Source organism: Anguilla anguilla, chromosome 17, assembly GCF_013347855.1.
Source record: "Anguilla anguilla isolate fAngAng1 chromosome 17, fAngAng1.pri, whole genome shotgun sequence".
Taxonomy (NCBI): domain Eukaryota; kingdom Metazoa; phylum Chordata; class Actinopteri; order Anguilliformes; family Anguillidae; genus Anguilla; species Anguilla anguilla.
In genome coordinates, this window is record NC_049217.1 from 697,229 (window position 1) to 822,770 (window position 125,542).

At 42.6% G+C, this 125,542-nt stretch overlaps 3 protein-coding genes and 1 long non-coding RNA gene across 9 annotated transcripts; 3 read left to right on the forward strand and 1 right to left on the reverse strand.

The window, feature by feature from the left end:
• The first annotated feature begins 10,379 nt into the window (after positions 1-10,379).
• On the forward strand, positions 10,380-24,687 carry LOC118215987 (max-like protein X). 2 transcript variants are annotated; one of them, XM_035396977.1, is made up of 8 exons: positions 10,380-10,465; positions 15,205-15,244; positions 15,570-15,659; positions 16,270-16,379; positions 21,668-21,770; positions 23,308-23,407; positions 23,612-23,813; positions 24,138-24,687. In XM_035396977.1, the coding sequence occupies exons 1-8, from the start codon at positions 10,424-10,426 to the stop codon at positions 24,192-24,194; spliced, it is 744 nt and encodes a 247-aa protein (XP_035252868.1). In that variant the 5' UTR covers positions 10,380-10,423; the 3' UTR covers positions 24,195-24,687. The 2 variants fall into 2 exon arrangements, with proteins under 2 accessions (XP_035252868.1, XP_035252869.1); XM_035396978.1 differs by having other exon boundaries at positions 10,398-10,465; positions 15,208-15,244.
• Positions 24,688-29,744: 5,057 nt separating this feature from the next.
• On the reverse strand, positions 29,745-45,320 carry LOC118216891 (reticulophagy regulator 3-like). 3 transcript variants are annotated; one of them, XM_035398498.1, is made up of 11 exons: positions 44,569-45,320; positions 43,336-43,442; positions 42,950-42,980; positions 42,091-42,217; positions 41,529-41,613; positions 38,886-39,023; positions 37,384-37,463; positions 36,506-36,638; positions 32,913-33,504; positions 30,804-30,814; positions 29,745-30,728 (listed from the first exon to the last, which is right to left on the reverse strand). In XM_035398498.1, the coding sequence occupies exons 1-9, from the start codon at positions 44,793-44,795 to the stop codon at positions 32,930-32,932; spliced, it is 1,503 nt and encodes a 500-aa protein (XP_035254389.1). In that variant the 5' UTR covers positions 44,796-45,320; the 3' UTR covers positions 29,745-30,728; positions 30,804-30,814; positions 32,913-32,929. The 3 variants fall into 3 exon arrangements, with proteins under 3 accessions (XP_035254389.1, XP_035254388.1, XP_035254386.1); XM_035398497.1 differs by having other exon boundaries at positions 29,745-30,814; XM_035398495.1 differs by having other exon boundaries at positions 29,745-33,504; positions 44,569-45,319.
• A 120-nt stretch (positions 45,321-45,440) lies between these two features.
• Positions 45,441-49,046, forward strand: LOC118216893. Its single transcript, XR_004763085.1, has 2 exons — positions 45,441-45,968; positions 47,376-49,046. It is a non-coding gene; the product is annotated as an uncharacterized LOC118216893 (long non-coding RNA).
• Positions 49,047-51,483: 2,437 nt separating this feature from the next.
• Positions 51,484-67,143, forward strand: moto (minamoto). Of its 3 annotated transcripts, none has more exons than XM_035399025.1 (8): positions 51,484-51,532; positions 52,926-53,044; positions 57,330-57,484; positions 57,634-57,738; positions 60,104-61,817; positions 62,108-62,242; positions 65,354-65,534; positions 65,948-67,143. In XM_035399025.1, exons 2-8 carry the CDS (start codon positions 52,976-52,978, stop codon positions 66,091-66,093), a joined length of 2,505 nt encoding a protein of 834 aa, XP_035254916.1. In that variant the 5' UTR covers positions 51,484-51,532; positions 52,926-52,975; the 3' UTR covers positions 66,094-67,143. The 3 variants fall into 3 exon arrangements, with proteins under 3 accessions (XP_035254916.1, XP_035254915.1, XP_035254917.1); XM_035399024.1 differs by lacking the exon at positions 51,484-51,532 and adding an exon at positions 51,537-51,657; XM_035399026.1 differs by lacking the exon at positions 51,484-51,532 and adding an exon at positions 51,537-51,657 and having other exon boundaries at positions 57,408-57,484.
• Positions 67,144-125,542: the final 58,399 nt, after the last annotated feature.

Genomic DNA, 125,542 nt, shown 5'->3' on the forward strand with positions numbered 1-125,542 from the left:
ACACAACACTAACCAGCACATGCAACACTATGACCAGCACACACAACACTATAACCAGCACATACACAACACTGTAACCAGCACACATAACAGCAACACTACAACCAGCACACACAACACTGTAACCAGCACACACACATCACTGTAACCAGCACACACACCACTATAACCAGCACACACACATCACTGTAACCAGCACACACACCACTATAACCAGTACACACAACACTGCAACCAGCACACATAACACTGTAACCGGCACACACAACACTGTAAGTGAAACATTAATCCACCTTGCATATGCTCATTAATATTTTGCAAATGAACAAGACAGGAGCCTTCAGTTTTGTAAAAAAGTGATTTACTAATGAAGTGTTAAAAAAACATGGTGCAATATTACAAATGCCTTGTGCTGATTTCTTCCATAGTGCCTTTATCATATCATGTAAACCTGGCTTTGTTAGGGGTTGGGTATCACTCACTGACAGCTACATTATTAATAAATTAAAATTCAAAAAATAAACATCTTATTGTCTAATTTTTGTGCAAATTGAAGGCAGTCCTATACACACCACAAAATATGGCATTCCAATAATACCACACCACACTGGCCCACTCAAGCAGAGCCTTTATGTAGCTGCACTAATGGCCTGCTTACAGGTTTTCACAATTGTTTACACACTAAAATTGGAACTTGAAACGCAATCACTGAAACCTGAAAGTCATGTACCAAATCCCTAAACCAAGGCTGCATCCCACATCACTCCCTATTCCCTATATAGTGCACTACATTTGGCATCAACCATTTTGTAGTGTGTCCCATCTGAGAAACAAAATTGTAGCACACTATATAGTGAACTGCTTCCGCCCCACAATGCACTGCAAAATGTAGGGTACAAGCTATGTACACTATCCGGAACATCCCACAATACACTACGGTACGGCTTTACGGTTTATTTCAACAAAGATGGCGGTTGGAACAAGCGAGCGGTAGCTGCGTGTGTAAATGCAAATTGTCCATAGTTATGTCAAATCATGAATTATATTTGCATATTCGATACAAAAAAGTCACCAGTTTTCGTTAGAGTGCCAAGTGTAATGTTAACGGTTTTTCTCCGGAGAGCTGCTTGCTAGCTAAGAAGCTAGCTAATCTCGGTAGCAGTGCAACTCAAGCAAAATGTCATTTTCGGTCCCTGATAATAGATTTTTGAACAGTATATTGGTATACATTTGGTCAATGCCAATATTAATGAATATTTAACCGAGAGTTTCATATATATGTACAGATTACGTTAAAAAAATATTTTATCAGGGACCAAAAACAACATCACTTTCTCGCCACATCAATAACGAACGCAATTTCCGTTATTGTGTGACAGATATTCAAAAGCTAGTAGCGGCGTAGGGTGATTACAACACTGTACCAAAGCAAACGTTCGTTCTGCCGCTAACTCCCTATGTAGTGTGCTACCTATTTCCACTATATAGGGAATAGTGAATGAGTGAACAAGTGAGTCATTTGGGACGCAGCCCAAGTCTGCAAAATTGCAAGCACATTTTCTGCTTCACACTCAGTTTTAAATTCTAAATCACACTTTTTGCAAAACACTACACACAGTTCTTTACATTAGGTACAACATTCAAAATTAAAATCTCTTGTGTTCCTTTGGAAAACAACGTCAATCAAAATGCCAAGCTTTATTTACCAATTGGCAACACCCACTCCTCACAGGTGTAAACACTAGTTGCTTAATTGTTCACTTAGAAATCAGAACTTTAGCACTATAAAAAAAGGCCACAGGTGAGCTCTCCTGTTTTGAAGGAAAATGGAGGTCAACGGTGAAGCAAGAGCTAGAGGTCAAGGAGTGAGAGTAAGAGGAGGACGAGGAAGGACAGTTGTCTCAGATGAGATCAGGGCCACATTGGTTGACCATGTGCTCAACCATGGATTGAATATGAGGGAGGCTGGGCAGAGAGTTCAGCCCAACCTGAGTAGTGCTCTGTGCTGAGCACATCAGTGTGTTGTTGGTTGGTAGAAATATCTATTCATAAGATGGCGTGTGTGTGTCATTTTGATGCAAAAAAAACATTTTGGAAAGAGATAAAACAGTTTTGAATGCAGTGTTTGCTTTTGCTAGAGATTTGTAGAGTTTTGCATTTTGTGTTTAAAGTTTTGAGAAAATGTGCCAAAAATTCAGAAAACGTGTGTAAACAATTGTGAAAAACTGTAATCTCAGGTGTCCTCAGTTACAAGGCATGCTATTAAATTATTAGCCCCAATGAAACTGGGCCTACCAGGGCTTAACTGAGCTCACCAGCACTCTCTTCTTAAGGTTTGGCTTATGTCTTTGACTGTTTTATATCTCCGCGACGGCACAGCCGTGGCCCGAGGCATTATGTTTTCGGGTTGTCCGTCCGTCCGTCCGTCTGTCCCGATTCTCCTGAACGCGATATCTCAGGAACGCCCTGAGGGAATTTCTTCAAATTTGGCACAAACGTCCAGTTGGACTTAAGGATGAACTGATTAGATTTTGGTGGTCAAAGGTCAAGGTCACTGTGACCTCACAAAACATGTTTTTGCCTTGAGTGAATACAAAACACATTTTTGCCTTGAGGGAATTTCTTCACATTTGGCACACATGTCCACTTGGACTCAAGGATGAACTGATTAAATTTTGGTGGTCAAAGGTCAAGGTCACTGTGACCTCACGTCCGTCCCATTCTCTTGTGAATGCGATATCTCAGGAAAGCCTTGAGGGAATTTCTTAAAATTTGGCACAAACGTCCACTTGGACTCAAGGATGAACTGATTAAATTTTGGTGGTCAAAGGTCAAGGTCACTGTGACCTCACAAAACACGTTTTTGCCCATAATTCAAGAATTCATACGCTAATTACGACAAAGTTTCACACAAATGTCTAATAGGATAAAATAATGAAGTGATGACATTTAATATCCAAATGGTCAAACAGAACACTGGCTGTTGGTTGGTGGAGGCATACAACCGCAAGGCGGTATTTCTAATTTTTTCATATTTCTCAGCCTCATAATGGCTTCCTTGACTTTCATTGGCATAAATCAGGTCCTTTCACAGACAAATGGCAATAGCAGACTCCATAGGCAAGGCTAGATCCTGAAAGCTCTCTTATACTAGCAACAGACCTAGGTCAAATACGTATTTGTTTTGGATTTAAATACTTTTCTGTGCTCTATTGATCTTGCCTGGTGTAATTGAGCCTGCCAATATGACCAGAAGGCGGGGTTTGCGCTTTTTTAGAATATTCTATTGGTTCCAATGCACCAGACAAGATCAGTAAAGTGTAGAAAAGTATTTGAATCCAAAACAAATACGTATTTGACCAAGGTCTGACCAACAGTAAAGAAGCAATTGAATACACCTGACTAATCAGAAACACCAGTGAAGTAATTTGTCCCAAACATTATGACACCCTGAAATGGGCTCTATATAAAGTGCTGTTATTTCTATATGATAAAAACAAAATGTCTAAACCCTTTAAAAAAGCTGAGAATCTGCACTTAGTATTCACATATCCACATATGAATTGTGAATACAAATCTAAAATTATGTACAGCCCAAAAATATGGCTTTGTCCCAAACATTATGCAGCTCACTGTATTTCTAAAGTAATTTAAGTAATTATAGTGAACAAACTGATATGTTAATTTGTGTTAATTTCTTGAATCTTTCATTTGGATTATTTCAGTTATTTCAAATGAGAGTTTTATTTACAAAAACCTCAGGAATTGGTCTTCCATGGTTGATTAGCACATAACTGCAATACACAAAACAAATGTTTTAAATGAAAATTATTTGATTAGTATCTGTATCTGTGACCCAGGTCTAGCTCCTGCTCAAATGCATAGTGCCTACTGTAACGTTTGGTAGAGGAGGAATAATGGTCAGGGGTTGTTGATTTTTTTTCATGATTTAGGCTAGGCCCCTTTGTGTGATGTTTGGGTATCCACATAGTATTGGCATAATTCTTTAGAATGTTCTTGTATGCTGTAGCATTAAGATTTCACTTCACTGTAACTAAGGATGAAACTGAGCAGGCGCAGATTTTCAGGATGGAAACTGAGCAGGCCCAGAGTTTCAGGATGGAAACTGAGCATGCCCAGAGTTTCAGGATGGAAACTGAGCGGGCCCAGAGTTTCAGGGTGGAATCTGAGCATGCCCAGAGTTTCAGGATGGAAACTGAGCAGGTCCAGAGTTTCAGGATGGAAACTGAGCATGCCCAGAATTTCAGGATGGAAACTGAGCACGCCCAGAGTTTCAGGATGGAAACTGAGCGGGCCCAGAGTTTCAGGATGGAAACTGAGCATGCCCAGAGTTTCAGGATGGAAACTGAGCGGGACCAGAGTTTAAGGACTTTTTTACCCGACTACAGCACTGAGGATAACAGTACCAATAAATAAACAATAGAGACACAAAAATCGGTGCCATTTTTGCAGTTATCCATAAATAAAGCGACAGAGACCAGGCAAAGAGCTAATGAAAGCATTTAACAATTTTTTTTAGATAGTGGCACAATAGTTATATCATCTGTCATTCCTGGGTGTACTAATGAATTTAGTTGACCTGTCAGATCAGTCATATGATTGGACAAATTATTTGCTGATAGATCCCTCCCCACAAACCATCGTGTGGCATTCAGTCCGCCGGAGAGGCGGACTGGTCTCGGCTGCGCCGGCTGGTGGAGTGCACACGCAGGCCAGGTATATTCACTGAGCCCAAGGCCCACCCCATCATTTCCACCACCACCATTTTCCTATACTTCTGCCCGTCAAACTGTGAACATCGTCCAAGCTGCCTCTCATAATCCTGTACCAACCCCCACATGGGATGAACTGTAAAATTTAAAAAATACTAATTTTTGCATTATTTTACATTATATTTCATGAATTTAGCACACACTCTTATCCTTCTTTTCCCACATAGCAGGAAACTACTTGTCATTGTGTTTCATTTGAATTCTGGTGATGGTGTTTCATTTTAATTATTGTCATTGGATTTGGTAAATGGTAAATGGACTGCATTTATATAGCGCTTTACAATTGATGCCTCTCATTCGCCAGAGCAGTTAGGGGTTAGGGGTTAGGTGTCTTGCTCAAGGACACTTCGACATGCCCAGGGCGGGGTTTGAACCGGCAACCCTCCGACTGCCAGACAATCGGTCTTACCTCCTGAGCTATGTCGCCCCCATTTAAATTCTTGGGAAGTGAACCTAAGACAACAGTATATCTTGTTTAAAAATCATGCCGTAAAGTGTATACTTACACATCTTGCTTATACTTATACACAGCAGTGGCTAATTCAATTTATTGAAGGCCAGAGGATATGCCTATTGATATATCCACCTATTATCTTCAAATACCCAGCTCGATGCTCCAACACCAATTTCAGTCATAAATTAGTCCATGGGAAAGCATTACTGAGAAAGAAACAAAAATACTTATAATTTCCCCATAATAAATGTAGTAATAACATCAGAGCATGTAGCCTATGACTGAGCTAATTTAACTAAGGTTTAGACAGTGACACAACAACAGTTCCTGGGTGTCTTACGTAAAAGGGTAATTACACCCCAGATCACTTTTTTTTAAAGCTGTAAACATGTTTGTATGCCTTTTTAATTCAGGTCGTTATTTCAACATTTCTGAACCTTTTATCTGAAAAAATTGGTGAAACGTCATGGTGGTGTCCTGTTTGAAAAATGTTTTCTGTATTCCACTCTGGCCCCACCCAAATTGTGATATCTGAGTTCCACATACACAATTATCATTATATTATTAGTTACCATATTAAATTATATCATACCTACACCTTCCTATTTTAAAGACCCGCCACCACCCCCTCTTCCAGGGGACCACATTACACAATGAACCATGGTATATTACAGTGCTGTAAAAGAGATGATTCTAACTTCTTCAATCATGAAGACACCCAAAAGTGACCTACCTAACCTACCTTACCTCTATAAATCTGTTCTCTCAAAAATTCCCTGAGACTTAAGGCTCACCCCATCCTTTCCCCCATCGCCCTCATCCCATTTGCTCCGTCCGTCCCACTGTGAACATCGTCCCAGCTTGGTTTCATAGTCCTGTACCAACCCCCACATGGGATGATATTTGTTTAGCCGTAATAGCTGAGCTGATAAAAACGTGAATTTCAGCTTGTTAAGTAACTATGCTATCTTGTGGAAGAATCAGGGACAGTTTGCTTCACTACTGAGTCACTGTATCTCACGCATGTAGTGGACGACTGGACTTTCAAGACCCTACAGCGCAATCTCTGGCTGAAATTGGTACAACATGGCGCCACCCACAAACTACACTTCCCAGGCTTCAAAACCCTTTTCACCGAGCCCATGGAGAGTCAATGGGTGACTTCACTGTTACTTTGTCCATATTTTTCTACAGTCTGTGGTTAAAATACAAAATTTATTGTGACTTGCTGCAAGAGTTTTGGGGCTACCATCTTGTCCATTAGGTATGGTGGCCCAAAAATGAAAGCACAAAACAAAGGAAACATGCGGCAAATCAATTGTACAGATACAAGAGATACAAATGGGCAACCACGCTTCAAGAAGAAAAGCACAAACATAAAGGGAAATGCGCTTGAAATCAAGAAACAAAGTGAAAAGCAGAATGTCTGCAAAACCAGTCAATATAGCAGATGTGTTTAACGCCGCATAGGGGGAGTTGCACAATGGAATTTGCCCTTGAACAGGGAGGAACACGTCATGACTGCTTTAGACCTACCAAAGATAAACAGATCAGGTCTGCTTTAGACTTGTCAGAAGAACACATAAAGACAGCACTAGACTTGGAAGAGAGGAACAGAGCAGGGCTGCATTACCAACAAAAATGGTCATCAGTGTAATTTCAGCACTTAAGCGACAGACCAGACATAATCACTAAGGTTGACCTAAAGCCATGTACTTCCCCCAAACAATTTTTTTGCGACATGACAATAGTCATCCTCTATCATTCCAGAGCACATTAATGAATTTACGACCAGTCATATGATTGGAAAATTTCAAGATTTTTAAATCCAACCATGGACGGCACGGTGGTGCAGTGGGTAGCACTGTTGCCTCACAGCAAAAACGTCATGTATTCAAATCTCAGCTTGGGGCCTTTCTGTGGAGTCTGCATGTTCTCTCTGTGTCCGCGTGGGTTTCCTCCAGGTACTCCGGTTTCCTCCCACAGTCCAAAGACAATAGGCTAATTGGAGACTCTAAATTGCCCATAGGTATGAGTGTGGGAGTGAATGGTGTGTGTGCCCTCTGATAGACAGGGTGTGTTCCTGCCTCCCCCACGGCTGAGGCCCCCGGAGACCAGCCCTCCTGGACGCTCGAGATGGAGGTGGCGGTTGCCACAGCGCCTGTTGGACTGTAGGGCATCAGGGATGACAGGCCCTGGGTGGGGGCAATGTAGCGTCTGGAGGCTGTTCCGGCAGGCACGGCCGGCAGCTCCCAGCATGCTTTGCACACGGACGTTTGTGAATAGTTGTGGGACTGCTAACTTGTAAATACGTGTAAATAGCAATTTATTGTGTTATAGATATGTGTTCTTGTGTTGTCTGTTTTGTGTTTATTGATTTTGGTTCTGTTAACGTGTACCTCCCTGTGTGAACCAACAGTGTTGTTTGGGGTAGTTTGCCGCTGTTCGCCAAAGAGCGAGTCTGATGAATGCCTGACTTTCTGGTTTCCGCAATAAAGTTTTGTTGAGTTTTGAACTGTCTGTGTCGCAGCTTTGATCATGGAGCCTTGTTTTGCTACATTAAATTAAAATTTAACTTCTGATATCAAAAATTTATATTATAACTTGCTAAAACTGAATGCTTGATATCAAAAGCAAGTTGAATAAAAGCTTAAATGGCTTGCCATAAAATATCTTGAATTATCATTCTGATTGGTTGCATTGTAATTATGACTAGTCAAAATGCATTTGCAGATATCAAAAATGTAATTATGGATAGTCAAGCAAAGCTATTAAATGTGAAAAGGTCTTGCCATTAAATTACAGGGTAATTAAGCTAAATTCTTGGGTTTTTCTGCATCCCAAAGCTTACTCGTAGAGTCCACATTGCTTTTCAGGTTAGGCAACTGATTGCGCTAAAGTTATGTAATTTATAGGCTACATGTTTATTACGTACAGGTACAATATCAAGACATTTATTTATTTTCTGAAGAAAAACACATTGTCAATGTACATAAATGCCAAGTTACTCACACATACAAAGCACATGTCATTAATTCAAAGTTGCTAAATCTAGGCCTGCTATTAAATGTACTGATATCAAAATTAGGCCAAGGTATAAGAAACAATATTGCCTCACCCAAGATCATAAAAATATCTTTCAATATCTTTGCTCAAACAAATTAAACAAACTGTATTTCAAAGCAATGCTACCCAATGTTTCCTAAATTATTTGAGAGTCTGTGTTCATTGTGGTTATTTCTGTAGGAAACCATGAAAAGTGCCAAACTCTCGATGCTGTATAGGTATGGGGCATGCTGCCCCGCCAAAGGCCTAACTCGACGGAATGGCATACCTGCCACCCCAGTGTATGCATGTGTATATATATGTAGTAGCTAGCTAGTACAGTAGCTATTTTACATTTTACATTCGGTATTTATTTGAAGTTGCAAATATACATGAACTTTACAAGAACATTTTGTAAAATTAACTTGACAACCAAGTATAAACATATCCTTTCTGGAGTGAAGTTTTCATCAACTGTTTAACACATTCATTTAAATGATGTGTTCTTCAATGAGGCAATTGCTTTGGAATACAGCTTGTTTAATTTGCGTGAGCTAAGATAGCCAATATTGTTTCTTGGTCCAATTCTGATATCAGTACTTTTAATGGCAGGCCTAGATTTTGCAAGTGTGACTTAATGACTTTTAGACAGTGCTTTGTATGTGTGAGTAACTTGGCATTTTTGTAAACATGTTGAAAACATATTACTTATTGTATGTTGATTTGGAGAAATGCATCTTCCAAATAAATGTAATATAATGCAATGTAATGTTTTTCTTCAGATAGCTATATAAATGACAAAACTCTGTCTGGGAAAAATGGGAAAGATTAGGTTGGGGCACACTGGATTGAATTCTGGTTTTGCAACTGGTGGGGAGAGAAGTAGATGGGTTGTGATGTGTATGGTACCAGAATCTGTTACTTTGCTTTACAGGCAGACACTCTTATCCAGAGTGACTTACATTGCATTCATTTATATATATACTGAAGCAACGCAGGTTAATTACCTTGTGCAAGCAGTATCCGGGGAATCAAACCTGTGACCTTTAGGTTACCAGACCAGCCCCTTACCCATTATACTACACCGCCACTGAGTATGTAATATTTTTTAGGATTGTGGAGGGCAGTGGAAGGGTCGGTGATATTAGAAACATTTTGGGTGTGGGCGAACGGCAAAGGTTCAAGTAGATCTTATAGGGCTGTTGTGCAATTTCTATTAGAAATAGGATCTGACCACTAACTCTCTTCCGGCTGGACTACCGGCATCTGCCATCAGACCCCTGCAACTCATTCAGAATGCTACGGCTCGTCTGGTCTTCAACCTCCCCAGACACTCCCACGTCACTCCCCTGCTCACTACCCTCCACTGGCTGCCTGTTATAGCTCGCATCAAATTTAAAACATTGGTCCGAGCATACCAGGCAGTCAAGGGATCAGCCCCAGCATACCTCCACAAGATATTCAAACCCTACATGCCAGCCAGATCCCTCCGTTCTGCTACCTCAGGACACCTGGCACCTCCCCCTCTTCGCACCTGCGCTTCCAGAACACGTCTCCTGTCTGTTCTGGCCCCACGATGGTGGAATGACCTCCCCGTGGCGGTCAGAACAGCTGAGACACTGACCCATTTCAAGCGACGACTGAAGACTCACCTCTTCAGGCTGTACCTCTCCCCATCCCTCCCTACCTCCCTGTAATCTCTTAAATGACCGTAAGCTTAGGGTTCTAACTAGGTAGTTGTTTCGTAGGTGACTTAGTTAATGCACCTGTCTTAACTACTGCTTGTATTTTTCCATAGACTGCGTTGTTGCTGTTATCGTTTGCGTTAGTGTTAATCAGTTTAACCTTCAGGGTCCAAGTTGAACTATGCGGTTGTTCCCTGCACTTGGACCGGTACTTCTCTCTAGGGTTTTCGTCATACTTGTTCCTGGTTATGGTTATACACTTTGTTGTACGTCGCTCTGGATAAGAGCGTCTGCCAAATGCCTGTAATGTAATGTAATGTTATGTAACCTGATCTGCACTACTCCAGTACAGTAGGTGGCGGTAATGCACGTTCCATGCAAATTAACAGCCTCCAGTACACCATCGATGAAGAAGAAGAAGAAGAAGAAGAAGTTTGTTTTCCAAGATGACGGAAACCAACGCATCGCCAGAAGATCTTTGGATCAAAGTAAGGCCAAGCAACTGTTGGAATTGCCAAGTATAAAACGATTGTATTGACTGTACTTTATATTCACTATATTGTTGTCCTAACAACGTAGTTATACTACACTGATATCGGCAAATCGTTGACTTTAACCAAATGGTGTAACGTGAACATAGAGGCCGTTTTCCTGTTCGCTTCCACTGGCGAGAACAACACCTATTGTGTTGACAGTTCTAACTTAGCTGCGTTAGTAAACTAGATTGTCTAACGTTGTCATAAAATAGCTTCTTTTTTTATCGACAGATATACCGGTATACAGTAGTTTGCTACCATACAAATATGAACAACCCAAGCAAGAAAAAAAGGAAAAAGTAATAATAAAGAACTCAAGACAGATCACGTTACATGAAATATCTCTTAAATATCTCACGAGTCATGTGTCGAGTCATTTTTACTACAGTGTAATTTTAAAGACTTTTGGAAGGAGGTAAATTTAAGGTAAAAAAAGAAACATACTTAAAAATTGATTTGACTTATGATACTTATTTTATTTATATTCATGAATTTAGCTAAAATAATATTAACTGGATAAATACTAAATACTAATTTTGTTGGCCATGCAAGCCATGCTTTCTCCCAGTTTATATCTGTAAATAGTGTTCCAAAAGACTTGCCTCTGGGTGTAACTTTGTTTTTATTATAGATCACCTCTCTCAAATATGTATTATCACATTTGCGGTCACCTAGAACTAGATTACCAATTTTAATCTGATGAACTAACTATTGAATCACATTATGACTCAGATTTTTCTTTAACTGCAGAATAGCCTACCTGAAGGGATGCCATTTATCCCGTCTCTAAATTGCTTTACCTTTCTTTACATTCTGGACAGATGTTAGCAAAACTAAATCCGTGTTACCCGTTCAGTACTTCCAACATGAGCAATGTTGGTGTTTTGCCGTTTTTCAACTCAACTTCACGTGAATGTGCACATCAAGATGCACCCTATGCTATGAGCCAGGCCCCCTTTTCCTTTGGCTTAATTTCTCCAATTAAACTTTAAACAGTAATACTGTGGCTTGTGGTAGGAGCATCTAGACCATGAGTTGTACATTGATTGTGGTGGGCCATAATATTTGCAAAAAATTACAATGCAATAGCTCATTCATCTTTAGTGTAGTAGTTAGCATAGTCACCTCTCCCCCTGGAGACTGAAGTTCAAGCCTCACCAGATTCCTGCCGTGCCAAAATGCTGTCAGTATTTGTAGTCTTTCATTACTAATATTGACACCTAGGAGGAGGGTATGAGGGGAGAGCTAAATTTTGGTAGGTGCAATTTTGAAGCTGCAAAATATGACTCTCCTCTTATATTAAAATCACTAAATTATCTGTGCCTAATCAAAATCAGAAATCAAAATTGGACCTACCGAACAAACACATTCTCTTCAGGTGGTAAGATGAAAAAACACAGGACAAAGTTGCATTAAATAATTTAGGAAAAATTGGGTTTAGAAAAAGCATTGCTTTGGAGTAGAGCTTGTTTAATTTCTGTGAACTGAGATAGCCAATATTGTTGTGACTGGCTTCATTTTGATATCAATAGGCTACTTTTAACGGCAGGCCTAGATTTAGCAGGTTTTAATTAATGACTTAGGATTTTGCATGAATAAATTGCCATTTTTGTACATTTGAAAATGTTTTTTGTTGCGGACTCTGTTGTGGTTAGTATCCACTGGAGCGCTCTCATAGGTAACTAAGCTAGCCAATCAAGAGGCCAAAAAAGGGTCAATAGAGTGTTACAGTTTGTAGTCTTAAAACACAGAAGTGAGTTTGCATTTTTGAGCCATGGGTTCCCAGGGTTTCCCCCAGAAAAGTTGTTAGGCCCGGGGGCAAGTATCTTTTGACGGGGGCCGGCGCACAGAGACACAGGGAGATGATGTTCAAATAGTCCACATTTATTTGCAAGGGTTTGGCAAGATGTTACTGCCAAGGAGCAGATGTTAAAACACTGTCATGACAGAGGCTCCCCGTGTGAGTGGGGATGGCAGATTTAACCTGTGCGCCCTGATTACCTCACTACGCACAGGTGCAGCCACCCCTGTTCCTGGGCCCAATTAGCCTGGCCAATTATCCAATTCATAACCAATTCATTATCTAACTAGCCAGGTCTAATTAGCTTGACCCAGGGCAGGTGTGGCTGCTTAAACCAGCCATCCCCACACCACAGACACCTTCTTTCATTTCGAATGCAAATTCATACATTTCAGGGTTTCCCCCAGAAAAGTTGTTAGGCCCGGGGGCAAGTATCTTTTGACGGGGGCCGCCGGCCCGGCGCAGGCCAGTGGCCAAGTGTCTTTTTTGATGGGGGCCTGGCGCGGGCCAGCGACAGACTGATAGCAGCATTAAGGTAGGGCCCTATAGTTTCTGTGATAACAGAATCACGGACGGAATCGCGGAATTGAGAATTTAAAAAAGCCATAACACAGATTCCATAGGGCCCTATATTAAGTCAGTGCTAAAAGCTGACTGGAGATTTGAAAATATAACTACGTAATGTGAATGTTGTTATAAATAAATCATTTATTCAACGCACATTTTAAAAAATCAACAACTAGGCCTATTTACAGCATAGCATAGTCTTACAAAGAATCTGACAACAATGTACAGACTTGGAATGCTGTGTTTTCAACAACAAAAGAAATTAAATTAGCCTACATTAAAATAAATAATATAAACGTTTTTGCACACTACAAAAAACTTGAAAAAAGTCCTGATTGGCTACAGATTCTTACAGCCTTGGAATGCTGGGCACATTTCAACAACAACAAAAGAAATTAAAATAAATAATATCAAAGTTTTTGCACTCTACAAAAAACTTGTATTCAGGTCCTGATTGGCTACTGAGTCTTACAACAAGCCTTGGAATGCGGGCACATTTAAATAGGGATGGGGGGCACATTTAAATAGGGATGGGAATCGCAAACCGGTTCCAAGTTGTCCTGTTCATTGGAATCGTATGGCTCCAAGCTTATCGATTCCGCTTATCGAAGCCAGCATGTTTTTACGACAGCTGAGCATTGCAAAACAATGACGTAACGCCTTGGGGGAGGCACCCACGCAGGCAGCCTCTCTCAGGTGTTTGTTTTGGACGGCAGCTGTCACAACAAATTTGATCCGGGCTACCAGCCTCAATACATTCTGTTGCGATAAAGATTCTAAGACAGCTCAGCAATTTCTCTGGATTAACGGGTTATTTTCTAGCCTGAAATGCGATCGTATTACTAAATGGCTACACATGTCATGTAACGTGCAAGTAGTTGGCTATCTCCCTGGATATTGATTAAATGTTTTACCAATAAATAATAATAATAATAAATGCGATTTTATCCATGGAAATAGCTATACAAAAAGCAAAATAAATGTCGTGTTTACGATTGCCGTCGTAGATGTCAGAAGGAAATGTCACTGACAAAAAAAAGTTTGCTCTCTTTGCAGTGGTTTGGGCTGGAAACAAGCTGTAAGAGCGGGATATGCACCGCCTACTGATTAGCTACTGAATCTTACAACAATGTACAGTCTTGGAATGCTAGACACATTTCAACAACAACAAAATACCTATGTATCTGTGTTACTGACTCTTTGGCTAGCTAGCTAAGTTAGCTAAATGACCACGTTGTCGTGCACATCAATGTCATCAAGCTAACGTTATTAATAAACAAGTGAAGTCGTTATTTGGATGGTGATTAATAAATCATGTAATGTTACAATGTATCGAACATTACATTCATGCTACTAGTTTAACGTTACCTACACACTGCTTAAGTTAATATAAAAAGAATGTTCTTACCGACGAGATGAAGTGATAACACAGTTTGTAACGAGGTTAGTTAGCCTACTAAAGAAATGGCGCCTTGCTAGATAACGTTAGGTTCTGATAGTTGGGAAAAAAAAACATAAAAATTAAAAAGATTTTAAAAATCTCCGATGCTTAGGCCCGGCGGGGGGTCAATTTAGGCCCGGCGGGCCGTCGGGCTTGCAATACACTGGCGGAAACCTTGGGTTCCCTCAGAAGATTGCCAATGCTTCTTTCCGATAGGGATTTTGCTTTCTGCAGAAAATAAAGTCTGTGGTCAAGCCTAAGGGAGTTGCACGTTTGTTCTATGAGATAAATAGCACCCATTAATGTCTCAACCGAATTTCAAAGCCATTATGTACTTTAAAAAAGAAAGTTGCTAACAAGTTGCTATATTACAACAATGGTCGCATTCTGGCAACCGCCTCTCAAGTTTCCATACTAGACCATCTGCACACAATTTTTATGATCTAATTTTTACCTGATTTTTTTCAAAAATAAAAATGGAAAACAATGAGCCTTGTGCATTTGTGATGATGAAATTGGCAGGAGAAAAAGAAGGAACAATGCTAAATAACCCAAGTTTGGGGCTTTATTATGTGGAGGTCTGAAGATGTTTGTGAATTCTGTCTGTTGAAATAGGGTCAGAAGGCACAGAAATTAATGTTTTTAAGGGCTGAGAGTCTGTGGTCAGTGTGGTTATTTCTGTGGGGAACCGTGAAAAGTGCCAAACTTTTGGTGCTGTATGGGTACGGGGCATGCCCCGTCAAGGCGTTACTTGGCGGATGATATACCTTTCATTGCATCTGAATGCAGCAGCCTCTGCGTGTGTTGACGGATTAAATGCCCTGCTCTGAATTCATGATGACCGTTCTCCTCTCTCCTTCACCCGTTCTCACAATGATCCAGCAGGCAGACAGCGCTTTCAGCGACAACGGATTTGAGCACAGTAAGTAGCGACCAACTGGGTCTTCCTTTAATAGGGATAAAAGTCATCCCCAGTATTTTGTTCCAATCACCTGGATTTGCTAATTAGCACAATTCCTCAGCCAGGAGGTAGAACCAATTTGTGAAGTCAGCTGGCTGAGTTCATAGGTGGAAGAAACACACGGCAGGACTTTTACTTTCTGACCCCTGGACTTTCCAGCTCTGTCTACTTTTAACTGAGATAAAATGGCACATGAATGTGGAATCCGTCTGAAGTAAACTGTGTTGTGTACATATTGTGACATGTTGTCTCTGAGGATGTGAATGGCACTTTTCTGCTCCTGCAGGCTTCTTTGCAGAGGACACGAGGAAAGGAAGTGTGGTCTCCAGAGCCAACAGCATCGGTTCCACCAGTGCCTCATCGGTGCCGAACACAGGTACATTACCTGCACAGTCTCTCTCTCTCTCTCTCGCGCCGAACACAGGTACATTACCTGCACAGTCTCTCTCTCTCTCTCTCTCGCGCCAAACACAGGTACATTACCTGCACAGTCTCTCTCTCTGTCTCGCCAAACACAGGTACATTACCTGCACAGTCTCTCTCTCGCCAAACACAGGTACATTACCTGCACAGTCTCTCACACGCCAAACACAGGTAGATTACCTGCACAGTCTCTCTCTCGCCAAACACAGGTACATTACCTGCACAGTCTCTCTCTCTCTCACCAAACACAGGTTCATTACCTGCACAGCCTCTCTCTCTCTGCCTCCGAACACAGGTACATTAGCTGCACAGTCTCTCTCTCGCCGAACACGGGTACATTACATGCACAGTCTTTCTTTCTCACCAAACACAGGTACATTACCTGCACAGTCTCTCTCGCCAAACACAGGTACATTTTAGATAGCTACAATCATGTTTTTGTGTTGTGTGTAAGTCAGTTGTGCAATGTGCTGTAGCCTTATACTAATTGCCAAATGAGAGAGGTTAGTGGCGACCTGTCTGCATTCAGTGTATGTGAAACTCTCTGTGTTTCCCTCCTGCAGACGATGAAGACAGTGACTACAGACACGAGGGGTCCTACAAGGGGACGTACAAGGACCGCCGCAGGCAGGCGCACACACAGGCTGAGCAGAAACGCCGGGACGCCATCAAGGTGCGTCAGGGTGCGTTGGGGTGTGTCAGGGTGCATCAGGGCTGCGTCAGGGCTGCATCAAGGTGCATCAAGGGTGTGTCGGGTGCGTCAAGGCTGCGTCAGGGTCCATCAAGGGTGTGTCAGGGGTGCATCAAGGGTGTGTCGGGTGCGTCAGGGTGCGTCAGGGTGCTTCAGGGGTGCGTCGGGTGTGTCAGGGGTGCATCGGGTGTGTCAGCGGTGCATCAGGGGTGCGTCAGGGTGCATCCAGGGTGTGTCAGTGTGCGTTAGGGTGCGTCAGGGTGCATCAAGGTTGTGTCAGGGGTGCATCGGGTGTGTCAGTGCATCGGGTGCATTGGGTGTGTCAGTGTGCGTTAGGGTGCGTCAGGGTGCGTCCAGGGTGTGTCAGTGTGCGTTAGGGTGCGTCAGGGTGCATCAAGGGTGTGTCAGGGTGCGTTAGGGTGCGTCAGGGCGCCAGGGCGCATCAAGAGTGTGTCGGGTGCGTCAGGGCTGCGTCAAGGTGCATCAAGGGTGTGTCAGAGGTGCATCATGGTGCGTCAGGGGTGCATCAGGGGTGTGTCAGGGTGTGTTAGGGTGCGTCAGGGTGCATCAAGAGTGTGTCGGGTGAGTTGGGTGCGTCAGGGGTGTGTCAGGGTGTGTTAGGGTGCATCAAGGGTGTGTCGGGTGCGTCAGGGCTGCGTCAGGGTGCGTCAAAGGTGTGTTGGGTGCATCAAGGGTGTGTCGGGTGCGTCAGGGGTGCATCAGGGCTGCGTCAAGGGTGTGTCAAGGGTGCGTCAGGGCTGCGTTAGGGTGTGTCAGAGTGCGTCAGGGGTGCGTCAGGGGTTCGTTAGGTTGCGCCAGGGGTGAATCAGGGGTGCTGGGGGTCCTGTGGTCCCTCAAATTTCAAAACCCTCCCACATTTTTTTTACGTCAGCTAGTCCTGTCTAATGCTGAGAGAAATTGTTGAATCAACAGGATTGCTGACCGTTGGTTAAAGAATCCCATGAATGTACACAGTTTCCAATGGGAAAGTAAACCTGGTATTCTTTGAAACCACCACCACCACCATCTATACCAGGCCTCAAATGTAGTTATTTTTAGGGCAAGGCCAAAGTTTCATAGAGCACCCAGGCTAATCAGAAGGCAGTGCAGCCAAAATCAGTCCCCACCAGGGCATAACGGCCAAAAGCAGATGGTCAGAAATTTGCTTTTGTCTTTAATGTAATCAGGTCAGAACAACAGTAACATTAATGGGTGCTGTAATGATGTTGCACATACTTTATTCCCATTTTTCAGGTACTGGTCAATGCTCAGATTTTAATGTTTCATATAATATGTTAAGGGGTTATGGTTAAATAAATCAGTAAAGTCAACTAAGAAACCGCAATGCTTGTTATAGCAATTTACAAAGCTAAAAGCAATTGTGATCACTCGACTTGCCAGTTATGTGGGGGTATAATGTTTTTTGCTTCCTTTACTTACCCCACCACCACCCCATCCTCTTCAGAGGACACTGTGACAAACACACCTGCCACAGGCCACCGAAGTGGCTTTCCTAGGGGCCCTCCAGCACAGAGACACAGGGAGATGATGTTCAAATAGTCCACATTTATTTGCAAGGGTTTGGCAAGATGTTACTGCCAAGGAGCAGATGTTAAAACACTGTCATGACAGAGGCTCCCCGTGTGAGTGGGGATGGCAGATTTAACCTGTGCGCCCTGATTACCTCACTACGCACAGGTGCAGCCACCCCTGTTCCTGGGCCCAATTAGCCTGGCCAATTATCCAATTCATAACCAATTATCTAACTAGCCAGGTCTAATTAGCTTGACCCAGGGCAGGTGTGGCTGCTTAAACCAGCCATCCCCACACCACAGACACCTTCTTTCATTTCGAATGCAAATTCATACATTTCAGGGTTTCCCCCAGAAAAGTTGTTAGGCCCGGGGGCAAGTATCTTTTGACGGGGGCCGGTGGCCCGGCGCAGGCCGGCGGCCAAGTGTCTTTTTTGACAGGGGCCCGGTGTGGGCCAGCGACAGACTGATGGCAGCATTAAGGTAGGGCCCTATAGTTTCTGTGATAACAAAATCACGGACAGAATCGCGGAATTGAGAATTTAAAAAAGCTATAACACAGATTCAATAGGGCCCTACATTAAGTCAGTGCTAAAAGCTGACTGGAGATTTGAAAATATGACTACGTAATGTGAATGTTGTTATAAACAAGTCATTTATTTAACACACATTTTTTAAAAATCAACAACTATTTACAACATAGCAGAGTCTTACAAAGAATCTGACAACAACGTGCAGTGTGCTGTGTTTTCAACAACAACAAAAGAAATTAAATTAAAATAAATAATATCAAAGTTTTTGCACTCTACAAAAAACGTGTATTCGAGTCCTGATTGGCTACTGAATCTTACAACAAGCCATGGAATGCTGGGCACATTTAAACCTTTAAAAAACTGTCTAAGGTTTTCTGGCTTTTACAGTAGGTTACCTTTCCTCCTTGACATTATCCCTAAATGGCACCAAGGAAGTATCTGTGCTACTGACTGTTTGGCTAGCTAGCTAAGTTAGCTACATGACCATGTTGTCATAAAATTTTTCCTGACTGTGAAAACTGCCTGACTTGTTTACATTTTGGACAGATGTGGCTCCTGAGTAAATCTATCGTTGTTTCCGTTGCAGCACTTTAGACACAAGCGATATCGAAAAAATCCTGAAATTTCTTCTTACTGTGAAGAGTGCCTGACCCTTAGCCGTAGTGTTTTTTCCCCAAAGACGGTATTTCTAGATATAGCCTAATTTTGCCGCTGTGTTAACACATTTCTACGGTTGCCAGTCAGGCAATCGTCACCATAAGAAAAAATTTCAGAATTTTTCCGATATTACTTGTGTCGAAAGTACTGCGACGGAAACAATGATGGATTTACTCTGTAGCCACATCTGTCAAAAATGTAAACAATCAGGCAGTTTTCATGGTTGGGAAAAATTTTATGACGTTGTCGTGCACATCAATGTCATCAACCTAACGTTATTAATAAACAAGTGAAGTCATTATTTTGATGGCGATTAATCAGTCGTAATGTTACAATATATCAAACGTTACATTCATGCTACTAGTTTAACGTTACCTACATACTGCTTAATTTAATATAAAAAGAATGTACTTACCGACGAGATGAAGTGATAACGCAGTTTGTAACAAGGTTAGTTAGCCTACTAAATAAGAAATGGTGGCTTGCTAGATAACGTTAGCTTCTGATAGTTGGAAGCGTCAAGTGTTGAACGTCACTCTACGCACAATGAGGGTAGCCTAAAGAACACTGATCACAGTCTCAGACCTGCTGTTTTCCTATAGTCCGTTCATGTTTTAACCAACAGATGTCGCTGGTGAGCTTTTCAACCGAGCCGCCCCACTGTAACTGTAGTTAAAAACCATCTTAAAAATACATTTAAAAAAAATACAAAATTCCTGATGCTTAGGCCCGGTGGGGGGTTAACTTAGGCCCGGCGGGCCGCCGGGCTTGCAATACACTGGCAGAAACCCTGCATTTATCAGGTGAAGCAGCTCCGCACCCATCCACTACCCCCTTCACATCCTTTTGGTACAACGTGGCTGGTGCCCATATTGCTTGCTTGTAGTTGGAAACTACTTGCAAAAAATGGCCATTAAAACCCATTAAGAAGCTAGGAAGAATTCTAGTGTTGTCATGAAGGACATGGCATCCGTAAAGGACCATTACATGGGATGAAGCAGTCTGGATGTGCAGGAAGCTTTTGATCGCTCAGCTCAACTTACACTGCTTCTAGCACCATTAATCAATAATTTCACTTGTCACTGTGAGGAGAAGTACATGAAAATGCCAATTTTACTGTAAGTAGGGTACCGAGAAGAGAGGTTACCATTGTTTTTGTTTCATTAGATTGTGCAAAACGGTGACAAATCTGGGGATGAACATGAGATCAAACCTTATTTCTATCATTACAAATGCAAGAAAACAATTTCTGTTTTATTAGTGTCCTTAATGGAACATGCTTAGGTTAGATAATCTGGTGGTCCTGGGCTGAACGGCACCCTGATGGGATAGTTGGTAAACTGGTTTGTGCTGGTGTTAAACTGGTTTGTGCTGGTGGTAAACTGGTTTGTGCTGATGTTAAACTGGTTTGTGCTGGTGGTAAACTGGTTTGAGCTGGTGTCAAACTGGCTTGTGCTGGTGTTCCGCTGGTTTGTGCTGGTGTTAAACTGGTTTGTGCTGGTGGTAAACTGGTTTGTGCTGGCGGTAAACTGGTTTGTGCTGATGTTAAACTGGTTTGTGCTGGTGGTACACTTGTTTGTGCTGGTGGTAAACTGGTTTGTGCTGGTGGTAAGCTGGTTTGTGCTAGTGTTAAACTGGTTTGTGCTAGTGTTAAACTGGCTTGTGCTGGTGTTAAACTGGCTTGTGCTGGTAGTAGCCTGGTTTGTGCTGGTGTTAAACTAGTTTGTGCTGGCGGTAAACTGGTGTTAGCTGTGTTAAACTGGTTTGTGCTGGTGTTAAACTGGTATGTGCTGGTGTTAAACTGGTTTGTGCTAGTGTTAAACTGGCTTGTGCTGGTGTTAAACTGGCTTGTGCTGGTAGTAGCCTGGTTTGTGCTGGTGTTAAACTAGTTTGTGCTGGCGGTAAACTGGTGTGTGCTGGTGTTAAACTGGTATGTGCTGGTGGTACACTTGTTTGTGCTGGTGTTAAACTGGTTTGTGCTGGTGTTGAACTGGTTTGTGCTGGTGGTAAACTGGTTCATGCTGGTGGTACACTTGTTTGTGCTGGTGTTAAACTGGTTTGTCCTGGTGGTAAGCTGGTTTGTGCTGGTGTTAAACTGGCTTGTGCTGGTAGTAAACTGGTTTGTGCTGGTGTTAAACTAGTTTGTGCTCGTGTTAAACTGGTTTGTGCTGGTGGCAAACTTGTTTGTGCTGCTTTTAAACTGGTTTGTGCTGGTGTTTAACTGGTTTGTGCTGGTGTTAAACTGGTTTGTGCTGGGGTAAACTGGTTTGTGCTGGTGGTAAACTGGGTCGTGCTGGTGGTACACTTTTTTGTTCTGGTGTTAAACTGGTTTGTGCTGGGGGTAAACTGGTTCGTGCTGGTGGCACACTTGTTTGTGCTGGTGTTTAACTGGTTTGTGCTGGTGTTAAATTGGTTTGTGCTGGTGATAAACTGGTTTGTGCTGTGGTAAACTGGCTTGTTCTGGTGTTAAACTGATTTGTGCTGGTGTTAAACTGTTTTGTGCTGGTAGTAAACTGGTTTGTGCTGCTGTTAAACTCTTTACCTACAGAAAGGCTATGACGATCTCCAGTCAATAGTGCCCACTTGCCAGCAGCCATCAGAGTTTGCCATGGGGACACAGAAGATCAGTAAGGCGACCGTCCTACAGAAAAGTAAGTGCTTTTTGCTCATTTTTTTCTAACAGTGGTTTCACACAGCGAGCAACTCATCAACCGAGTTGCCAGAAGTCCGTTCCGTCTCTATGTAGCTGAGTGACACCGAGCGGCACAAGCAACTGGGCAACCGAGCGACCAAAGTTGCCGGGAAATTGTTGCCCACAGTTTAACTTTTCGCAGGCATCGCCCGTCAACAGCCAATCAGAGTTTCGGGCTTCCTATTTCTCCAACCGATTTGAATTATTGTTCTACTCAGTGAGGACGAATAACTTATCATTATGTTACAATTGTACCCGGTGTTATACAATGTTTTTATAAAAGAGTGCAAGGATAAGAGTCTGAAAATGACACTTAGACGGCAGTTTCACCTTGCTTACTAGCTAGCTAGTGAGAGAGATAGAGAGAGATATATGGCTAATGAGATAGCAAGAACAAATATTTATCAGTGTCTGACATAACTATATCCACCAGGTGAAACTACTCGAAATTATCAAAACAATACATGGCAATTTAACAGTAACACGTGACTGCATACCCCGTTTAACTAACGGACAGTTATGTTCTCTAACAACAGAAAGTAAACTAGAGAGATTATCTGAACGAACGCACAACTATGTTCTCTAACTAGCAACAGCTGAGACAAATTAAAGAGAGATTATCTAAACTAACACACAACTATGTTCTCTAACTAGCAACAGCAGAAACAAATTAAGTGAAGATATGCTTATCTGAAACGTGGAGTAGAAGCGACGACAATCAGATGCACACTTTTGATGAATAGGTTTCTTCTGGCTGGAAATGACATAAGAAGGTGACACAAGATGGTAAGACATTGTGTTAGAGATATTAATGAAAAATGTTACCTATTTCTATGTTTTTTTACATTTTTACAAAAAATGCCACGTCCAAAATTATTCATACCCCTTGAAATTGTCGCAAATTTTGGAGGAAATGCAAGCTTCTATACCATTCCAAATGGTCCTGGTAATTTCTACCATGTTCTAGAGCATTCTAATCAACTAGGCTATAAATTGAGAACAGCTGATGCAGTTGTTCTCTAGTCAGTCTGTAGTCAGTTTCTAGTCAATTGCAAGTCATGGCTAAAACCAAAGAGCTTAGTGAGGACCTCCGGTCACGCATTGTGGCTGCTCACAAGAAGGGGAAAGGCTACAATCCATATCCAAGTGTTTTCAAGTGCCAGTGGCCACAGTGCAAAGCATCATCAAAAAGTACAAGAAGTTCCACACTGAAAAATCTCAAAGGGCGTAGTAGGAAGCCAAAAGTGACCCCTGTGCTGGCAAGAATGGTAGTGCGAGAGGCCAAGAAGAATCCAAGGATCACCACCAAGGCCATCCTGAAGAACCTGAGTTGTTACTTACTATTTTTAACATTAAAGATAAATTAAAAATTGGTGACTTGACTTGTATCACCTCAGGTGATAGAATTAGGCTCTGCCAGAGTGATCTAGCAGGATGTTTTTGGGTGTTTCGATCTGTGGGCATCTGTGTAAATATTAAATATGTGTGTTTTTCAGCAATTGACTACATCCAGTTTCTGCATAAAGAGAAGAAGAAGCAGGAAGAGGAAGTGTCCACACTACGAAAGGAAGTGATGGCACTGAAGATCATGAAAATGTAAGACGGCATTGGAGAAATGTTCTATTTGTTGCACAAGTTAATGATACAGTGGCTTAACGTGGCTAAATTTTTGCTGGAACAGAAGCGTTGATTTTATATCTTGCTGGCTACAAATGAGATTTGGGATAAGTGCCTGTGTGTGATTTGTACCTGGACTGTGCATGTGTTTTGTTTGTGCTCATTGTCTGTTTGTGTGCACAGGAATTATGAGCAAATTGTGAAAGCGCACCAGGACAATCCACAAGAGGGTGACAGCCAGGTGTCAGACCAGGTGAAATTTGGAATATTCCAGAACATCATGGACTGCCTCTTCCAGTCCTTCAGCGCCTCTGTCTCGGTAACCAGCTTCCAGGAGCTGTCAGCCTGCGTCTTCAGCTGGATTGAAGAGCACTGCAAGCCCCAGGTAACACCGTGGAGACGGCATCACAGACTCTCTGCTGTGAAAGCGCACTGTGAAAGCGCACTTCCTGTTTCCTCTAACAGTCCTGCTGTCAGGTGTACACATGGAGAACTGTGAAAGCGTACTTCCTGTTTCCTCTAACAGTCCTGCTGTCAGGTGTACACACTCAGCACTGCGAAAGAGTACTTCCTGTTTCCTCTAACAGTCCTGCTGTCAGGTGTACACACGGAGAACTGTGAAAGCGTACTTCCTGTTTCCTCTAACAGTCCTGCTGTCAGGTGTACACACTCAGCACTGTGAAAGCGTACTTCCTGTTTCCCCTGACAGACGCTGCGGGAGTTTGTGGTGGGTGTACTTCAGCAGATGAACGGCCAGCTTTACTGACACATGCAGCAGGATCTGTGGGGCCTTCAGGGAGAACAGCCTGGCCCCGCCTCGGTGTTTCTGCTCCAGCCCACAGCCCACAGCCGGTCCCCTGGGACCCACTGGCTCGCCATGTGCCCACAGCTCTTACCCGCTTAAAGTCATTGATGTTCCAGGTGCAAAAGACCGCTGGTGACATTCGGGCACCTCTGAAACCTCCAGGACTGCAGTTGCCCAGGCCTGGCCTCTTGAGAAGAGTTCTGCAGCATGTCCAGCCACTCTGTGGTACTCCATGTGTTCAGCAGTCAGTGTTCCTGTTTTACCTCTCATGCTGTTTCCTCAGGCTCAGCTTCCTCATCTGATAGACTGCGGGGGAGTCTGGCGGCGTGATTCTCTGTTCTCCCTTTTCTTTGTTGCTCAAGGGTTTCTATTGATCTGCATACTTTAGAGGGTTAATTAAGTTTCCCCATCATCACTCCCGGTATTCAGATAACTATAAACACACATATCTACACATCTGTGTCAATATGCCTGCATTTGTGAAATAGGGCCCTGGTCACGAACTACTTGTTTGTAAGATCATACAGCACAATGTACAAAAATCGTTGGCATCTGCCACACGCCAACGTGACACCCCTGGGAGGGAGATGCGGCAGTGCCGGGGAACGCCGTTGGTTGCCGCATGGAGAGAGAGAGAGAGCGAGAGAGAGAGAGCCCACCTTCCCGGCCAGGTCCAGCTCCTCCAACATCCCAGTTGAGGATTCCTTTCTTTTTCCTCGAATACAATTCCACAAATAAAACAAAACTAAAATCATAAATGAAACTCAAATAAAGAAACACGCTCTCGGTGTGAGCTCCTGGTCTCGGCCCGGAACTGTGGAGAGCAGCACACCTTTAAGCACCTGGGCTGATTAGCTAACTCAACCCAGGTGTGTGTGCTCTCTCCACCAGCTGGTGCAGCCAAGAGCAATCCGCCTCTCCAGCGGACTGAATACTACACACCTCCACCTCGAGAATTCAGCCGAAGGCTAATTCGATCTACGCCGAGACCACTCCCTTTCGGGTTTCAGCACCAAAACATCACGCACCACAACACACCCCTTTTGTTGACAGAAGCGTTGCACACAGGGAGATACGGGAATTCTGGAATTTTATTTAAATGCTTTGTCGAGAGAGAGCGATTTAAAACGGAAACAAAACATCTTCACCCTTCACCCTCACGGGATCCAGGTTAAAACAACGAAACATTACAAACTAAAATAACAAAGACAAAACAAAACAACCAGACTACAGCAGCTTTCCAGCTCCTTGGTGCCGCTATCTCATGCAGTTTCCTCTCTCGGACTATGGATTCCCCGGTCACAGCCACCTACTGGGAAAAGAGTACATTTTAAATATCCAGACTAATTGCTAATACACTCCAGGTGCGTGTAGCCACTGAACCAGTGGGCGTGGTCCTTCGTTTGCCCTGAACCTGTCCCAGAAGCATCATACTTTGAACATCAATTTACAGGTTCATGGCATGTTTTTGGAATGCTCCCAGCTTTGGCCACAATTCCTTATACAGTATGAACTGCTGTTCGGAAAAAACTGGCAGATTACCGGCTCTGTTGCTCATGTAGCTTGGTTGTAAATTGGTTCCAATGTTTGTCAGTGGGATTTAAGTCTGGCCACAAGAAGTGAATACAGTCTTAAATACACACTGTTTGTTGGTAGGAATGAAGCAGGTCATGATTTTCAAAGCATTTTACTGATGTGAACAAGAGAATTTAATATTTTTATGGCTGTTATTTGTAACTACAATTAAAGAAAGTTTAAGGTTTACATATGGATTTATATTATTTATAAAACTTCACAAAGTTGCATACTACAAAGAAAGTATGGGAAATATTTGCTGTTTGAAGGGAATGTATTGGCATAATAATATGGCACTGGCATTCCATCCACTGAAACATGTGATTGTCACTTTGTAGTTTTCAGACAATTTCTCCTGGTTCATTTCTTCCTATGCTTGATTTCTTGTGCAACAGAAGCTTCCATTCCAGTTCTGTTCATTTTGGTTACATCAAATATCGGTAGTTTTTTAAAATGTTTTCTTTGTGACATCAAAAACAAGTTCCCTCTGTCCAAATTATGGCCGCTTTTAATTTTTATTTGTGCTACAAAATTTACCCCGTGCAGATGGCAAATCGCAATTCTCATCCATTTTGGGGGGTGTTCTATTTAAGTCTTTATAACTCCAAATGTGAGCATCACAGAGACTTGGAAATGGCTTAAATGAAGCGAGACACTTGTAATATTTACAATACTAAGGTTAGATTGTATTATATTCACAATTTAGGTAGAAATAAATTTCCAAAATGCAAGTTTTTCACCTTCAGTTTGATATGAAATACTGAGAGATCATGTACTGATCTTACTGTATTACTGTAGGTAAAACAATACATGTCCTGGATCATAAATAAAGTTAGGGTGATAAATCTGAGGGTGGTATGTGGAACTACTAGAGATCTGTGAAGCAAAAAGTAAGCAGTGTACCCTGTAATCATAACATAATCATATACTTCACTACAAATCAACAGTTTTGACTCATCAAACTTACTTTTGCATTATTTTCAAGTGGGAATTATCTTTTCATCAGTATATGGGTCTAAGATGTCTAAGGGTCCAAAAACCTATACAAATCCTCTGCAAAAATGAACAGAATGCTTTAAAATGATAAAGTATATACATTGTTATACATTGTGTTATGATGGTTTAAGATCCATCCATCATCTATATGCGCTTATCCTGGGCAGGGTCACGGGGGGTGCTGGAGCCTATCCCAGGATGAGAGGCAGGAACACACCCTGGACAGACCACCAGTCTATCGCAGGGCACACACACTCACACCATTCACACTGGCGGGTGACCTTTTGGTAGCATTTTTTATGAAAAAAAAACTCATTGTAGTTTAAAAAAGACACAGGAAATAAGTAAATTCAAGGTGATACTACATGATACTACAACTCCATGACCACTGGGTGCACTGTGTGCTCATCCCTTTGGCCCATCCAGTTTGCTCTCGCGACTTGCCTCCTCAGTCGAGATGGGAGTATAACTCCCGGTCCCAATTCACCTCCTATTCGCTCCTCCTCTATTTCGAGTTACCCTTAATTATAATGCTACATTCCAGACAAAGTCCAATGTCAAGTTCCGTCCTGATTTTTCTGACTCTCAGCCACAAAGTGTTCCAGTGACTGGAGCTCGGAAAGATGACATTTAAACAAAAAATGGCTGAACCAGAGAAGCTGATGCTTGTTAGTGATTAACCATGTGGGTACACACCTGTCTCTGCAAACAACATTTCATTATCATGCCATTACACACCTGTTTCTGCAAACAACATGTTTCATTATCATGCCATGTTGGAAATCTTACTGAAGAGTGCATTTTAATAGCTTAAGATTGTCTTGAGATGATTGAGTGCCGTTCACAGTGTAATTTGCCATGCCTGCCGCCATGTTTGTGTGACATCATCTGACACCTCACGCTGAAGTCAGGGCTGTAAACACACATGCACAAACACACACCTAGCTTGCTTCATCATAGTCAGACACACACACACACACACGCCTAACTAGCTTCATCAGTCACACATGCACACACACACCTAGCTTGCTTCATCATAGTCAGACACACACACACGCCTAGCTAGCTTCATCAGACACACACACCTAGCTTGCTTCATCATAGTCAGACACACACACACACACACCCCTAGCTAGCTTCATCAGTCACACACATGCACACACACACCTAGCTAGCTTCATCATAGTCACACACGCACACAGGCAGCAAACGAGTTAACTTAGCTAAGTTAGGTACTTGCTAACTAATGTTAGATAGCTAGCTTGCTACTAGCTATCATCGATTTTTTTTAGGTAAATACTTTGCTTATTCAGTGTGCTAACTATGAATATTGGGTCATATTAATTACCCAGGTTCTGTTACTTTGACAGATTTCCATCAAATAATTAATTTAATCCAAATTATGCATACATTTATGACTGACGGAGCCCATGGTAACCATGAAAACGTACAAAAACTTTAGTAGTGACTTAAGCTAATAAATAAAGATAGCTGAGAATACAGTTGATGACAGTTGTTGAAAAACAATTAACAATACATGTATATTCATAATATATGAGAACTACATGTTTCAATGATTCAATTTACCTGAGAAGAATGAAATCAGTTGCCTCTCCATTTCTTCGCCCCAGGCAAGATTGGCCGCCATCTTGGTCGATTTTCTTTAGCCAAGAGAAGTAGTCACATGCCAAAATCTGTATTCTGATTGGAGGATCCCAAAAAGTTGCCTACTGTGTTGCCCAATCGATCTAAGTTCCCAGATAATGAAAAGTTTCCGCTTTTCAATAGAAAATATTTCCGGCAGTCGTTGTCAGCAATATTGCTGCCCAAAAAAGTTGCCCGTGTATCATGGCCTTAAGTGTGCAGGCGGAGTGATTAGAAAGTGAATTGGGACCAGGCCAAATTGATAAGAAGGAGAACTCGGCTGAAATCAAACCACTGCCAAACATGGCACCGCTTACAAACTGCATACTCATAGTGGTTCTAAACTTTTTGTTTAGTGACACACCACACTAGTGGAGAGCGCAGATTCAGATTCTGCAGTTGTGATCGGAAAACATAGAATAGATTGCCGCACCAAACTTTGACAAATGGACATCCGATTTGATTTCAGAGTCACTTGAGTTAATTTAGTGTTGCAAAAAAAGAAGAAAGTAAGCTCGGGACGAAGGCAGCTTGCTGCCAAAACGTTGGAGATAAAAATCTGCATTGGAGTAAACAGAGTGTGCGACCCTTCTTTCTTTTTAAGTTTTTCTGAAGTATGTTGCCATCAAATTGCTATATTGAAACTACGACAAATCGTTGCATTGTGCAACACCATGTCACCACCACTCAAGTTTTATCCGCCTGCACAAAACCTAGCTCGGATGTACACAGCGTACTTCATATGGATATGTTAGTACTCTGGGTACGTGGAAACGTGGAAACTCATTTTTGGGTGAACCGCCCCTGAAAGGTTATCTACCCTGTTTCCATAAGTTCTGGCTAAATTGGCAGGTCTTTTCAAAGACATGGCACATAAATAGGGAGTTGCAAAAAATGACCAATGGCATGATGCACCCCCCCATCAGCACCTGGTAATGGCACAATAGGCTGCCACCACCAGAACACCATGATGCTCCAAAGGGTTGGTGCTCCAAAGGGCTGGAGCCCCAAAAGGCTTGTGTTCCAAAGGGTTGGGTGCACAGTACCCTCATGCTCTGTGCATCTGGTATAGATTAATGAGCTGACTGGGCCATGGGTGTATGGAAGTCTGCTTTAGAGACAAATATCTAAACACAGACTAAAGGTGTGCCTTATATTCATCCAAGACGAATCGTATTTGCATCCACAGAGTTACACAGACTTTTCTGCAGCCGCCAAGGTGAACTGACCCATAAAGGTAAACACACCTGTTTTTATAATGCAGAAGATACTGAATTTCAAGTAAAAGCCACAGTGTTAGTATCACACACTATATTTAATGTTTTTACATCAAAGCATCAAAACCAGTTATAGAGAAAAAAACATTTTTAATTAGACATACTAAAGACACCCTCTGTACCCTCTGAAGAGAGGGAAGCTTATCATATGACCTGTTCAGCCCCAACAACCCCGTAAACAACAATAATCCTTGCTAAAGTTGCTCAGGTCAAAACAAAAAAAAAATTACATGTTAAATATACTTCAAATATAATCACACATTTTACTATATTTGTCCATACAGCACAAAACAAATTAAATTACTGGGCATTTAGCTTTATGTATACAAAAGCTGACGAGTGGGAATCCCCCCCACCCCCCCACCCCCCACCCCACACACACACAAATGAAACCTGACCAAACAACACAAATTAAGCTAGACTGAGTTTTTAAGAGCCAGAAAATGCTTACATTCCCAGGACAGAAGTCACATAACACACTGCACTTATACTCATGCATCTGTTCTTATTTACTGTCAGGTTTGTCTGGACTTGACACACAGATAACTTAAACATGAAAAGGTGGTGTAAAGCCCAGGGCCAGAAAGTAAAAGTCATGCCATGTGTTTCTTCCACCCATGAACTCAGCCAGCAGATTTCACTAATTAGTTCTACTGGCTGGCTGAACTATTGTGCTAATCAGCAAATTCAGGTGTTCAGAACAGAATTGCTGGAAGGACTTTTACTTTCTGACCTGGATTTTCTGCCTTTGCAGGAAGGATGAGTGCAGGTTTACCTGGCCCTACCTACCGCTGGGGCACCAGATCGACTGCCCTGGCCCTCCTACCACTGGGGTCGCCAGATCGGCTGCCCTGGCCCTCCCACCGCTGGGGTCGCCAGATCGGCTGCCCTGGCCCTCCCACCGCTGGGCCCGCCAGATCGGCTGCCCTGGCCCTCCCACCGCTGGGGCCGCCAGATCGGCTGCCCTGGCCCTCCCACCGCTGGGGCCGCCAGATCGGCTGCCCTGGCCCTCCCACCGCTGGGGCCGCCAGATCGGCTGCCCTATCCCTCCCACCACTGGGTCGCCAGATCGGCTGCCCTGACAACATACTAGAAATACACAAAATACCTTTCAAAAAATGTATAAAACATTTCATTTTAAATGGTGAAGGAGTAGATGGCTTTGCAGATGATACAGTGCCATCTGAAGTTCTCACCCCCTATAGATAATTTCTCATTCTGCTCTTCTGCAAATTCAAATTAAATTGGACATTTTCATACGGCGACACAAGTCACCCTCTAGTGAAAATGAAATAAAAAGTAATTTGGGGGGAAAGGAGGATACTTCTATAAATGTGAAATGAATGTTAAATCTTTAAGTTGAACAAAAAATATTTTTGTATCATAAATAGTTATAATATATATATAATATATATAATTTATATACTGGCGGAAAATTTTAAAATGCATTTCATTTAGAGGTGTCACAGGGCAAAACGAGTCGGGGGGTGGGGGGGGGGGGGGGCTGCTCTCTGAAGACACTGTTTACAGGTATAAACCACACCAAAAGAGGCAAGCAACCCTTTACACAGAAAAATGCAAACATGCAGAAACATACTTCATATACCCATCATTGCTTCTATTATGACAGTCCCTGACAGATGATGTTGGAAGCTTACGATGATATTAAGCATGCCAAGCCTAAAACTAAAGAAAAGTTGGAATTGGGAATACAAAACTTACATGGCAAGTAGCTGTGATAAATAAACATTCAACCTGTGATTCACTATATGGTTATCACTATCTGAAATAGAGGAGCAGCATTAAAAAAACATATCTGGTGTCTCAGGGGTATCTCCATAATGACCAGGTGCAGTACAGTATATTCTGTATTTTTGCACCATTTCACATAAACACTGCAATAAAAGTTTTTCAGGTGATTTATTTACATGTGTAATAAAACAATCTGAAATACCGTGTAGCTGCCATTGCATTTGTTAACTATGATGTCTTCAGGTGTTTTCATCTTGAGGATTTTGTTCCTTTTCGTAGTTGCTATAAAAAGTAAAAAAGCCCTTTGAAAATTCAAACTTTGTTACTGGTAAATCGTATCCATTTATTAACTGGCGAATACTACTGAATAAAATTTTATAAATGTGCTCTAACTGCCACATACTTCTCTGTGAACTCGATGTAAAATTGCATGTAATTAGCGACCGTTAAATGACATGATAGATCGTGGGGGGGGCACTTCTGATCCTGGGGGGCCGGTGTATGCAGGCTTTTGTTTCCACCAGTTACTCTGGGTGAATGAGCTAACTGGCTGTACACACCACCACTGGCTCACACGTAGATTAGATCACAGTAAAACTTCACATAGGGACAAAAGAACTGTCTTCGGCCTTTAAAGCTGAATGCTGAGGTGAATTTTTTACACATTTTTTAAAACTCACTCTGGATTGGAGTGTCCATTAAATGTAAAAAATATGTGCTGAGTCACAGTGTACAATGCAACAGATTATATGAAGGCAAAAACCTTGGGAAATCTGATATTGCTCACATATAATCTTATTTTCTTCTTTTTTAGTGGTGAACAAACTTTTTTGACAGTGACTTCAGAAATAATGACTGGTCCCATGTTTTCTGGGTGACTACATTAGGATTATACACTCAGATAAACACAGGGACATCTTCATTCCGCTGCTGCTTCTGTAGTTTTGACTCACGTGAGAAAATTCTGTCACCCATTTTAAAATGTACCACATGTAGCGTAGTTTTCTATTTCTATGGATAAGATGTGTCCTATTGCTCTGCCACAAAAAAAGTAAAAAAATCTGTCTTGCCTGGATAGAATCAAATACAGTTTTCACATCAGTAAGAAAATGTAAATGACAAAAAAAACTTCACAGTGATTCTGAAGGCCTGGCTGCTGGGATCAAAGAACAAGTCTGGACAAGTCTCCTGCACACTGTTTCACCGTTATAAACCACCAAATACAACCACTATCCCCTCCTGCACACTGTTTCACCTTTATAAACTGCCAAATACAACCACTATCCCCTCCTGCACACTGTTTCACCTTTATAAACTGCCAAATACAACCACTATCCCCTCCTGCACACTGTTTCACCTTTATGAACTGCCAAATACAACCACTATCCCCTCCTGCACACTGTTTCACCTTTACAAACCGCCAAACACAACTCACTCCACACTGGCAGGTCTTCACTGGGGCTTTCCCAGTAGGCTGGACAGGAAGCTGGGCCCCTGGGTCCTGGACCGCAGGCCCCCCTGGCTGGGGGCCCCGCAGGGGTCCATCTGGCTGAGCTCAGACTGGTCCAGCAGCTCAAACTCCTCCCCGTCCAGGTCGGTGTCCAGCTCAGAGCTGGACTGGTGGCGGAAGCCACGGGAGCGGGCAGCGTGGGGCTGGGCGTGCCCTTCGCCGCGGGCCCCAGTCGGCGGGCGTGGCTGTAGCGCCCCCTCCAGGGCGGCCTGGAACACGCTGCTGGCGATGGCCCCCGCCATCTCGCTGGTGAGGTCGCGGCCGGAGGTCAGGGCCGAGGTCAGGCCGCTGAAGGACAGCTCTGAGTCCAGCTCGTCCTCCGGGTCCGAGTCCAGCTCGTCCTCCAGGTCCAGCAGGGCGGCGCTGCGGGACCCGGACAGGCCCGAGGGCCCCAGGCTGGGGAGCCCAATGCTCGTGTCATCGTCGTCCTCCAAGGCTGCCGCATCGGGGTTGATGGACGGGAAGTCAGAGAGGTCGCGGGCGAAGGACTCCTCCGGGTCGCTGTGCCTGTCCAGGTCTGAGGGGAAAGGGAGAGAACTCTGTGGCTGCTGTACACCACTAATAATGGCCTTGAGGATAATAATGGCCAGGATCTTACTGCACAGCTGCTTGTTCTGATGATGGATGTGATCTTGAATAGACTGAATCAACTGCACAAGTGTTATATGTTGTGTTCTCATCTGCCGATTGTATGATGCAGAATCAGAATGTCCTTATGGATAAATAAATGAATCAATAAATCGGTGTGCAGATTTTCATCCTGAGAGATTGGTGGCATGCTGAACAAGAAAAGATTTTGAACTGAAATGCAACAATCCTTATTTGATAGCCTATTTCCCAATATTTTTGGTCCAGTATTTATAATGCTTGGTCCACTGGAGTCTTTTCTTGTCAACAGCTCATAGCAAGGGCTTTTTCACAGATACACCTCATTTTAGACCAGCAGACACTAGTCGCCATTTGACTGTAGTCAGGGAAACTGGTTTCCCTCTAATTGCATTCCGTTCTTCCTTTAATTGTGGTGCAGTTTTATGGTGAGTTCTCTTGCTAGAAAACACAAGATATTTGTCTCCTGCCTCTTATCTTTCTGGTCTTCGTCTGTTAATATTACTGCCCATCAGCAGTTCTCGTCAGAAAATTTTAAGTAAAAGCAATCCTTTCGTGTTATTGTAGGTAATATAGAAGAAAAAACTTTGGTTGTTATTCAATAATGTTCATGTACTAACTGAATTCTTCTCTACCTGAAGTTTTTTTATAAACTACAGGTAGCCTAATACTTTTGGTCTGTGCTCTATGTCCTGATTAAAAACGCAGTTATAGTCCACATACTAAACAGGAAAATCTAGATTCTAAGGCCATTTCCCAAACTGGTAAAGAAAACATAATATAAATCTGAGCACAAGCAGTAGGGTAACTCCAGCAATACTTCTTGTCCCTTATTAACTTTACTGTTCAAGAAATAGTTCAAGATTTTCCAAGAATGACTCTTCCTACAGGAGAAATTGTTTTAAAGGCATACAATACAGGGTTTCTTTCTGTGCTTCACTCCTGTTTTCACACTCAAAAAACATCTCCTCCTCTATTCTGAACACCACCTAGACCCCCAAGATGATAGAACTAATGCATCAAAAAAACAACTACATATTTTGCTCTGGCTAGCTATGTCAGTAGCTTTATAATATTGCATTGCAGACAATTGGAATCACGTCTCTTTCAAAAAAACAGCAATAGTTGCATTCATACCAGTCAAGCAGTCACTAATATGCCAAACTGCTTCACTGACATATCTGATAGCAAAAACTCCCACTTTGCCATCATGCAGCAAACACTGCATGAACAGGTGTATTTATGGGTGGAAACAAACACATTTCCTGCCATGTGTGGCGTGTGCCAATGTTGGAAAGCAAAGTTCTGTGTCAGAAACTGACATCATGCATGGAGGTGTTCTTGTCCAGACACTTGGCATAGATTACCAGACATGGCCGTCCACGTCTCAGGACATGCCATGAAATTTCAGTAAAGGCAGAGTCTGTGAACTAATCGGGAATATTCGAGTCCAGAAATCCCAGATCACAGTCATGGCCTGGGAGTATGCAGACGTTTTTGGACATACACACATTGACACAGGGAAAATACCGCTCAAGACTGGCACACCCCAGATTTCACAAAAATTTAACAGGTTGGATATCTTCCAGGAACTCATGCAGTCTTGCAGTCAAGTTATGGGGTAGCTAGCTTTAGCTTAGGGGTGATGGAACGGACCCACGCTAGCCACTGCTAGCACACCAGTGCTAGCTTTAGCTTAGTAGTGATGGAACGGACCTACGCTAGCAACTGCTAGCACACCAGTGCTAGCTTTAGCTTAGGGGTGATGGAACGGACCTACGCTAGCCACTGCTAGCACACCAGCGCTAGCTTTAGCTTAGGGGTGACGGAACGGACCTACGCTAGCCACTGCTAGCACGCCAGCGCTAGTTTTAGCTTAGTGGTAATAGAATGGACCTACGCTAGCCACTTCTAGCACACCAGCGCTAGCTTTAGCTTAGGGGTGATGGAACGGACCTACGCTAGCAACTGCTAGCACACCAGCGCTAGCTTTAGCTTAGGGGTGATGGAACGGACCCACGCTAGCCACTGCTGGCACACCAGCGCTAGCTTTAGCTTACGAGTGATGGAACGGACCTACACTAGCCAGTGCTAGCACACCAGCGGGTTTCAGTCTGCTCTAGCCTGCCTGGAAGCACCCCAAAATTCTGTAACATAAGCACACATATTCACAAACACATCAATCAATTTTCGCTTGAATTTCTGTTTATTTTATTTTGTTTTGCATTTTTAGTCGAGAATCATGTATTCACTGCAGCAAAGCCGTATGCCCCTCCCACCGCATAGCGCAATGGGAGACCACCTTCCCCCATCAGCAGATCGGGGAGGTAGCCTAGAGGACTCCAGGCTATGGTCTACCAGCCATCCCCCACGGCAACAAAGGCACACGATTCACAAGATACAAATTTAGTGAAAAATGCAACATGTCTCAAATATTGGTTTGTAGTAGTCAAACTATGTAAAATCGTGGTAAAGACTGAGTTCTGTTGTTTTATAATATTTTAAAGGCGAAAATCCTGCATGGCATGCCTTTAAATAAACTTGAAAGGTTTACGCAAAATAAATGCTTGGCCCAGTTATAGCTCATGATACATTCATTTCAGGTACATATATTCTAAGAGTTTAGTTTTTGGATGCAATACTGTGAAATTATGTTCATTGTTAAAATCATGAATGATTGTTAACCACATATCAGATGTAAGATAAACTACCAAATTCAGTGAGTCTGTCAGTCACTGACGATTTCATAACCAATTGTCCAACATCTTGCTTTTTACCGTTTTTTTGATTGTTTTTTCTTCTTTTGACAGTTTTGTATAAAAATGGCTATAACATTAACAGGGACTAACAAAGTCTCCTCACGCTTGGTCCAGTGAGACGTGAGGTTTTTGAAGGGGAAACGCTGGTCTGACCTTCCAAGCTCTCAGTGAGAGGAGTCGGGCCTCTGGACAGGTTGAAGGTGCCGTTGTCTGTGTAGGAGGCCTCAGCGTCAGAGTGCTCAGAGTCTGTGATTGCCAGCTCCCGGGCCACCACTGTGTCATCCAGCTGTTTGAGAGAAACAGACATGTCAGCGTATCGCACCAACAACAACATGCAGCGCTGAAAGACACTGCAGTCCCAGCTGTCCAATGGGAGCCTCCTGACCTAGCAGGCTGCTAGTGTTAATTGGCCCAAATCTAGTCATAGAGTGGCCTTACTATGCAGTTGCAAATTTAGGGGGAATTCAGGCTTGGCCTTGCCTAATCTTTCCTACTTGCTCTTATTTTGTAAGCTGTCTTTGTTAAAAAAAAAAATCACTAAAAAAAATAAATCTGAACTGATTGCACCTGCACAGCCATTTATCTCTCTGGGAAAAGGCAGGAACCTTCCCTTTATGCCCCTTTCACTGAGAATAACAGCCAGAGCAAGGGATGGGACTTTCCCTGAATAATCACAGAACTTTGATTTTCACACACTAAAGGTTTCTGTGGCTGAGACAGTGAGGAGGTCTTTTATTGAAGATCTAGAGCATGGTGGGGCATACACTTTCAACAGATGCAGTGTATTTGAGGTAATAAATTATTTAATGTAATGATCATTAAATGCAATGAAATTAAGCCCTATCCACGTAGGACTAGTGGCTTATTCATACTTTTAATATATTCAATAATTATTTAATTCAATACACAAATAAAATATTTAATCCAATATTAGACCAATCAATGGTATTGAACAGAATTGTGAATTGGAATGTGGATAAAATGACACCCCTTTTTGCAGGAAGGAATATTTCCCTTTGACTGTGAATTACCGTGGGACAGAATGCAGCCAGCTCCTCCTCACTGTCACTGGCATCAGCTGGGGTCATGTGACCAACGGGCCTGCAGAGGACTGGGGCACAGGGATTCAGAGGTCAGAGGTCAGGAGGTGCACAGCTGGAGAGAAGAGGTCGCTCCTGGCTATCAAACCCCACGGCTCAGCTGGCCTTCTCCTGGCTATCAAACCTCACAGCTCAACTAGCCACCTCCTGGCTATCAAACCCAACGGCCCAGCTAGCCGCCTCCTGGCTATCAAACCCAACGGCCCAGCTAGCCGTCTCCTGGCTATCAAACCCAACGGCTCAGCTAGCCGTCTCCTGGCTATCAAACCCTACAGCTCAGCTAGCCGTCTCTTGGCTGTCAAACCCAACGGCCCAGCTAGCCGACTCCTGGCTATCAAACCCAACGGCCCAGCTAGCCGTCTCCTGGCTATCAAACCCCACGGCTCAGCTAGCCGTCTCCTGGCTATCAAACCCAACAGCTCAGCTAGCCGTCTCCTGGCTATCAAACCCTACAGCTCAGCTAGCCGTCTCCTGGCTGTCAAACCCAACGGCCCAGCTAGCCAACTCCTGGCTATCAAACCCAACGGCCCAGCTAGCCGTCTCCTGGCTATCAAACCCCATGGCTCTGCTAGCCGTCTCTTGGCTATCAAACCCAACGGCTCAGCTAGCCGCCTCCTGGCTATCAAACCCTACAGCTCAGCTAGCCATCTCCTGGCCATCAAACCCCACAGCTCAGCTAGCCGTCTCCTGGATATCAAACCCAACGGCTCAGCGAGCCATCTCCTGGCTATCAAACCCTACAGCTCAGCTAGCCGTCTCCTGGATATCAAACCCAACGGCCCAGCTAGCCGTCTCCTGGCTATCAAACCCTACAGCTCAGCTAGCCATCTCCTGGATATCAAACCCAACGGCCCAGCTAGCCGTCTCCTGGCTATCAAACCCTACAGCTCAGCTAGCCATCTCCTGGATATCAAACCCAACGGCTCAGTAGTCTTCTCCCTCTCCCACCCCCTCCAGTGTACAAAATGGGAATGAAGTGAAGAAGAATTATAAAAGAGATTCTGAAAAAAAAGAACAGTTGAACAAACCGGAAAAAACTTTGTATGTTTTAAGGGAGACAAATTGGTGCAGTCTGAATGGCGCCCAATTCAACACTCACACAAACCTGCCCAATTTACAAAATTTGGATTTATTTTTAAAAAATAAGAAAAAGAAGAAATGACCGCGTCTCGCAGATAAAGGACATCACATCACCTGCGCGCCTCACCACTGGTCAGTGAGCAATTATGTTGTTTTCCATTGGTGAACTCTAAGCCTATCAATACCAAGCACCATTCCTGTGACAGCTGGCTGGCTGTCTAAATGTGTACAGTAATTATGGGTTAGACATGGCGTTGTCAACGTGACTGATCAGCCAAGCTAAACTAGCCGAGCGCATGTGGCGACCTGAGGCAGCCCATGGAGGGGCAGGCGGTTCACGGGCCAGCACTCACACTGGTTCTGCTTGGGCTGGGACATCATGTAGCCACGCGCGCTGAAGTCCAGCCGCCGCAAGGCCGGCTCCAGCAGAACACACAGCCTGACCCACGTCCGGTGGTACACTGCCAACGGGAACAGCAGCACTGCCAGCACTGAGGCAGGAGGAAAAAACACAGGAAGGGCGGGGGGAAAGAGAGGGATGGAACACAGGGAGGGCAGGGGGAAAGAGAGGGATAGAACACCGGGAGGGCAGGGGGAAAGAGAGGGATGGAACACAGGGAGGGCAAGGGGAAAGAGAGGGATAGAACACAGGGAGGGCAGGGGGAAAGAGAGGGATGGAGAGAAGGAGAGCAGGGAGAAATCAATGAATGGAACAGGGAGCATCAGAAAGGTACTAGTTTCACCAGTCACTAAAACAGGAAGTGAAGTTTTTACCCAATAAAATGCAGCGTAAGTTGTATGCTTGCTGCGACTGGTTTGAATGAACTGCTCCAGAGTTCACTTGGAAGTGGCCTGAGACAACCTCTCTGAGGCAGACAAGAGAGCGGTTGTTTGGTCTGCACCAGACCAGGGTTTGATTGCGGTGTTCACACCACCCAAAACGAACTGCACCACGGGGGTAAACGCTCTAGCTTCAATTAAAATGGACTAAACAAGACTGGTCTGAACGTGCCCTAAAGCCTATCATTAATCATGTAGAGTACTTTTTAGTCTGGCCAGAGCAGAAAAGGCACCAGCACGGGCTTTCGTTGTTTTGCTGAGAGTGGATGGCGGTTTGAGCCTCCGTTCAGAGTTTGTTCAGATGTGCTGACATCTAACATCACTGCCTGACATCTGAGTACTGCAGAGAGAGGACACAGTATGGGTTTTATCTGCCTTTACTCAAAAACTGTCTTGGTTCTCTATCTGTATGTCTTCATGTCAAATTCACTGTAAAATATAGTTTTAAACGTAAGATGACAAGCTAGCACCAGAGTTTTGTTAGACTACTGAGACCATGGCTACTGTCGTTTGTCACCAGTCACATGCAGTGACTATTTTATGTCTAGACGTTCATGATCTGTATGTCTCAATGTCAAATTCAGTGTAAAATATAGTTTTGAAGGTTTTAAATGTAAGATGACAAGGTAGCACTAGTTTGTGTAATTTTGAGGCTAACCAACTTGTCACCAGTCACATCACATCAGCTGCTTTCACAGACACAAAATGACCTACACTCAATTGCATGGTTTGATTATGTTTTCTATGAGTTGAGTGTAAATACCACAAAGAAAATTTTATTTCCTTTATTGCCTGAAATACACTCACATTAAGGGTTTACCCCCAGCCCCCTTATCTTTCAGCATAATCAGACCCCTCAATCGACTATGCAGATTACCATGACCAAGTTCAGCTTTATTCATTTTAATGGAAAAGGAATTTTGCGAATAAAGTATGAGGATCTTCCGAGACCGAAGCATGCAAAACTGAATTTTTTCAATTTTATTTGGCATGATTTGACTCGTATACCATTTTGCCATTTTGTGATATTCTATGTAGTAGATGTGAGTAGATGTGAGGGATTTATGCTGTATGAAAGTAATCATCTGATGTGAAGTTTATAATGAAATCAAATATGGTTCTTAAAATGCCTATTTAATTTGATATTTGTAATATTGTTTATAGCTGTTGCATTTCCTACATATATAAAGTGGAAACAAGAAACTATTGTCATTGGTTTAAGACTAATCACGGGACTAATTATGGGTGAGTCTATATACGAAGGCAGCTAGCTGTTCATTTAAAGACTCTGACAAAAGACAGACACAATGAAAACATAAGTGTCATGGTTCTGTGTTACTGTCTCCGTTTTTCCCTGTTGGGCCGCCAGAAAAAACTTCTGTTTTGTGACCTGCTCGTTCCCCTGTTGGTTAATTGTATTATTGCTTTCAATTATTTTATTATTGTTTCTGCTTGTGTCTCGTTGTTCCCACCCTGTTCTAGTTTGATTGTTACTTGTGCCCTCCTGTGTCTTGTTGGTTTTGAGTCTATTTAAGTCTTTTGTCTCCCTGACTCGGGTGCTGATTCCTTGTGTTTGTGTTTCTGTGTGTGTTTCTGACTACGTATCATGTGTGTTTCTGCCTGCCTGAGTTTTGGACCTGCTTGTGTTTTTGCCTGCTTGTTTTCTGCCCTGCCTGTATTCTGCTTGCCTGTTTCTGTTCGCTGTTTCTGTCCTTGTCATTTGTTTTCTTGTGTCAAGTTTCTTCTAGTGTTTGAGTTTTTGGTTTTGCCAGTCGTGGCCTCTTTCTGGTTCCCTGTTTTGTTTATTGTTAATAGTAAAATCTTTGTTTAAACTTTCCTTTTGAGTTCCTGTGTTTTTTTCCACTCCGCGTCTGGATCCTACCCTCCCGTACATGACAATAAGTCCACCACAATTATTAAAGTTGGCAACATTAAGATATGCAGCACTACAGAGTTTCATTTTATTATTAGTGTTAGTGTGTCTCTGGCACTAACGGTCTATGCTACCAGGTGTGGAAACAGTTTTCTCCCATATTACTCTTACAGTAAAGGAGGGAGCCAGCATGGGTAATCGATTCAAACAAGCCCCAACTTACCTGCTCTCCAGGAATGGAGTGCATGTTCTGGATTGCAAGTTTCCCTCTGGATGCACTCACCTGCAGAGTAGCAGAGGGCCAGTCCGGGAATATAGTGCCCCACCACTGCCAGCAAGGTAAAGCAGCCGCACGCCAGGACACAGAACTGAGCAACAGAGCCATCGGTGTGGCAGTTAGCCTAAAAGTCAACTGCAGTAGAACCTCACAGAAAACCTCACAGTCAGCCAAATGCGTGTGAACTCACAATGTGCATATGCAATTACATTTTATCTCCCTGCTTAGCACTAACGCAAAAATATGAACAACAAACAACAGCACTTTCTATTAATTGAAAAACAAAGTAATTACACAAAGGGACATTACACAGTAACTGCTGCAAAAGAATACTATGTAGGATAGTCAATAGTGTTTCAAATACAAACATTTTATCAAAAGGATATTGTACATTTAGACTCTTACAGAATAAAGACCAAGATAATCTTTCCAAGTTTCTTTTCTCCAAGTTTCTCCACACTTCAATAGTGTGCCCCCTGCTTTTCTGCAACTCTGGATTCACAGACATAACTGAATAAACTGTGACACAGTTTTTGTTTTGATCAGACTAGCACAGAACAGCACTCACCTTGCCAGAATGTTCCTGTTTGAATTTGACACAGCTTCCTGCGAAAGACGACCCACTGACCCATGCCTCAGCCATGTGATGACAGAGCTCCGGAACGCTGAGGGTCCCAGGATGCACCAGCCCCCAGCTGGGGAACAAGAAGAGCGGGCGCTCCAATTAGTCATGTCATCCCACTATAGGTAACATCATACTGTCATATGTGATTACTAACAGAGATTCCCTCTTTCCACTGTGATCCAGGTAACTATCAATTGGTCAAGCCTACTGTATGTGAAACGCTTCAAGAAAAGTTATCTTTCTGCACTATGCACTGCTATGGCTTTTTATGAAATGGTACTGGAAACCACAATTAAAAAATAACAGCACAACTTTAACTTGCTTCCAGAGCCATAATCCAAAATATTTCAGCATCATTGTGTTTTTACTTCTTATACTATCTTTCCATTTTCTGTATCTTTATTCTTTATCAAGTATTTAGCTTAATTATTACTATTCTCAACTATTTTTAACTAATTTTATCTGTTCACCTATTAAGAGTTTTTACCTCCTCTCTTAGTGAAATCCTTTATGGAATTTTGCAAGTTGCATCCAGTCTCTTTGCGATTCATTGATCTGAACTGGCCTTAAGAGAACAACAACTATGGCTGTGTTTTATATGCTCTTTCTGTGTTTTTTGTTTGTTGTTTGTTTTGTTTTGTTTTTTGACTCACTGGACTTTTTTTCTGTGAACCTCACATTCCACATGTGTTTTTAATGTTTTACAATTTACAATAATTTTTAACTTGGCTGCACAATATTGGGGACAATGAAGGTTTATTGACTGATTGAACCTGCACCATGCCTGATTTCAGTAACGTACCTCTCATTTTCAGTATCACTTGCCCGTTTTACTGTAAAGAGAAAGAATGGTCAGTGTCTCACTCTCCAATATTGTGCTCTTAAAACACTTGCTGAAAAACAGGCACATTATATTAGGCATTATATTTGCTGTATATATGTCTTCATGAAATAGACTTTGTTTAAACTGTGACCTGATTTACCTTTGTGACCTTTTTTTTTAAAGAGCTTGAATAAATAATTCAAATAACAACTCCAAAACACTTTGTCTTATTTCTTGAATTTGAGAAGGAAAGCTTACAACTCATTGAAAATGAAATGTACAGCTTTGTAGCCAAGAACCATCCCAGGAGTTTCTCTACTTCATTATCTGGTTTCCAAGTTGGAGAGTTGAGCAAGAGAGTTCACCTCTGATCTTTGGCCAGATGCAGTTCCTCCAGGTGTCCACACACACAGCGGCAGCCAGGCCAGTGGACAGCAGAAACAACAGGCGCAGAGAGCTCATCACAAAGAACCTGCGACACAAGACCACACCTGCCACACAGGTAGAGCCAGCAAACACTCCCACCCAGCAGAGCTGCACTCAGACCCACTGACCGGACCAACAGTGCTGGGCTGATCCGACTGGCAGAGCAGTACAGCAAGATTCATCAGGACTGTGCAAATAGACTCACCCATCAGCTCGGCTCAGCCAGGCCCACCCATGGCTACAAGCACAGTAAACTCATAGGCACAAGCGTCTTTGAGACCATGAAAAGCTCTATATAAAATACATTTATTATTATTATTATTATTATTATTATTATTACATGACTTATGAGTTCTTAGATCCCAAGGTACATGACTTATGAGTTCTTAGATCCCCAAAAATATTCTTAAAAATATTAAGATATGTAGTTTCAGAAGTGCTGAAATCTGGAAGAGAATCATCTGAATCTCCCCAAATGGGTCCAACACCCTAAGCATCTGACCTGCATTTTGCCTAGTTTTGTATTTTTATGAGGTTCTGGGAACAAAATCCTCCAAAATCAAGTGTATTGAAACGTGTGCCAGAATATCTGTGATAATCTACCTGAACGGCACCATCATGCTCTAGTTATCAGTATGTAATCACAGAAATAACTTAAATAGGCTAAGGAGAAGTAGCCCAGTCTATAGAAGTAGCCTTCTATAGATGGGACAGATGTACTAGTCGTACACGGATTTACAGATACTATTCTATTTTACGCATATTTAAAGCTGACATTCAAACGAAGGAATTGTATAAGTGATATATAACATTACATATAAACTAGATTTTCTGCTCCGTTAAATTATGGGGCTGGATTTCATTATTTTTATTTTATGTCCAAACAATAAAATGCACATTGACGAGACTCGGAACTAAATTAACCGCACACGCCCACTGTGATATTTGAAAAGTTCTTGTTTGAGTCATTCGTTTATTATATTATCTTCAACTGTACTGGGGGTACAGAAACGCCTGTGTGTCAGTGAAAAGCTAGCAAGCTAAATGGGGGTGGGCTACGCAACGTCAAGCAAGCAAGTTCAATGTAACGTTAACGTTAGCTATAAGGAATATGACAAATTAATCATATAAAACGTTAGTGATTTTCACTTATTCAATTACTCGACACTTACCAGAATATAGCATTAATCACGGTGTACAGCAACACACTGTGAAGCGGTTTTTCCCACACCAGTACTGACTGCAGGTAGGTCAGGACAGGTTCGTATGGTCCTAATCTCTCCAGAAGGGAGGCTTTGACAGCTCGTACTTGTCCGTCTCTCTCGCTGGAAAACGGTCGGCTGCGTAGGCCGACTCCCGAACCAGGCTTCGCTGCGCCTTCCTGTGTCTTAAGTGCCATTATAACATTTGGAATTCAGCCAATAATACCACTGACTCTTAAAAACCAAGCTAGCATATGCGTCTGTCCTGACCGTTACAGCCCATTCACAGCACGATACACCTAGGTAGTTCCAGTGCGCTAGTCGGTCCACTAGCTAGCTAGCCGTTAAGGAAGTTGTTTGCACAGTAGGCAGCGAGTTAGCAGCACTCGCTGACATGAAATGTAACATACTCCATGGCAACCGACGTTGGTTACTAGACTGCATAGCTGAATCTAACTAGATAAATCACCAAACTAAACACAATGCCATATTTTTGTCTCTAAGCTGTAAAGCCACGGTTGTTAATGAAACGCTACAAAAGCAAATTCATGTGATGATAACACTAGGTTACTGATTGTAAATATTTCGTCCATTTTATTCCCGTCGTTTAGGAGAATGTTGCATGTTACAGAATATTATTTTTAAATCCCTTAGGTAGCTTAACAGTGCCAATATGGCGTGTCCAAAGAGGATTGCTTGTTTTTCCCAATCCAAAATCCCTACGAACTCATTCGCTGTAGCACACGGAGCAGCGTTGGGCAAGCATTTGGCTCACCCAATCAGAATTAATATTTGGTTATGTTTATATTGTTGTTGTTATTATTATTATTATTATTATTATTATTATTACATGACTTATGAGTTCTTATAGATCCCAAGGTATAATTTTATTATTCGTAATTTAATCTTGCAGAATAAATGCAAGTATTAAAAGTATAAAGTATAAATAAAGGTATTGACCACATAAACAGGCAACGTTTCTGAAAAATTAAAATGTTAGTTGATCAAGTTCGTGGAAGATTAAATATAAGATTATGTTAGACATTTTACATTTCTGACCGAATGAAGGCGTTTGCTTTTTTGAGGATCTGCCATAGATCTACTAGCCTACATTTCAGCTAATCTCCGCAAAACGCTTCATGCCATTCACGAATCCTAAAATGGAAATCAAGCATCAGTGAGGATAGGTCATCATAGAAAGACTGACTTTTGGAATGCCGACAAACGAAACGAAAATAGGAAAAATCGGATCCATATTCTACGCTAAAATTATTCACAGGAAGTGTTAGTCTTTTTTATTGTTTTTATTTTTAGTCTTCTGAAACAAAATGTCGCACCACCAAGGTGAATACCCTCTCATAAACATAAAGGTACAGTGGTCATTTTTTACTCTTTAGGGAACAAATTTCCCAAATGTGCCTCGAAAATACAATAATGTTCTATTTGAGTACTAATAAGTAGGCTACTAATAAGTAAAAAGGTATAAATTAATTATGTATTACTGTCTAGAGTTACTATTTTATATCGCCTGCCAAAAGGGTACCACCCCACTGACAAGCGTTTTCATACCGTCATATGTGATTAGGCTACTTACAGACACGCACACATTTGAATTTCTTGATATTAAATTTTCTACTGAAATTAGTCATTTTATTATTGAAGAAAGACTTTGTTATTGAAACTAATGAAACTTGTTTTTTTCTCCTATATTGTGTTTCATAAATAAATCAAGTCTCATTAAACTATTTAATAGAAAATTTATCAAATATATGTTTCCATATGACACCACTGGATAATAATGAAACTGAAATACCTCGTTTTGCCATTGATTTCCATTAAAACATAACGGGGAAAAAAATGTATTCCTGTGAACAGGGGCATAGCTAGGAACTCTGGGCCACCTCAAAGGATATTTCTCTGGGCCCCCTTTTTTAATAAAAACAAATTAATTTTTTTTTTTTTTAAGCTGTATTCCCCCTCAAGCTGTGGGCCCCTAGAATTGTCACCACCTTTCACCCCACTACCTTGTGTACTTATCTCAAAACATAAAATGAGTTACACCATTACTCTGTTGTACTTACTGATACTGATCCAAATTGATGGATGGTTGGATAAAGAGGTTTTATTAGAAAGAATATATGAGAAAAAAATCATTTCTAAGAAAGATTTTTTTATTTTACATTTGCACTCTGCCCAATGCTGCTGTTCTGTGAAATATTATAACAAAAATGATCAAAAGCCACTTATTTAAGTTTTTTTTTAGTTCAAAGTTTATTATGATGTTGACTAAATCCAGTAAATTGGTCTGATGAGAAAAAAGCTGATAATTTCTAATTACAATTCTTTGGTTATTTCCATTGTCGTCTATTGTTGTTGTATGCCAGCGTACCCCACAGTAGCCATCCCCCCCCCACCCCCCACCCCCAAAAAGATCATTTTTTCAGTTGTCAATTTGACAGCATTTTCAATGATAAAAACTAATCCAACATTTTTTCCATGGTTCTCCACTACATTTCCAAAAGTATGTGGACGCCTCTTCTAATTATTGGTTTCGGGCTATTTCAGTCACACCGATTGCTAACAGGTGCATAAAATCAATGCAAGCATACAGCCATACAGTCTCCATTGGCAAACATTGGCAGTAGAATGGGTCATACTGAAGAGCTCAGTTACTTTCAACATGGCATTGTCATAGGATTCCACCTTTCCAACAAGTCAGTTTGTCCTGATTCACGTGTGCATGTGTACTCCTGTCTAACCTTCACTTCCCTGTGCAGGGAACCCATCTGGCAGAATAATGACCCGCCCCATCAACGGGGTGATTTACACAGAGAGAGCAAGAAAATAAAGGGGAGAGGAGCCTTTCTATTACCATAAACACACCCTCCCTCCCTGCTAGAGCTGCCCCAGTCAACTGTAAGTGCTGTTATTGTGAAGTGGAAACGTCCAGGAGCAACAACACCTCAGCCGTTAAGCGGCCACACAAGCTCACAGAACGGGGCTGGCAAGTGCTGAAGTGCGCAGCGTGTAAAAATAATCTGTCCTTTGTTGCAACACTCACTACAGAGTTCCAAACAACCGCTGGAAAAAACATCAGCACAAGAACTGTTCATCAAAGGCTTCATGAAATGGGTATCCATGGCCGAGCAGCTGTACACAAACCTAAGGTCACCATGCACAATACCAAGCGTGGTCTGGAGTGGTGTAAAGCACACAACCATTGGACTGTGGAGCAATGGAAATGTGTTCTCTGGAGTGATGAATCACACTTCACTGTCTGGCAGTCTGACGGATGAATCTGGGTTTGGCGGAATGCATGGTGCCAACTGTACTGGCCCAAATAGTGCCAACTTTAAAGTTTGGTAGAGGAGCAATAATGGTCTGGGGGTGTTTTCATGGCCCCTTAGTTCCAGTAAAGGGAAATTTAAATGCTACAGCATACAATGACATTCTAGGGAAATGTGCACTTCCAACTTTGTGGCATCACTTTTGCGTAGGCTCTTTCCTGTTTCAGCAAGCTCCTGTGCACAAAATCCATAAATAAATGGTTTGCTGAGTTTAGTTGGGATGAACTTGACTGGCCTGCCCAGAGCCCTGACCTCTACCCCATCAAACACCTTTGGGATAAATTGCCATGCTGACTGCAAACCAGGTCTTATCGCCCAACATCAGTGCCTAACCTCACTGATATGCTAGAGGCTGAATGGAAGTGAATCCCTGTAGCCATGTTCCAAAATCTACTGGAAAGTCTTCCAAGAAGAGTGGAGGCTGTTACAGCAGCAAAGGGGCTCCAGTTCCATATCAATGCCCATGGTTTTGGAATGAGATGCTCAACAAGTACATATGGGTGTGATGTTCAGGTGTCCATATAAGTTGAACAAAGGCATAACTTAAGTTCCAACCACCTGCTGTAGGCTTGGCTACTCCCAAAAGTAAAACCTAGCTATATCGATACGATCGTTTTCATCATTGTATCTATTGCTATAGTTTAACAATACTTAACTTGAGATATGAACCCATAATATTGTGCACAAGATAAAAGTGGAATTGCCTTTATAACCGTTAGCTAACATTATCAAGCTAGCAAGCTAGACTAGACTCTAGGTTATTTGCAAACTACTGTGTAGCTAATGTTAGGATACAGAAAGTTTGTGCTGTAGGAGACAGACAGATTTGTGTATTCCAAAACCTCACGTGCATGTGAGAGTCCGCCATTGTTTTACAAAGACAACCAATAAGACACAGTGGTAGAAATTGCAGCCTATAGGGCAACTCTGTATAACAAACAACCAATCAGAGTTCATGCTGTATTCTGCGCACAAATTTGAATATATGTAAATGTAACTGTATAAACTCCACAAACTCTAACAGTTGAATTGAACATTTTTGTGTGAATCCCTGTTGCTGGCTTTCTGTATAATAAATGCTTCCTGATTTTTAAACACTAACTTCGGATCTGCTTCTACCTGGAACGACGGTCACTATTGTTCTTGGCAACATTTCTGGTTACCAACACTAACAAGCTAGAGGCTGCTCCCCCTCAGAGTGAATAGTCTGATACATTTTCTATGCTACATAGCTGACAACACGTAACTTGACATGTTCTGTCCTCGGACATATTACTTTCTTCAAAGAATTTGAAACTTTTATTATCATACACAAGGTAAATACACAAGGCAATTCCATAACCCTTAGCTAACAAGTCACTAGCAAGCTATTTAGCTGTACCCACTGTACCCACATATTTGAAGAGTAGAGGGTCCAAAGTTTTCAAAACACCACCATATCATTCAGACAATATGTCCAGAGGAGGCAACAGAGCATTATATAAGTTATGCTATCACAAAGCAATTGGGATGTAACTGAAGGAAATTTGCCTGTGTACTTTATATTCAAACCCCAGTCACATTTTCTATGACACTTATTTGATATAAGTGAGACCATTTCATAGAAGTGGAGTGTCCATGGTTTTAAAAACACCACCATATCATTGAGACAATATGTCCAGGGGAGGCAGCAGAGCATGATATACAGTATGTGATGTTTTCACCTATATAAATATTATGTGTTAATACTCTCTAATTCAACTTGCCATACTACTGTAATATCCAGCCACATTTTCATATTTATTTGTTTTATGTTGTGTAGTACAAGGTAGAACATTAAATTACTCTAATTCTTCCCTCACAATTCAGTTAAACTCATGTACTGATGTAATGTTGTATTGCTAATAATACTTAAAAGTAACGGGAGTATTTCATTTTTAATTCTCCATTTCAAATTTTGCCTTGTCATTGTAAAAAATGTGGGGAAAAAAGAAAAAAGTAAGGCATATTTGTTTGTAATTAATATTATTGTGGTTCTAACTGAAAATTAATAGTTTTGCAATGTCTATGTTTAAAATCAAAGTTGTTTTAATATTGTTAAAACAGAAAATGAATAGTTCATATTTTAGGACAACTGTAGTTTGATTTTTCCTTAATTTATTCCATTATGTTGGACGTAATAGTGGTTTTTTCGTTGGTACTTTTATTTTGAAAATGTCATACCCTCGCGAAAGTCTTTACTGCCGCTAACTTCACACTGCACCACTGTTTTGTACAGGTTCTGTATCTGTGATTCCGGAGAAGAAAATGTGCCTGTCACGTGATGAAGCTGTGAAGCTCTCATGATCCTGTTACAAATTTCATCAGTTTTGTTTTTAACCAATCAGACATCCTTGCGCCAAGTCAGCACAATCAGAATTGTGATATTTCGCCATTTTTCTCTTCTGTCCAGCCCAGAAAATGTTTTGCTCCAGGAAAAATGTAAAATGTTATTGCTCTCTTTTATTGATTACCACAATGTGACATACATGGCAGACTCATCAATAATTCTATTTCAAGAGAAAGTAGGCTAATCAAACATTTTAAGGTCCTCTTTAAGGTCCGTTTTATTTATCATATAAACTTGGTATGAAACTCCATCCAACATGTGCGATCAAAAGTTCTGGGGAACCACTGTGTATACCATAACACCACCCTCTGAATTGTAAAGAACTGTTAATTTTTCTTAGCTCAAAACTTTGTCTATTTAAAAACTGACCCACATTGATGCCACATTATGTCAGAAACATTTATGCATGCCATTGAGAATACATGGCCCAAATGCACATCTCTGGGCTTTTTAACCAGTCAGATCAACTGAAGATGTGCAATATAACAAAAAAATAAAAATGAATAAAAATAAAATGTGAGTGTGAGTGTGAGTGTGTGTGGATGTGTGAGTGTGAGTGTATGTCTCAGTAATGAACAAACTGGGGGCTGAGAGTGGAAGGCTAGTTCTGGGAAGCTTTGCAAGGTGTATTCAGGCTCTGGTACTATTTGAAAATGTCCACATGTTCTATTATGGAAGCATGAGTACAGTAACCACACATACAGTCAAACATTTCAGTTTCACATGTTAATTATCTATTTCAGTGAAAATAGCCAAAAAAATATTGTATATGAGTGAGAACCCATGCAGTGAAAAGGAACAGCTCTAAAATACCTATTGGTTTTGCAAATACAAATAAAATATGTTTAAAATGTATTTTACTGACTGTTTACCCCATGAGGACTTTAAAATCATTAAAAATCATCTACTTGAACTATTTGTTTTATTAAAAGTATACATTTTTGAAGTCGTCCCCTTCAGATCTGAACGAACCTGCATCGTATGATGTCGCAGCGTGTATGCCATAACTAAATGTGTTCACTTCAGAGCTCGCATTCTTGGCAAGATATTTCTTAGAACTCCTGCCACACATTCCCCTGTCGACGGCCCTTCCCCCAGTCTACAATCATTGGGTACCTGGTACAACTTTGCGACCAATCAGCTTCAGGAGCAGGTGGTTTAGAGTGAATGAATACCAAGCGCTTCGCGGGGAATGACGATCTCGAGCAAGTTTTAACGGGTGAGCTCGAGGAATATTGATCATTAAATTTAAGATCTTCACATTTCCCATTGTTTGGTTAAACGTGTTGCTATTGTTCATCCTGTTCAAGGAAGAGAGAACGAATCGACCGCGTATCGAAAAAGGTGAAAAATTATACTCATAAGTACATAGGTAATAACTCAGTTATTAAACTAAACCAAGATGATAAGAAAGATAATTTATACAACGTAGAGTACAAGCTGAAAAAATGTCAGCTTGATAGTAAGCTAACTAGCAGTAGACGAAGTTACTCACAGTGGACTACTTAACGATGTCTATCCTAACTAAAGTCACATTACTTATTCACATTGCTAGCTATCAAGTTATCATTTTATATCGCTTTGAAATAATACATGAGTTATACGTACATGGCTGATTATTCAATGTTCCTAACACTGTTCGTTTGTTGAAATGATTAGCTGTCGATAACGCCAGAAATAGTTAATGTTTTCAGGCTCATTTTGAAGTGAAAACGTTACATTCGCCCTGTCAGAATCATGTCAAGTGTATGCTAGTGTAGAGTGCTAGCTAACTTTAGGCAGCGAGCTAGATGTAAACCAGATTATTGGTAGACTAAACATTTCACTTTCATTTTGGGGTTTTATTAGAAGCCGAAATGAGGATTCGATTGAGTAGTTTTTCAAATGGATAACCAGTTGGTAGTTGGCTACATTACTAACTAGTGTCAACTAACAAAGGAACGATGCTAATTAGTCAGATAAGTTAGTTACAGTAGGTAGACTAGTTAATTGGTTAGCCTGTCGCCAATAATTTCAACTCAACTTATGATTGCTGGTCTATAGCTAGCTACTTACAATGCAGTAGAACATGAGTAAATATTGATAAAATAATTGTAAGATGAGATAATTGTTTTGGAAAGATGTACACATAATGCATTATGATTTCAATTAGAATGTTATTTGCTTGACAAACAACCATACTTTTAAATAAGAGGCATCGGTAAAGCTAGATACTTTTCTGTAGGGTACAACAGCCACCTGGGAATAGAACCTGTGCTTTAAACCATTTAAACAAACTACTGAAACACAAGAGAGATAGAGAAGTTATTTTTTAATGACAAAACCTTCAATTAGGCTAGCTTGTGGTACACTGAGGATTGTACACACAAAAGTCAAATTTTTTAGCTGGGACAGTAATCTGTGTTAAGAAATGATTGAAATTCGATGCATATATGCTTTTCAGTTAGCAATGAGAAAACCATTCATTTTTGTTTATTGAAATTTTACAAAGGGAAATATGCAATGTAACATGGCCATGTCCGAGTCAAGGAAACTGTCAGTAGCGGTCTATAAAGAGAAGTTGCTAAATAGCCAAAGTGTGTAAAGTCATGAATAAAATGTTTTCCTTGCAGACAAATTATGCAGTGAAAGTAAGGTCAGTGTTGGTTGAAGCAGAGGAAACATGGCCTTCAGTCGGTTCCAGAGCACAGCTTCTGGTTCAGATTCATATTTTCCATCATATAAACATCAGGTAAGCAATCGTTCATATTTTGTCAGTCATACCACATATGTGTTGTAAAACAATGTTAAAGTGAACTAACCAATAAAATTAATAAACTCTGCTGCCACAAGGCGGGTAATACACCATCTGATGTAGCTGTGGTACTCAGCTATTCTTTGTTTCAGTTTGTGGTTTGTCTTCCCAGCATATGCTTTTTGGACATTAGATGGGTCAAATAACCTCTTTTTTTGCCCAGGAAAGGACATCTTTAACGTTCACCTTTTTACTTATGTGTGGAGGGCTAAAGGAACTGCGTTTTCGTCCTGTTACATTCGGCACGGACTTCATGTTTGTAATTCCCATCTAGTAAAAGCGAGACGAGGCAAGGGAACAGCAAGTGTTTACAAGGGTTTTTACAAGTCACGTTTGTTCCACACTTAAACACAGCCTTTGGGGGGTTTGTGAATGGGTCCCTCTTTTTATCAGCCTACAGGATAAGAGAAAGAAAGAATATCTGAGCACAACAGCTCCATAAAATCAGATTAGTACCTGCCTTTTGGTACAACATTTCATTCAAGCCAAGCATCCATCTAGCATCACTCTTATGCAACACGATTGAAAAATAGAATTTAACTAGAAGGACGGTGATTTGCATTACGACTCAAAAGGGAAACCTTTGGATTCAATATTTGAATAGTCTTTGAGCCAGTGGTATGGATATTGAGTTCATGTCACATTGTGTTTCAGTGTTTGCCATAGGTTACAGTTTTCTTATATTCGACTAGTCATGCACGTCTAAATATTCAAATATCATGCCAGGGTCACATTTTATTTTAAAATTTTCTATTGTGGAACCACATATATGGTATTGTGGGCTATGGTAGCCTACTGTGTAAATTGTAATTGGTATGCAGTTCACACTGCCATCTGGTGGCAATTTAGATTCCCTGCAATACATTACGAGTGAAATACTGCTGGGCATGTGCCGTTAACAAGTAGCTAAAACATGGAAAGAATGGCACTGGCACAGCAAGGTAAAAGTTGTGTTGCAACTTCCTCAAGAATGAATGACGACGAAGTGAAATGCAAATTGTGCAATTTACCACAAGGAAACAACAACAATGCACTGGTATTTAAATGGAAGGCATCTGACTGATACCATGGCCACAGACTATATGTGTCCATCCACAGCTATCTTTGCTACGAGGCAACGTCGCTGTGATGATAAATGTGTGGGACAAACAACAGCGCTTATCACTAGGATGAAAACAGAAGACATAGGGGAGAGTTAGCATAAGTGTTACAGTTTTTGGATTTTGCCGATTTACTCAGATAATGTTTAGCATAGAGCTATGAAATTGTACTTTAAACAGCTTCGACATGTCAGTAGTCATTAGCTGTTTCAATTACATTCATAACTTATTTGAGTCAGATTCAATTAAAACCAAAATAAAGCCTTATACCCGAAAAGTTCTTCTGGAACAGATTTTTAGTTAGCTTGCTCAAAAACAATTTTTTGGAAAGGTTTCAAAAAAATATTAATGTAATCAAGGCATAGCCTATTGTTGAACCATTATAACCATTATCTATTGGTAATGTTGAGAAAGTGCTGGGATGAATTAGAAGGTGAGTTGTTGCATGAGCTGGTGTAATCAATGCCAAGCTGAGTGAAGGCAGTTAAGCCGCCTTTCCACCGCATGGTACCGGAAAAAAGTGTTTTTTGGTTTTCCATCGGGCAAAAGTTGTGAATAGTACCTGGTACCTGGTACTTTTTTTGGTATCACCTCCGTCGAAATTCAAAGCGAGCTGAGGAGATACCAAAAGGTGATGTGAAAACACTGAAGATCACTGATTGGTCAGAGAGAATCGTCACTTATCCTCTTCCGTCGCCTGAGCAACCAGAGTCGTCTCGTCGTCTGAGCTCCCAAACTCTCCTGTTTTTTTCAGCAGTCTTTTGTCTTGCTGTCTTCAGCCTCTTCTGAAACAAAGTTTGTCTCCTTGTTGTGACAAACAGCCACATACCGAGAATCAAGAACACCATCCCTTTGATATCCTCCATTGTTCCTGTGTGTGTCGCGTTGAAGATGACGTCATGGCAGTTTCATGCGGTGTCGCTATGACGACCAGCTACATTGACAGGGGTACTATCTGTAGTGGAAAACGAAGTATCTGGTACCAAAAGCGAGTAGAGTCGAGTCGAGCCGGTACCATGTGGTGGAAAAGCGGCTTTAGACAGAAGGTGAAAACACCAAGTACGAACAATTTCTGACCTTCAATAAATACCTGAACACTTTTTTACGTATTATTTAAAAAATAATGTTTTTTTGAATAAGCAGTATAAACATAGTGCCATAATTGTATTAGCCCTCGGTAAGTAACAAAAGCAATCATATAATCAAATAACAAAAGTTCTTTGTAACAGGGCTTGGAAATGTAATTTTTTTCTGTCCATTTCTGACAATGTTCTGTTAAATTAAAGGCAAAAAGCATGCTCTTTGTTTCCACGATGGACTGAAATAAAGCAAGTAAAATAAGCACCAGCCTATCTATGTATTTAAGTCTTGGGCTGTTCCTTGCAGCACCAGTGACTGCCCATCAATGTTTTTGAAACTTCAAGCACTTGTCCTGTTGCTACACTTGTGCATATTATTTCAATCATTTCCCACTGCTGAAATATAATAAACGTTTCAAAAACTGATTTCTTCCACTTTTTCCAGTTTTCTTTGCATGACTGCTTTGGGATATAAACCAATATTTTCCGAGACAAACACCCAGTTGTCTGTAGTATTTTCTTTTTAGAATTCACCAGAAATAATAATTTACAGTTGTTCTTTAAAAAGAATTTCTCCACAAGCTCGTGTCCTATTGTCCTTGAACAATAGCACCCATAAGTGTGGAAAAAACACATTTTGCATGGTCCATTTCCAAATGAGCGACCAGGTTTCTTAAAACTAAGCTGCAACCCTCGACTTCTCTTTTTTTTCAAGTGACTTTGGGGAAAGACCAAGGCTAAAGTCCCGTATTAGCTCACTCCAGCTCCGGTGGCTTATGTTGTTCAGCCCTGTAGCTATGCAGCGTTCCACACGGAGTGTTTAGTTTAGCCTATGTTCAGCCAGTTTTGCTGGACATCTTGTTATTGCTTCATACCATGTTTAGAGTTACTATTTTCATGTAATCACCCCTTGTCAATGTCACCTAGGAAATATAAGAGTGAGTTGTCATGTTGGCTTTTCTGCAACCAAAAATGAATTGCATCGTTTTGTTTTCCATCCCCATGTTTCTCGTGAAATGACGCCCCTGCAGACTTGCTTTCATCAGATAGCACGACATGTTGCATTGAGCCAGTAATGGTTGTTGTACAAGGAAGGTTGGCTGCAGTGGCCGGTGCAGCTGGAATTAAATTTCTTGACATTATTTTTGCGCCTCTCATATCTGTCGGAGTCAACTAGTGAGACGCCGCGGTGGGTGCTCAGTTGGCTCAATCTGAGTCATGTGACAAACGAGGATTTAAAAAAAAAAGAAAAAAGAAACCTTTTCCCCTGATGTCCCAAAGGCTTCCTGGGGATGGTTTCTGATCGTCCCAAACACATTTTTTTTTGTCTTAGAATGTGTATGTGTGGGAAACCCTGATGTTGTTGGTTGATAATTGCATATAGCTTCACTATTTGATTGAAAACATTGTCCCATTTTAAGAAAAAACATGCTTTAAAATGGCATAAATGCAAAATAAGAATTTGCAGGGTTCTCCCCAAAGAATGGAGCAGAGCAGCGCGCCACTCTTTCCTCATTTGTACCCCTGTGCGGCTGAAATAGCAGAAGGTTACCTGCGTGTGGCTGCTGCTCCACCTGCGCACAGTCAGGGGGCAGAGCACTTCTGCCCAACTGTGGAAGCAGCACCGCTTTGTCAGAGCTGGGAAAACAATCCTCTTTCCTTCAGCACCGGACTTTCAGCTGGGAACGCGCTGCAGACGGAGCAATAACATTCTTGCTTTAACGCACGTGTGGAACTTTTTATTTTTTATCATGTGCGGAACTTAAATTCATTCATTTTAACTTAAGCTTAAACTCTTGAATTCCCCCTGATGATTGTTGTTTAAATGGGCCTACTTTTGTTCAACAAGAATTTATGATCAGTCTTTACATTATCAAAATAAATTTTATTTAATTTAATTTTTTCCATTTTATTACCTGTATTGAGATTTATTTGATCTCTGGCATAGTCTGAAGGCTTTTTTGTGTGTGGTGTGTGGTTTTAATGTAGGAAAAGGCACTTAATGTGCAGTCTTAGCATGTGTTGTACTCTGTTGTTTTGCAGTCCAGTTTATGTGGGGACAGAGTTAGAGTCCCTCAGCACTTCACCTCTCCCCTCCCCTTTCCTGGCATTGCTCCCCAGGAAGAGTCATCACTGCCGTACACACCTTGGGCAGCCCGGGAAGATCCCTACCAGCTTGGGGAATGTGCCAAGAACAGGTGCTCAATTACTGTGTGGCCACAATTTTCACTCTTTCCTCTCAAAACATGTACAGTGTGTTATAGACGGTTTTAAATATCAGAGCGGAGAATGTGAAAAGAGGGATTACCTTGTTAACACGCTGTTCTTTTGTATTTTACTTTCTAAGGACTCTTAACGATGGAAAGGATTGTGGAAGTGAATCCGATCTCTATGGACTGGTGTCAGATATCCTGGAGGAGCCAGACCATATGGATGCGGACTTTGCAGAAGAGTTAGTAACTTTTGCTCCAGTCTTATTTTCTGTTTCTGTTTTCCTGCCATTTTCCTAACTTGTTAATACTTTTGAGACTATTCCACAACATTGGAATAAAGCATCAGCCATTAGCTTAATGAACTAATTTACCAATAGCAGAATGGTTCTCACAAATGCACAAATCTCACAAATGCAGTTTATGTTTAATGTGATGTTGTTAACTTTGGCCAAGCGTATTCAGAGTTACAGGAAAAGCACATTCTTTGTTTGCTCTCAGTTGGCCAATTATTTTTTAATAAAGTCTAACTAAGGAACTTAAATTTAAGTACTTGGAATAGATTTAATTATGCCTGCATGTGCTACAAAGGTTCTTAATGGCCATTGCTTTTCTGTTTTTACTGTAGATAACAGCACAAAATTGGCTACAGTGTCATGGTGTAATTTCTTATTGCATTTTCTTCTTTTAAATTCTTTTGTTATTTTTTAAAACCATACTTAATCTCTGCATACTATAATTTCTCTACATTAGACACAGGGAGACTCACTTTCAGAAATAAATATAAAATTACATAAAATAAGGAACAAAAATTAAAAGTAGTTTTCTACTCCACGGTTTTAATGGGAAATTATGAGTGCTGAGATGTATCTGGAAGTATGCATGGCACTTCCATTGTAGCAAGCCATCATTTTATTTCAGAAATATATCATTGTTTGAAAAACTGACCTCTGCAGCAGGCTGCCAGTGTCTGCCCCACTTCTCTGGAGCAAGCAGTGAATAATGGCTCAGTATAAATGAATGAATGAATTAATTAATTTATTTATTTATTTGACTATTTAAAAATGAGATTTCATAAAACTGCATAGCAGACAGTAATCCCTTAAAAATAGTTGAGGATAGAAACACCATAAAGCTAGAAGGCTTATTTCCATTGTGGCCCTCTAACGTTCAGACATAGACTTGACAAAACATCCATGTTGTTTATAACATAACATAACATAACATAACATAACATAACATAACATAACATAACATAACAATATAGTTAATGCAATACAAACAGATATGACAGAACAATACATTCACCACTGGACAGACAGCATACTGACAAATTGGCAGATTATATTATAAAAACAATGAGGGTTACACAGTATTTAACAGCCAAAGATTAAAGATTTAAAGATTTAAATCATTTTTAAGACTTTAAATTATTCTCTGATGCACATGATTTCAAGTCAGAGGGAAGTCTATTCCACTAGACCCCTTTAGGCTCTTGAATGTACTGGGCACAAAATCAGTGAGACTGCCTCTGGTTGCATACTTATGGATGTCTCTGATGCGAGTAAAATAATTTACCAAATAACTTGGAACAGAGTTATTTAAAATTTGGTAGTGATCTCCATGACCCCTTTGTCTACTGTAAGCCTACTGTAGCATGGACACGTGCATTTTAACAGCTGTAATGGCAAAGCCAGGAGTCCCTGGGCTACTCATTTTAGCTTAGCCCACTAAGTAGTTAAGGAAGGAAAAGTGTGCTTTGCATGCTAGGTAGTTTGTTTATAACATGGTTGTTTAGCTAGCACATGGACTGGGCAGCCAAGTAGCTACCTGTAGCTATGGAAAGATACTTTTCTGGACAGTTAGCTCATTAGCTTTTTAGCTGAGGTAGTTGATAGGTAGCTACCTTGAAGGGACAGCCAGCTAGTTAGCAAGTGACTCTTGCCCAGTGTCCATAGGTTAACTTATTGCATCTATCACTGTCAGAGGTTTTGCAGTTAGCCCTGTATATTAGCTGCTGACTACAGGAATGCCTGAGACCTACAATGCACAAGCAACCAACAGCCTCATCTAGCCTGCTGTCCCTCAGATGTCCAAGCTGTATGCTTTGGGTTGTGAATGTTCTGAGCGGGTTTATCTCTCCTTTGTGTTGTGTTGTACGGCCCATTTAATGCTATGAGGACGTGATGATGTCTGATGACGTGGCTTGTGTTAATGCTTCAGCCCTGTGTTCTTGCTTTCCAAATGTGGGCTTACTGGCTGGGGGTGGTTGTTACTTTATCTGTGCTGTGGAGATACCTTTGGTATAAACGAATTAAGCATTGGCAGTAAAAGCCGATTTGCTTCCTTAAAAAAGTAATATATTGATTACAGTGGATTGATAATTGAAGTACAATATTTTTTCCCATTTTTCTTTCCTGTAATTCCAAATGTATCTATAGTGATGGTACATTATTTCACCTGTCTATGACCAGTTTTGCAGCAGCCAGTTCAATGTAAATCACACTGGAGAACATCTTGACATTACAATATAGCATAGGCCAGTTAAGGTGTGATTTGAAATGTCTCCCCACTTGAGTGTCTTAAATTTCCCCTCCATCTTTACAGGTCATTATCAAGTTTGAAGTCTGTGTGGTCTCCCAATTCAGCGAGGGAAGACAGCCAACAGTACTTCCTGTCAGAATCAAAAATGCAATCAAATTCATCCTTTCCAAGTTACCCTGAGCCATTTAACCAATGCCACAGGCAGCTCTCAAATAAAGAGTCACAACAGAAGATTGAGCTTCACCAAAGTTTCAACGGCTTTGATGTCAAAAACCAGTGGCTGTTTCCTTCCAGCAATGGCGATACTGATGCTTACTCCTTTCAGACCCAGGACATGGAGAGGGTGTTGTGTCAGGAGGGAACACTGGTAGGAAACTCCTTTCTGCCAAAGAACAACCCGGAAGCAGATTACAGTGCAGTCGGAAAGATGGGCGGACGCTCTGATCACATTGAAGGGGTTGCTCCCTCTTTCGACTTACAAAACAGACTGAACGACTACTTCTTCGGTTGCAACGCTGGCCATTTGACTCATGGAAGGGTCAAGCCCCACAGGAGTAAGCAGTTTCCCCAGCCAGAGGGAAGCATGCTGGCCCGAAACATGCAGGGTCTATTGGTGGGCGCACCCGACTCATTCGCCATGGAGTCCCAGAACAGGCAGGGGGGGCAGAGGGACTTTGATGAACAGGTGCCCGAACAGCAGAGCTTCTCGTATCCCAAGATTCCAACTCTCGAATCACAGGTCCAGTTTAAGAAGGACCAGGCAGGGGACTTTAGAGAGCTGAAGTCCCTCAATAGCAGGACCAAGACACAGTCACCGACAAGCAACTACTACACCAAAGCCTTCCCAGGGTCTCAGCATGCTGAGCACTTCCAGCCACCCAAGGGTTTTCCGCCATCTTTCACTGTGCCAGCACCTGTCCCCAACAAACACATGGATAATTATTCCCTCCCCAACCAGCATCCCTCTCATCAAAGTCAGTTAGGCCAGTACCTCAATCAAGTCAAGCAGTCTAACGGAAACAGCGGTGCGCCTGGGCTCTCCAAAATGCTCTCGCATTCGGTTGCAGAGTTCGTGCCCCAACATCAGGCCGAGAGGGTTGTGTCGTGCCTCACGGATTATGCACAGGGAGATGGTCCCAACATCCCTAACAGGGCCGCTCAGAGTCAGGCTGGATTAAACCTGGAAGGATTCAGGAAAGGAGGAGACGGTGGTCAGTTTGAGCCAGACAAGAGCACAATGCACTCTAACCTTAGCAGCGTGGGACAGTCCCCCCAGCGCTTTGAGGGGAAAGCTAAACCGCAGGCTCCTCCTCAGAGAGAAGGGGACAGGAAGGCAGGGTTTCAGCCTGACACTTACCTTGATTTCCTGGGAAGAGTGTACAGTTCGCAAAGGCACACGGGTGGGAACTTTGGCATGAACGCCTCGGGGAAGAAACAGCCATCCGCTTTGTTCCCGTGCATGTATGCGGTGGGCGACCCCAGACAGAACCCCTACCAGCTGCAGCTCGGCATCGGAGGCTTTCCCTCCCGGTCCGTCTTCCCGTACGGCAGCCCGGTCACATTCATGGATCTGTGCAACCTGCTGCCCGACGGCGAGTTCCCGCCCTTCAACCCCTACTTCCATGACATAAGCGGCGACGGCCCATTCCTGGGCATGGCGGCCGGTCTGAGGTCCCCGCGGCTTGTGAAGAACCGCTGTGCCCCCACCAGCCAGCTCCACTACCAGCTGGAGGAGTGCTACGAGCAGTGGAGGGTCCTGGAGAAGGAGAGGAAAAAGGTAACCCTGCAGACAGCTGTGGGCACATAAATACCTAGGAGGTGATTTTGACACATGGGATCACACTTGGGATCCTGCGTTGTAATTACTCAGCATATTCATTTTAAAGGCAGTTTCCGTGCATTTTTGTATTGCTGTTTGTATCATTTGGTAGAAACACTCAATTAATTAAACAAGATTGAGGCGGCGACAAAGTGTTTATCAATTTTTCTGTCATGTATAGATTGTGGAAAGATTCAATGAGAACATGAAATATTTGAGTGAAGTTGTCTCACTGTGTTCTGTAACAGGTTGAGGCCATCCTTGCCAGGTATTATCCTGGGAAAAGAGTTTCAGCTGTGAGCAGCAGTGCCCTCCCAAAGGTCCCACCGAATCCTTCTCGAGTTGACCGCCTTATCGTGGACCAGTTGCGGGAACAAGCCAGGGTGAGGGTTTCCAACTTTTCTGCTTTTACTTAATCTTTCCTATTTACACTTGCAGCTAGGACAGATCTGTTGGTGAGTTTACAGGGCTTCAAACTCATTGCTTTTGCACTCAAACGCATGAATTATGTAGATCCAAGGATTTTTCTTTTATTTGGCAGGGGTGGGGTGGGGGTTAGCTACCTTCTGATTTGTCCTTTGAAGAAACCACTGTTAAGTCAACCAGTGAGAGCCCAGAATTCCTCTGAATTTCAAAGCATCATTGTCTCCCGCCTCCTGATGAGGCATAACGATGCTGACAGCTTCTGGACATCAAACATAAAATCTTACCATACAACGTGATTGTAATGCACACTCATTTTGAGACTTATTTTATTTGCTGTTGCTACTACTTCAAATTCAACTGTTTAGCTGACAAACTTTTCCAATAATTATACTTTTATAATTATTTTTCAGCTGACACCCATATAGCTGCAAAATGGTTGTTTCTGTCATCATCTGTATACTTAAATGACCAGGGTCTAAAATGATCACCTGCCATTGGGTTGAATGCTGGACTGTAGTGGGTAAGAATGCCTGCTCAGCTACTCTGATTACCCCAGAAATACATAAACAAAAATCATTCTTTGTTTCAACCTGAAAATGTCTGCAGTCGTGATTTAGTGTTATTGACTAGTCTCCTGAAGTGATTGACAGCCAGTTGGGAGACTTGTGTTTGGTCTGGAGCACCAAAGCTTCTTTCTATCTCTCCATAGCATTTGCTTGCTCATATATTGCGCAGAGGGATTATAAGCTTCTCGCTAACCTGAAAATAGGTAATTACAAATTGGTAGTGATTACAAGAATATGAGTACACATATGTCGAATATCAATTATCATAGCGATTTACCAATTAGGGCTTAGCAACCATAACTAGCAAGTCAACCTCTGTTAGCATCGGTAATTAAGATATTGCAGAGGGTGAGTCAAGGGCAGTCAAGGGATCAGCCCCAGCATACCTCCACAAGATATTCAAACCCTACATGCCAGCCAGATCCCTCCGTTCTGCTACCTCAGGACGCCTAGCACCTCCCCCTCTTCGCACCTGCACTTCCAGAACACGTCTCCTGTCTGTTCTGGCCCCACGATGGTGGAATGACCTCCCTGTGGAGGTCAGAACAGCTGAGACACTGACCCATTTCAAACGACGACTGAAGACTCACCTCTTCAGGCTGCACCTCTCCCCATCCCTCCCTACCCCCCTGTAAATGACTGTAAGCTTAGGGTTGTAACTAGGCAGCTGTTTCGTAGGTGACTTAGGTGTATGCACTGTCTTAACTACTCCTTGTATTTTTTCCATAGATTGCGTTGTTGCCGTTCTCGTTGTGTTAGTGTTATCAGTTTAACCTTCAGGGTCCAAGTTGAACTATGCGGTTGTTCCCTGCACTTGGACCGGTACTTCTCTCTAGGGGTTTCGGCATACTTGTTCCTGGTTATGGTTATACACTTTGTTGTACGTCGCTCTGGATAAGAGCGTCTGCCAAATGCCTGTAATGTAAAATGTAATGGTGAATTTGGAAAATCTTTACAGGATAACAAAAGGTCAATTACCATGGTGCTGTGAGGTAGAAACCCCCCCCCCCAAAAAAACAACACAACCACCCAAGTCCAGCGAATTACATGTCAGCTCTATGTCGTTGGATGCAGCTTTTGGAGACCTGGGGTTTTCAAACCTGGGGGTGCACCCACGGAGGGGTTGCTATTGGGGCGCAGGTATTGATCTCAAAGCCTAACGTAAGCTGAATCCTCAGTATTAGTATGAGTTTCGTAATGTGTCATTGAAAATAACCATAAAATCACAAAGACAACAAAATAAAAGCAAGGAATGTGTCATGCGTTATTATTTGAAATTATAACATTAATTTATCTTACTTTTTATTTGTACTGTCTCTGCCACTCAGTTAGGCAACGCCAGACTTCAGTTGTCAGCCTGCTCACTAGCTGGCTATCGTATCAGTAACATTATCTGTCAGATGTAGAGATCAGATCACCGACATGGAAAGGTTTTTAAACCGAAACGTCTCAACCCCCTCAAGAAACCATGCCAGCAGTGGTTTGATTTTGGGGTTCACTTACACTGGGTCAGCGGTGCAGCTCCGACCGTAATTTGCAGCAAAGTTGTGGCAAGCGGCAGCATGAAGCCTCCTCGTCTCCTCGAAACGGAACGCTTTGCACTTGCAGACAGACCGCGAGCGGAACGGCTGCACATGAAGCAGTCAGGTTCAGTTTACTGTCGGAAAGTGCTCTCAAGCCTACCGAAGTGCTCCAGACTTTCTATGCTGTTGCATACCAGATTGGCATAGGGGAAACCCCCACACTATACGGGGAGGAACGGTTACTGCCAGGAGATGGATTTGATTGTTTGTGGGGATAAGGTCGCCGATCAGCTTTAAACGCATCGCACTGTCAGACAACACACCTGCCCGCAGGACTGCTGATATGACAGGTGATACAGACGAACAGCTGATAGAGACAGAACCGATTCATTTAATAAATTTGTATGGAAAGTAGATAAAAAATAATACATATGAAATACAGATAAACTGAACCTTGTGCATTCTTTATCAGATAAAAATGTTTGGGAACCACTGTTCTAGACCAAATCACATGACCACAGTCCCGTACCCCCCCACAACGATATAGGTTAGTTAGCCTATTGAGACTGTCCATTCTAATTGATAAATTTAATGTTAAAGCAAGTTTTAGACCTGAAGTGCATGTTGTTCAGTTCCCTCTCAGTTTTCCTCTGAGTGCATCAGAATTTTGAAATTGCATTGCACTGTTAAACTTGCTAAAGTTTTCTTCTGGGGGAGGACACACCGGATCCCCCTGCTACATTAGCTTTCCTAACCTGTCGCTTTCTTTAACCCTTCCAACATTGCAGCCCTGAGTATAACAAATAATCAATAAGCTCCAGTTCAAGTCAGTTTGGGTTATATATTCCTAGCTTCAGCATTTCACTTCAGAAACGTTTTCATAGTTTCATTACTCTGTAAGGATGTATGTAGATAATCGCCAGTTGTACTCACTAGATGTTAAAAAACATAATAATGATTGTCGCTATTTGTGTTTTAGGTTGTGAGCCTTTTGGGGAAGATGGAGCAACTGCGCAGTTTCCCCCTCCATGCTAATATTTTCTCTGCGCTGGACAGACATCTGGAAGCTGTTTACGTTACACAGACACGCCGCAACGAGGAGTTTGTGAACTCTTCAAACCGACAGAGACAAGGAGCACCATATTTTGGAGAGGACAGAGGTAATTTCATATTTTACAGCCATAAATTTTTCATTTCCTTATACAGTGGTCCTGAGTCAAACGTGCCTTAAAGGCATACTATGCAGGATTTTTACCCTGAAAAATAACCATGCAAAGGCTTATCTGGGAGGTGGGAGGTTGAGGCGAGGGGAAATTGGAAGACACAACAAATCTTTGAATGACTGAGAATAAGTAGACCTATAGAAATAATTGATTTTGAAATAGTGAAAGATTGTAAGACGTTGAAATGGTGATGTGTATATGTGTCTTTGGTACAGCACAGGAGCTTCTGACCGGTGTCGGTAGGTGTGATTTAGCAGGATCGTAGGGTCCTGGTCAGGCAGGGCATTGCGTGTGTCACCCTCGTGTGTTCCTGGGTGCCTGTCTGCATTGAGCGGCTCTTTTAACTGCAGACATCCTGCTGCTGGCCGTAGCGCTGCGGGACATGTGCGTGTCCACCAGGAAGTGCCGGACGGCGCTGTGGTGCGCGGTGCAGATGACGCTGCCGCAGACCGCCCCCGCCGCGCCCGAGGAGCTGGACGCGCCGAGGGGCTTCTGAAGGCCCGCGCTCCGTTCCGACGGGAACAAATAACAGCCAATTAAAGAACAAAGACAGATTCAGTGCCTTTCAAACAGTAACTGTGCCTCCGACAAGACAGTGCAGTCGCAGGGGACTGAGCGCGTTTCCCGCTCACCGAAATCCAAATATCAAAAGCTGATTTCAAAAGTCAATATCTTGAAATCAGAAATTCTATTAAAAAATTGCTATGTCCATAAATATGAGTATGGTTTGCTCAGAGACCTTTTGCCTGCGAGTTGAAGATCACTGGAGGTGGTATGCAGTCTTATACTTATCAGTATCATAATTAGTTACAGTCCTGAGAAGATAATGAGTTTCAGTTATCACATCAAACTTGAGTAAAACACCACTAAATGTCTTATAGGGAAGTACTCAATGTGTGTCTAATTTACCTTATTTACTAAGATTTTGTGACAGTGTAATTAGTGTTGCAGCTATGGAATCTTGAAATGGTCCCCTTCATGCATTATTTAAGTGATCTATTTATAATAATTCAGATGTATTAATCATTTAATGTTTTCAGTGGTTTTTACTTATTTATTAGAATGTAATTTACCATTCCGGTTTGAGTTTACTACCAGAAATAAAATTATTGCATATAATAGGTAGTATTTTTCTTAACTTGTGTTGTAACAATCAGATCATTTGTACGTGTTGCATGCTTCAGGTTTATTTGGAAATGTACTATATCTGATGTTATATTTATTTATTCTTAATTAGTAAAGAAATTGTACATGTAAGTGTAATTTGTTGGCTTACTGAAGAATGAATCTTGTTGAATTTTTAAATAAAATACACACTGAGCATATTTGGAAATTTGCCATAAAAATGTTAATCATATTGTTCTTTTTTGAAGTTTAAGGACGGAGGAACACAGTTAAAGAACGAAAAAAACAATGACGAGGTTGACTTGTTTAATCGAGCATGAAGTGTAACTTAGAACATCCTGTGTAACACAAAGGGGTTGGTGTTTATACTCCCTGGACCTGTAAGGTTGCTGTCTGTTTTCTGACATTTCCATTCTGTTGTGTTCATGTAACCACCTATGTAAGAAATAAAACCTTTAGTGATTGAAATACATTTTTTATTTGCCAATTACATTACAACGGTGTGACATTTAAAACACTGGAATCTACTCTTTGTTCTCAGTTTTAATTATCTGTTATATCTGCTAAAAATGCTAAGGGGCGCAATATTCCTGCTAATATGGCTCTATAATATTAATAATATTAATAATTTGAAATGCAGTCAGACAGCAAGCCCACTCCAGACTCAACTGTGTAGGGAAGTAATATTAATACCAGAACATTTTTACCATTGCCAGTCAACATCAAAACGAGCATGTGCTAGTTGATATGTATGTGGAATCATTTTCTCCTAGTTGATCGGGTACTTCTTGCTGTTAGATGTTGCCTAAAAATGTTGGAGCCTAGCTGGCCATTTTACTCTGGGAACTAATTCAAAGAAAGCCCGTCAATCATTTGGAGGAAATCCATCAGTCTGTCAGGGTGGTGGGTAAATGGAAACCAGCCTAGGGTGCCCCATACTGAAAACCCCCTGCCCAAGAGGGGCTAGGGGGCCACAAAATCACACAAAGTGGCTCAAGGCTCAGAGCAGCCCGCCATAGGTCGTCTGACCCAATTCTGCAGCTGAGTCTGCAAAACAGAAACCCACGAAGGGCACCATCGCCTCCCAAGAAGAGAAACGAGCAACAGCATTTCAATAACCCCCATCTGCCAACCTGCCTCCTGGCCCTTTTTCGGCAGATTGAAAACCATAAGGTGCATTGCTGCCACCTACTGTTGGTTGTAAAAATCTTTATTGAGAGGTCAGCCTTAATTTAAAGAAGGGGAGCATAATATCAAGAGGAGGAAAGGTGAAAAGGTGCAGCTTTTTAAAAATTTTGTAGCCTTTAGAAAGGTTATAACCATTGATCTAATTTGGCTGACATGGATGGACATAGCATTTAAAATCTTTAAGTGAATGAATGAATATTAATATTCAGTTCAGAGGGGCGAGATGATGCATCTAGGCCTCTACTGCATCATGGCGTGGGCTTAAGCCAGGAGAGGGACAGGGCTGCAGTGGTCTGTGAACCAGGAGAGGGACGGGGCTGGAGCGGTCTGTGAACCAGGAGAGGGACAGGGCTGGCGCGTTCTGTGTACCAGGAGAGGGACAGGGCTGGAGCGGTCTGTAAACTCAGGAGAGGGACAGGGCTGGAGCAGTCTGTAATGTCAGGAGAGGGACAGGGCTGGAGCAGTCTGTGAGCTCAGGGCAGTTGGAAGGGGCAGAAGCCTCAGGGAAGAGGACAGAGATGGAAAAGGTTAGGCACTATATAATTATGAGTTTTGTGGACTTGGAAGGACTATTATCATTTTTAATATACACATGTTTTAAGAACCAGTTTTAACTATAATGCATTATATAATTATGAGGATGTTTATAGACATTAATTAGTTCTTATGGGCTCAGACGTATGATCACAACAAGCAAAATAAGTTAAAGTAAATCCACGATGAATTCCTGATTTCTTCAGTTTGAAGATACTTCATGGAGACTTCACCAAAGACTCTCACAGATTGACTCCTCGCTTAAGGTTTAGTAAAATGGTACATGTTCTTGTTCATGTGCTTTTATTGACTTACAAATCTTAAATGGTTTTTTGATAACACATAATTGCCATTTTAAATACAAATATCGGAAAATGGCAAACTGGCCTGCCATCCATTTTATGAGATTTTATACAAACATGTAGCACTAGGTGGCAGTATATAACACTGATTCACTCCTCTGTCTCTGGGCCCCTATGGTATTCCTTTTTGGAAACAGGCACAACAAATCACTTGGTTTCTCTCAGATTAATTACTTGGTTTCTCTCAGATTAACCACTTGGTTTCTCTCAGATTAATCATTTGGTTTCTACCAGAAATATTTCATGATGAGATGAAAGTATAGTGTTCGAACCCATAAAATATTTTCTCCCAAGAAATCAAGAGAAATGTGTGGACAAGACAACAATATTCAGCCATAATCAAGCGATCACAGAAAGCACAGGAGTAGCTCCCTCTGTCGCAGTCCTGCATAACCATTATGCATGAATGCCCCAGTACAGCTTGGGCTCTCCATGCTCTGCTCTGTTTAGCTCACCTTGCTGTTATTTTTGTGGCACATGTTCTGTAAATGGTAGGAGTAAAAATACACTATGGAGGGGGGCTGCTGGGGGGCTCATTCTGCAAAGGCTCTGTGCCAATGTGTGGATCTGAAGGCTCTGTGCCAGTGTGTGCCAGTGTGTGGATCTGAGGGCTCTCTGCCAGTGTGTGTCAATGTGTGGATCCGAAGGCTCTGTGCCAGTGTGTGGATCCGAAGCCTCTGTGCCAGTGTGTGGATCCAAAAGCACTGTGCCAACGTGTGGACACGAAGGCTCTGTGCCAGTGTGTGCCAGTGTGTGGATTTGAAGGCTCTGTGCCAGTGTGTGCCAGTGTGTGGATCCGAAGGTTCTGTGCCAGTGTGCCAGTGTGTGGATTCGAAGGCTCTCTGCCAGTGTGTGCCAGTGTGTGGATCTGAAGGCCCTGTGCCAGTGGGGGGTCCAGGGGGTGGGGCGCATGCCAGTCTGCCCTCTCTACATTGACAGAAGATGCCGAAGTAAAGAGTGTAACTTGTGAATATATCTGGCCACTACAAGGAGAAGGGAAAACATATTTAAACACAAAATAAAATATTGCACAAATAAAAACAAAAAATAAAAGAAAAAAACATTAAATCTGTGGACAGGGTGATGTGACTTGAATGCCCTCTTACTGATTGGAGGGTCTACACCAATATCAATGTTGTGGCTTTGACATTTTTATGGGTCAAGTTTGTAATGAATTCTCTGGTTCTGCTGGGTTGAAGCTTAAATTTCAGGTCCAGAATCAGAATTCTGTTCTAGCCCAGGGTAATGCCTACTAGATGCCAAAATGAATTATGGGAGGCTGCAGTATTCTCTAGCTGTGGGAACTAGAATACAGCTCCTCTCCTTGGAAGGTGACTCTTGTTACGTCCCCAAGATGGTCTAGGGGTACAGGGGTGTAATAAAGGGAATGACTATTATTGATTAAACTTAATTAGCAGGGAAAACAGAATACCGGTATCATAAAGTCCTTAATTTATTTACAAAAATTATTTTTGTATACAAAGAACACAAAAACAGGAGGGGAAACACTGGGCGGTACCAAACAAAAGAAAATGAACAAAAACAAAATAAACTAACGATTCTAGGAATGAAAGAAATTAACTCAATGAAACCTGAAAATCTTCCGAAACTAACTACACTGACTATGCTAAATTAAACAAAAAAACATACAAGGGTGGTACACGCCCCTATATATATACATATATACATACATACATATATATATATATATATATATATATATATATATATATATATATATATATATGTATATACAAATGAAACAATTGTAACCCAACGATAAGAGGCGCCACCGGGGAGGGGTGACGGGTGCAATAATTTAACACAAACACAAGAACGGATATGGTTGTCTTGGTCAACGTATTTTGAAAACAGGTAAAACAAGCAAAATGATACAAACAAGACGCTAGCTCCAAGTGAGCCTAACTATACGGGTCTTTTGGCCCTGTCTAAAGTCGGGCAGCTAAGCTGCTTACTGACAAGACAAACTGTAGACAAAAGAGTGGTCAAAAACAAGCACAGTTCGGTACACGGTTCAGTTCCTCACACAGAAAATGGGTCAAGAAGGTAATCGGGCACTCAGACAGAAAAAAGGTCATTCACAGGTTCCAACACAATATCCGCAACACTCACACAGTCTTTCCACAAAGAAACTCCAAACTCTCCCTCCTCTACAGCTGTGTGGGCTCCTACTTATACTGAGCTTGATTAGGTAGAATGCTTCTCAGGTGGGTTTAACAAGGGGGCGAAGCTGGAAATTGGAAGGGGGTGGAGCCACCGGAATGGAAAATACCATTCTTCCACTACAGCTCCCCTCATGGCATTACACTAATAACAGTGACAATAATAAAAAAGAAACACCTACCTAACTCCCACTCCTAACCCAACAACCAAACCAGAGACGCAAACCCGAACTCTAAGTCTATTCAGAAAAAAATATGGTCAATACACAGAAAGTCAACACAGCACGGAGTCACATACAAAGGTAACCGAAAAGTCGAATCCAAGTCACCCCCGGATAACTAACAATACGGTCTTTTATAAGTGTGGGTCGGGTCCACATTCGCCGCCAGGCAGGTCCGCAGGAGAGGACTGGGGGAAAAACACCGCTCACTTCCTCTGCCTCACCAATTGCAGAGTGACCTGTAGCACAGACTTGAGAGAAGAATGAGACAGAGAGAGAATGAAAACCTGGCACGTAACACTCTTGTCCCTGGAACCCAGTGCTAAGTCCAGACTCAACTGAATGGCGGATAGAAGCTAAGTCCAGACTCAACTGAATGACAGATAGAAGCCCAAGTAGAGGGCCCTGGCCTGTCCTGTAATGTAATGCTGTAATGCTATAATGTAATGCTGTAATGCTGCTCAGTCCCAGAAAGAGGGGTTCTGGCCCGTCCTGTAAGGTAATGCTGTAATGCTGCTCAGTCCGAGGCAGAGGGGCCTGGCCCGTCCTGTAATGTAATGTTGTAATGCTGTAATGTAATTCTGTAGTGTAATGCTGTAATTCTGTAATGCTGTAGTGTAACGCTGTAATGCAGTAAAACTGTAATGTAGTGCTGTAATGTAATGTTGTAATGTTGTGGTGTAATGCTGTAATGTAATGTTGTAATGCTGTAAAACTGTAATGTAATGCTGTAATGCTATACAACTGTAATGTAAGGCTGTAAAACTGTAATGTAATGCTGTAATGTAATGCTGTAATGCTATAATGTAATGCTGTAATGCAGTAAAACTAATGTAATGCTGTAATGCAGTAAAACTGTAATGTAATGCTGTAATGCTATACAACTGTAATGCAAGGCTGTAAAACTGTAACGTAATGCTGTAATGCTATAGTGTAATGCTGTAATGCTATAATGTAATGCTGTAATGCTGTAATGTAAGGCTGCAAAGCTGTAATGTAATGCTGTAATGTTTTAATGTAATGCTGTAATGCTGTAATGTAATGTTGTAGTGTAATTCTGTAATGGAAGGCTGTAAAGTAATGCTGTAATGCTCTAATGTAATGCTGTAATGCTATAGTGTAATGCTGTAATGTAAGGCTGTAAAGTAATGCTGTAATGCTATAATGTAATGCTGTAATGCTGTAATGTAAGGCTGTAAAGTAATGCTGTAATATAATGTAATGCTCTAATGTAATGTTGTAATGCTCTGGTTTAATGCTGTAATGTAAGGCTGTAAAGTAATGCTGTAATGCTCTAATGCTATAATGTAATGCTGTAATGTAATCAGTGTGTAAAATTAACACCTGCCACCTGCCAAATGCGGGTGATTTTGCGGAGTGGCTGGTAAATTTGTGTGACTCACACGCCACAGTGGCGGATGCCCAAATTTTGTCTGTACTGTGTTATCGCGTTATTTACATGGCAGTAACCTGGCAACCCATCTCGTGTCACGGCCCCGAGACAATATTTCAAATGAGAAGTGGCGACATGATCAGGTGTTCGAGCCGTCTAGCAAAAAGTATAGCTCCCACTGTCGTATTTAGCCTTTAGCGGCGACTGAGCTGAAAATTGGTGGGGCGCAAAACTTTCCTTTAAACTAATCATTGATCTCAAACTGTTTTAATTAATTTTTGGTGATTAACAAGCATGCAAACGATCTGACTAATCAATTGGAAAGTGACACACAGCTTCTTCGCATTGTGTTAGGGAGATTAAATGATAAATGCGATTTAGAAAAATCTGTTTTAATCACTAAGCAGTGGCGGAAATTTATGCATAGATTGTAAACAATCTTGAAGTGCAGGTTTTGTTTTTGCTGGTTATTCTGTAAGCTAACACGGTAGATAACAGGCTGGTGTATCTTGTTTGTTAAGTGTAGACTACTTGGTGATTAAAATGGATTTTTAACGGATAGATTGAATTTATGATTTAATCCCCCTAACACGGTATGAAGACGCTGTGTGTTAGGCTACTTGCCATTTGATTAGTCCGATCGTTGGCACACTTGATAATAAAGGAAAATTAATGAAAACAGGTTGAGATCAATAATTAGTTTAAAGGAAAGATTTGTGCCCCACCAATTTTCAGCTCAGTTGCCACTGCTTTAATATTGATTTTTAAAAAGTGGCTGGTAAAAAAAGGTGAGTGGCTGGTAGAAGTTGAGAATCTATCAGACACAGTGGCTAGTGCATAAAAAAGTTAATTTTACACCCTGAATGTAAGGCTGTAAAGTAATGCTGTGACTAATGCTATAATGTAATTCTGTAATGCTATAATGTAATGCTGTAATTCTGCTCCCCACAGGGCTCAGTTGCTGCAGATCTGTGGCTTTTTTTATCAAGGGTTCAAGGGCTATCTTTATTGTCCCACTAGGGGAAATTTGTTGTGCAGCCAGGGTTCACATAAAGACAGAATACAAAAGGACAACATCAGGACAACATCAACACAGGAGGGAGCAGAATGATGTAAAAAGTGACTGAAGCCAGGAGGCAATCAGAGGGAGAGCATACACAAGCCCCCCCCCCCCCCCCCCCCCCCCCCACACACACACACATACACCCTAAATCTCTGACTGCAACCTTAGAAGACCCAGCTGTCTCGAGCTCTGTACTGCCCTGCCTCACCAAGAACCCAGAGACCTGGGAACAAAATATCAATGCAGCACTAAAATAATAACAAAAAGGTTGAGGTATTTTTCCACAGAGACAGGTCATATTAGACAATGATTGCTTGTTTGCCAGCAGTGTCTTTGCCATACATGCTCAGACAAAACTAACTATCCAACACAAAACTATCCCCCAAAAAAAGCAAGTTGAGGTAAGGTAAAACAAGAAAAAAGCACACAGGTGTATGTAGGTTCAACTGTACCCTTGCATAAAATTTCATGTTTTAGTTTGCAACACAATTAACACTATTGGAAACACAGCTCATTAATGGCAAAATGTCCATTGAGCGTTACAGACATTTTGATTTTAGGAATTGCATAATTAGAATTCCTTAATTGGCTGAACTGAAAGGGATGCAGGGTCTCTCCTCTCCACAGATCTCCCTCTGTGCTGGCCTGCCCTTCTCTCTTCAGGCGTCTCCGGGGAATGTGGGCTGTGATGTCTTAACTACAATCAAAAGTGTAAATAGAAAGACTATTAAAATGGATTCTGGAAGTCTATTTCTTTTGCGGGGATGAGTGGGAGCTAATTAGACAGAACATTATAGACTATATGTCAGTCTAATGGGTCTGCAGGAATTGAGGCCTGAGCAATTATAAAAAGCCAATATGTTAGCTGAGTCACATTAGGCCCGTGTCCTTCTATATCAGTTTTTCAGCCAAAGACCTTCATGCATGCCACTTTGCAAGACTGTTGTTCCCTCATTTGAAGTGTTTGCTTTGCCCTTACATTTCTGACATTGAAAAGCAGAGAGGAGTGAATTTGGGGACTGAATGAAGAAATTCTCATTCTTGCACAGTTTTGCCATTACTGATTGAACTGTGGAGGAGCTCTGTAGAGACTGTACAGGGTCTCATTCCTGTAGGAGAGCACTCCTGCTGGACTGTGATCTGTCCTGTAGGATTTCCTAAAATCCTGCATGTTTCCTCTCGGTCCTCTGGGATCTAAATCTGAAAGTTTTTCGGATTCCTGCAGGATGGGTATATCCCTGCAGATTCACTCAAACTCCTGAAAGATCTAAACCTGACTGAGTGTGTTATTACTGCGGGACACAAACCTGGTTCAGGGGTTGTGAGCTCCGCACATGAGCTCCCCTACATTTAGGCTTGTAGGTGTACCACCTACACTTCTCATTCCGACACTTTATTAAAATCATAAATGCTGTAGGTTTTCCTGCAAAAGTTCAGCAGGATTCCTGTAGGAATATTTTTGTTTTGTTTGGTCAATCGTTACTGATTGTAAATAATAATAATAATAATAATAATAATAATAATAATAATAATAGACTATTACTGGTAAACTGTCTAAAAAATCATAGAATAATAATATCCAAAGAAATTGATGTTTTATCATTATGTGGGTGTTAGATAGTATTTAAATAAAAACAGGAAGGATCTTGACCTCGTGTTCCTTCATCCAGTGTTTTAAAGTGCACAATACTTTTCTTCATATGCAAGTATCTGGTTTCTCAAGAAAGTATTTTAGATACTTTAGATGCAAAGCATCACTTTAGTATTCCTAAGCAAACTTCTTGTTATATTCAAAAACAAATGTTTAAGTACACATGCAGTTTGACCCAGATATGGTGGCTAAGATGGTAGTGGCCAAGCAATCAGCCAGCACCCCCGCCCCCCCCTCCCCAGACTCCCTATCCTGGATATGCACGCTGGACCCCCTTCTCAGTCCATCTCAGCTCTGTGGCTCAGAGCTTGGTATTCCGGGTCACGGATCTCATTTCAGGGATGATACTTCAAGCAGGCCATGGATTTGGAGATTAAATTGAAGATCTATGTTGATGTTGGGGATTGGGGAAGGGGGGGGGTGTTGAGTGACCATAATACTGTTGATTTCAGGGTGGGGGTGGGCAATACATTTCCTGGCAATTTGAAATAGAAAATTTGTCAATATGTGTATCCTGATGAAAATAACCTGCAGTCTGGGCATGATGTAGGCTTTCAATTTGAAGGACAGAGGAGCACAAACTTGCTTGGATGGTTATGGATCCATCTGGACAGCATGGTGTATGTTTTTGTGTGTTTGTGTGTGTGTGTATACGTGTGTGTGTGTGTGTGTGTGTGTATGTGTATGTATGCTATACTGTATATGTAATTGTATCACTCATACATTTTCACCAAGCTCAATCAGTAAATTTAGTTGGTCTTCTGTGTCACGTAGGGCCCCATGTATATGCGTCATATCTTTCCCATTGAAAGTAATACTCCTCCATCCTAGTAAGTAGACGGAATGACAGGCTTTCTAGTGCAGAAAGTCTGTCTTGATGAATATGCTGCACCAACACTGCAAGTGCTGATGTGACTTTCCAATTCCTCCAACCTCACCATTACCTTCCTCCAACCTCACCATTAACTTTCTCCTACATAATCATTACCTTCCTCCAACCTCACCATTAACTTCCTCCTACCTGACCATTAACTTCCTCCAACCTCACCATTAACTTCCTCCTACCTCATCATTACCTTCCTCCTACCTCACCATTACCTTCCTCCTACCTCACCATTAACTTCCTCCTACCTCACCATTAACTTCCTCCAAACTCACCATTAACTTCCTTCTCCCTCACCATTAACTTCCTCCAACCTCACAATTAACTTCCTCCTACCTCATCATTAGCTTCCTCCTACCTCATCATTACCTTCCTCCTACCTCACCATTACCTTCCTCCTACATTAACGTCCTCATACCTCCTCATTAACTTCCTCCTACCTCGCCATTACCTTCCTCCTACTTCATCATTAACGTCCTACCTCACCATTAACTTCCTCCTACCTCATCATTACCTTTCTCCTACCTCATAATCACCTTCCTCCTATCTCATGTCACAAATGTTGCATCATATCCTTCCTACATTCATAATGATGGGTAATCCTGCTAGGTGTAGAGGGTAATCCTGCTATGTGTAGTAGGTAGTCCTGTTGGTGTAATGGGCTGGCAGTCACATTCAGAATGATGGCTAAGGGTAATCCTACTAGGTATAGTGGGTAATCCTGCTAGGTGTAGTGGGTAGTCCTGCTAGGTGTAGTGGGCTGGCAGTCACATTCAGAATGATGGCTAAGGGTAATCCTGCTAGGTGTAGAGGGTAATCCTACTAGGTGTAGTGGGTTGGCAGTCACATTCAGAATTATGGCTAAGGGTAATCCTGCTAGGTATAGTGGGTAATCCTGCTAGGTGTAGAGGGTAATCCTACTAGGTGTAGTGGGTAATCCTGTTAGGTGTACTGGGCTGGCAGTCACATTCAAAATGATGGCTAAGGGTAATCCTGCTAGGTATAGTGGGTAATCCTGCTAGGTGTAGAGGGTAATCCTACTAGGTGTAGTGGGTAATCCTGCTAGGTGTAGTGGGTTGGCAGTCACATTCGTAATGATGGCTAAGGGTAATCCTGCTAGGTATAGTGGGTAATCCTACTAGGTGTAGTGGGTAATCCTGCTAGGTGTAGTGGGCTGGCAGTCACATTCAGAATGATGGCTAAGGGTAATCCTGCTAGGTGTAGTGGGCTGGCAGTCACATTCAGAATGATGGCTAAGGATAATCCTGCTAGGTGTAGAGGGTAATCCTACTAGGTGTAGTGGGTAATCCTGCTAGGTGTAGTGGGTTGGCAGTCACATTCAGAATGATGGCTAAGGATAATCCTGCTAGGTGTAAAGGGTAATCCTACTAGGTGTAGTGGGTAATCCTGCTAGGTGTACTGGGCTGGCAGTCACATTCAGAATGATGGCTAAGGGTAATCCTGCTAGGTGTCCTGGGCTGGCAGTCACATTCAGAATGATGGCTAAGGGTAATCCTGCTAGGTGTAGTGGGTTGGCAGTCACATTCAGAATGATGGCTAAGGGTAATCCTGCTAGGTGTAGAGGGTAGTCCTGCTAGGTGCAGTGGGCTGGCAGTCACATTCAAAATGATGGCTAAGGGTAATCCTGCTAGGTATAGTGGGTAATCCTGCTAGGTGTAGTGGGTAATCCTACTAGGTGTAGTGGGTAATCCTGCTAGGTGTAGTGGGCTGGCAGTCACATTCAGAATGATGGCTAAGGGTAATCCTGCTAGGTGTAGAGGGTAATCCTACTAGGTGTAGTGGGTTGGCAGTCACATTCAGAATGATGGCTAAGGGCAATCCTGCTAGGTGTAGTAGGTTGGCAGTCACATTCAGAATGATGGCTAAGGGTAATCCTGCTAGGTGTAGTGGGTTGGCAGTCACATTCAGAATTTTATAGGAAATGTTGCTTTAATCGAAGGGCAATGGGGTAATGTGATTTTGTTCATATGTGATGTGTTGTCAGTGCTTGTTTGGCAAAATGTCCCATTCTACTGCTGTCTTCCAGAAGTTAAGAATTTTCTGAGATTAAAGGATTTTTGCAGTGCGAGGGGTGTCACAGCATCATTCACAATGGCTTTGCTTGGACACCTTGGTTGAGGCATTCATACAGACCACATCACAGTAATTTCCTGGGAGAAATTTTTCTCTCTAATTGTTTCAGGGGGAAAAAACACAAAAGGTTGGGTTGTATGGTGGTTAAAGTAAAAAGGAATGTTAACTGAGACATTATGTCCCAGATGACTCATGTGCAGAATATCTGTGGTAAACATTCCACCCACAGATTCTCTGTTCCTCCTCATTCCGATCATCCAAAACCCAGTGACTGGTTTAAGCCCCCAGGCTGTGGTCATTCGGCCAGTACCATAAAGAGTCATCTCCTCATGTGTCATGTCGCTCCATATTAATGCCAAGACTGTGCCACCATGGAATTGTTTCATCAGAGTGGAATGACCTTTGCTAGTGGCTCTCTTTGAAAAGCCAGGTTGTGTCATGGAAGGGCAGGACAAGGTTGGGTTATATAAAACTGTTGTGGTTCCCCCACAGGGCATCTCCCGATCAAGCCTCCTCAAGACAGGATATTGGTTAAAAGCCACAGGCAAAGCTTCACTCTGAACATGATAACTGGGGAGTGCTTTGAACGCTGAGCTTTGGACAGTTAGCTGATAGTCTGAAACCAAAAGTCAGAATAGCGTACCCCCAATGGAGTGTTACATCTCCACCCAGAGTACCTTAACAATTTATAAAGGAAAAATAACTAAGCAAAATAACAAACTTCTGGGGTCGTAACACTAGTGAATTAACATTTAGTATGTTCACCAACAAGCATGTCCGTACGGTACGCAAGAGCCAAGATTTTACCTATTTGAGAGAAATATACTACTCCTATATCAGTTGTTATGCTCGGAAGGGAATTGGGGTAAGTACAGACGCAGCTGTGATTCATTGTAATCACATCAGCTGCAGCCCATGACCTAATTATGGGCTCTATAAGAGGCCTGGCTTCCAGGCCCAGCAGGACAGCTCTTTGGATGGCAGTGGAGCTGTGCCATGCCTTGAGCTGTGCCATGCACTGAGCTGTGCTGTGCTGTGCTGTGCTGTGCTGTGTTGTGCTGTGCTGTGCTTTGCTGTGCCATGCCTTGTGCTGTGCTGTGCTGTGCCATGCCTTGAGGTGTGCCACGCACTGAGTTGTGCTGTGCTGTGCCATGCCTTGAGCTGTGCCATGCACTGAGCTGTGCTGTGCTGTGCTTTGCTGTGCTGTGCCATGCCTTGTGCTATGCTGTGCTGTGCCATGCCTTGAGCTGTGCCATGCACTGAGCTGTGCTGTGCTGTGCCATGCCTTGAGCTGTGCCACGCACTGAGCTGTGCTGTGCCATGCCTTGAGCTGTGCCATGCACTGAGCTGTGCTGTGCTCTGCCATGCCTTGAGCTGTGCCATGCATTGAGCTGTGGCGTGCACTGAGCTGTGCCATGAATTGAGCTGTGCTATGCATTGAGCTGTGATATGCATTGATCTGTGCCATGCATTGATCTGTGATATGCATTGTTCTGTGCCATGCCTTGAGCTGTGCCATGCACTGAGCTGTGATATGCATTGAGCTGTGCCATGCACTGAGCTGTGCCATGCCTTGAACTGTGCTATGCACTGAGCTGTGCTGTGCATTGAGCTGTGCCATGTTTTTATGTGTGGCTTTTTTTATGCCCTTTTCCTTTGAGGGGCTTGGTTGCCAGATTGGCCTTTTTTGTGTTTCCTTAACGATCTGTATTGTTTTGGTGTATTGGGGCCATGAAAGGCGGTAAGCCGCCACTTCTTTTCTGTTTGTCCTGTCTGTTCACCACATGAGCAGTGGCCACCCCCAGGCCCGCCTCACACATTGTAAACGAGTACTCACACACTGCCTGTAAAACTGAAGCAGTCGTGCATCTAGACCACCAAACTTTTGCATGGAAATAATTTTGTTGGCACAGTATTTGCAAGAGACAGATGACGAGCAGCCCATAGCTTCGCTGAGGCTGTGCCATGCCTTGAGCTGTGCCATGCACTGAGCTGTACTGTGCTGTGCTGTGCTGTGCCATGCCTTGTGCTGTGCCATGCCTTGAGCTGTGCCATGCACTGAGCTGTGCTGTGCTGTGCCATGCCTTGAGGTGTGCCACGCACTGAGTTGTGCTGTGCTGTGCCATGCCTTGAGCTGTGCCACGCACTGAGCTGTGCTGTGCCATGCCTTGAGCTGTGCCATGCACTGAGCTGTGCTGTGCTCTGCCATGCCTTGAGCTGTGCCATGCATTGAGCTGTGGCATGCACTGAGCTGTGCCATGAATTGAGCTGTGCTATGCATTGAGCTGTGCTATGCATTGAGCTGTGATATGCATTGATCTGTGCCATGCATTGATCTGTGATATGCATTGTTCTGTGCCATGCCTTGAGCTGTGCCATGCACTGAGCTGTGATATGCATTGAGCTGTGCCATGCACTGAGCTGTGCCATGCCTTGAACTGTGCTATGCACTGAGCTGTGCTGTGCATTGAGCTGTGCCATGTTTTTATGTGTGGCTTTTTTTATGCCCTTTTCCTTTGAGGGGCTTGGTTGCCAGATTGGCCTTTTTTGTGTTTCCTTAACGATCTGTATTGTTTTGGTGTATTGGGGCCATGAAAGGCGGTAAGCCGCCACTTCTTTTCTGTTTGTCCTGTCTGTTCACCACATGAGCAGTGGCCACCCCCAGGCCCGCCTCACACATTGTAAACGAGTACTCACACACTGCCTGTAAAACTGAAGCAGTCGTGCATCTAGACCACCAAACTTTTGCATGGAAATAATTTTGTTGGCACAGTATTTGCAAGAGACAGATGACGAGCAGCCCATAGCTTCGCTGAGGACTCTGGGGTAACCTGCTGCTGTGTGAGCCGCGCCAATACAGAAGGAGTGTCGTTGCGTTGCTCAGGAGAAAGACTGATTTATTCCAGCTTTAAATCACTATATCAGAATTCCAGTGGGTCAACATTTTACATACACTAAGTTGACTGTCTCTTTAAACAGTCTGGAAGATTCCAGAAATTGATGTAATGACTTTTTAGAAGCTTCTGATTGGCCAATTGTCATAATTAGGAGTTAATTGGGGGTTAATTGTCACCTGTGGCTGTATTTAAATACAGCTCTTTTTGCCCTTAATAACATGGGAAAATCCAAGCAACTCAGCCAAGACTTCAGAAAAAAAATTGTGGACCTCCACAAGTCCGGTTCCTCATTGTTTGAGTAATTTCCAAAAAACTGAAGGTACCACAAGCATCAACTGTATGCAAAAATAAAAATCTTGGGACCACACAGACACTGCATCGTTCAGGAAGGAGGCACAAATTAACTCCCAGGGCTGAACGAACTTTGGTCAGAAAGTTTCTGAACCCCAAGACAACAACAAAGGAACTGTTTAAGGAGTTGGAGACATCAGGTACCAACGTATCTACATCACCATTAAGAGAATCCTACATCACCATAGCCATGAAAGGAAGGAAGAAGCCCCTACTCCAAGACTGGCATAAAAAAGCCAGAATTACATTACATTACATTACAGGCATTTAGCAGACGCTCTTATCCAGAGCGACGTACAACAAGTGCATCAGTTCAAGGTGCAGAGGTGCAGAAAAACACATAAGAGTGAAGTAAAGATCATAGTGCCAGAAGTGACCACGTAGATCAGGACTCCAAACCTGTACGGCAACCTGTTCAGCAAATAAACAAAACAATCCTGCCAAGTACAAAACTAGCACTGAAATCACATTTGCCTAATCAGAATCAAACAACACAATCCTGCCGAATACAAAACTAACGAGATCGCATTAGCCTAACTAGGTACATTGAGCTAAACTAGAGGCTAGGGAGGGGTGGGGAGAGGTGCAGCCTGAAGAGATGAGTCTTTAGTCTGCGCTTGAAGGTAGTCAGATTCTCTGCTGTTCTGACCGCCACGGGACGGTCATTCCACCAGCGAGGGGCCAGGACAGACAGCAGACGCGAACGGGAAGTACAGACACGAAGAGCGGAAGGTGCCAAGCGTCCAGAGGTGGCAGAACGGAGAGGTCTGGCTGGTGTGTAGGGTCTGATGATCCTCTGGATGTATCCTGGTGCTGACCCCTTAGCTGCCTGGTATGCAAGCACCAAAGTCTTAAATTTGATGCAAGCCATAACAGGCAGCCAGTGGAGGTCAGTGAGCAGGGGGGTGACATGGGAATGTCTGAGGAGGTTGTAGACCAGACGAGCTGCAGCATTCTGGATGAGCTGCAGGGGTCTGATGGCGGATGCTGGCAGACCAGCCAGCAGCGAGTTGCAGTAGTCCAGGCGGGACAGGACCATCACTTGAACCAGGAGCTGGGTTGCGTAGGTGGTGAGGAAGAGACGGATTCTCCGAATGTTGTACAGGAAGAACCTGCACGTTCGACTCACCGCCGCAATGTTCTGGGAGAGGGACAGTCTGTTGTCCATCACCACTCCGAATTAAGTTTGCAGGTGATCACCAGGACAAGGACCTAGCCTTTTTGAGGAGTGTTTTCTGGTCAGATGAAACAAATATTGAACTGTTTGGCCATAATGATCAGCACTATGTCTGGAGGAAAAAGGGTGAGGCTTTTAATCTGAAGAACACCATCCCAACTGTAAAGCATCATGTTGTGGGGACATTTTGCTGGAAAAGGGACTGTGCACTTCAGAAAATAAATGGCATCATGAGGAAGTAGGATTATCTAGAAATACTGGAGCAACACCACAAGACATCAGCTAGAAACTTAAAACTTGGTCGCAACTGGGTCTTCCAGGAGGACAATGATCAAATGCATACTTTCAAAGTTGTAACAAAATGGCTTCAAGACAACAAAGTGAAAGTATTCAAGTGGCCATCACAAAGCCCTGACCTGAATCCCATAGAAATTGTGTGGACTGAACTGAAAAAGTGTGCCCGAGCAAGGAGGCCTACATACCTGACTGAGTTACACCAGTTTTGTCAGGAGGAATGGGCAAAAATTCCGGCAAAGTATTGTGAGAAGCTTGTGGAAGGCTACCCCAAGCATTTGATTCAAGTTAAGCAATTAAAAGGCAATGCCACCAAATACTAACAAAGTGTATGTAAACCTTTGACCCACTGAAAATCTTATACAGTACATAAAAGCTGAAATAAATCTGTCTCTAAACTATTATTTTGAAATGACCTCTTATGGAAATAAAGTAGATACTCCAATTGACTTAACACAGGAAATGTATGGTGGCATGAAATGTGTGGAGTTGTGAAAAATTCATAGATAGACTTACCTGATTGTGGGGGATGAGCGAGTTGTCTGAACTAGTGAGTGACACTGACCGTGAAACATGATATGATTAACATCAGTAGCCTAATACAAATATATATATATATCATGCCAAGAAGACCAAAGCCCTCTGGTGCTCAGGGAAGAAAAAGAAGAAGAAGAGAAAATGAGGAAAAATGGGAAAAAGACAGAGGTAATGTGATGAATGAATAGTTTATCTATTGCATAGTAGTTACCGTTGGAGCAGAGTGTTTATAGCTTAGGCTACTTTGGACGATAGTAACCATAGACATATATACATAGACGCCGCATTGACTACTTTGGCCCGTTGCTGCGATACGTCAACGTCGCCGCCATATTGGCCTGAAAACAAATACAAGTAAACGGGGGAGCTGTGGTTTTTCTGGATAAAAAGCACTATAACGTTTACATTTCTCAGCCGATTTCAATGAGTCGTTTTCATATTCATGGGTTTATGATCTACGTGGAGTACCAAAAAAAAGTTTGATCTCCAGTTAATTAGAATCTCGATAGTTAGGCTATAATCGCTGCTAGACGCTCAAGAGAGGAGTGTGTATCAACATTAGGTTTACATGAACTGAATTACTTACGTGGTGGAAAATAATTCATTGTTAATTTTAACCTGTCAAGCTGGCTAGAAAGTATTAAATGCATTATACCATTTAGACGCTGCTTCTGAAATGTTTTTCATTAGAACATGCTTGTTTTTTTCACTGCTTGCTAGCTAACTTGAGTAGGATTGTAAGCATCAAATAACCTTGATTGTAAGGCTAGCTTTGCTTGTTAGCTACCTACCAATGTTTTCTTGCAAGTCGTGTTTTGATTTTGAACGAATTAAACTGAACATAACCACAATAAACAATTTTACAATTTAACAAAGCAAATGGTAAGCCTGAAACATTTAATATGTTATGTATTAAAATAATAAATCAAAGCACAAATTTAATGTTGCAAGAAAACATTGGTAGGTAGTTAACAAGCAAAGCTAGCCTTTTAAATGATAAATGATGCTTGCAATCCTACTCATGTTAAGCAAATAGCAAGAAATCAAGCTTGTTCTAATGAAAAACGTTTCAGGTAAAATTAATAATACATTCATTACTTTCTAGCCAGCTTGCCAGGTTAAAATTATTGTGGTTATGTTCAGTTTAATTCATTCAAAATCAAAACACGACTTTCAAGAAAACATTGGTAGGTAGCTAACAAGCAAAGCTAGCCTTACAATCAAGGTTATTTGATGCTTACAACCCTACTCAAGTTAGCTAGCAATGCATGTATTACTTTCTAGCCAGCTTGCCAGATTAAAATTAAATGTGGAAATTCCTTATGACAATGAATCATTTTCCACCATGTAAGTACTTCAGTTCATGTAAACCTAACGTTGATACACACTCCTCTCTTGAGCGTCTAGCAGCGTCTACCTAACTATCGAGATTCTAAGTAACTGGAGATAAAACTTATTTTTGTACTCCCCGTACATCATAAACCCTTGAATATAAAAACGACTCATTGAAATCGGTTGAGAAATGTAAACGTTATAGTGCTTTTTAATCAGAAAAACCGCAGCTCCACCGTTTACTTGTATTTGTTTTCAGGCCAGTCTTGCCTGGTCCAATATGGCGGCAACGTTGACGTACAATCCAAAGGCCAATGCGGCGTCTATGTATATATGTCTATGATAGTAACGTTCATTAATTTAATAATTAGCTAGAGTTAACGACAGTTACTCCCACCTTAAATTCATTAGGGAAAGTTGGAAAGACTATTCAGGTGTTTGGGGAATAACCTACAACACAATTTTGATAAATACACTTTTTCTTTCAAGTGTGCTGCACAAACCAAAACTGTGGTTGGTAGTTCTATTTGGACTGTTGTTATGCAAAAACTCTGGTTGGTAGTTTTATTTGCACCATTGTTAAGCAAAAAGCTCTGGTCGTTAATTCTATGAAACCAACAATTCTATCAAGAAAAAATAGTTCCTTCTTGTTTTATACCATACCATAAATAACAATTTTGGTCATTTTTTGTCATTACATTATTTAAGAAAAGTACATGAAACCATTACTCAATCAAATGAATCTCCTTTGCTCTGTCTTGCTTTTTAAAATGTTGCGGTCTCGCAGTGTAGACATGTAGTTTTTCCAAGACACTCCGGGTTTGAATGCCAGTTAGCTTTATGGTAAGTTCGCCGTCACTTGTCACCTAGCAAATATTAAAATTCTGGGTTTTAGGTCAGAATGGTCTCACAGCATGCTTGAAATCCTGGCTAGCTAGCTAGCTAACTATTGAATTGCATTCAAAACAGTGGTTACTACAAACGGAATCGTTCACAAAGATACAGAAGAAAATGCGTCCCGTAGCCATGAGTTAAATACGGAACGCCTATTCTACTGTCCAAATAAGAGACGATTCTGTATTTTGCGGGATGGTTGGCATCCCTAAATGAAGCCAGTAACTAGAATTGTGATTCAACGTTGCCATCTATTGGGAAATTGGACATTGAAAAGGGGAGGGGACGTAACAACAATTCAAAATCGAAAGAATAATGTTGCTGTTTTAACTGCTTGTGAATGCTGGATTTTCTAACGCATTGATTTTAGAACTGTTAAAAGGCCAAGGTGTCCCTTCAGTGAGAAATAATGCCCACCCTTGGACCAATCAGAATCGAGTATTCAGCAAAGCCGTTGTATAAGTCTAGTTAGCCAACGTTAGTCCTGCTTGTTATAGTCAATTAAAATGCTTTTCCTTTTCCATCCCCTTTTGTAATTAATAGTTGGAAACCTTTGCATTTTCATTATTGATTAGTCTTATATGTATATGTGGAATTGGCTGCAATGCAAGAGGCACCAGCTAAAATCTTGCCTAGGGCACCAAATTGGTCAGGGCTGGCTCTGCACATATGCCTCCTAGGTTTGGGCTGGAGCCTACTGCTAACACCTCCCCCCACCTACAAACGCTGCCATGGAGGCTCCCTCAAACAGCAGTCCCAGAGGCAGAGGCTGGAGCAGAGCAGCACTTTGCCTCTGAAAAGTAGCCGGAGTGTGTGTAGACTGGCATAGGAGCCTGGCATAGGCAGTGTGTGTAGCCTGGCAAAGGAGCCTGGCATTGGCAGCGTGTGTAGCCTGGCATAGGCAGTGTGTGTAGGTGAGGAGCCTGGCATAGGCAGTGTGTGTAGGTGAGGAGCCTGGCATAGGCAGTGTGTGTAGGTGAGGAGGCTGGCATAGGCAATGTGTGTAGGTGAGGAGCTTGGCTTAGGCAGCGTGTGTAGGCTGGCATAGGCAGTGTGTGTAGGTGAGGACGCTGGCATAGGCAGTGTGTGTAGGTGAAGAGCCTGGCATAGGCAGTGTGTGTAGGTGAGGACCCTGGCATAGGCAGTGTGTGTAGGTGAAGAGCCTGGCATAGGCAGTGTGTGTAGGTGAGGAGCCTGGCATAGGCAGCGTGTGTAGGTGAGGAGCCTGGCATAGGCAGTGTGTGTAGGTGAAGAGCCTGGCATAGGCAGTGTGTGTAGGTGAGGAGCCTGGCATAGGCAGCGTGTTTAGGTGAAGAGCCTGGCATAGGCAGTGTGTGTAGGTGAGGAGCCTGGCATAGGCAGCGTGTGTAGGCTGGCATAGGCAGTGTGTGAAGGTGAGGAGGCTGGCATAGGCAGTGTGTGTAGGTGAGGAGGCTGGCATAGGAGACCGGCATAGACAGCTGGGTATTAAAATAAGCACTGCACAGCTGGGTGTTAGAGTATGTAAGCACTGCACAGCTGGGAGTTAAAGTAAGTAAGCACTGCACAGCTGGGAGTTAAAGTATGTAAGCACTGCACAGCTGGGAGTTAATGTGAGTACTGCACAGCTGGGTGTTAAAGTATGTAAGTACTGCACAGCTGGATGTTAAGGTATGTAAGCACTGCACAGCTGGGTGTTTAAGTGAGTACTGCACAGCTGGGTGTTAAAGTAGGTAAGCACTGCACAGCTGGGAGTTAAAGTAAGTAAGCACTGCACAGCTGGGTGTTAAAGTAAATAAGCACTGCACAGCTGGATGTTAAGGTATGTAAGCACTGCACAGCTGGGTGTTTACGTGAGTACTGCACAGCTGGGTGTTAAAGTAGGTAAGCACTGCACAGCTGGGAGTTAAAGTAAGTAAGCACTGCACAGCTGGGTGTTAAAGTAAATAAGCACTGCACAGCTGGATGTTAAGGTATGTAAGCACTGCACAGCTGCGAGTTAAAGTAAGTAAGCACTGCACAGCTGCGAGTTAAAGTAGGTAAGCACTGCACAGCTGCGAGTTAAAGTAGGTAAGCACTGCACAGCTGCGAGTTAAAGTAAGTAAGCACTGCACAGCTGGGAGTTTAAGTAAGCACTGCACAGCTGGATGTTAAAGTATGTAAGCACTGCACAGCTGGGAGTTTAAGTAAGCACTGCACAGCCTGGAGTTAAAGTAAGCACTGCACAGCTGGGTGTTAAAGTAAGCACTGCACAGCTGGGTGTTAAAGTAAGCACTGCACAGCCTGGAGTTAAAGTAAGCACTGCACAGCTGGGTGTTAAAGTAAGCACTGCACAGCTGGGTGTTAAATTAAGCCCTGCACAGCTGTGAGTTAAAGTAAGCACTGCACAGGTGGGTGTTAAAGTAAGCACTGCACAGCTGGGTGATAAATTAAGCACTGCACAGCTGTGTGTTAAAGTAAGCACTGCACAGCTGGGTGTTAAATTAAGCCCTACACAGCTGTGAGTTAAAGTGAGTATGCACAGCTGGGAGTTAAAGTAAGCACTGCACAGGTGGGTGTTTAAGTATGTGTGGTGTGGGGATGGCTGGTTTAAGCAGCCACACCTGTCCTGGGTCAAGTTAATTAGACCTGGCTAGTTGTCTAATTGGTTAGGAATTGGATAATTGGCCAGGCTGATTGGACCCAGGAACAGGGGTGGCTGCTCCTGTGCGTAGTGAGGCAATCAGTGTGCACAGGTTAAATCTGCCATCCCCACCCACACAAAGGAGCCTCGGTCATGACTGTTTTACATCTGCTCATTTGGCTGTACCATCTTGCCACCCTTGTAAATAAATCTGGACTGCTTGAACATCTTCTCCCTGTGTCTCTGTGCTGGAGGGCCCTGTGGAAAGCCACTTCGGTGGCCTGTGGCAGGCTTGTTTGCCACAGTATGTAAGTAAGTATGTAAGACTTCTTCAAGTCGTGATCATAGTCATAGTGGTTTTAAAATGACTTCATGAATGCCTGCGTTTTCATTGGTCTCACTGTTTACTCATGAGTCTCAGACAACAAGGTGCTACAAGGTGACTTTGGAGAAGGAGCAAGGCCACTTCCCCTTTAAGTTGTCTCTGAGTCTTACAGACGGAGGCTCAGAGAATAGCTCTCTTACTGTACGTGCCAACAGCGTCCATCTGGCTGTGTTTACCGGAGCCTCACAGGAAGTGAATCTTCGTTCTGCTTGATTAAAACGTGCCATCGTTCTGCCCTTCATTCTTCTTTTTACATGTGACTGTATGAAAGAGACGAGGGGACAGCAAACCAAACTCATTTGTCTGCACCTGGACTGCTTGTGTGCATTACTCAGCTGCTCAAACAGACCACAAGCCATTCTCCTAAAATAACAAAACAAGGTTAACATGCTTCTTTGTACATGCAAGTCAGTCCTGGATAGGCCTTGCTGTATTTAATTAAATACTAGTAAATATTACACATTAAATATATACATATCAGAAGCACTGTACTTGCTAGATGTCAATAACAATGCAAATAATTGATGCATTTTATGCAACTCTTGACGTCCTTGCGGGTGTAATATACAGTTGAACAGTTTTTTTTTTCATGAATCACATTCGTTATTTACACACCTACAGAAAAAAAAAAAAAAACTGAATAGGCGTGAGTCTGAGTGTCACTGCCACAGAACTGGGTGGAAAAGTCTACTCAGAGAGTGTTTAGGCTGAAGCAAAAAGGCCATCTCTGAAAGATCCATTTGTTTATCACACACTGTTATTAAAAGTGACTTCCATAGCCCACACGTTGTCTGTTCATACAGCTTTTATTTTATGAAGCAGTGTATGTTATATACTTAAGTTAATGAAGAGCTAAGGTCAAGAATAACAGTAGGGCATTCCCATGTGTATGAGTATACTTCAGTCCTTCACACATTCCTAAGAGACAGAGGTGCACACAGCTGCACGGGAGAGAGAGACTTCTGTTTATATGTGTGTTGTTCATCTGGCTTATTGATGCGTGTGTGTGTGTTCTTTTGAAAAAACTATGTATGCGTCTCCCAACCTGGCGACAACTTTGTCCATCAGGTGCCTCAAAGAACTTGTTTGCATTATTATAATGCGACTCTAATCTATAATTCAATATTGAATACATCAAATGGACAAATGTGTGGGCAGAGATAGCAGGACACTTTGTAGGAGTAACAGCACTAACAGCTGCTGTCAATCCTGTTCACCATTGGCAGGTACTACCAGATAAAGGCAGTGAGGAATTGTGGGTGAAACAGGGAGTGAAATGAGCTTCTCATCAGGTGGACACAGAGCTCAATGAGGCAGTGAAATCCAGCCGCAAAACAAAGACTTTAATTAAAGATGTGTGAAAACCACACAAGGCTGCAGAGATCTGCAATTGCTTCGCTGCTGTTGATATCCCACAACGCCACAGCTTTTTTATCTGGAAACAACCTGGAAATTCAAAGTTGGGCCACCATCAGGTGGTAAAAATACAATGCTCTCAATAATACAATACAATAATCTCTTGTTAAACAAAGAAAGAGTATCTGAACCAAAGCAAACACAGGAACCACAAACCCAAGAGGCAGAGCACAGGAGCTGCACTTGGGAGAGTGAGTGGGTGCAATTTATTTTTATTTATTTAACCTTTATTTACCCAGGGTAGGTTCGCTGAGCACAGATGCTCTTTTGCAGCAACGCCCAATATCTCCCTAACTGTAATCGCTTCCTCATCTGGCTCGCCAAACAATCTGCGATGTGCTCCACGAAATTCAGCTTTAAATTTAGAAATGTAGATACCGTCACTGAGACAATTCTGAGATGGTCATTATTATATTAGTTTTAATCTTTTTTAATTTAACTTTTCTCTTCTCCATGCCTGTGGAGACTCAGGGGTGGGTTGGCTGTGCTTGGGGAACTGCATTATTCCTGGGTTTAAAAACAAAAATAATGAATTTCATTTCTTCATGATTCATTTCAGGTTCCAATAAAAGGGCAAGTTTTGAATGTCAGTAGATTTGTGATGGAATTTATCCAAGGCACCCCTCCGATATTTGGTATCCAAAACTTTTCCTGCACTACAGAGCATGTCCTGTGTTGTCCTGTGAAATTAAATCATTTATCATTCTGCACTGCAGACCAGGGCCACATATGAAAATATTGGCTGAAGTTGCAGAGCAGTCACGCCAAATTTGTTGAAAATCACAGAAAATGGAAAAAAGCACTTCATGATTTCTTCCACTTTTTGAAATGAATATTTATTAGCGTTTATTTATTAAATCAATGAATAGGTCTCATGCACAGCAGTGAGAAATAATTGAAATAACACGTGCAACTGTAGCAGCAGTAATAATTGTTTGAAGTTTCAAAAAATCAATCAATAGGCAGTAGCCAGCAGCTAGAAACAAATAGCTTACACTAAAATAGATAGGCAGGTACATTTAATTTCTTAATTTGGTCCATCATAGAAAGAACAAGCTTGCTGTTTTGCCTTTAATTCCACAGAATGTTGTTAGAAATACAGCATGCTCAAATTACATTACCAAAATAAAAGATGGTTACCAAGTATCCATTTTTATTTCTTTAAAGTTTGGTTTTGTATAGAGCATGTTGTACATTGTTGTTTGGTCTATAATGGCGCACCTCTTGTCACTGAATGTTAGCGTAGTGCAGAAGGGAGGTCATTGTTGACAGGAGTCAAACATCTGATTGCATCAACTGACAAGGATGCATTCCGGAATCTGTATAGATTGCCACACATTCTTTCTCCCTGTATTTGGCAGTATTAGTGAAATGCACATGCCTACACAAATATTACTGTAGGCTACAGTATTGGTCGAGTTATCATTCAAAACTGCTGAAAAATTACAGAAAGCAGAGGAATCTGGAAATGGAAAAAATGGTAAAAATCAATGAATCCGTGAAACCCGTAACTTCCGTGACAAACATCCAGTCTTAACTTTGAATAATCAATTATTTTGATCCACCCCAAGAAAAAACACTACACTTGTGTTTTTTCTTGGGGTGGATCAAAATAATTGATTATTCAAAGTTAAGACTGGATGGTTGTCACGGAAGTTACGCTTACTTTCTTTGCTACTCTTTCTCTCCTCAAGATGCTTGACCAATCATAAAAAATTCTGTTCAAAATAGCAATATAATAAAAGAATTTAACTAGGTACAAAAACAAAAAACAAAAACATAGACATTACCTTGGTTTGTAAAGTGCTTGCTGCTTAATTTCTTCCTGAAAACAGTCCTGAGATTCAGTGCAGTAGCTTTCAAATATTGACAGAGGTGTATATTCAGTCCCTTTTGTAGACAGCCATACCAATGTTGCCATCTACACTCAAAAATACTCGCCATCTACACTCAAAAATACTCGCCATCTACACTCAAAAATACTCGCCATCTACACTCAAAAATACTCGCCATCTACACTAAAAAATACTTGTAAATATTGAACTTTGTTATTATTTACGTGTAATATGAAGTTCTGTTCTATGGTTCTTGGTATCCTTTTGAGAGTAGAGGGCGGCATTAGAGAGAAAATATTGTTATTATACCTTGAGCAACAAGAGAGTGCCCTGCTTATTTGGGCTGCTTCCTGGTGCTTCACTGTCACTGTGGAAAACTGCCACCAAAACACTTGGAATTGACAGCTTTTGTTTACTAGTAATATGAAGTCATTTATCATTCTGAGAGAAGAAAAGTACTAGAATTTTGTCACACTATGAGTGGATACCCTGTATGCAGTTACATGCTGTATAGTACTTCATAACTGGGATATGATATATTTAAAGCTGTGTATTACACTGTAGCTCATCATTAACAATAATGACCAAAGTGGGAGGAGGTGGAAAAAATCTAAAAGAAAAATGGACCAAAAAACAGTAGTGGCAGGAGCTGATATTAACCTCCTGATCCACATACTCAGCACATAGCTGAGTATGTGGATAAAATGAAAAGGAAAAGATCAAGTTCAGTCAATGAGTTTAAAATAAAATCAGTAAGAAATGAAGGGCTATTCAGTAAGCTCATCACTAAGAAAAATAAAGCTGTCCTCAACTACAGCTTCAAAAAAGAGAAACTAATATACAGTAATATACAGTGCAGTCCATAAGTACTTGGACAGAGACCAAATTTTTGTTTTGGGTGTGAACTCCTGCACATTGAATTTTATTTTATCAGCTTTATTACATTACATGGCCAAAAGTATGTGGACACCTGACATCCAGCATCTCATCCAAAATTATGGGCTTTAATATGGAGTTGGTCCACCCTTTGCTGGTGTAACTACATCCACTTTTCTGATTTGCTTCCATTTAGCCAGAAAAGCATTAGTGAGGGCGGGCACTGATTGGGCAATTAGGCCTGACTCTCTGTTGGCTTTCCAACCGGTCCCAAAGCTGCTGGATGGAGTTGAGGTCAGGGCTCTGTGCAGGCCTAATGCAGTTCTTCCACACTCGATAAAACCATTTCTATATAGACCTTGCTGTATGCCCGGGGGCATTGTCATGCAGAAACAGGAAAGGGCATTACCCAAACTGTTGGCACAAAGTTGGAAGCACAAAATTCTCTAAAATGTCATTGCTTTAAGGTTAGCCTTCACTGGAACTAAGGGGCCTAGGCCAAACCAAGGGGTGTCCAGATACCGTTGGCCATCTGTGTAAGTATTACAGCACTTTTCATACATAGTCTCCAGAAGGGACCAAAGGCAATTGAACAGTTGGCTGCTCACCTGTTTCTTCTCTGTGTTGCTGCATCTTTAGTTCATGCTCAAGAAAGCTAACAAAATGTCTAGAGCTGATTCCAGGTGTGGTATTTGCATTTGGAGCCTTTTGCTGCTGTCTCACAACATGAGGGCCAAAGAAGTGTCGATGCCAGTAATGCAAGCCATTATGAGATTGAATAAACCAGACATACTAAAACACTAAGTGTGTCAACATCAGCTATTTGATACACTGTTAAGAATCAATGAGCTCAATCGGTGAGCTCAGCAATAGTACACAACCAGGTTGATCATGGAAGACCACTGTACTAGAAGAGAGAAGAATACTTTAAATTGTGAAATACTTTCAAAACCACCCTTTTCAACTGTCATACAGATCAAGAACACACTCCAGTATATACTGTTGGTAAAAATGTGTCAAAGACTACTATAAACAGAAGACTATACCAGCATAACCTCAGCGGGTTCACCATAAGATGCAAACTGCTGGTAAGCCTCAAGAACAGAGCGGCCAGATTAGAGTGTGCTAAAAAGTACATTGAAAAGCTTTAGCCCGGGAAAAAAAAGTGTTGTGGACAGGTGAGTATTAACTTGTACCAACATGATGAAAAGAGGAAAGTGTGGAGAAAGGAAGGAAGCAAAGCACGCCCCCAATCTGTGAAACACTGAGGCAGTGTTATGAACTGGGCATGTATAGCTGCTACTGGAACTGGCCCACTTCTCTTCCTTATGATGTGACTGCTGACAGCAGCAGGATGAATTCTGAAGTGTAAACAAATGGCTTATCTGCTAAGATCCAACCAAATGCCTCAAAACCCATTGGACGGTGCTTCACCTTGCAGCATGACAATGAGCCCAAACATGCTGCTAAAGCAACTAAGGAGTTTAGTTCTGGCTCATCCGTTTACAACACAGTAATGTGCTGCTGAGAGTTAATTCAGCTCTGACAGAGTTTATGTGTCTAATAGGGATTGAATTGAAGGCATTCATCAGAGTATCAGAGTAAAGCGTATTATATCAGAATTGATTTAATCCAAACATTTTACGGTGAGAACTGATCAAGTGTGTGAAAACTTAACATAGTGAAGGAAAGACTCCTGGATTCTTGTTGCCATAAAAAATCATTATTCTCTCTAAAATGATTCTTTCATGCAATGATATGAAAAACAAATTGCAGTGCACCTGAAGCTATTGTTGAGCTCTCCAGTGCATTATTGCTCCCTAACAACATACCAAAAAGTTGTTTTGTACAAACCAAATGTTTTGGCTGTCTCTGGTCCATTTATTCTCCCACCTCATAAAGGTCTGTATTACTGACATTGACACTTAATTGGTCCTAGTGTTACGAGGCAACAGTAACAGACTCCACTTTATATACAGTATACACACATACATATACACACACACACACACACACACACTCACACACACACACACACTCACACACACACACACATACACACACTCACACACATTCACACACACACACACATACACACACTCACACACACTCACACACACACACACACACACACTCACACACTCACACTCACACTCACACACACACACACACACCCACACACACACTCGCACACATACCCACACTCACTCACACACACACACACACATACACACACACACACTCACACATAATGTATATTTCATATGAACGACTTCCTAGAAATTACTTATTTAAGGGAAACCACTTATCTCATTCTATTACTTGTCTATTAACAAGCAGCTTTCAATTTTTTCCAACTACACCAATATTTTCTCAATTTAAGAAACGAAAACACCTTAAAATGTTAAACTTTCAAAGGTAGCAAGTCAACTAAAGTTTGTCCTTCGATCCCTTTTCATGTTAGCTATTTTCTTTTGACTTACAGAGACAAAATTATCTTTCTAATAAAATAATTTTCTTTCTTTGTTTTTCTGTGAAAGATATTGTGCAAATGAAGACGATGGCTTTCTCTGAATCTGTCCCAGAATGGTAGGGCAGTCAGACTGGCCCTCTGAGGGGGTTTGGTCGCACAGCAAGAGTACCAAACCCACCTGTCATACTGCTTGGCTGAATCTTGCAGTTTGAAGGGAACTACTGCCTCAGGATTTTTCAGGCTGCACAGTGCCTGCCTGGCATTAAAGGTAACTAATGAAGCCCAAACCCAAGCCCCCTCGTGGGCATCGTGGCTGGGGTGTGAGTGGCTGGCCATGATGCTGATCCTCCATCATTGTTTCTTATTCGCTGGTCACACATATGCTGTCCTGGCCTCAACGGAGCCACAATGCACAGGCGCCATTACTTAAACCACCCAGGCATACAAGCCATTATACTGTCTATCCGGCCTTAGCCATGGCCAAACTCATAAACACAGGAGAGGAATAGCTGGCACACATTGTCCACTGCAGTGTCTACATTATCCTATTTATTCACATAGCATTTCCTCAGAGAAGTCCAAAAGAGTCATGATTTCAAATGCCCAGTATCTCAGCTATTAATTAAGTGTATTGTAATCCCATTTAATTTCACCATGTAGAAATTACAGCACTTTTTATACATAGCCCCTCATTTCAGGGCACCATAATATTTTGGACATAATAATGTTATGTAAATAAAAGTAGTCATGTTTAGTACTTTGTCGCACATCCTCTGCATGCAATGACTGCTTGAAGTCTGTGACCCATAGACATCACCAGGTTGGAATGAAAGCCTGCATACACATGGCCCTCGTTGGCACATGGTTTGAGACCACTGAATTATGCACTGTGGCTTGGCTTGTTTTCTTTTAGATTGCTGCCCTGCACTGTTTATGTCATGTTAAAATGCAATATGTAATACTGAGTATATATTTTAGATTAATTAAAAAACTTATGAAATGGAATCTAATTATTTCCCTTTATTCTATTAGCTGTTCTGTCTAGTGCCTATATTACATTAATTTCCATGTTACTCAGGAAAACATCACACATTGTTATAATACACTGCATCTCTTATTTCTTGCCACTAGATTGTGCCCGAGATATGTATGTACTGACGGGTGACAAGTTAAAGGAAAAACCAACATAAAGTGTCTTAGTAAGGTGTTGAGCCACCAAGGACTGCCAGAACTGCTTCAATGTGCCTTGGCATAGATTCTACAAGTCTCTGAACCTCTACTGGAGGGATGGAGCACCATTCTTCCAAAAGATATTCCCTCATTTGTAGTTTTGACGATGGTGAAGAGCGTTGCCGGTCCTAAATCTCCCATAGGTGTTCAATTGGGTTGAGATCTGGTGACTGCGAAGGCCAATATAATATATGACATATAATATATGGCCGGGGAGCCATCTGGCCGATACAGACTCCCCCCCAAAAGGGAGAGAAAGTCTGCCACCACCATCTGCGCCCCTGGCCTATGGATCACCTCAAATTTAAAGGGTTGTGATGATAGATACCAACGAATGATCCACACGTTGGCCTCTTTCATGCGGTGGAGCCACTGAAGGGGAGCGCGGTCTGAGCAGAGGGTGAAAGAGTGCCCCAGGAGGTAATTTTGGGAGAGCGCCGACTGCCCACTTGATCTCCAGATACTCCACTGTGCTGTACTTCAGCTCCTGCCGAGACAGTTTTCGGCTAATGTGCAGCACAGAGCGGTCAACCCCCTCCACCTCCTGAGACAATACGGCCCCCAGCCTGCTGCTCGATGCGTCTGTCTGCAAACAAAAATGGAGAGAAAAGTTAGGCTTATAGAGGAGCGGTTCACCACAGAGAGCCTGTTTTACCCTCTCAAATGCCTGCTGGCACTGCCCCGTCCACTGGACCGGATCTGAGGCACTCTTTCGGGTCAGATCGGTAAGGGGACTGGTCAGCTCAGAGCAAGCTGGAATAAATCTCCTGTAATAGCCTGCCAGCCCCAAAAACCATCTCACCTCCTTTTTTTGTCTTGGGCCATGGGTAGGCCATTGCGGTCTTATGCATCTGGGGACGCACCTGCCCACCACCCAAGTGGTACCCCAGATACCGTACCTCCCTCCGTCCAACTGCACACTTCTTCGGGTTGGCCGTAAGCCCCGCATGCCTGAGAGACTCGAGCACCACCCCCACCTGCTCCACATGCTGCTCCCAGGTGTCACTGTGAATGGTGTCACATCATCCAGGTAGGCTGCAGCATATGCAGAATGAAGGCGTAATACCCCGTCCATCAGGCGTTGAAATGTAGCGGGTGCCCCAAACAGCCCGAAAGGAAGTGTGACAAATTGGTATAATCCATACGGAGTGGAGAAGGCTGTTTTTTCCTTGGACTCCGGACACAAGGTGATCTGCCAGTAGCCCTTGGTCAAACCCAGCATCATGAAAAAACGAGCAGTGCCCAAATGATCATCGATCCTAGGCATGGGATTCAAAACATGAGATCTCATTCACCTCGCGATAATCAACACAGAACCATACAGACCCATCCTGCTTACGTACTAACACAATAGGGCTGCTCCACGCACTGGTTGATTCTTCTATTATTCCCATTTCTAACATAGCGTCTAATTCAGCCTGCACAATTTTCTTTTTGTGCGCAGGCAACCTGTAGGGTCTGGAACATGCCGTTACCTCAGGAAAGGTTTCAATATGGTGGTGATTAAGATTTCTGTGCCTTGGCAGGGGAGAAAATACAAGGACTGAGGTGGAATCGACTGTTTTTGTTACCTCAGGTCTCAACTCATCTCTCTCAATTTCCAAGGTAACCAGAGAGACAGGAACTGCCTCTCTCCATGCTTTCAACAAATTTAGGTGGTAAATTTGTGTTGCATTGACCCGGTCTGACCGCACAACCTCATAATCAACTTGCTGTGTAACCACAAACGACCCTTGCCACTTGAGTAATATTGAGCTAGATGAAGGGAGTAATATAAGTACAGTTGAGCCCCTCTATTTTATGAGCGCCGCTGACGTTCTCGTACCTGGAGCAAATGCTCACGTGACAACTGTCTCAATGTGTGGAGTTTTGCTTGCATGTCCAGAACGTTTTGAGTTTCAGTTTTACTCGTGCTTGGACCCTCCTCCCAGCTTTCTTTAACCAAGTCCAATGCACAGCAAATATTAGGCTGATTGGCCCAGTAGTATGTGAGATTAGCTGCGGACAGATACACAAACACACACGACCAAACGCATAATCCCCTCCAGGCTCCGCCTGGCGGAGATAATAATTTGTGCAGTTTACGCAGTGTGCATTACATAAAGGAAGTGCCTTGATTAGCTGGAATCTCTTTTGGGATCCCAACTCGGGAGATTATCTGAAACAATGCCTGTGCAACACTCTTAGCCGATATGCTGCACAATGGCACTACTTCGGGGTATCGGATTGCATAGTCCACCTACACTAACACAAAGCGATACCCCCGTGCACTTCGGTGAGATTCATACCCACACGTTCAAATGGAATCTGCACTAATGGCAACGATTGCAAAGGTGCTTTTGTAGTGGCCGCAGGGTTAACTAGCTGACATTCGGGACAAGCTGCACACCACCGCTGCACCGAATGCCCGGCCAATAAAATCGTGTCATGAGCCTACCCAGTGTTTTATCCACCCCGAGGTGACCAGACATAGGATTATGATGTGCTGCCTGGAAAAGCATTTCCTGACAACTTTTAGGGACCAACAACTGGGTTATTTCTTCTCCTGCTTGAGTGCCATGACTCACTTGATATAGTCTATCTTTAATTATAACAAAATAAGGGTGAGCTAGTGTGGCGTCAGGGCACACCTGGTGACCATAAATTACAATCACTTGATGGAAAGCAGTCCGACAGAACCACACAAGTATGGAGTGATAAGATGCACACGGTTTATTTTTATACAACGGCACACTGGCACACTTGCTGTTGCTGTTGCTGTGCCGTAGCTGTACCTGTAGTTATAGCGGTCTGTACCGTGCATATGCGTCGAACCCCGGTCTTACTGCAGGCAGTACAGATTAAGGTTAGAACTAATCATGTAACTGCCCACAGCTGCGACTGCCGGCCAGCTAAACCACTCTCCCATCTCTCCGCCCGCAGCTAGCACCACAACCACGCCGCCAACCTCAAACTGTCATTTAGATTTTCTACAGTAACATGAGGTACAGTACGTGTTGCTGTCGTTTTTAAAGTATGTGTTATTCTCAGACGGTAAAGCAAGAGTATCTTGAGATCTAACCATCTGTCTGACACTACCCTTCCCCAAACACACTGCTCCTGGCTCTACATGCATGCTGGGAAAGACGCACATCGCTGTTAATGCCCCTGTTATACTGCTCTTCGGGAACAGCAGGCATGCGAAAGAAGAACCAGAATGATTGCAGCCCGCAGAAATGATTGGTCCCTGTGAGGTCTTTTCAGCTGCGTACGAAGACAAGCTGAAAGACACGATGGTGCTCTCCAGCTTCAGGCTCCCCCATCCATGCAGGCTTATGGACCGATGAGCAGTAAAAGACCAGGAATCACCTGGGCAAACAGTGGGGGTGTGGGGCTGAGACTTCTGAACCCACAAAATTAAATTGCTGGGACTGGGGGCAGGGGGGTTGCATATTAATTGTCCAGCTAATGTGCAGAAGTGAAGTATACTGGGTACGGAGCTGGTCTAGTAACCTAAAGGTCATGGGTTTGATTCCTAGGTAGGACACCGCCATTGTACCCTTGAGCAAGGTACTTAACCTGCATTGTTTCAGTATATATTCAGCTGCATAAATGGATGCAATGTAAATGCTATGTAAAAAGTTGTGTAAGTCTCTCTGGATAAGAGTGTGCTAAATGCCTCTAATGTCTTTTGCCATAAACTTTCGTATATTTTATCGGATACCTTAGCTTTCCTATCATACCTTCTTACCTTATGCAATGATGAGGTGCATTGCTGCACATACAACTTAGTAATTGCACAGGCGATTATAAAAATAATACATCAGCAGTATCGAAGGTAGGTACATCCAAATGAAAATGCTGTATGTGTAACTGCTAAAGAAATAATGATTATAATTATATACAATTTAAAAAAAATAATACTTTTGCCTATTAGTGGACAAGATACATACATAAACATATGTATTTTTTATACATATATGAAAATATATTCGCAATACATTTATCAAATAAATGCATTTTAAATATATACACTGGAAATACATTACTAAAATATATGAAATGGCTCATTTTTACATATTTTGCCATGCATAAAAAATGCATCTTAAAATGTATTTTTTTTCCCCAATATGAGTTGGGGCCAAGGACTCACAGCCCCCTTATCTGTTAGGAGCAAGCGTGATACGATGTATAAGGAAGCGTGATACGATGTATGAGGGCGGATCACTGAATGTTTGAAGGGATGGTACCGCTCTGCCACTCTCTCGATCATTTCATACAGGTAAAATAACATTACATTTACTTTCCATGTATACATATTTATTTTTTCTCTTTAATTTATCTCAAGCATGCATATGCATATTGAAACATTATCGTAAATAAATATTTCGTTTTATTTTCTTTTTAAAATCTGAGAAGAGGACACAACTGAGCAGGTATTATGAAAACTTGAGTAAAAAGCACATCTTAACAGTACATCAAAGTAAATTGCAACATTGCAATTTACAATTAAAACAAAATTCGCTTCCGCTGGAGAGGATAAGACACAGCTGATGGGACAGTACCGCAGAATGTGCTGCACTGCCAGACACCATCGGAGGATAACGGGCTGCAAGGAGAACAGAATACGGGAGTTGGGCTGCAATTAGGCTAATGATGCTTCGCCAGCTCTTTCAAATTGGACAAATCTGTACCAATTTTCAGCAATTAAAAAGGAAATTGGTCTAATGTTGCAGGGAGATGGTGTCTTTGCACAGGGTCCTGCATTAACAGAATCACATTTCCCTCTGACTGTGTCCACTGGAAATAATTAAATAACAGCAAGCAAACAGCATTGGGCTGAGTCAGCCTCATTGCACCGACAGAAGTGCTTATGTGGTAGGGAAGGGGGGGGGGGGGAGGAGGAGGGGGAGGGGAGGAAGGGAAGGGGAGGGGAGGAGGGGCATAGCCACGGGAACATGTTTACAGTAGGGGGTGCTGCGCTGTCAACCGCCCCCCACCCCCCCCCCCCCCCACAGTATCACCCTCCTTTCCTTTTCCGCTCCACTTGTCGTTCACTTGTCACCAGACCACAACATTAGCTAGATAGCTAGCTGACTGCATACAGTGACTGTCACCATAGGCGATTTTAGACAAATCAGTCAGGGGTGGCCAAGTCTGGAGTCGGATCATCACGACGAAAAATATCAGCATAACAGCGCAGTAAAGGGTCGGAGGCTGTACTGTAGGAGGCTCCATACAACATTGTAAATCACAACGTGACAGCCCGATGTCAGCCAAACAGTATGACAATATGAAAACAGCATAGTTAAGAATGTACTTTAATAATCAGGATGAACACGCTGGCTTAGCGTCGAGTCGTCACCCATGACAACCCACACACCATCGCTGTAGACCGCACAACAACAGCAATATCACGGGCTCCAGTGCATGTCACTGTCAGCGTAGCTACAATGTCAACCATGTACAATATTATTGCAGGTTTAAAATATGACTAAATAGAAACAACTCAAAGCCAAGGAATAACAAAACATCCAAGCAGGCAAAATAATAAATCAACTTTAGCCCTACCTTTAGATGGTAAACTGCAGCTTCCTTCTTGGTTGCTGCATACTTTTGAATTACTTTTGATTTTGATCATATATGGGCCTTTTCAATATGAAGGATTGCCAGGTTTGAGATGCGTGTCTGTCTTTGTAGTGTGCAGAATCATTGCAGCTAACGTTGGCTGTGCTGCTATCCTCGGTGCTTGAAGTAGCATTGACGATGGCATTGTATTGTTGCTAATTATTTGGACCGAAGTAGATGTAACTTTACTCACAACAGCTGCTACTGCATCACCGGCAGGGGTTCCCGGTTTCACCTTTTGTTTTGTTTTTTTATAAATAATTGTTGTGTGGATTTTGGGCATTTTGCCATCATGTATAAGAGTAACTAACGTTAGTTAAACTGCATGCGTAGCACCCATGGATGTATTATTGAAAGTAGCACCCTATTTTTATACAGTCTCTGGTAGCACCATGGTTGAATTACAGAAGCTTAGCACAGGTCCACTGTAACAGCAGCAAGCTCGCGAGAGTTCAAGAGGTCAAAAGTTCAACAAGTTCTACAACACAGTTCCTAGCCATGCTTGTTCCGTCCAATGCAAACAAAGATCCTGACGTTAATGAAATACTATCCTAATTTACTTCTTAAAAAAGAACAAAAATAAGCTTTAAAATTCGTATTATATTATTATTATATGATCAATAAAGCCAGGATACTGTTTTGAAACCACCATTTCAAATTTTGTAATGGCAGGCTACCACATAATGACATATATTGTGTTTCTGGTCAAAACTGACCCCACCACCCTGGTTGTGGTCACAGACGTCGTCGATCTGTCCCGGATATCCTCCAGGGCTAGTAACGACTTGCTCTGTGTCACAGCTGATGATGAGCCAGTTGGGGTAGTAGTTTCAGTGCTAGTCATAGTCGCAAGTTTTTTTGATTTGGGCTTACTGAAAAAATCTGACTAGACTGAGCCTGAGCCATGGTGTTGAACTTGAGGTTCCTTCACCTTGATGCTAGCCATAGCCAATGACCGGAAACAGTCACGCTCGCCGCTCGCGATACATTTTTTAAAAAAAAGATTTGTCAGTCGTACAGTTTAAAATAAATATATTTATTTCTCTTAAATATGCAACATGCAATGTGTTTTTTAACTCCCACATCCCACCCTGGCACCTGGCTCGGTTTTGCACTGGGAGTGTAATCCTACGGGATAGTGGGAAGCTCGGTTTTGCACTGGGAGAGTACTCCTTTGGGATAGTGGGAAGCTCGATTTTGCACTGGGAGAGTAATCCTTCAGGATAGTGGGAAGCTCAGTTTTGCACTGGGAGAGTAATCCTTTGGGATAGTGGGAAGCTCGGTTTTGCACTGGGAGAGTAATTCTCGGGATTGTGGATATACAGTTAGGGACCAAAGTATAGGGACCGTGACACAACTTTTGTTGTCTTGGCTCTGCAATCCTGCAATTTTGATATCAAATATAACAATGAATATGAGGCTAAAGTACTGACTTTATTTGAGGGTATGTACTGTACATCCATATCAAGTGATCCGTGTAGGAATTCCTGCCTTTTTTATACATACATAGCCCCCCTAGTTTATGGGGAGCAAAACTAGGGGGGCTGCTCAGCTGTTTTTAGGCCAGCATTGCATTTGCAGTTCAAGCATAAGAAGGCTGTCAAGAGTTGTCTGGAGTTGATTCAAGGCGTGGCATTATTTTGCTGTCCATTCTGAATATGAGAACCAAAAAAGAATCAATGCCAGTAAAGCAGGCCATCATGATGCTGAATAATCATGTGACCACTTGGCTCTTTTAGGAAACAGGGAAGGAAACAAGGCAAATTGTCTTCATTAAGTGGAACATATCTTATTTTTACTGAGATATTTCAGTTTTATTTATAGATTTGGTTCAGGTTAGAGACCCCTTGAGGTGAAACATTGAAAATTTGAGGGGTTTCTGTTAGGTTCAAATACATGCAGTACCAAAATAAAACAAATTTTAAAAAATCAGACAAGCAATCAAAAATGAGTATAAGAGCTTGGTATAAAAATAATATCACAAATAAAATCACAATTTATCCACAATCTTCCAATAAGCATAAAAATAAAATAAAACAGAATTTAAATTTAACAAAATAGACTATTCACAAAAAATTACATTAAAACATCTTGGTAAAAAACAGGAAAATGAAAATTGCAAAAAAGTCATATCAATACAATAAAGAGCGGGCTACATGAAAGCATGAACAATTGGAAAGGGCATGTCCAGGTAATGGTCATGTGTAGTGTGTGTAAGGGCATGTCCAGTTAATGGTCATGTGTAGTGTGTGTAAGGGCATGTCCAGGTAATGGTCATGTGTAGTGTGTGTAAGGGTATGTCCAGTTAATGGTCATGTGTAGTGTGTGTAAGGACATGTCCAGTTAATGGTCATGTGTAGTGTGTGTAAGGACATGTCCAGTTAATGGTCATGTGTAGTGTGTGTAAGGGCATGTCCAGTTAATGGTCATGTGTAGTGTGTGTAAGGGCATGTCCAGTTAATGGTCATGTGTAGTGTGTGTAAGGGCATGTCCAGTTAATGGTCATGTGTAGTGTGTGTAAGGGCATGTCCAGTTAATGGTCATGTGTAGTGTGTGTAAGGGCATGTCCAGTTAATGGTCATGTGTAGTGTGTGTAAGGGCATGTCCAGTTAATGGTCATGTGTAGTGTGTGTAAGGACATGTCCAGTTAACGGTCATGTGTAGTGTGTGTAAGGGCATGTCCAGGTAATGGTCATGTGTAGTGTGTGTAAGGGTATGTCCAGTTAATGGTCATGTGTAGTGTGTGTAAGGGCATGTCCAGTTAATGGTCATGTGTAGTGTGTGTAAGGGCATGTCCAGGTAATGGTCATGTGTAGTGTGTGTAAGGGCATGTCCAGGTAATGGTCATGTGTAGTGTGTGTAAGGTTATGTCCAGTTAATGGTCATGTGTAGTGTGTGTAAGGGCATGTCCAGGTAATGGTCATGTGTAGTGTGTGTAAGGGCATGTCCAGTTAATGGTCATGTGTAGTGTGTGTAAGGGCATGTCCAGTTAATGGTCATGTGTAGTGTGTGTAAGGGCATGTCCAGTTAATGGTCATGTGTAGTGTGTGTAAGGGCATGTCCAGTTAATGGTCATGTGTAGTGTGTGTAAGGTTATGTCCAGTTAATGGTCATGTGTAGTGTGTGTAAGGGCATGTCCAGGTAATGGTCATGTGTAGTGTGTGTAAGGGCATGTCCAGTTAATGGTCATGTATAGTGTGTGTAAGGGCATGTCCAGTTAATGGTCATGTGTAGTGTGTGTAAGGGCATGTCCAGTTAATGGTCATGTGTAGTGTGTGTAAGGACATGTCCAGTTAACAGTCATGTGTAGTGTGTGTAAGGGCATGTCCAGGTAATGGTCATGTGTAGTGTGTGTAAGGGTATGTCCAGTTAATGGCCATGTGTGGTGTGTATGGGTATGTCCAGTTAATGGTCATGTGTAGTGGGTGTAAGGGTATGTCCAGTTAATGGTCATGTGTAGTGTGTGTAAGGGCATGTCCAGGTAATGGTCATGTGTAGTGTGTGTAAGGTTATGTCCAGTTAATGGTCATGTGTAGTGTGTGTAAGGGTATGTCTAGTTAATGGTCATGTGTAGTGTGTGTAAGGGCATGTCCAGTTAATGGTCATGTGTAGTGTGTGTAAGGGTATGTCCAGTTAATGGTCATGTGTAGTGTGTGCAAGGGCATGTCCAGTTAATGGTCATGTATAACGGGTCAGCTACACATAATACCTTTAATCAAACAAATTCACAAATCTGGCAACTGCATTACCGCAACAGTCCACAACCCATTCAAAACATTTAAATGCGTGGATTTCATGATATTTACCTTTGAAGGCTATCCCGGGTACTCCAAGAAAGTGCATGTATTTCCTGGGTGTTGTGCATATTTCCATCTAATAACGCGGTAAGTGGTAGGCAGAAGTGAACCACAAAATGCCCCCACCCTCCTCACACCTTCAGATCTGCCCACTGTGTTCTCTGACCCCATGACCTTCTGCTACACCAGTCAAGAGAATTTCTACTTTTATTTACTTTTATTTTATTTACCTGTATTTAGACTAAATTTTGATGGGACACATGTCCTTCATCAGACAGATATCCAGTGAAGCCTTGACCACTCCACTCTGTAGGATGGTCAGAAGAGTTAAAAATCTCTTTAGAAACTTACCTTGCAGTGACATCATATTCCTCTGGCCCTGCATCACCATCGAGGAAGAATGTTATTTGGTCAGATGAATTGAAATGGAAAAAATGAAAGATAAGGGAATATAGAAGATGGTGCAGCATTGACTGTTATGTGCAGTTGGAGGGTTTGACCCAATCAATCTGACCCACATTTACCTTTTTAAAAACTTTTAGGTGAGGTGACAACATAATTTAAGTGACTTATGTTATTTTTCTATAAATGTATATACATGTTTTACCCATAATATAAAAATAAAAATCTTAAAATCAGGACCAGAAGTCATGCTATATCTCAGAGCAGGAGTGCTGATCTATATCCTAACTTTTTTAGATGTGATTTTAATGCTCTGTTCGGAGTGTAAGGACTGAATCCATTCTGCCATGAGCAGCATGCCACCAGCACGTAGCATAGCTTCAACTCATAAGTGATAACAGTGACTAATAGCTAGTTATTCACCAACTACTGACTATATTAAGACAATTAGTTATGCAAAGAGGTCAAGGGTTAGCAGGAAGGAAAGATTAACACACAGATGCATGATAATCTCATGTAACCCTATGGTAAACTGTAGCTACTGTGTTACTGAGAGCCTTCCACACGCACTGTTCTCTCCGGTGGATGCTGTTGGACCCATGGTAGCATGTGGTCCTGGAGCTGTGAACTGTGGAGGTTTTCCAGCGATGATGCACTCATGCCAGGGTCCTTTTGTGGTGCAGAAGGTGATGTTGTCTTGTCTTGTGCAATCAACTGAAGGCGTCCCTTTCGCTGGGAAAGTTTGTTTTATTGCCGGTAATTGAGGTAGACTAGCACAGCACTGGACATCTGTTAGTCTCCATGTGGGATGAAGTAGACCTAGCAAAGCGGGCTAAGACAGCAGCGCCTACAGTACATGGCCAAAAAGTATGTGGACACCCTTTCTAATTAGTGGGTTCAGATACTTCAGCCACACCCATTGCTAACAGGTGCATAAAATCAAGCATACAGTCATGCAATCTCCATAAACAAACATTAGCAGTAGAATGGGTCATGCTAAAGAGCTCAGTGACTTTCAGTGCTTCTCCTCTGTACTATGTGGTCAGTATGCCCTAATCCTTCTCCTCTGTACTATGTGCCTAGTGTGCCCTAATGCTTCTCCTCTATACTATGTGGTCAGAGTGCCCTAATGCTTCTAGTCTGTACTATGTGGCCAATGTGCCCTAATGCTTCTCCTCTGTACTATGTGCCTAATGTGCCCTAATCCTTCTCATCTGTACTATGTGCCTAATGTGCCCTAATGCTTCTACTCTGTACTATATGGTCAGTATGCCCTAATGCTTCTCCTCTGTACTATGTGCCTAATGTGCCCTAATGCTTCTCCTCTGTACTATATGGTCAGTATGCCCTAATGCTTCTACTCCATACTATGTGCCTAATGTGCCCTAATCCTTCTCCTCTGTACTATGTGCCTAATGTGCCCTAATGCTTCTCCTCTGTACTATATGGTCAGTATGCCCTAATGCTTCTACTCCATACTATGTGCCTAATGTGCCCTAATGCTTCTCCTCTGTACTATGTGCCTAATGTGCCCTAATGCTTCTCCTCTGTACTATATGGTCAGTATGCCCTAATGCTTCTACTCCATACTATGTGCCTAATGTGCCCTAATGCTTCTCCTCTGTACTATATGGTCAGTATGCCCTAATGCTTCTACTCCATACTATGTGCCTAATGTGCCCTAATGCTTCTCCTCTGCACTTTGTGCCTAATGTGCCCTAATGCTTCTCCTCTGGCCATACAGACATAGGCTATTGTGTGTGTGTTGTTTTCATGACTGGTGTGCCAAGATATTTAAAATTATTTTACATTTTATATCATTGTGTGACAGTGGGTATTTCCATTGCAGCCTACAATAAAAGCCTATGGGCATTGTATGCAATACTTTTCAGAACTTGATTGTGATTGGCCATAAACCAACCTAATTATTTTAGGCCCACCCACAGACACATTTCTGGCCTCACCAGTGCTCCCCAGCAATAATGCTTTGAAAGTCTCTGTTTTAACAAAGAGTTTAGAAAATGTCTTACATCGCAAAATCAAAGGTCATCTTAAACAGCTACCCTTTCTCTAGCACTGTTGTGCTTAATCTAATTTCATTTAACTCAATTATGCTGATAGATCATTTTAATTGCTCTCAGCAGTACAACTGCAGCAAAATAATACCCCTGGTGTCTATCTCATAAGTGGCACCATCCATTTAACTAAATCAAATTTTATATGTATAGTGTGTTTACAGAGACAGTCACACAGATGCTTTACTGAGGAACCGGAAAGGATAATTAAGCAAAAACCAGGCCTGAACAACGAAAAAGTGAGCAATTGAGGTAAATAAATAAAAACTCCCCAGTTTGAAGAAACATCAAGAAGAATCCAGCTGTAGAGGGGAGCCCATCCTCAGTGTAAAGATGCAGTAGTCGAGATAGAATGAATGGTAACAACAGTAATGAGGGATCTATCAGAGCAAATTATAAAATAGGGTGGACAGGTTAAAGCTGGTAAAATAGGCAGACCGAACAGAGAGATGAATATTAATATTTTTATTTTTATTTATTTAGGATCCCCATTAGCAATACACAGTGTGCAGCTAATCTTCCTGGGGTCCGAACATAAAATACATACAATACATACAAGATTATATAGTGAGACATAAAATCAAACAAACAGACAGGATAGTACGAAACAGTAACATTAGAACAAATAAAATAAAAATAGTAATAAATGAAGAATAATAATAATTTTTATTTAAAAATATATATATACACTGTTCAGATGCTTACACAAGGACAAATAAGTTAAGCCACCTTATGTAAAAAATGAAAGAAAAAAAATCTTGTATATTTAATAACAATTAGAGTTCATCTTCAAAGCTTGGAGCTGTGGTTATAAATACCTGAGTGCAGATTACAGACATGAAGGTTGTATTTATGTGTAAGTATGTGTGTGTGTGCGTGTGTGTGTGTGTGTGTATGTGTGTGCCTGTCCGCGTGTATGTACGTGTGCGCGGGTATGTACGTGTGTGCAGGTATGCTGCTTATGTGTGCATATAGGTTTGAGTACTGTCCAGCCATTTTTGCCAGATGATTTTTTACATGCTTTTTAAAAGTATACTTGCTATTGACACTTGAAATTATATACTTTGGCAGTGAATTTCATATTGAGATTGATCTGTAACTGATGGTCTGTTTAAGTAGGTTAGTTCTTGGTTTGGGTAGCGCTAGGTGACCATCGCTTGCGCCTCTTGTGCTATAACCATACTTTTTAGATACGCTTACTAAACGTCCAGCAAGGCCAGCAGGTTCATCAGAGCTTATTACTGATCTAAGGAACATCAGGAGACTTAGAGAAGCCTCTTTAAGAACCGAAAGCCATGAAAGGCGTGAGTGCGTTTGTATGGTACTAGTATGAATGGAGCAGCCCAGTGCCAACCGGGCTGCTTCATTCTGAGCAACCTGAAGTTTTTGCAAATCTTTTTTTGTTGCTGATGACCAGATGACTGGACAATACTCGAGTTGCGATAAGACCAGTGAATGTATAACTTGATTCAGTATAGTGGGTGTGAGATAGGATGAGCATTTTCTTTTCATACCAATCCCTCTACCCATTTTAAAGATGATGTTGTCTGTGTGATCGGACCAAGACTTGTCTTAACCTGTTGAATGATTGTGTTACCTATTACTAAGTTTAACTGTGGTTTATTTACCAAGGAATGTCTTGATCCGAACACAATAGACTTTGTTTTGGCAATATTAAGTACAAGTTTATTGCTCTCAACCCACTTATACACATCTGTCAGTGTATTATTTAAAGTGGCAGTAAGCTCATTAGTCGATGCGGCAATGAATATTAATATGCAGTTCAGAGGGGCGAGATGATGTATCTAGGCCTCAGCTGCATCATGGCGTGGGCTTGAACCAGGAGAGAGACGGAGCTGGAGCGGTCTGTAAACTCAGGAGAGGGAAGGGGCTGGAGTGGTCTGTGAACCAGGAGAGGGACAGGCCTGGAGCAGTCTGTGTACCAGGAGTGGGACAGGGCTGGAGCGTTCTGTGTACCAGGAGAGGGACAGGGCTGGAGGAGTCTGTGTACCAGGAGAGGGACAGGGCTGGAGTGGTCTGTGAACCAGGAGAGGGACAGGGCTGGAGCGATCTGTGAACCAGGAGAGGGACAGGGCTGGACTGGTCTGTGAGCTCAGGTGAGGGACAGGGCTGGAGTGGTCTGTTTACCTACAGAACATCTTTTCTCATTCTGCATTAGCTATTGCAATACCATCTGTCAGTAGATGGCAGTAGCCATCAATCAACAGGCACAGGATACCTTGCTTAGTAGAAAGTTTTGCCAGATACTAGCTAGCTAAGCAAGTTAAAAATGAGTGTCAGCTAAAAACAGTTATATTTTACTTGCAGGTAAGAACATATTAAGCATGAATTTCTCATCGTTTTCATTACCGTTTTATATGTACAAATTTCTGTTGACTGTTTTACATGGTTATAAGTGGAAATGTTGTTAGATGACCCAATTAGTAACATAACTAGTTTGCATTGTGGTAAAATTAAAAAATCGTAAAAATTGAAGAATGCCTGACTTGTTTACATTCTGTACAGATCTGGCTGCTAAGTAAATCTATTGCTGTTTCTGTCACAGCACTTTTGACATATTCAATAACGGAAGTGCTGTCCTAAAATTTCTCCACTGTGGCATTATTATATCAACAAATAGCACATTTGGAAAAAAAATGTTGTAACTGCATTTAGATCAAACCAACTATGCATCAAAAAAAAAAGAGAATAAATTTTTTTTAAATCACACTCAACCTGTTTATAATGGCATCATAGTGCGGCGTGTTTAAAACCATAAAGCACTGCACCCCTTTGGAAAAAAGGTAAAAGAAAGAAAAATATAGGCTACATGTGAACCTTAAATATTCACCCAGTAGTCTGAGTTTGATAACTGTGGGACTAAACTGACTCACTTCCTAGTTCATAAAACTTAAAAGTAACTGAAACATCCCATCAGAACTCGAGGCTTTCAACTACTTCAGTATTATAGCATCATTTACTGGAGTATACTTGATGTACTAAAAGTTGTAAAGAAATTCAAGCATGAGCTTAAGTATATTTTCATGTAGTGCATAGGCCTAATAGTTCACATGTTAACCAAGTACACTTTGTTTTTTTTAGAAAGTATGCTATATTAGTGTGCTTATAAAATTGCTTTATGATTGACTACAAAACAAAGTGGGCAAAGGCATATCCACTAAAGTCTAAGCAAGCAGAATATGTAGCACAATGCTTTGTGGAATTTTTCTAAAGGATTGGGGTTCCTAAAAGAATACTCACTGAATAAGGAGGGCAATTCAGAAATTAGGTGCTGTCCTATTATCAAATCAAACTAAAATCAAATTTTATTTATATTGTGTATTTCACAGACAACCCGGACCTAAATCACCACAGGAGCAGGCCTAAAGCAACAATGGCAAGGAAAAAGCACATGGCTCTTAAAGGGAATTTAAAAAGGTCATTTGATTGACTACAAATGACTCCAGCAACACACCCACTAATAATATGTTTAGTATAATCCAGCCCATTTTCCACCTGTGCCGTGCCCTTTGAGCTGTGCGCTCCTTGCCTCTGGTCACCAACATACCAACAGACAATAGCTAGGGCTAGTGTGCCCACCCACTGCACCACTGACTGTGCCGTGTCACATTGATTCCAGAAAATAGAGCCCTAACAGTCAATCCTAAATTTAACAGGCAGCCAGTGAAGAGAAGGCGAGCCCTGGACTGATATGCTCACATATCTTATTTCTTCTTAGTACCCTAGCAGCTGCATTATGTGCAATTTGGAGACATTTTAAGGCTGAATTAGTGAAACCAGACAATAAAGAATTACCGTAATCCAACCCAGAGGCCTGAGCCCTCCAGCACCCTGCAGGGACAACAGTTTCCCTGGTTTAGATGTGCCTCCGGTAAAAGGAGGCTACTTTTGTGATAGTATCAATGTGGACCTGAAAGGACAGATCTGAATCAATTGTCACACCAAGGGTTTTAACAGATGCATTGGCTGAGACAGAGAAGCTAACTAGATTTAATGGAAAGTTCAAGAATGTATCTCTAAGAGATTTGGGGCCAACTACTAATTGCAGTCTTATCGGATTTCAGTAAGAGGAAATTTTGGGTCATACAGGCCTTTATTTTTTAATACAGGGCTTTTGTTTGGCAAGCTGGATAACTTTGCTGGGTTTAAATGATATATAAAGTTGTGTGCCATTTACATAGCAGTGGTACCTAGTGGTTATGCTGTGGTTATGATGTCCCCAAGGGGGAGCATTTACTAAGAAAAGAGGATGTGTAAAATGCTGCCAGAGAGCAGTGAGTAGCAGGGCTGAATGTGACGTGCAGTACACAATCCACCGGAACTGTTTGATCTCTCCAAACCCCAAGAATGGCCAAAATGGACTCAGAGGTCTCAGCATCCTGCATGAAAGCTCAGAAGAAAATCAGGTGAATGCTCTCATTTTTTGTCTGGGAGACGAAGCAGACGATGGTCTGCAGGGCTTAAATTTAGTCGCGGATGAGGATAAGCAGTAAAGATAAATGGCTTCCACTTGTTTTTTTGTTGTGAAAAAGAATGTGATCTACAAACATGTGTAATTTAACACATGGAAACGAAGAGAGTGAAATTGTTGATACAATAAAACCCTTTTTGTTGCTTTTATTGTACCTCCTGTGTTATAATTTTATACCTTATTTTTATCTGTTTTGCGAAGCATTTTGTGCTCTATGCTTGTAAGGTGCTGTATAAATAAAATGTATTGTATTATTATTATATAAATATTATTATTATTAATATTATTATATAAATATTATTATTATTATAGCAGGACATTGCCAGTATGGAACTTTGCACGATGAGCTAAGAAGGGATGGGGCTGTTGGTTTCCCTGACGTCAGGCTTTCAAAACGCATGCAGCCAGATAAAGACTTACCCTTGAAAAAGCAATTCATATGGATAAACAGAGGGAAAATGAAATGACCGCAGAAGGGATGGGGGGGGGGGGGGGGGGGGGGGGGCAGGTAACTGAAGCATGGTAGCTAAACCAGCTCCGTAGACAGAGTGGTTAAAGCCAAATGGCGTGGGGCTAAGTTTCAAAAAGCTAGAACCTCTTCACCCAGCTCAGAAAGCAACCAGCAGAATTATCCTCAAAGCACACAGTGCCGTAACTGTGGAAGCTGTCCCCAACACCCAAAGCGTGAGTGTCCAGCACAGGATGTGATGTCATCCCGGGGGGAAAGTATCTGCACCTTGTCCAAAGCAGTGTGTGAAACTGAGGAGGGAATCACATTTTCCTGGGGTCCATGATGGCCGACAGCTATCCATGGATGGTCGACATTGACATTAGGGGAACCAATGTTTCCTTTAAGACACAGGCATGGACGTTACTAATCTTCCTCTTCGGAAAGTCCTGTTATGGCCAGGGAGGGCTCCTTTAGAGATAACACGGGTGACCAGCTTCATGCTTAAAAGGGGAAAAAAGGAATTGTTAGAGAGTGTCTGAGATTAGAAATGCACAAGCTTTCCTCGGCACACCAGCCGTCACAAAGCTCGAACTAGATGCACATCTTAATACCAATAACATGGAGATGCTGAAAACAAGCTACCCAAAGCTCTGCAGCGGGCTTTGATTGCCTCATGCCATTAAACCTGTTGCCATGCCCTTCTGACTAAAGCCCCCCGGTGAATTTTGTTTCCATTGATGGGAAAAGTCAAGGAAGACCTCCGACGTATGGACAGCAAGGGAGTGGTCAGCAGGGTAGAGGAGCCCACAGACTGGTGCGCTGGCATTGTTGTCGTTCCTGAAAAGACAGGAGATATGCATGTATTTGTGTATGCATCGACCTGATCAAGCGGAACGAAGCAGTTGCGAAAATGGAAGTATATATTAGTATATATTGCCATCAGTGGAACAAACTCATGGAATGCTGGGTCGAGTTAAGGTCTTCAGTAAATGGAATGCCATCATGGGATTGTGGCACATTCCCCTGACTGAAGATTTGGCAAGCTACACAACTTTCATCACCCCCTTTGGGCAGTTTTTCTTCAGCTGTCTTCCAACACCTTTCTCTACACAAATTGCAGTCTCATCACCCACAGTGGCATCGCTGTTCATCCCTGAATTACCCTTTCCTCCCAGAGTCAGGTCTGGAAGAGCTGTAGTGAAACCAGTAAGATTAGATCTGTGAAAGAAAATGATCCTTTTATAATATGGAAAAAAGTCTGATCCTGTTTAGAGGTGCATGGGAATAAAATGGTTTGAGTTTAATATTCTATGATTGAATAAATTTAGCATATTTTCAGGATTCAGATAGGAACCAGCCTTCCTGCAACAGGGTCAGAATAATGTCCTGGTGTGAGACAAAGGCAGTCGACCCTTTGTTCTCGGGAAATTGGAGATGCAGTTTTGGTAAAAATGCAGTAGCCAATCATATGCAGCTAGTTTTGTGGCGACATGTTTAATGGAGGCTGGGGAGAAGGATGGAACAGGTCATGTAGTTGTTAAACATGTGGTTTATTAAAGAACTGTACTCCACACTTAAAACTCATGCAGGATGCTTTCGATAACATGACGTGCAATTTATCTGTATAAAATAATTTCAAGGGAAATTGAATTTTAATTTACATGCCGCTGCATGCAAAATTAAAACATAGATATTAGCCAAATAAAGCTGACTTCAACGTGCTGCTTACTGGTATCTCCCAGGCAGTCTGACTAAATGGACTGAACTAAAGTATCACCTGCTCATTTGCAGAAACACAATTAAACACATATAAATCTCTTTGTTTTTAATGTACTGATTATAATTATAGTGTCTGATTTTTCATAAATTGCAAACAAAAAAAACAATGTAGCAATTATTTCTGTTAGGGTCATACATGAGCCTTGTAGAAATGTCCTTTGTGTGTTGGTGTGACCATAGCCTGAATGCTTAGGCCTGGTTAGAGACTGTGAGCTGAACACTGGTTGGTTTAGATGCTGTAAACTACACTGAGGACACAGGCCAGTATAGAGACCGGAACACACAGGTCAGTGTATTGACATTAAACTGGGTCATGTCTCTGCACGTATCAAAAGCAGGGCCAAGCAAATAGAGTCTTGGCTGAACAAGGTGCAAGACGACCAGACGTGTCCCTGAGTTTCCCCCAGACAGCGGCCCTGTGGAAGCACTGACTCAGCAGTCAGTGGGGTCCTGTGCTGTCAGCACACATTAGGCCCCAGTGTGTCTGATGGCCTCAGGTCCCCTCCGCCCCTCCACGAATCAGCCGCATCTGGGCCGACGGCATCCTGTTCAGGTCCCACAGATCTGCACGTGTCTTACCCAAGAGAGGGGTCGTGCATAAACTGCATAAACACTGCATAAGGAAAACAGCATAAACACTGCATAGGAACACTACATGAACTGCATAAACACTGCATAAAGAAAACAGCATAAACACTTCATAGGAACACTGCATGAACTGCATAAACACTGCATAAGGAACACTGCATAAACTGCATAAACACTGCATAAACTGCATAAACACTGCATAAGGAAAAGAGCATAAACACTGTATAGGAACACTGCATGAACTGCATAAACACTGCATAAACTGCATGAACACTGCATAAACTCTGCATAAACTGCATAAACACTGCATAAGGAAAAGAGCATAAACACTGTATAGGAACACTGCATGAACTGCAGAAACACTTCAGAGACTGCTGTGTCTGTGTGCTGTGTGTTCTGTGCTGTGTGCTCTGCATTGTGTGCTCTGTGCTCTGCACTCTGTGCTGTGTGTGTGCTGTGCTGCATGCTGTGTGCTCTGTGTTCTGTGCTGTGTGCTCTGCACTCTGTGCTCTCTGCTGTGTGTGTGCTTGTGCTGCATGCTGTGTGCTCTGCGCTGTGTGCTCTGTGCTCTACACTCTGTGCTCTCTGCTGTGTGTGTGCTGTGTGCTGTGTGCTGTGTGCTGCATGCTGTGTGCTCTGCGCTGTGTGCTGTGTGCTCTGCACTCTGTGCTCTCTGCTGTGTGTGTGCTCTGTGCTGTGTGCTTGTGCTGCATGCTGTGTGCTCTGCACTGTGTGCTCTGTGCTCTGCACTCTGTGCTCTCTGCTGTGTGTGTGTTCTGTGCTGTGTGCTCTGCACTCTGTGCTCTCTGCTCTCTCTGCTGTGTGTGTGCTCTGTGCTGCATGCTGTGTGCTCTGCGCTGTGTGCTGTGTGCTCTGCACTCTGTGCTCTCTGCTGTGTGTGTGCTCTGTGCTGTGTGCTCTGTGCTGCATGCTGTGTGCTCTGCGCTGTGTGCTCTGTGCTCTGCACTCTGTGCTCTCTGCTGTGTGTGTGCTCTGTGCTGTGTGCTGTGTGATCTGTGCTGCATGCTGTGTGCTCTGTGCTCTGCACTCTGTGCTTTGTGCTGTGTGCTCTGTGCTGCATGCTGTGTGATCTGCGCTCTGTGCTGTGTGCTCTGTGCTCTGCACTCTGTGCTCTGTGTTCTGTGCTGTGTGCTTTGTGCTCTGAACTCTGTGCTGTGTGCTCTGTGCTGTGTGCTGCATGCTGTGTGCTCTGTGCTGTGTGCTGTGTGCTCTGCACTCTGTGCTCTCTGCTGTGTGTGTGCTCTGTGCTGTGTGCTCTGTGCTGCATGCTGTGTGCTCTGCACTGTGTGCTCTGTGCTCTGCACTCTGTGCTCTCTGCTGTGTGTGTGCTCTGTGCTGTGTGCTCTGTGTTCTGTGCTGTGTGCTCTGCACTCTGTGCTCTCTGCTCTCTCTGCTGTGTGTGTGCTCTGTGCTGCATGCTGTGTGTTGCATGCTGTGTGCTCTGCACTGTGTGCTGTGTGCTCTGTGCTGTGTTCTCTGCACTCTGTGCTCTGTGTTCTGTGCTGTATGCTGTGTGCTCTGAACTCTGTGCAGTGTGCTCTGTGTTCTGTGCTGTGTTTTTCCAGAAATCCAAGGCTTAGGTTCTGCTCAGTAGCTCTCAGCGAGAGTTGGGGTAAAGCAGGATGGCTGCTTTTTAGAGCTTGGCTAATTAACATCTTTTTTTCTGTTCACCCCCACCACTGAACCATGCAGCAAAGTCAACAGAACAGTCACAGTCTGATTCCCGCAGAATACTCATTGTAACAGAATGTACTACTTGTAAAAATCTCATACACAGCTTTATGCAGGATGTGTTGCTGTTTTACTTGCATAAAGCATAATTAAATACTGAAGATAATTTGTCCTTTTCACTTGCAACACGCGCCTCTCAGCCCCTCTGGCCCCATCTCAGCCCCTCTGGCCCCATCACCCCCCCTCTGGCCCCATCTCAGCCCCCCTCTGGTCCCATCTCTCCCCTCTGGCCCCACTTCAGCCCCTCTGGCCCCATCTCAGCCCCCCTCTGGTCCCATCTCTCCCCTCTGGCCCCACTTCAGCCCCTCTGGCCCATCTCAGCCCCCCTCTGACCCCATCTCAGCCCCATCTGACCCCCCCCCCCCTTTGGCCCCATCTGACCCCCCCCTCTGGCCCCATCTCACCGCCCCCCCTCTGGTCCCATCTCAGCCCCCCTCTGGTCCCATCTCAGCCCCACTCTGGTCCCATCTCAGCCCCTCTGGCCCCATCTCAGCCCCCCTCTGGCCCCATCTCAGCCCCCCTCTGGCCCCATCTCAGCCCCATCTGACCCCCCCCCCCCCCCCCTTTGGCCCCATCACCCCCCCTCTGGCCCCATCTCAGCCCCACTCTGGTCCCATCTCAGCCCCCCTCTGGCCCCATCTCAGCCCCCCTCTAACCCCATTTCAGCCCTTCGGCCCCATCTCACCCCCTCTGACCCCATCCCAGCCCCCCTCTGGCCCCATCTCAGCCCCCCTCTGGCCCCATCTCAGCCCCTCTGGCCCCTCAGCCTGCTGGTTGTTTTGTAGGGGGTTTCGAGACCCTGGAGATTCATGCTTAATTGAGCGAGACCAGCTTTGAGCACTATTAGAGATAAGTCTGTTAATTGAAAAGGAGGCCGTTGTCATGGGCACCCTGCCCGTTTCAGCAGATGGGAGCGACTCCATTCCTAAGAATCATGGCTCCCGTCAGATTGCTCTCTGGCTCTGTAGTGTAGACCTGAGTTATTTTCATTGCTTGCTTTTACTTGTTCCTTTCCTGATTTTAATTCCTTAATTTTGTACCTCTTTGTACTATTCTTCTTTTGGCACATTATAATTTCTTTTAAGTTTTCATTCTGTATGAAATGTCGTCTTGAATGGATGCTTGTCGTGTTTAATATGTCCTCTGTACTGCTTTATAGGCTCAGTGCTACAATATGCTGCTCTGTGCTGGTCTGTGCTGCTATGTGCTACAATATGCTGCTCTGTGTCTCTCTGTGCCCCTCTATGCTGCTCAGTGCTGCTATGTGCTGCTCTATGCTGCTCAGTGCTACAATATGCTGCTCTGTGCTGGTCTGTGCTGCTATGTGCTACAATATGCTGCTCTGTGCTGCTCTGTGCTGCTCTGTGTCTCTCTGTGCTGCTCTATGCTGCTCAGTGCTGCTATGTGCTGCTCTATGCTGCTCAGTGCTGCTATGTGCTGCTCTATGCTGCTCAGTGCTACGATATGCTACTCTGTGCTGCTATGTGCTGCTTTATTGTGCACTGTGCTGCTTTGAGCTGCTCTGTGTCTCTCTGTGCTGCTCTGTGCCACTCTATGCCGCTCTGTGTCACTCTATGCTGGCCTGTGTCATTCTGTGGTGCTCTGTGCCACTCTGTGGTGCTCTGTGGTGCTCTGTGCTGCTCAGTGCTACAGTATGCTGCTCTGTGCCACTCTATGCTGCTCTGTGCTACAATATGCTGCTCTGTGCCACTCTATGCTGCTCTTTGCTACAAAATGCTGCTCTGTGCTGGTATGTGCTACTCTATGCTGCTCTGTGCTACAATAGGCTGCTCTGTACCACTCTATGCTGCTCTGTGCCACTCTATGCTGCTCTGTGCTACAATATGCTGCTCTGTGCCACTCTATGCTGCTCTGTGCTACAATATGCTGCTCTGTGCTCCTCTGTGCAAATTTGTGCTGTTCTGTGTAAATACTGAGTTGTGTAACTGTGTTGTGGCTGAGGCTGATAGGCCTATCAGTGTTTGAATGGGCCCCATAGTCAGGCAGACTGAGGCTGATTGTCCTATCAGTGTTTGGATGGGCCTCACTGATCTCACCCCCACCCCCCACTCCGTCCGCCTCAGCCAGCACCTAACACACCATCATCAATCCCACCCATCACCGATCTCAGCACCCGAGCTGCGTCACCTAACACACCATTATCAATCCCACCAATCCCCAATCTCAGCCCACCCTTCTGCGACAGCCTGCGTCTAACACATCATCATCAATTCCACCAATCACCGATCTCAGCCCCTGAGTTGAGTCACCTAACACACCATAATCAATTCCACCAATCACTGATCTCAGCCCCTGGGTTGCGTCACCTAACACACCATAATCAATCCCACCAATCACTGATCTCAGCCCACCTGTTTGCGTCAGCCTGCGCCTAACACACCATCATCAATCCCACCAATCCCAAATCTCAGCCCACCTGTCTGCATCAGCCTGTGCCTAACAAACCATCATCAATCCCACCAATCCCCAATCTCAGCCCACCCGTCTGCATCAGCCAGAACCTAACACACCATCATCAATCCCACCAATCACCGATCTCAGCCCCTGAGCCGCGTCACCTAACACACCATCATCAATCCCACCAATCACCGATCTCAGCCCACCCGTCTGCATCAGCCAGAACCTAACACACCATCATCAATCCCACCAATCACCGATCTCACCCTCCATGTCCTCATCAGCCAGAACCTAACACACCATCATCAATCCCACTGACTCAGCTCTGAACTCTTCTCTGACAAACCAAAGGGCTAAGCCAGAGCCCTATTGATTCATTGATTCCTTACAAACAGACCTATGACCCGTGGACCCTGCAAATGGATCAATGATGCGCAGACCATGCACCTTACATAAAGTCTACACTTCTTTCACTCTGTTGTAGAAAATGTAGTGGGAATCATGAATATAGAAACAGAGCTGAGACAAGTTTCTCATTCCTAAACTGGATATTGAGTTTTCAACTCCCAAAACCAGAGGAAAAGTGTGGCAGGAACTTCTACTGAAATGTCTCGGAAGATTACACTGAATTACACTGCATTCAGAACCTTTGTTTGGATTCAGATTAAAGTGTGTCAAGATCAGAGGTACGAACATCAGGAGACTTGAGAATGGTTACAGACAAATTTAGGCACTGTTGGAACCAAAGACTTAGATGTTTATTTCAGCATTTATTCTTGTTTAGAATGCATTCTCCTGAGATTCAGTCTACATGCAGTGAAAGCTCTGCAGTCAGTTTGTTCAGCAAGGCTAAAACTTCATGGCTAAAACCTGACCCTTTGCTTCATGGGCTTTGTCTTTCTGTCTTGTGTAACTTAATGCAGATGTCTGCAGATTTTTTGGGGTATATTTGTAAAATAATTCTCAGTGTACTTATTGTTTGCAGGTAGAGGCATAAAAGAGAACAGAGGTGATCAGATAAGAGAAAAAGGTGGGTAGCTGAGGATTGTATGCAGTGGTGTTGGCTGTTATTTAGGGATGTGAAAGACACTGAATGAAACCTAAATGTAATAGTAATATTTAGCATTGAATATGCTTATGCACTGATTATGTTTCTTTTGTCCTCTTATAAAGCGCAAGTGCTAATCAGTGAGAGGGACCTTGCAATGGTTCCACTAGCCCATCCCAGCCCAGCCCCATCCCAGACATTACAAAATCTGCCCTTTTCACTAATTCATTTAGTTCTGATAAAAATAGCTTTTTGCCATAACATGCCAACTCTAAAATAACACAATGAATGTATGGCCTTGATCATTTTATTATGAGACATGTATCGGAAGTGAGATGAAACCTCAGGATTATCAGAAGGATGAGATAAGATACAAATGTTTGGCATTCTGATCAAAATTAATCTCTGAAAATCGATTGGTGGTTCCAGCCTGGGTCATCACCCGTTTTAATCTTAAAAAACAACCTTGGAATACCTGTGTTTATAACACACAGTGTATTTCTTTCCCTGCGTGTTGAGTTAATGTGACTACTGACCTTGGTTTGGTAAGTAGGTACAGCAGAAAAAGTGACATTGGTTTCAATTTCCTGAAATACGATGCAATCATATATTTATATGACCAGGACACTAGGGCACCTTATGCTGTTATGTATAGGTTAAAAATGTGAAATGTTAATGGACTGCATTAAAGTTTTTCCAGAAAGTCCTTTAGAGTGAAAGGGAGGCAAACACACTTCAATGTCCACCAATATATCGTGCCCACGTGTTGTGGGTGATGCATAGTAGCCATTTTTTGCTGGAGGAATAGTATTTCGCTAATTAAACTCAGGGGGTTGGGGGAAGAATTTGATGGACAGATTGAAAGAACGAGGCTGTGAATTTGTTCCAGCATAATGGGGAGTCATATCACAGTGTCCCCACCGTTGACACGGGTATCGGTTCTTCTGCTTGGTCCAGAAGGAAGGCCATCCCCTATTGAACCACCAGCACTATTTGCAGCAGAAACGTAGTGATTCCTAGGAGTTCCTACCCCAGCACTACCTGTGCCTGGCCCTGCTTATCTTCAGCTTTAAAGCAGCGACAGCAGTGGGCACACTGAAGCCATCCTGAGCAGGTGCTGGAGCAGCAGGTGACTGAAAGAAGCCATGGAATAAAAGCAGTTGTTGGATCCCTTGCTTTAATGGGTCTGCTGTTTCTACCAGCTGCTGAAGACACTGCGAGTTGCAGTTATTAGAAAATCTTCATATTGGGATGGGACCCCAAGGAAAGATATTTAACCTGATTTAGCTCATTTCCTTCCATATGAAGGCTAACAAATGTGTTTTACCAGGACAGAGGTACCAATCAGCAAAGCCAGTCGGGGGTGAGAAGCAGCCCTTCGGTGTGCATAGCCAGGGCTGACCATAAAAGAACAACCAATAAAGGCTCTTACAGGGATGGGGTCAACACCATTTCAATTCAGCAGAGCTGAATTTCCAACTGCCAGCTGATTTCACTATCATTTCTACCTCCTGGCTGAAGAATTGTGCTAATCAGAAAATCCTGGTGATAATGGGTGATAATAAAAAACTAATGGGCAGGACTTGATCTTTCTGATCCAGGATTTATCACCTTTGCTATTCAGTCAATTCAGGAAATTCACCTCTCAAACTGACTGGATTAAAATGAAACCCAGCCCTGATTGTGATACAGGTACATCAGTGAGGCTTTTTATGGGGTAATTGGGAGTAACTCAGCCACTTCAATTTTCCAGTTCCATAGAGGATTTAAAAGGCTTATCTAGCAGTGGTGAGGTTACATTGGCAGAAGTAACTGCGATTGGCTGCACCAGCTGTGAGTAAGTTAATTCATAGCCTGGTTATAATGTAAATGTCTGTTGCATGGAGGTTGCGTGCTGCAACATTCAAAATAGGTCAAATTTATGATCTTTCATTGAAAACTAATTCCTACAAAGCACACCACCTGTGTACATCTGCGCAAAGACTCAGGCAAAGCATGCCAGTATTCTGGGGCGGCATGTCAACATTTGTAAAACAGTGTTTAAATACAGCACTGACATGGTGCCCTAGAATACTGGTGTACTTTGGTGGAGACAGTGCAGATGTGCACAGGTGGTGTGCTTTGTAGAAAGTAGATTTCAATGAAACCATGCCCAAATTAAGCTCAGTGGATGTGTGTGACTAAGTGTGGCATTATATTTGTAAAGAGATGTTGTTTTTGAGTTTTTGAATGTACATTTTGAATGCTTTGAGACCACAAAAGCTAGGGACAATGTTGAGGTCCGTTGTGTTAGGGTGAGCTGTAGTGGATATCTGGAAAACAAAAATTTTAGGGAAACTGTCTGGATGGATAGATAGAACTCTGGGTGGAAACAAACAGTGCTTTAATTTCATTTTTGAGTGAACTGCCCCTTTAAGATTACTGTTCATATTTCATATATGCACAATTTAAAAAAACATAATTAAGAATAAAAGTTACTGATAATACAACTTTATATCAGTTGTTAAGACCAAGACGCTCATATCATTAATCAACTGTTGAAGTCGGAGCAACTGGAAGGAATTGTAGTTTAACTCAAAAATAACAGGACTGAATGTAGCGGTTCGTCTTTTTTTTTTGACCATTTATGTGATCTTATGTTTTGATTACACATTATACAAAGAGTGGCCTTTCCATAATAAATTGCCAAGTACAGGTCTTCTTTGTTCCGAAAAGTTTGGCGCCAAGATGTTAGGTGACTGTGCAAAGTCACAGTACCTAGCAAGCTACAGCAGAATTTTAGCATGCTAAAAGTACGGGAGTGTAAACTAAGCAAGACGTCACTGTGATAATGGATTTTTACAACTTAGGCATGTCATAGATCTAAAAGCATTTACTACCCTAAAAGACAAAATTATACTCTACATACTCACAATGATTTTCATAGAACTGCTACACTCCACAATTTACTTACCATCATTTTGTCACAATTTTCAGATTATGGAGAATCCTTCCTTGTGCATGCATTGTCTAAAACTGCAAGCCAAGAACGCGGCTGTCTAAAATTCATTAACCCCACACTGCACCACCTCACACCCACCCCACACTACACCACCTCTCACCCACCCCACACTGCACCACCTCTCATTCTACCCCACACTGCACCACCTCTCACCCCACCCCACACAACACCACCTCTCACCCACCCCACACTGCACCACCTCTCATTCTACCCCACACTGCACCACCTCTCACCCCACCCCACACTGCACCACCTCTCATTCTACCCCACACTGCACCACCTCTCACCCCACCCCACACTACACCACCTCTCACCCACCCCACACTGCACCACCTCTCACCCACCCCACACTGCACCACCTCACACCCACCCCACACTGCACCAACTCTCACCCACCCCACACTGCACCACCTCTCACCCCACCCCACACTACACCACCTCTCATTCTACCCCAAACTGCACCACCTCTCACCCACCCCACACTGCACCACCTCACACCTACCCCACACTGCACCACCTCTCACCCCACCCCACACTACACCACCTCTCACCCACCCCACACTGCACCACCTCTCATTCTACCCCACACTGCACCACCTCACACCCCACCCCACACTGCACCACCTCTCACCCCACCCCACACTGCACCACCTCTCACCCACCACACACTGCACTGCCTTACACCCACCCCACACTACACCACCTCTCATCCACCTCACACTGCATCACCTCTCACCCCACCCCACACTACACCACCTCTCACCCACCGCACACTGCACTGCCTTACACCCACCCCACACTGCACAGCCCCTCACCCCACAGTGCACTACCTCTCACTCACCCCACACTGCACCACCTCCAACCCACCCCACACTGCACCACCTCTCATCCACCCCACACTGCACCACCTCTCACCCCACCCCACACTGCACCACTTCTCACCCCCCCCACCCTCACAGATGGAAATCTCTGTCAACCAAACTTCTCTCCTTCATTTAAAATGCCTATTTTTATTGAGTTCCCACCATTTTTTGCCAATTCCTGGAATTGATTCATATTTAGAATGTTTCCTTCTCTGCTTTTGTTTATTTTTTCTGAATATTTTGAGATCCATAACACCATGCATACTTTCACCTGATGGGGAAGGCTCTCTTGTTCTGCCCTGCTCCCAATATGTCTAATGATATCAAGTAATACATTCTATTTTAATGTACCTTTCATATTTTATTATTGTATTATTACTTTTTGATTGATTTGTATTCTATATTTGTGACCAAAATTTCAGTTTGAGCAAACAGAAAAGCCATGGCAATTAAAAAAGAGTTTGTTCTGTGGTATAACAACGACAACAACAACAACAACAACAACAACAACAACAATAATAATAATAATAATAATAATAATAATAATATAGCCATCACCAAAAACTCATGAAATGGACTGCAATTTCAAAAGCATTTGTTATTTTTGTTCTCATACTGACACAAATAATTCTTTAGAGGAAATAAGGTCCAAAAAAATCCCATTTATTTAAATGTA

What these genes read in the sequence shown, in the direction of transcription:
- LOC118216891 (XM_035398498.1), bottom strand. Translation starts at nt 44,795, where the DNA reads ATGGCACTTAAGACACAGGAAGGCGCAGCGAAGCCTGGTTCGGGAGTC. An exon ending in GTGATTAATGCTATATTCTG is followed by an intron (nt 43,443 to 44,568) that starts GTAAGTGTCGAG and finishes CTTGTGTCGCAG; the next exon opens with GTTCTTTGTGATGAGCTCTC. An exon ending in TGGCTGCATTCTGTCCCACG is followed by an intron (nt 36,639 to 37,383) that starts GTAATTCACAGT and finishes TCTCTCAAACAG; the next exon opens with CTGGATGACACAGTGGTGGC.
- LOC118215987 (XM_035396977.1), top strand. Translation starts at nt 10,424, where the DNA reads ATGACGGAAACCAACGCATCGCCAGAAGATCTTTGGATCAAA. An exon ending in AACGCCGGGACGCCATCAAG is followed by an intron (nt 16,380 to 21,667) that starts GTGCGTCAGGGT and finishes CTTTACCTACAG; the next exon opens with AAAGGCTATGACGATCTCCA. An exon ending in GCACTGAAGATCATGAAAAT is followed by an intron (nt 23,408 to 23,611) that starts GTAAGACGGCAT and finishes TTGTGTGCACAG; the next exon opens with GAATTATGAGCAAATTGTGA.
- moto (XM_035399025.1), top strand. Translation starts at nt 52,976, where the DNA reads ATGGCCTTCAGTCGGTTCCAGAGCACAGCTTCTGGTTCAGATTCATAT. An exon ending in TTCCATCATATAAACATCAG is followed by an intron (nt 53,045 to 57,329) that starts GTAAGCAATCGT and finishes GTTGTTTTGCAG; the next exon opens with TCCAGTTTATGTGGGGACAG. An exon ending in AGTTGCGGGAACAAGCCAGG is followed by an intron (nt 62,243 to 65,353) that starts GTGAGGGTTTCC and finishes TTTGTGTTTTAG; the next exon opens with GTTGTGAGCCTTTTGGGGAA.